This window comes from Anolis sagrei, chromosome 1, assembly GCF_037176765.1.
Source record: "Anolis sagrei isolate rAnoSag1 chromosome 1, rAnoSag1.mat, whole genome shotgun sequence".
In the NCBI taxonomy this organism is placed as follows: Eukaryota; Metazoa; Chordata; class Lepidosauria; order Squamata; family Dactyloidae; genus Anolis; species Anolis sagrei.
Window position 1 is genome coordinate 95997611 of NC_090021.1, and position 141650 is coordinate 96139260.

General features: G+C 40.0%; 1 protein-coding gene across 1 annotated transcript; it reads left to right on the forward strand.

Moving 5' to 3' along the window:
• The first annotated feature begins 30221 nt into the window (after positions 1–30221).
• PREP (prolyl endopeptidase) lies at positions 30222–121329 on the forward strand. Its single transcript, XM_060753103.2, has 15 exons — positions 30222–30350; positions 35502–35576; positions 48168–48301; positions 50832–50962; positions 52696–52905; positions 54683–54804; positions 57831–57936; positions 69481–69672; positions 74246–74443; positions 82996–83099; positions 108829–108965; positions 112166–112260; positions 117133–117264; positions 119861–120017; positions 120685–121329. The coding sequence occupies exons 1-15, from the start codon at positions 30306–30308 to the stop codon at positions 120977–120979; spliced, it is 2133 nt and encodes a 710-aa protein (XP_060609086.2). The 5' UTR covers positions 30222–30305; the 3' UTR covers positions 120980–121329.
• Positions 121330–141650: the final 20321 nt, after the last annotated feature.

Consider the following 141650-nt stretch of genomic DNA (forward strand, 5'->3'; position numbering starts at 1 on the left):
CAAGACAGAGTACTTTGATTCAGATTATTGTCTTCCAAAAACAGGTGTATAATTTATGCTATTTTTAATTTGAGAGCGTTGAATTTGTAGAAAAGGCAAATTATTGTTTGTTCCTGCAGTAATATTAACAACAAAGGTGATTGGCGCAGTTCCAGGATCTAAGATTTCATTGGGTGAAGGGGTTTGTCTAGTCCTAGCTGCTGATTGGTTGAAGGTTTAAAGATCTGTGAATCTCGGCCACTGATTGGCTGAGTGGTCTGGCAGGAATTTTAATAAATTGTTCTTGGTTTCATTTGAAGCTATCTGCTATCCATTTGTGTCTGCACTCTGGAAGTTTGGGAAGGAATGTGGACTAGGTTCAGGGAACAAAGGGTAGCTGATGGGCTTACTCCTAGCGTTGTAGGTTCCAGGAGATTTCCAGATGATGGACAATATGTGTCTTGGTGTCCTGACAAAAGGGTGATGGGTGCAACTTAATGGGTTTAAAGTTTGGATCATACCTGGATATTTTGTGAGGCGGGGGAACTCACTGGGTTCCACTCTTTGCCTATTATGTAGGTGTGAGCCAGAAGAAGTTTGATGATTGTGCATATTTAACTTGTGAATGGGAAAGGTGGGGGGAAGAGGATCTAGTTTGATTTTCTGGGAATTTCCAGATGTGCAACACAGTCATTTATTCAGGCGATTCTGATATTAGTGGGCCTTTTCTATAACAATTACTTTATTTTCCAAATGAACACACAAAATGCAAGTTATAACCAAACGGTGGTCATGTCTGCCAACAGGTCTTAACAAGCAAGTGTTGGCAAGTGAGTGTGTAATGCATTGTCAGGAAGTCCAGTTTGTATCAGCAGGAATATGTACAAATGATGACTTGTTTACAGTATGGTGCTATAAATAGGCAACATGTATGAAATCTAATTTAATTGTTTGTGAATTGTGTGACAAGCAGTTAATGATAGTTCAAGTGTAATAAGTATTTAAAAATTTTAATTCATGCTGCTGACAATAATAGAGCTAATCATTAATAAATAGATAGCAGTGTGCCAGGTTCGATCTTCTCATTTGGGATTATTTTTAATGTTATTCTTATTTTTTATTTTAGTATTACCAATTCTTATCTTATTTATGTAATGCTAATATTGCTATTTTAATAAATAATTGTATCATTTCAAGCATCATTTACAACATCTTTCTTTACCATGTTGTAGGACGTAGGTAGAAACATAATAAAGCAATGCAGATTTGTCACTAGATCTTTCTGTTTGTACATTTCTATGACCCTGTTAGATTTGTTAGATTTGTATGGCCCTGTTTCAAGAGAGACCCTGGGGCCTGAGCATTTGTCATCCAGCTTTGCTGCCTTACTTGGCCCTGGGCTTATGCACGAGGAGACTTGCAGCCACAGCCTTATTCCAAAGTAGGTTTGCCCCTTTAAGGGAGCCCCATTGGGGTGGCATGAGGGCATGGACCTGTCTCTCTTCTTGACTATCCTTAAAGTTATTGCCTTGCTTTTAATTTTAACATCTGCCTGTCTGATTTTACATAAGGTTTTATTTGTAACCTGGTAGCCTGTTTTTCTAAGGAGGGAGTGAGTCCCCAGATTTGTGGGCAACTATTGGAGTCATACAGGGCAGGAGGAGATGCAGAAGGGAGAGACAGGTTCAACACCAATAAAATGGGGAACGAAATAGAGTGCTTATTAACCCCTAACTGTCTCCTATATCTAATAACTTGGATAACCAGAGTTCCCCCAAGGTTGAAAATGCTGCTGTTGAATGCAAGGTCAGTAAATGGAAAAACAACTGCCATCAGGACCGGATTCTGGATGAGCATGCTGACCTGGTCTGTATCACAGAGACCTGGCTTGATGAGACTTGGGGATTAATCTTTCTCCGCTCTGCCCACCTGGATTCTCTGTGCAGAAGCTGGTGAGGCCTGGGGTTAGGTGGGGCTTGTGTGGGGCAGTGGAGTTGCAGTGGTCTATTGTGATTCCATCCCCCTGACTAGGTTCCCCACCCCAAAGTCAACAGCGTTCAAGTGTATTTACCTAAAGGTGGGTAACCGGCACAGAATAGGGATTCTGTTGGTGTACTGCCCACCCTGCTGCCCAACAGTCTCCCTTCCTGAGCTAGCAGGGTTGGTCTTGAAGTTGGTGTTGGAGTCTCAGTGGCTAATAGTGCTTGGAGACTACCACATGTATTCTAGATCCTTGCCCTTCAGGATTTATCGAACAGGCCAGAGGGGGACTGGCAAAGTGGGTTAAGATGGTGGCCAATGCCTCCTTGGAATAAGGCAAAGTTTCAACTTGCCTAAAGCAATTCCTGAACCCCTCTATAATAGACAACTGTCTGCCAGTGTCCAACCTCCCCTTTCCGAGCAAGGTCTTGGAGCGTATGGTGGCTTCCCAACTCCAGGGATTGCTGGATGAAACAGATTATCTAGATCCATTTCAATCTGGTTTCAGGCCTAGCTATGGAACAGAGACAGCTTTCATCACCTTAGTGGATAACCTACCCAGAGAGCTAGACAGGAGGAATGGTTCTCCTGGATCTCTCAGTGGCTTTCAGTACCATTGATCATGGTATACTCCTGGGTGGTCTCACTGGGTTAGGACTGAGAATACTGGGGGACTCCTGTCCAAACCCCTGGCCATTGACCTGTGAGGTTCCTCGGGGTTACATTTTGTCCCCCATGTCCCCCAACATATACATGATTCCCCTTGGAGAGGTCATCTGGAGTTTTTGTGGATGATACCGAACTCTACTACTCCTTTCAACCTAATGCCAAGGAAGCTGTCCTGACCCTAAACCAGTGCTTGTCATCAGTAATGGATTGGATGAGGGCAAAAAAATTGAAACTTAATCCAGACAAGACAGAGGTACCCTGGTAAATTGGAAGGCAGACCAGGAAATAGGGATCCAGCCTGTGCTGGGTGGGGTTTCACTCCCCCTGAAGACACAGGTCTGTGGTTTGGGGGTCCTCCTGGACTCAGCACTAAACCTAGAAGCACACATAACTGCGGTGGCCAGGAGGATCTTTGCACAATTAAAACTTGTGTGCGAACTGCGCCCGTTCTGTGAGAAACCTGATCTGGACACAGTGGTACATGCCTTTATTGCATCTCATCTGATTTGTGTAACACTCTCTATGTGGAGCTGCCTCTGAAGAGGCTTGGAAACTTCAGGTGGTTTAAAGAGTTTCAGCCAGATTGATCACTGGGGCTGGCTACAAGGAGCGGACAACCCCCCTGTTGCAGCAGGTCCACTGGCTGCCAGTCTGTTACCAGGCACAATTCAAAGTGTTTGTTATAACCCTTAAAGCACTAGGTGGTTCAGGTTCAGGCTATTTGGCCAGCCACATCCTCTTGTACTCGGGCCCTGAGATCTTCAGGAGAGACCCTTCTCTTGGTCCCACCTCCATCTCAAGCTTGGTTGGTGAGAACAAGAGAGCAGGCTTTCTTTTTTGGTGGTGGTCTTCGATTCTTGAACTCACTGCCCTGGGAAGGCAGAATGGCCCTTCCCTGCTGTCCCTCCAGTGGCAGGTTAAAACCCTTTTATGGTTTTAAATTTTGTATATTTGTATATTTTAAATTCTGTGATAATGCTTTTATGTCAAGCTATATTGAGTCCCCTTTGGGTAGAAAAAAGCGGGACAATAATGATGATGATGATGATGATGATGATGATGATTCTTCCGGTTAAGATGGCGGCGCGATAGCAGCAGCAAACTCTAGCTCCGGCAGAAGAAAGAACTTTAACTGCTAACTTACAAACTAAACCTGCTACTGAGCCACAGAAACCGCTCCTAAATCAAATTGCCAAACCAGGGTCACGTAGGTGGCCTTGGGGAAGCAATTGAAGGAGCACAGGCGTATGCAGAGTTGAAGAGCTGGAAGAAGGAGGAAGAGATAGAGCGACCAGCCGCCATTACAGCGTGCGGACTCAGGACCTCGCTCCCCCCTGCCTCCACTCCCCGAGCTGTATTTTTCATCTAGTGCCCACCTGCTTCGGCGTGGAGGGTAGGTCTGTTCCCGCTTGGGATTGTGACCGCCGGGCGACTGGTGGGCGCCGTTCCTCCGTGTTCGAGCGGCTCGAGCGGGTCGCGTCTCGTTGGAGTGCTGAGGACGCCGAGGCGCTGGTTGGCAACTTGTTGGCGGCCCGGGTGGGCTCCCCTTTTCCCTGGAGTTCCTCTTTGCCCTCCTTGGGCTTGGTTGACTGCACGCCCTGTGGGCTTGGCTGTTGACATCAGCGGAGAGACCGGGCCAGAACGCCGCTGGGACCGGGGGCTGCGCCTGCTGGACGCGGCGGCTGCTGGGCCCGGGCGCCTCCCTTGCTGCTTGGGGGTGGAGAGCTGTTTTGCGCTACCGCGGTCGGCTGCGGGGCGTCGGGACTCCGCGGGACCCCTGCTTTGGCTGCCCGCTGCCTTGCGCCGGCGCTGGGCTGCCTGGCTGCCGGGGCTGTGGCGGCTGCGGCGACGCGACCTTCCGGCGTTATTGTTTGGGTGGCTGCGCTCCTGACTGTGCTGGCTGCTCGGCCCGGTGTGGTAAGCCTCATACATCTGCAGTCTTACTGTTATAGCCGGCCCCAGTGACCGACGGCTCCGCGGACTCCGTGTCGGCCCAACTCGGTGTGGGTTTCGGTTGGTCGCTGTGGAGCGGCGTTGTGTCACCACTGGGCTTCATCTCGCCGACCTGATACGCTGCCGCCATTTTGTGGGCCAGTTCTGCTTCATTAAAACTCTAGCGGACCTTCATAACACTCAGGCCCTAAATAAATTCCATCTCGTCGGGCAACAAGCAATAGTGCCAGTTTAACCAACAGCTACCTGGCCATTAATCTTTGCTGGGTTGCCCAGTTTCTCCATCATATCCCGGAAGATTGAACTCGGCCACCTTTGACCAATTTTTTATATTTGTTATCTTTTTATCTTTACATCTCACTGATTCAAATTTAGACTGTAATGAACTGTACTATTGCTGATCGTTGTCAATTGTTGTTAATCTAACTGTTCTTGCCGATCCTTTTTGACTGCAATCCATTTTTTCAAGTGTGCTGACCAACTTTGATTGTATTGTCCTCTATCCCATTTGGTGCTGATATTGTTATTGTGTTGACCTCCTTGTTGGTGCTAATTAACTTTGGTTGCGCAACCACTTTTCAACTGTACGGACTAAATTCAGTACGGTTGCACGGAGCACTTTAGCAATTTCATAAGCTTAGCACTTTATCTTATCTTATTAGCACTTTAAATTTTCTATCTTGGGGACACTTTAATCAACCTAGCACTTTAATTGACTCGATACATCAGCGTAGTCAGGCCTCCATGACGCATCTCATTAGGCACCTTGAGATTAATTGTTAGCCAATGCACTTTAACTGTTGACATAATTCCCAATTGCACTTTAAGAGCTTTAACCAAATCCCCTGACTGTATAATCAACTGTTATCTATGCTATTATTTAATTTCCTGCAATTGTTAACTTGGTTACTAATCGCATGTGTGGGACAAAGAAAATGGAATAGCTCCGGGGGACTTGATTATAACATAATAGGAGCAGGAGACGATTGGAGGGTAAAGCCTTGGCAAACTGGAATTGTACTTTATCAAACAGTCTATAATGATTCTTGGCTTACTATTATGGATGTTGAACGCGTCATGGAGGAGGGAGAGGCTTCCGTTAGTCGAGGAGCCCCCATAGAAGTCGTGGTGGGGAAGGGGAGATACGGGAAAGGGAGACCTTTAATTCGGCCTAGGGAACGTGGAACAACATTAGTAATCCCAAATCGGTCTCCTGATACGGTAAGTTGGTGTAACCAGGTTGGCGGTCCCTCCGGATTGAAGGTGGTGCTGTTGAACGCCAGATCTGTCAACGGCAAAACAACTTTTATCCAGGATTTAATCCTGGATGAACGGGCAGATCTGGCGTGCATCACAGAGACCTGGCTGGATGAAGCGGGAGGTGTAAATTTGACCCAGCTCTGTCCACCCGGGTTCTCTGTGCAGCACCAACCGAGATCCGGAGGGCGGGGAGGCGGGGTGGCAGTAGTCTATAGAGATTCCATTCTTCTGACCAGGACCCCCATCCCGCAGTCAACAAATTTTGAATGCGTCCACCTGAGGGTGGGTGACCGGGACAGATTAGGGATTCTGCTAGTGTACCGTCCACCTCGCTGCACTACAGTCTCCCTACCTGAGCTAGCTGGGGTAGTCTCGGACCTGGCATTGGAGTCCCAACGGCTACTTGTGCTGGGGGACTTCAATGTCCATGCCGAGGCTGCCCTAACGGGAGCGGCTCAGGACTTCATGTCTACCATGGCAACCATGGGGCTGTCCCAACAAATATCTGACCCCACCCACTGTGCTGGACATACATTGGATCTAGTTTTCTGTCAGGGATGGGAGGAAGGCGGCGGTATCGAGGAGTTATCCATCTCTCCGTTGCCATGGACCGACCACCATCTGGTCAGCTTTAGACTTACTGCACCCCCTAACCTCCGCAGAGGTGGAGGACCTATTAAAATGGTCCGCCCCAGGAGGCTTATGGATCCGGAGGGATTCCTGATGGCTCTTGGGGAATTTCCCGCCACCTCGGTTGGCGACCCTGTTGATGCCCTGGTCACTCTCTGGAATGGGGAGATGACCAGAGCAATAGACACGATCGCTCCAGAACGTCCCCTCTCAAGTAGCCGAACTAAACCAGCTCCTTGGTTTACTGAGGAGCTGGCAGCGTTGAAGCGAAAGAAGAGGGAACTAGAGGGCGTGTGGCGTTCGGATCCGAGCGAGCCAAATCGAACACGGTTTGTGGCCTTTTTAAGGTCATACGCCGCGGCAATAAGAGCCGCAAAGAAAACTTTCTTTGCGGCCACTATTGCGTCTGCAAAGAACCGTCCGGCTGAACTGTTCCGAGTTGTCAGAGGCCTGTTAAAACCCACCATTCAGGATGGGTGCCCTGATGACTCGGCGGCTCGCTGTGAAGCCTTTGCTCAGTTCTTTGCAGACAAAGTCGCTTTGATCCGCTCTGGACTGGACACCATATTAACGGCAGTCTCTGAGGATGTAACACGAGCATCTGCTTGTCCAATTTTGATGGATTCATTTCAATTGGTTCAAACCGAGGATGTGGACAAGGTGCTCGGAGGAATGAGAGCTACCACATGCATCCTAGACCCCTGCCCATCCTGGCTTCTAAAGGAGGCCAGAGGGGGATTGGCCGAGTGGGTTAAGGTGGTGGTTAATGCCTCCCTTCGGGAAGGCATATTTCCAGCCAGCTTAAAGCAAGCTGTGATAAAACCGCTGTTGAAGAAACCATCACGGGACCCCACTCAATTGGTTAACTATCGGCCTGTTTCCAATCTCCCCTTTTTGGGCAAAGTCATGGAACGTGTGGTGGCCTCACAACTCCAGGCATTCTTGGTAGACACGGATTATCTGGATCCGGCACAGTCTGGCTTTAGGCCGGGGCATGGTACTGAGACAGCCTTGGTCGCCTTAGTGGATGATCTCCGTCGGGAGCTCGACAGGGGGAGTGTGTCCTTGTTGGTGCTACTCGACCTCTCAGCGGCCTTCGATACCGTCGACCACGGTATCCTTCTGGGACGCCTCGCGGGAATGGGACTCGGAGGTACTGCTTTGCAGTGGCTCCGGTCATTCCTCGAGGGCCGGTCTCAGATGGTGTTACTGGGGGACTCCTGTTCTACCCCACAGCCTTTGTCCTGTGGGGTTCCTCAGGGTTCAATACTGTCCCCCATGTTGTTTAACATCTACATGAAGCCGTTGGGCGAGATCATCCGGAGTTTCGGGGTGCGGTGTCATCTGTACGCAGATGATGTCCAACTCTGTCACTCCTTCCCACCCGCTACTAAGGGGGCTGTCGAAGTCCTGAACCGGTGCTTGGCCGCTGTGACGGTCTGGATGGGGGCGAACAAATTGAAACTGAATCCAGACAAGACAGAGGTACTCCTGGTTAGTCGCAGGGCCGAACAGGGTATAGGGTTACAGCCTGTGTTAGACGGGGTCGCACTCCCCCTGAAGACACAGGTTCGCAGTTTGGGTGTGATCCTGGATTCATCGCTGAGCCTGGATCCCCAGGTTTCGGCGGTGACCAGGGGAGCATTCGCACAGTTAAGACTCGTGCGCCAACTGCGACCGTACCTTGGGAAGTCTGACTTGGCCACGGTAGTCCACGCTCTGGTTACATCCCGCCTCGACTACTGCAACGCTCTCTACGTGGGGTTGCCTTTGAAGACGGCCCGGAAGCTCCAACTAGTCCAACGGGCGGCAGCCATGGTACTAACAGGAGCAGGGCGCAGGGAGCATACAACTCCTCTGCTGTACCAGCTCCACTGGCTGCCGATTAGCTACCGGACCCAATTCAAAGTGCTGGCGTTGGCCTTTAAAGCCCTAAACGGTTCTGGCCCAACATATCTATCCGAACGTATCTCGACCTATCAGCCCACCAGGACCCTAAGATCTTCAGGAGAGGCCCTTCTCTCAGTCCCGCCTGCTTCACAGGTGCGGTTGGCGGGGACGAGAGATAGGGCCTTTTCTGTGGTGGCCCCTCGGCTTTGGAATGCCCTCCCTATAGAGATAAGAACAGCCTCTTCACTGATGGTATTCCGTAAAAAACTGAAAACTTGGATGTTCAAGCAAGCTTTCGATTAACTCGACGCAAGGAATTCTCGACCTAGGACCGGCAATTACTGACAACGAATCAGGATTATGGCTAAACTAAGAGATGAATTGGTCGGTATTGGTGGCCCAATACTGTGAAATGTATATGTTGTGTTTTATATTTTAATTGGAATATTGTTGTTTTATTGTTCTTTTATTGTTGTTGTAAACCGCGACGAGTCGCCGCTTTGGCTGAGATGTCTGCGGTATACAAGCGTATTAAATAAATAAATAAATAAATAAATAAATGATTGTTATTATTATAGATTTCTAGGGGGTGCTGATTTTCTTTTCTAAAAATGGGGTGGCAGGCCAAATAAGTTTGGGAACCTTTGGACTAGAGGATCTAATTTAGGTGGGCCAGTATAAAATACAGTTCCCAGCATTCCCCTTGTCTGCTCCAGTTCCTTCCATATTATTCAAGTTATTGTTCCATATTATTCTGCACCAAAGCAGAACTGGAAATCCAAGTGAAACAGAAATAGACTCATTGCTCAGTGGTAGACCACATGATATGTGTGTGTGTGTGTGTGTGTGTGTGTGTGTGTGTGTGTCCCAGGTTAGCACTTTTTCAGAGTCTATTTACACTGCTATTACAGTGCTGTTATTTCACTTTAATTGCCATGGCTACATTCTATGGAATCTAGTGGCTTGTCACTTGGTTAGAGGCATTCGAGGAATGTTCTGGTTGAAACTTCTAAATATCCCTCCAGAAACTGAAAATTTCAGACTTCCACAGGGTAGAACCATGGCAATTAAACTGGAATTGTAGTAATATTTGTGTAGTATGAGATGCCTGTCAGTAGTGTTGGGAAGGGTTACTATTTGTAACCCCACATAGCTGTCAGAAATCATCAAAGCAGAAACTTCTAAAGTTAAGTGGTCCAATTGTTTCACTTGCGATTAATACTACTGTTGTTGCTACTGCTGCTGCTGTTGCTACTACTACTACTACTACTACTAATAAGCTGCTTCCTGTGCAAGGATAGAGAAAAGTACAATTCAAACACATGACATAATGGCTCTTCCTCCCTCCACAAGCAACCCCCCAAAAACTAACATAAAAGCAACAACATAGAACAACATCAGGAAGTGGAGTGGGGAAGCATCTTAATGACAACTCAAGAGATGTGTTATTTCATTTTTTGTCCTGGCATTTTTTTCTTTAAAAACTTGACCAACTGTACAAAAAAACTGTACATGGCTGATACACAACTAATTGTTTACAAATCCAGGTGACAATGGCACCAAATGCTTACATCGCAAGACTAGTTGCTGCAAGACAACATGCCATTCTAGTACATGAGGAATTAATAGGGAAGGAAAAAGTTGCAATTAACTTTTTAAAAAATGGAGCAATAATCTTTCCAAACATTGTGTGTGGGGAGTCTTTTTTAATGAACAGATATCCAAAAAAATGTGTTTGAGAAAATCACCATGCAGAGTCCAGGAATTTCCAGCATTTGAAGAATGTTTCATCCTTTCAACAAATTGCTTTCTGCCACTCTTCTGATGTTCATAAACAGAATCTCTCTGAAAACAATTATATGATTCAAAACTGTAAACAACTGTGAATAAGCTCCTTTTCTCTGTGAATAAAGGGGTGGGGGAATAGCACAAGAACAGGGAATTGTTTCCTTAGAAACTATCTCAATTTGTTGTTTATTCGTTCAGTTGCTTCTGAATCTTCGTGACCTCATGGACCAGCCCATGCCCAACCTCCCTGTCAGCCATGGCATCCATCTTGCCCTTGGTCTTCCTTTTTCCTTCCATTTCCCCCAGTATCATTGTCTTCTCTAAGCTTTCCTGTCTTCTCATGATGTGGCTGAAGTACTTAATCTTTGCATCTAATATCCCTCCCTCCAACCTGAAAATATCCATAATTAAGTGACATGCTTTGTTAAATATATTTGAATATCACCTTTTGTCCAATAAACCTTATATGATGCATATGGCTTTTTTAAAAGACTATTCAGTGATTTGCATGGCCCAATGAGATCTTCCAACACAGCCACAGTTCTCCCGCTATAATTGGACTGGGTGTTGAACTGGGTGGGAATTTATAGAGAGACTTTATGGTTATTGAATTTATATAGAGGCTTGATAATATTCTGATTATTTTTATGTGTAGCAATTCCATCGTTTCTTGGGTTCTTCCCAAGAAGCACAAAGATGTGTTAGCCCTTTTGTATTAATGTGTTGTCCACCCGCCTTTCACATCCTGGTGCCTTCCAAAAATGTGGATTGCAAACTCCATCATTTCCCAATCTTCAATTCTAAGATATTTGATGCCTCTTACTCTCGTCTGCCTTAGTTACAAATACTTCCTGTTCAGGTCTTAGTTTCTGCCTGGGATACTAGTAAGTTTAGGCCTACAACCCAGTAATTAACTAAAACACACACTGGTGTATTCCCTCATTCCCTTTCAGTAACTACAGACTGAAGTGAAACAGTTTCTGAGAGGAATGGGGATGCGGTAGGTAACAGAATACCATCTGAGCAAACTTTTCTTGCACAGCGAGGGCTGCACAGCTGCTTTCTGCCATTTCCCTTATGAAAGATGAGGCATGATTTAACTAACTCAATCTCTCCAACATCAGTCCAAGAGCAGCACAAGCTGTTTGTCAAGGACTGAAACAAGACATAGGCTTAGCGGTTTGGCCTAATTTCGAGCCCACTTAAATAGCACAGATGTGAAAGTTTGACTCAAAACTTGAATCACTTTTTGATTAACATTCTTCTGGAGTGAGATTGTGGGGCTTGAGAAATACAAAAAAAATCCTAATAATAATAATAATACGAAGAAGAAGAAGAAGAAGAAGAAGAAGAAGAATTAACAAATAGAGCCAAAGAACTGGGAGACGACAATGAATTTAAGGCATATGGTTAAAAGGGAAGAAAATGGTGGAAGAATAGCTCACAAAACACATATACACACACCTGTGCCTATGCAAAAAGATCAGTCCTGCAGATAACAGCCGGTTTTAGAGAACAGGAGCACCAATTCCCATATATTTCCCTCATGTGTATGAATTGCTCTCATTAGCTTCTGTACATGCAAGTTTGACATTACTATATATGACTTTTGGGAGACAGGGTCTTGCATCTGTACAGAAAAGGAAGTGGAAAGGACTAGAGCAGTCACATCACACTCTGACACCTATATTCACTAGACACATTGGAGACTGATGTCTTCCATATTAATAGGGCAGTTACTCTTCTATGAAATTTAATCTGAACTTCAAAGCAGCCATATAATGTGTGGAAAATGGAGGGGGGGGGTACAGTTTAGCACTTTGGATCACTCTTTTAAAGTTCAGACAAAGCCCAGAACGAATCCACTGATTAGAATGCATGGCCAGAGGTTATTAGATCGTGTGATGTAAATACAACCCAAGAGACTATTATTAATAGCCCTACTTGGGTATGGCAAATAAATGCAGGGTTATGGTTAATTTCAAAGAATCAGTCATCTGAAAGATGGTTCTGTTTTGCCACACATTGCCATCTTTTCAAATATGTCATGTTATTCCAAAATATCAATAAACTTATTTGTAGTAATTTTCACCTCTAAGAAAAGCTATAGCTTAATTTGCTTCAGGACTCAATTATTTGTCATTTTGTCCAGCCTTCTCCTCCATCACCACATTTGAGATAAGCTGATCCTCTACCAGCCAGCTTCCTTCACTATCTAGTGTTCACAACCAAACAGAGAAATCACAACTGCTATGCCATAGACAATCCTGTTTCTGTTATTTTAGTGTATTTTAATATTGAGACAAATGTTTTTAATGTTTATGTATGCATTTAATGAATTCATGTCCCGGCATTGAATGTTTGCCGTATACATGCTGTGCTCCGCCTTGAGTCCCCTTTGGGGTGAGAAGGGTGGAATAGAAATGTTTTAAATAAATAAATAAAATTAATAACATACCGCTCTTTAGAAATATAATGAAAGATCTTCATGCCAGAATTAATCTAGGTGAATTTTAATTAAGCCACAGGTTAATTAAGCATTTCCGTTTGCTGCCAGGCAGGGCACTTTCTATTTTATTGCACAAACAATAAAACCTAATAGCATGGCAGTTTTATTAAATCTGGCAGTGCTACTTAACATATTTAGATTGGCCAATTTAAGAATACCTGTATAGCAGCTTTGCTGGTGCGATGTTTGTGAACTTTCAGAATGAAAAACAACATCTCTGAAGAACCGAGTCTTTTTTATATATATGGTGGCATCTTTACATATCACCCTAATAGCAGAAACCGGATTATCTATGGCTATGGCATTCGGCAAATTTTGTTATAGAGTCAGTGTTGTGTTCATCATAAATAATAATGAGAGTTTCAATTCTTGCAAGGATCAGATCTAAAACTATTCAAAGCCAAGACCATAAGAAAAGCCATTTCTAGACCACTTAACAGAGAGCATAATGAAAAGTACCTTAGAAACACTTTGTGTAAAATGTAACTACTTGCTAAAGTGTTGTTCATTTAACACTGATAATGTCCTGAGTGGTTTGCAAATCAATTAAGTACAGATGAAGTGTAGATAAATGTTTCCTGTTGAGAAATGCCACAGCATTCTTTCTGCTTCATTTCCTTGGGGCATCATGCATAAAGAGCCTTAATCAGATGACAAGCTGCAATGCAATTTACAAAGCCACGAGATAGCTCAGGTTTTGCATCATCACAATTTGGAAGGCAAATAACTGGATAGGGGTTTTTTTCATACATTTTTTAAGACTCAGAAGACAACTGGATGACTAGATCTCCCCCTCTAGTATATAAAAAATCCAAAGATATGGCAACTGTCAAGCACGAAGTATATACAGTCTTCCTGACCTATTGATCTTGCACATTGATACAAATAAGAGTCACATTTGTTGTTGTTGTTCATTCGTTCAGTCGTCTCCGACTCTTCGTGACCTCATGGACCAGCCCACGCCAGAGCTCCCTGTCGGCCGTCACCACCCCCAGCTCCCTCAAGGTCAGTCCAGTCACTTCAAGGATGCCATCCATCCATCTTGCCCTTGGTCGGCCCCTCTTCCTTTTGCCTTCCACTTTCCCCAGCATAATTGTAGTAGATCTGGTGGTCATCTGATGTGAAGTGGCCCATTCCAGTCCATTTCAGTTCGCTGATCCCCAGAATGTCTATCTTTAGTCTTGACATCTCACCAATAACAACATCCAATTTGCCCTGGCTCATAGATCTTACATTCCAGGTTCCTATGGTGTGTTGAGCTTTAGAGCATCGGATTCGTCGTTCACCTCCAGTACCGTCGGCCGCTAGCCTTCCTTTCGGCTTTGAGCTAGCTGCGTCATCACATCTGGGGCTAGTTGAACTTATCCTCTGCTCCTCCCCAGTAGCATTTTGGCCATCTTCCGACCTGGGAGTCCCATCTTCCAATGGCATACCGACATATCTCTGGTTGTACTGGTCCATTTAGTTTTCTTAGCAAGGATACTGGGGTGGTTTGCCGTTGCCTTCCCCAGGGATCACGCTTGGTCTGACCTCTCTGCCACGACCGTCCCGTCTTGGGTGGCCCTTCACGGTTTCGCTCATGACATCATTGAGGTGCTCAAGCTCCAGCGCCACAACAAGGTGGTGACCCTTTGCTGGAGAGAGTCACATTATATGATAAATAATACAACATTCCCATGTTTCATGAAAACATCATGAATGATGGAGTTGAGAGAAGCTTAAAATGTTTACATTTATTAAGAGCCTCTGTTGGAATTAGTAACTCAATACACATACACCTGACACAGAATTCCAATCAAGTAGTTGTTTATTCCTGTGATTGCTTTAATTGCCTTTTAAGCAAAACCCATCCATTTTTGGATCCAAAATTATGGTTACATCAACATTTCTCTTTGGCCATTCATGACACTCTGGCCTTGTGACTTACAATATTTTAGACATAACAGGAGATTATCACATAGGATATATGTGATATATTATGTCAAATGAGATTGCTGGCCACTGCAACTCTATGTTGTCACTTATAGACTATCCACAGTTTCAGATTTAAGTCTTTTTTCTATCCTGTTTTTGGAGGATCCCCTTCCCAATCAACTCTCCCTAAATCTGGAGTGGCCAATGTGTGGCCTTTCAGATGTAATTGGACTGTAGCACCCATCAGTGTTCACTATTTGTTATACTGGCTAGTGCTGATGCGTATAACAGTTGAACTATGCGAAATTTAACTAAATGGATAACTGTATCAGGAGTAAGTTATTCAGTCGGTTGTTTATTAGAAAGGGAAAGAACTTGTCACAGAGCTTCGCAATTGTGTGTATTTTATTTTATTTCATTTTTATCTCATCTTTCTTTTAGATTGGGACTCAGGGCAGCTCAAATCACAAAAAAGACTAAAAACTTATTGGATATAAATATTTCTTATCAAACAATTATTGTAGAACATATATAATAGTTGCAGAATATTATTTACAAAAGTATGTACCTTAAGAACTTACAGAACAACATTTGGAGAACAATATGTTCTCCAGACTTGTGTCAAAGAGCATACAAACTGTTATGAGTATTTTTTTTTCTTCCTCAATCTTGGCCAATACTAGCAAGAACCAGAGTATGACCATTCTGCAATTGCTTTGAATATTACCAGTGTACTTTCTGCAAGATTTTAGTTACTGTAGGTTTATCAGTGATCCCCAAGTTTGGCACAGCAGTCTGAAATAATTATTTTCCGTGCCACTTCAACTGTTTTTAAAATGTCCCAGTATCTTCCTCTTTCTTCCATCTTCTCCTTTCTTTGCTCATCTTATCTTATTTTCATGGTTTGAAACTAAGTTCAAAGTGCAAAAGTAGTTCAGAATGTGGAGAGGAGATGAATTGATGCAAAGTAGTTGTAGGTTTTTCGGGTTGTATGGCCATGTTCTATAAGCATTATCTCCTTATATTAGCAAAAGCAAATTGCTACACAATTTGCCTGGCCACATGTGTCCCAGTTTTCATCTGTGAGGTGTTGAAGTGCATGCAATAAAATTAATCTGTGAGCTCTGTGATTCTTCAATAATGTAGCCTGTACACGGAAAACAGGACAGTTCAGAAAATATCCTGCATACAATATCTCAGCCAGAAATAGCTGTGGTCCATACTCAGCAGAGATCATACAAATAGTTGCAACTTGCTAACATTCTTTCTTGTATTTTATCTAGCTGGAAATTTTGTGGATTACTTTTAATGTTTAAAATGGCAAAAGGAGTGTGCATATCACCTTTCAGCATCCTAAAGGGGGGCAGTGCATTCCTCGAACCCACAGTAGTTGTTCACCTCTGATTCAGCAAAACATGTCTAGTTCCATTGCAAATTGAAGCACCAATGCAGCTTGAATGGCCTGGACCATACAGGAAAAATTATGAGGATTTGTTGCTTGGTACCTTCTGAAATTCAAGGAATAGGCAAAAATCCGAAAGGTGACTTGAAGGCACATGCACACACACTGTTAGGGGGGAAATGGCAGAGGTTATCATTGAGGTTTGTTTTTTTTATTTTGTTAGTAGTTTTTATGTGTAAAGAAGCTTCACACTCACATGTTGGCAGCTAGTGTAGTATATTGACTGGAGCTGGTGGTCATGCTAGAGGAGGGTGATGGGAGTTTGAGTCCAAACACATATTACCTGTGCAAAGTAGGGGAAGGCCTTGAGGGCACTGGGGAACCCATATTCCAATCTCCACTAAGCCATCAGGTTCTCTAGATAACCTTGGGCCACCAACGATCTTTGCCTTACTCAACTCACAGGGCTGTGACAACAAAAGTGTGGCAATGCTTAGAGCTTCTGGAAGGAAAGACAGGATATGTGTGCCACAAATATATATTTGTATGTCCATGTCTCAACTTATTGTTATCAGATGAATTTAACAGAGTTTTTACTGCCCCTGTAAAGTGGTGATCTTACTTACTTACTTAGGCAATCCCTCATTGTCCGAGTAGGATAATCCTCCAGGGTGGGTCCGTAGGTGACTATGGAGCCCTATTCTTGATCTGCATCATCTCCTGCAGTGAGGGCATTGGTTTCTAGGTGGAAGGTGGTCCTGGTCGGGGTTGGCTTGACGCGCCTTCCTTTTGGCACATTTCTCTATTTCGCCCTCCATTCATGCCTCTTCAAATTCTGCAGCACTGCTGGTCACAGCTGACCTCCAGCTGGAGTTCTCAAGGGCAAGGGCTTCCCAGTTCTCAGTGTCTATGCCAGAGTTTTTAAGGTTGGCTTTGAGCCCTTCTTTAAATCTTTTTTCCTGCCCCCCAACATTCCGTTTTCCATTATTGAATTCAGAGTCGAGCAACTGCTTTGGGAGACGGTGGGTAGGCAGCCGGACAACATGCCCGGTCCAGCGGAGTTGATGGCGTAGGACCATCGCTTCAATGCTGGTGGTCTTTGCTTCTTCCAGCATGCTGACATTTATCTGCTTGTCTTCCCAAGAGATTAGCAGGATTTTCCAGAGGCAGCACTGATGGAATCATTCTAGGAGTTGCATGTGATGTCTGTAGACAGTCCACGTTTTCCAGGCTTATAGCAGGGTTGGGAGGACAATAGCTTTATAAACAAGCACCTTGGTATCCCTACGGATGCCCCAGTCCTCAAACACTCTCTGCTTCATTCGGAAAAATGCTGCACTCGCAGAGCTCAGGCGGTGTTGTATTTCGGTGTCGATATTGACTTTGATGGAGAGGTGACTGCCAAGGTAGTGGAAATGGTCAACATTTTCTAATGTTACACCATTAAGCTGTATCTCTGGCATTGGAGAGGGATTGGCTGATGACTGCTGGAAGAACACTTGGTTTTCTCGATGTTCAATGACAGGCCGAGCTTCTGGTATGCTTCTGTGAAGGTGTTTAGTGATGATCTATGATGATATCTGTGCTGAGGTGCCTCTTCATTTCACCTTCTGTCGCTGGAAAATAGCTTCATCCACATCCAGTCATGTATGTGTGTGTATGTCTTCCAGACATAAAAAAGGAGCTTTTATAGCTACAGTGTGGAATCATTTGGAACAGGAGCAAGCCCAAACATTGGAAAATTCACAAGTACTAAAAAAAGAAAAAGAAAAGAGGCATTATGCTATTTTAATATCTGTCTTGGCAAGCCAGTCTGGAAGCATTTGTTACACAGAATGCTTCCAAATTTCAAGGAAGCCAGCCATAAATAGATTGTTCAGGAAATTCGGAAAGTGAGGGTGGGACACAAGAACTGGAACTAGTCAGTTTAGAAGACATGATGTTTGCATTTTTGAGTGTCAACAAAGACACTGGATGATGGATTTTTTGGTGTTCTGTGGCAGTCCCCCCCCCCCCCCCCCTTTTAGCAAATGTATTCAGTCTGCACTCTTCAACTCCCTTACCAAGGTAGATTTGTGTATAAGTAAACATGTTCCAGCTACTTATTTTCTGAAGGAGCCCTTGAATGGGAAGAAGTTTTCTGAAAACCACTTCTTATTCAGACCTGCTATCCCCTCCAGTTTGTGTGAAGGGAAGGGGAGATGTCAAAATAAAGGAGATTCTGATAACAACAGGAAAAGCATAAGAAAAGGAAAAAGAATGATGTTGAAGGATGTGCACCAGTGACAAAATAGGAGAAAAGGACAAAGAGGTGGGGGTTGAAAGAGAGGGGGAAAGAGTCCTAAAGGGATGAAGGAGTCCTGGAAGGGGCTGTTGTTTTTAAGAGATGGCATTGATAGGCATTGAAGCAGGGATGGAGACTGGTCACTGACCTTTGGGCAGGCTCAGGTTACACTGGTTGTCAGTCCCAAACAATGGCAAAGCTGTCTCCCTCTCCAAGTACTTTGAAACTGCAATTCCATTATTCTACATTGTACCTGAATAAAGAACATAGAAGAAGCATGTGGTGTCCCCTCTCCTCAGTCAGGTTACATTGTACCCCAATTCAGGAAGGTTTGCTTTCACAGCTGAGGCAGGAAATCCTACAAGTTTTGAGGCAATTGTTGCTATATGACTTCAAGTCATTTCTAACTTACAGCAATCCAAAAGTGCCCCTATCACTGTTTTTCTTGGTAGGATTTTGTTCAAAAGAGGTTTCTCATTGTCTTCTCCTGAAGCTGAGAGTGTGTGATTTCATCAAGGTCACCCTGTGGGTTTCATGCCTGAGCAGGAAATCAAACCAATGCTCAGACCAATACACTACAATTACAAATACAGCAATAATAATAATCTTTCAAGTAACCAATATTTTGCTGTCTCAAAAAAAGAGAAAAGAAGTGAACAATCTGACTTCCTGTGGGATCGAATTCCACAGGATTCCAGTATCTTAATATATCCCCATGCCTAAGTATTTCAATGTCTCCACTATACATTAAATAGTTTATTTGTTGTTAACTGCTGTCAAGTCGATCACAGCATAAGGTGACCATATGAAAGAAAGACCTTCATGTCACTTTATTCTCAACAATTTCTACTTTTCAAAACAGATCCTGAACCTTAGTATCACTGCAGGTATCATGCAATTTCTCCTTTTACTGATTTATTTTGTTGTGGTTTTGCTAGGATTGGATTTTTAATTAACAGGGTTTTTGATGCCCCTGTTTTAGGGAAGATATTTTAAATAATTAATGGAAGCCATGTGGCTCACAGCCACATCCTATAAAATGTTTTCCCTTTTGCATGATCACAATCTGGTTTTACATTAAGGGAAAGTTTTTGCTGGGGGCGGCCTTGAGAGCTGGCCATTCACCATTAGTACCTTTTCCGATTTAACTCGTAGGAACAAAGCACAGTGTGTCTGGAATATATTATCTTTCTATACCATCTCTCTGCTTGTTCTCATCCAGATGACAGTTATATATTGAATGTTATAAGTGGCCCACTTTCTCTTACTGGCCCTGATCCAGAAATTAGTAAAGCCATAATACTAGGAATGATTCCCTGGCAAATTAAAGGAGCTGAATTATTTTGATAGCAATCTTTACTATTCATGTAACATGTTTACATGTTTCAGAATGCTTCACACATTTATTATTATTATTATTATTATTACTATTATTATTATATTCACTTAAACATTCCTAGACATGAATCCTCTCTAGGAATCTGCTAGGTCCTCAGGGTGACTTTGATAACTTCCAGGGAGCACATACCATAGAATCGCCCGAAAAACCCATTAAAGCTAAGTAAAACCGTGGATGGGGATTCCATAGTTACAGGGATACTACTGTACATGACTTTGAGCTAGTATATAACATGCAACTAATACAGTTTAACACTAGAAAGAGTTGTTTTTTATTCTGAAGTATCTGTTTGTAGGCTTGGGCTGCACTTCTTTGGATGTATTACAAGTTTCTTTAAGGTGTGGATATCAGTTCTTCAAACGTTTTCCCTTTCTCCCCCTTGAGAAGTGTGGAAAAGAGAAGTGAAATTGGATGCTGGGATATCACTTTTTGCAATGGAAGAGATTGCTGCCTGTTTGAATCCTGTCTAAAGAAGCCCCAAATCCCAAATACAAATGTATGTTTTGTTTGTTTGCAGTGTTGGGGGGGGGGGCAGTTGGGGGGGGGGGACTTTGTGTTTGGAAATATCTCTTTGATCAACCTGCTGTGCCGGAACTGTTTTCTGGGCTTTATGATAAAGGACAGCCTGTTAGCAACTCTGTTTTGTGAGAGTAAGACAGGTTAATTGGGCTTGACGATACTGATGACTCTTTCAAGTCATGTAAAAGGAGACAGGGTAGAGCTTATCACAGGTAGATAACCATTAATATTCCTTGTACTGTCTATAGGAAGAGAAAGGTGGTTGTTTGTTTTAAGTATTTCCAAAGGTACTCAACAAAGGACACAAAGCAAGAACCTATCCGCCCATAGGAGATAGGGCAGCCATACAAATAGCTTACTGGGAATGAAAAGACAGCTTCCTCCTGCTATAAAGAATCATTTGGACGAAAGATCAGGAACTGATTTGTTGCTTTACAATAGGATTACCTGTTTACTGGGAGAATGAGAAAGATGGGAAGAAATCTTTATCAAGACATTTCTCACAACAGATTTCCTCCCTCCTAGTTGAGCCATTCATTCCTTGTCATTGCTCATTCAAGGATTGTCAACTGGAAACAACACAAATGTTATATCAATATTTTCTTCAACTAGCAACTTTAAAAAAAGAGCTTGGTAGCTACATTCTGTCATTGTTGTTGTTGTTTTGTATCTTCAAATAATTTCCAAGTTATAGCAACCCTGAGGTGACCCTATCACAGAAAGGATTCGTCATTCCTTTCCTCTGAGACTGAAAGATTGTGAGTTGCCCAAGGCCACCCAATGGGTTTCCATGAGTGAAGCGGGACTTAACATCTTGTCACCAAAGTCCTAGTTTTACACAACTGTATTTCTTTGACAACTGTAGATATGCCGAGAGAATACTCAGCATCTACAAGACAAATATGCAGTAACTCTATACATATACAGTAGAGTAACTCTATACATATACAGTAGAGTTTTCCTTAATCCCTCCTTATTATCCAACATTTTCGCTTATCCAATATCCTGCTGGCCCATTTATGTTGGATAAGCGAGACTCTACTGTACATTCATAACACAACTAGGCTTCTAGTAGAGTGTGAACTCTCAGTATGGCAATGATATTTATTCTTAGTTAGAAAAATTTACTATAAAATAAAATAAATGTTTTCCTCTGAGTGCTTTTTAAAAAATGCATCAAAAAGAATAATATTATAAGAAAACCATGTTCCTGTCTGGGAAGATGTTCAGTTTTTTGAAAAGAAAAAAAATCAATACAACTATCTTAAGAGGTTCTAGACAACCTGACTTGGTATATGTTAAAGTAAACTGGTGGGGAGGAATACAATGCTAACCACATATTTAATAAGAATTGCAATTGGCCATACTTGATTGCTGACAAATTACTGCTTTCCTAATGTATTATGGCCTGATCACACAAGATTATTTCCAGCATGAATTCCCATTATGGGTAAGAAAACCACATGTATGAAATATATAGCAAGCCCTGAAAGCCACAATCAGTGGTGGGTTTGTTCACAGACTTTTTTCTTTTCATATATTTTTCTTATATTTTCTTCTATTTCCAGCTTCCAGTCAGATCTCTTGCTTCTTTGTGTACAGTCTGTGCATATAAAGTCTCCTAAAAGTGCTATGATATATAGTGCTTTATCCCATCAGGTTAGCCAGATTTAGGTGTTGTGATGAATTGGCAGATGTACCAATTCATCACAAGTCATCTGATTAAAGTCCTCCATCTTTGGAGGTCTTTAATCAGATACTGGATTATCATGTCTCAGGTAGCTGTACCTTTAACAACAACAACAACAACAACAACAACAACAACAACTTTATTTTTATACCCCACCACCATATTCCTAAAGGGACTCGGGGTGGCTTACAAGGGGACAAGCCCAGAAATACAGATTAAAACACACACAATAAAATAAAATCAACAACAAACATCAGGAAAAAACATTTCACAATTGCACATTTTAAAAACAGTATCATGGCTGAACAATTAAGTGCTGAGTGTGGAGAGCTCATGATATGTGCAATGGTTCCTAAGACTTACTGTTGTTTCTTTTTACATGAGCTTTCATGGATATAAACCTGCTTCTTTGGCTGCAATACACAATGATAATGAATATTCAGGTATAAAGCATATTTGCACAATTTTGGAAGTGGAATGAAATTCAATAGGATCCAGAAAAACGCAAATCATGATTATTGTCCTAAGTTTTCAAATCCTGGTTTGTAAGAGAGTTTTATTCTATCTGTTTCACATGTTCCACTGCAAAAACTTAATAATCCTAATCTAGCTTTGTTGTGGTGACAGTAAGAATAATTGCAAAACAACAGCTGAAACTAAACAAAATGAAACTAATCATTAACATATTTCAGTCTTCTCAAGACTACAAAATGCAGTTCTAGTTGTGCTTGTATAGACCTAAGTCCTCATGATGTCAAGAGAAAACTGAGCATAGTCAGGAATGCAGGACTTACTTGAATGACTGCAAAATCACTTTTCCAAACATAGAAGTAAAGGGATGAATAATGGGTAGTAAGGACATAAGACAGCTATGTAGTTTTGTAAATGAAAAGAAGTCTCAAGAGGCAGCATGTGTGAAGAAAGAAAAAAGTCTGCTTGTTACATCAGTGGTAAAAACTTCAGGCTGGAGATCGCAGTGCAGCCTTCTTCTCCTCATCCACTGTAGATGGATTGAGGAAGCAACAGCCCTGAGCTTGGAAGACCTCACCAGGATTGCTGATGAACAGGATGCATAGTAGTCATAGTGTCTCCATACATCAAAACTGACTTTGTGGCAAATAACAACAATTTGCCTCTTATATGCCAAATGTCATTTTTGGGAGAATTTCCTGGCCTACTTCCAATTTAATGCTAGCAGAGTGAGGAATTCACTTTGTGCAGTGGATGGCACTTTTGCATGAATAATTGTGACCAGCCAGCTTGAGGAACTACCACACAAGCTAATAAATTTTTCCAAGTTCTGGTCCTGGAGGAACAGGTTCTACCTCTGTAAATGTTGCTTTCATATGTCTCTGCAAGCATGGAAAGTAATCCACTGTCGCATGAACTGACAGGTACTTCCATGTTTTCAGCAATGCTAGGGTCATGTAATTGTCATTTTAAGATGTCCCTTTGTTCTATGTTTCCTCTTCCCTACATGGCTGTTTGATGTTGGTCTGCTAGCATTTCTTCCCACCTCTCCATGTACAACTTGCATATCTGTGGTACTGCTCTCACAGATTTATTTACCTATATCTGACAAAATACGTCATCTCTAGACATTTTCTAGGTCCTCCAGTGTAATTCTATGATATTATTGGGCTGAATATAGAATATTTTGTTGTTGTTCATTCGTTCAGTCATTTCCAACTCTTTGTGACCTCATGGACCAGGCCACTCCAGAGCTCCCTGCTGGCCGTCACCACCCCCAGCTCCTTCAAGGTCAATCCAGTCACTTCAAGGATTCCATCCATCCATCTTGCCAGGCATGGTGGTTCGCGAAAAGGCCTTCTGGTGCATTATTTAAACTGTTATGTTTATTCATATCATGATCTGATCACCATAATATATCCCATATGCATGGGGGCATTGGGGTAATGATACAAAAGGTTTGCTAGGCTAGCCCCTCTTTCACTCAGACTCAGCCCCCCCCCCGAAACTCAGCCCCCCCCCCCCGAAAAAAAATCACCCCCCCCCCCCGAAACGAAATCCTGGCTACAGGCCTGCATCCTGCCCTTGGTCAGCCCTTCTTTCTTTTTCCTTCCATTTTTTCCAGCATAATTGTCTTCTCTAAGCTTACCTTTCTTCTCATGATGTGGCCAAAGTACTTAATCTTTGCCTCTACTACCCTTCCCTTCAATGAGCAATCAGGCTTTATTTCCTGAAGTATGGACTGGTTGGATCTTCTTGGAGTCCAAGGCACTCTCCGAACTTTCCACCAGCACCCCAGTTCAAAAACATCTATTCTATATAGAATATAGACTTCACTATTAAGTGCAGTTTAATGTATCCATGCAAAGTTGGGGAATATGTTATTATTTTTGAAAATATGTTATTATTTTTGAAATTTTTGGTATGAAATAATTACGCAAAAACTATCTAATTTTCTTCAGTGAAAGAACTGCTTACTTAACTATTAAGTAAAATAAGAGCAAGTCAATTAAATTAGCTAAACAGAAACCACATTAACATGATACCAACTGTTGCAATGGGAAATATTTGTAGTGACAGACCATTAAGCACTCTGTTGTGTTCTCTTTAAAATATTCCAAAGGTTTTAGACACTAATAAAATGTTAAATTATATCAGAAAACTGCACATTTTGGTTGCCAAGTGGAAAAACACAGAGAAACACTCACTATAATTAAAATGCTTTGATTAATCAGCAAGACAGAAAAACAATGTACTTTTGCTGCCATCTGCTGATTGACTAAGCACACTGCCAATAAGTAAAAACTGAAAATGCGTAAAGAAGTTTTTTTTTCTTACTTACAGATTATCAAAACCAAAAGAAATATTGGGTTAAGAAATCATTTTGCAAAGTGTTTGTCCAGATTTTCCAGGTCTCTGAAAGCTTCAAAAGGCAGATTTGATCTAAAAGAATTAATGTGTCCTGAGCACTGAATTCTCAGTCAAAATGAACAGACTGAAACAATTTGAGATATGCTTGCAGGAAACCATTTAAGTGCAGGTGGATACAGAAAACTTGGTATGCTACTGTTCCTCTCCTCTTCCTCCTTTTCCTCTGTTGAGTTGGAAGATTCTTTAAGCCGTGTCGGCATTGCAAGGATGGGGAAAGGAGGTCGGAGAAACATAGACTTTTAATCTCAGGTTACAGCAGTATATCTACAGTATTTATTTATTTACTTTATTTGTATACCGCTGTTTCTCAGCCCTTAGGCGGCTCAATGCGGTTAACAACAGCAACAGCAAAAATTCAATGCTAGCATCATACAAACCATTTAAAAACAATTAACACAATAATACACTAAGTAATTACACATCAGTAAACAACTCATTAGCATCTCATAACTAGACTCATGATCCAGCTCATCATCCATAGTTCCGTTTTCCTATATTCATTGCACTGCCTATTCAAACACCTGTTCAAATAACCAGGTTTTCACTTTTCTCCGAAATACCATTAGTGAGGGGGCCGATCTAATGTCCGTGGGAAAGGTGATCCACAGCCGAGGGGCCACCACTGAAAAGGCCCTGTCCCTCGTCCTGCCAAACGTGCCTGTGTTGCAGGTGGGATCGAGAGCAGGGCCTCCCCAGAAGATCTTAAAGTCCTAGTGGGTTCGTAGGCGGAGATGCGTTCGGATAGGTAACATTCAGTAAACAATGAATTAAACATGAGTGGGAAAGAAAAAGTTTTTATTTTATTTTAGCTGGACCTCCTGTAGCTGTGTGCACATGTCTACAATAAGCAAGGTAAAAAGCAGCTGTCTCAAATAAACTCTGATTGAGCATGCATGAACAAAAGAGAAAGCAGATATATCTGCTTACCAGATATCTTAGACAAACACAACAAATCTGGCCACCAGAATGAAAATTGTAAGAAAAAGTGGGGGCTGGAGATTTTGTGTGTGTGTGTGTGAATTCATTTTGGAAGGCATTTTCAAGATGTCTAGAATATTAAAATGTTTTTGCTTACCTATGCAATGCTTAACTCACTTGGTTGTGCCTTTCATATGAACATATGATTGACTTTTCATTAAAAGATTGCTGAGAAATGTTGAATTGTTTTTATTGGTGGTATGGGAACCAATTCCTATGCCTCCCATGTTACTTCTGTCTCTGGTATCAAATTTTATTTTTTTAAAAGTAATGTCCAAAATACATTGATTTCATTTACTGAGGTGTAGTCATCCTGTGATAATGCAGCATTGAGAGCAACATCCACTGTTTTAACGTGGTGAGATGTGTTCCATCTCAGCAGCAGAGTAGCAAAGGGCAAGGCCAGATGTCTTCATTGTGTCTGGTTGTGATCCCTAGGTTGTGCCAGTCAGCTTTCATATGATATTTTCAGGATGTCTACGCCCTACACCACTGGGGAAATCATACTGTTTAGCTAGTATTACGCCACCTGATATCCGCCAGGAAGTAGCAGCCAATAATAAAAGGACCAAGGCAGTGACATCTCTGGCCCATCCCCTGTTTGTATATCAGTCAGAACGCCAACACCTTAAATCAAGAAATAGTTTTCTAAGATCTACAGGGATACTTGCAGGAATACCTCAGCAAGCGAGAGTGGCAGGCTAAAACCTGGAACCTCAAACCATGGCTGATACCATAGAAGACTGGGCAACTTGGAAGGAGCTGATCAGACTGCGTTCTGGCACCACGAGATGCAGAGTCACCTTAAGAAATGGGGCCACAAAGTGGAGTCCATGACATGCGAGTGTAGAGAAGAGCAAACCACATACTACCTATTGCAATGCAGTCTGAGCCCTGCCACATGCACAATGGAGGACCTCCTTACAATTACACTAGAGACACTCCAAGTGGCCAGCTACTGGTCAAAGGACATTTAGTATAATGCCAAGTTTTGAAACTTTGTTTTTTAAAATACATTACAATTGTGCCCTTGGTTCGCTTTCAATACAATAAATAGATTAACTGAGATATACAGTACCTTATTTTACTTCTAGGCAGCAATGTTCACATTCTTTGCTCATTGTACATGAATTCACATCATTTGTATACATTTGAAATGTCTGTGATAATCTTTGTAATTGTGTATATTCCTGATTTGTACGCAGGTACAAGGATTCTCCTAAATCTATATCCAGTACCTGGCTCTCTCTGGGTAACATAAACACATGTATGTTTGTGCAAACCCATAAGTACACAATCACTTTATGACAGCTAAAAATGTAGCCTTCTTTAACTTTCATGGAGTACATTTTTGCCTCTAATGAACAATGTATAGGTTAACTATGCTCAAAAGTTTAAATCACAGCAGTGTCTAAAATACATATATTAGGGAGATGAAACATTGTGCAACTGAAATAGCCTAACTGTTGCTCAGAAGAGGAAGGTCTGATTTCTTTTCCTCCTCCTTCCACCAATATAGCTTGTTGTGTACCTTCAAGTCATTTCTGGCTTGTGTCAATCCTATCATCAGGTTTTCCTGGAAAGGCTTATTCAGATATGTTTGGCTTTGCCTCCCTCTGAGGCTGAGGGAGTGTGACTTGCCAGAGTAGTTTCCATGGCTGAGTGGGAATTTGACCCTGGTCAGTAGTCCAACACTGCAGAACGTGATAAGCAGAGCTTATGGAAATGACTTTTTGGGCTATGGCTTTTATAATCCACCAGCCAGAATAACCATTGGAGATGCTAGTTGGGATATGTAAAGATCTTCTGATTTCCTGGCTACAGTTTGCATCTGCAGTAATCTTTGTGCCTAGAAATACAAAGTCTGTCACTGCCTCCCCGTTTTCTCCCTCTAGTTGCCAGTTATCAATCAGTCTGGTTGCCATCATCTTGGGTTTTTGGTTGTTTTTACCATCCTTGTGGGAGGCTTCTCTCATGTTCCTGCACTGGGAGCTGGAGCTGACTGAGGGAGTTCTCACCAGATTCGAACCTGCGACCTTCAGTCTACACCGCCATATAATTCAGTTGAAAGCAGATAGTCTGCATTTTATTTGGCAGTGCAGAAGGGGTCCAAAAGGGTTGCAATGCAAAATTGAATCCTATGTATGTCTGCATAAGAGTAAGCAAAAGGACCTGTTGATTTGTGTGCCTTCAAGTGATTTCCAACAAAAGGTGATGCTAAGGCAATCTTATCTTGGCAAGATGTGTTCAGAGGACAGTTGCCTTCCTCTAAGGCTGAGAGAGTGTGACCTGCCCAAGGAAGAGAAGACCCGTACTGGGCAAGGTGGCTTCTTCTTTTTTTTTCTTTTTTAAAAAAATATTTTATTATATTGTCGAAGGTTTTCATGGCCGGAATCACTGGGTTGTTGTAGGTTTTTCCGGGCTATATGGCCATGTTCTGGAGGCAATTTTTCTCCTGACGTTTTGCCTGCATCTATGGCAAGCATCCTCAGAGGTAGTGAGGTCTGTTGGAAGTAGGAAAAATGGGTGTATATATCTGTGGAATGACCAGGGTGAGACAAAGGACTCTTGTCTTCTGGGGCTAGCTGTGAATGTTTCAGCTGATCACCTTGATTTGCATTCACTGGCTTGGAAGCGCCTGGGGGGAATCTTTTGTTGGGAGTGATTTTATGTGCCTGTTTGTTTTCCCTCTGTTGTTTTGCTGTTGTAATTTTTGAGTTTTTTAATACTGGTAGCCAGATTTTGTTCATTTTCATGGTTTCTTCCTTTCTGTTGAAATTGTCCACATGCTTGTGGATTTCAATGGCTTCTCTGTGTAGTCTGACATGGTGGTTGTGAGAGTGGTCCAGCACTTCTGTGTTCTCAAATAATATGCTGTGTCCAGGTTGGTTCATCAGGTGCTCTGCCATAGATGCGGGCGAAATGTCAGGAGAAAAATTGCCTCCAGAACATGGCCATATAGCCCGGAAAAACCTACAACAACCCAGTATTTCTTGCTGTTTCTTTGTCAGTGCTGATATGGAGAGTGTCTGGTTTGCCCACCCTGGAACATGCAGCATATCATTGTCCTTCTTTAAGGGTCCCTTTCAAATCTATGATACTATATCTCTCTGTGTGTGAATCATATCTATCTATCTATCTATCTATCTATGGCTGGATGGCTCTTTGTCAGGAGGGCTCTGATTACATTTTCTTGCCCTGATGAAGGGAGTTGGATTGGATGGCCTTAAGTATTTTCTGTTGGTCATGGGGGTTCTGTGTGGGAAGTTTGCCCCGATTCTGTCATTCATGGGGTTCAGAATGCTCTTTGATTGTAGGTGAACTGTGAATCCCAGTGACTGCAACTCCCAAATGTCAAGATCTATTTTCCCCAAACTCCATCTGTGTTCATATTTGGGCGTATTGAGTGCTTGTGCCAAGGTTGGTCCAGGTCCATCATTGTTTGAGTCCACAGTGATCTCTGGTTGTAGGTGAACTAGAACTCCAAAACCAAAGGACACTGCCCACCAAACCCTTCCGGTATTTTCTGTTGGTCATGGGAGAACTGTGTGCCTAGTTTGGTCCAATTCTATTGTCGGTGGGGTTTAGAATGCTCTTTGATTGTAGGTGAACTATAAATCCCAGCACCTACAACTCCCTAATTACAAAATCATAATTTTTTGAGTGATGGTAACTCCTTGTGTTGTGAGACGTTTTGTTGCCAAATTTGGTGTGATTTCGTTCATTGGTTCTTTTGTTTTTAAGGTACTCATTATGCACAGAGCATTTTCATATATATAAACAAAACCATATTCCTATCAACAAGCCATATTCCTAGTATTACACGTATAAAGCCTGAGTAAGTCAACAAATATTAAAGACATTATGCTAATTTACACTGGTGTAGATTATATTTTTCCCACCCTCCCCTCTCTACCCTCAACCACAGTATATTTCTACGAATCTGCAAGGGCGAGGCTTCTCCCATGTCCCCGCATGGGGAGTTGGAGCTGACAGAGGGAGCTCAGTTGCACTCTCCCCAGATTCGAACCTCCGACTTGTCAGTCTTCAGTCCTGCCGGCACGAGGCTTTAACCTATTGCACCACCGGGGCTCCTGGCATCTCATCTGAAACCCTGTGCCTGCCTCCTTCCTGTAGACTCGTGGATCTTGTAGTGTAGTGAGTCCCGGGGCTTCCCTGGCTGAGCATGCGAGAGGCGCTTCCCCTAAACTACAAGCCCCAGAATTCCGCAGGAAGGAGTCCGCCACGGGGCTTCAGATGGGGCGCGTGCTGCTTGGGGCCTCCCTTCCTCGCGCAGGGTGTCTGCAGCTCCTCGGCGGGGCGCCTGGCTGCAGGGGGAGCCCGGGCCCTTTTGCTCGGAGCCAGGGAAGGAGGACGGGATCCGGCCCGGCTGGCCTGCCTGCTTCCTCCCTCCCTGCCTCGCTCGCTCGCTTGCCTCCAGCGGCGTGGAGGGGAAGAGGTTTTGGCTGGCCTCGCCCATCCCGGGCCCTCCTCTTCCTGCCTCCCGCCCCTCCGCACCGCGCTGCCTCTTCCCGGCTCCCCAGGCACGGCGGACCCAGCATGCAGGCTTTCCAGTACCCCCAAGTCTTCCGCGACGAGGCGGCCGTGAGTAGCCCAGCCAAGGGGGTCTCCCCTCCCTCCCTCGCTTCGGGGATTCCCCCTAGAGCCCAGCCTTGAGGACAGCTCCCCTCGCAAAGGGCAATTCCGGGGGAAGGAAACCCAGCCTCCATCTCCAGCACTGTAGGGAATGAATGCATCATCTCGACACCCTTTTCCTTCCCTTGGCTCAGTGCAAGAGGATCATCAGAGCTGGGGTTTGGGATCACCTTGCATGGTATGGTGGCCTTGGGGTTGCTCCTCCTGAGAATCGCGTGGCTCTTGGAAATCCACGCAGGAGAGGCTTCAGAAGGAGAGCTGTGAGTGTGAGTGAGAGAGGGAAGCTCGAGTGAGGTGGAGGAGGAGGAGAAGGGAGGGGGGGAGTGTGTGAGAGAGGGAAAACTCGAGTGGGGTGGAGGAGAAGGAGGAGGAGAAGGTTGCATTCAATGGATGCAGCTTGACACCTCTTACATTGCCATGCTTCTGTGCCATGGCACCCTGGGAGTTGGAGTTTTGCAAGGTGTTTATCATTCTCTGACAAAGAGTGTTGGTGTCTCAGCAAACTATAAATCCCAGGGTTGTGTTGCACTGGGCTATGCCATTTCCAGTGGTGTCAAGCAGTATTCTACAGCAGTGGTTCTTAACCTGTGGGTCCCCAGGTGTTTTGGCCTACAACTCCCAGAAATCCCAGTCAGTTTACCCGCTGTTAGGATTTCTAGGAGTTGAAGGCCAAAACATCTGGGGACCCACAGGATGAGAAACACTTCTACAGAGTAGAGCAGGCATGGGTGAACTTTGGCCCTCCGGGTGTTTTGGACTTCAACTCCCACAATTCCTAACAGCCGGTAGGCTGTTAGGAATTGTGGGAGTTGAAGTCCAAAACACCCGGAGGGCCAAAGTTCACCCATGCTTTGTGTAGATGCAGCTTTCTTCTCTCCCTGTTGACAGTACCAAGGTTCACACCATCTACACCAGTGGTTCTCAACCTGGTGTTTTGGCCTACAACTCCCAGAAATCCCAGCCAGTTTACCCGCTGTTAGGATTTGTTGAAGTCCAAAACACCTGGAGGGCAAAAGTAAATCCATGCCTGGTTGTAGATGCACCTATCTTCTCTCCGTCTCCCCATTGACAATACTGAGGTTCACACCATTTATAGCAGTGGTTCTCAACCTGTGGGTTCCCAGGTGTTTTGGCCTACAACTCTCAGAAATCCCAACCAGTTTACCAGCTGTTAGGATTTTGGGGATTTGAAGGCCAAAACATCTGGGGACCCACAGGTTGAGAACCACTGTTTTACAGTGTAGAGCAGGCACGGGCCAACTTTGGCCCTCCAGGTGTTTTGGACTTCAACTCCATTCATTCCTAACAGCCGGTAAGCTGTTAGGAATAGTGGGAGTTGAAGTCCAAAACACCTGGAGGGCCAAAGTTGGCCCATGGCTTGTGTAGATGCAGCTTTCTTCTCTCCCCGTTGGCAGTACCGAGGTTCACACCATCTACAGCAGTGCTCGACCTGTTGGTCCCCAGATATTTTGGCCTACAACTCCCAGAAATCCCAGTCAGTTTACCAGCTGTTAGGATTTCTGGGAGTTGAAGGCCAAAACATCTGGGGACAACACACTGTAGAATGAATGCAGGTTGACATCACTTGGACTCCCATGGCTCAAGACTATGTAGTCGTGAGATTTGTAGTTTGGTGAGGCACCACTCTTTTGGGCAGAGAAGGCCGAAAATTTATAAAATGACAACTCCCAAGATCCCATACTATTGAGCCATAGCAATTAAAGTGATGTCAAGCTGCATTAATTCAACACACTCTCCTTCTCCAGAGTTTTCCTTTTTCTGCCACTCAAATCTCTCTCCCTGACACTTCCTTTGCAAAGATTTCGAAACTACACGTTTCTTAGGACCAACCCAAATGCCACCATAACATAAAAGATTTAAAGTCTACCAGAATCCTTCACCAGGCCAGGAGATACCATAGTAAAATAAAATCATAGAAAATGACAAGTGGTGACATAAGAGACTGAAGAGTTATTGGGCTGGATATTGTGACACTATGTGCCTAAATGACAATCAAATTGTGCCGAGCTCACAGTCAGCCCTCCATATTCGCAAATTCTCCATCCACAGCTTGAAAATACTCAATTTTTTTTTCAAAATTCAAAACCCATTATTTTGCTATTTTATAGAATGGAAACCATTGTACATGGGACTTGATCATCCACAGATTTGTATATATCCATGCGGTGAAATCCTAGAATCAAGTCTCAGAGTATGCCAAGGCCCCGCTGCATAATTTTGGTGTTATCTAGATTGATTGACAGTACCGAGGTTCACGCCATCTTTGAGTCCTTTTGACTATTAGTATTTAAATTCGTGTTCTGGCTGATGAGAACATGGGAGTTGCTGCAGACCATTATGGTGTGGTTACTTCTATGCTGTTGCATCTGGAGAAGTTTGAGGCTGCTTGATGATGAGAATAAATCAGTATGGAAAATTACTTTTTTGATTTTGCTTTCCAGCTCCTGGTGGAATCCTATAGTCAAAATTAAATTGGTCATATTGACAGTGGGATTCAGAGAGCTGTGGCCCACATACACACACACACTGTTGGATAATAAGGAGGGATTAAGGAAAAGCCTATTAAACGTCAAATTATGCTATGATTTTATAAATTAAGCACCAAAACATGTTTTACAGCAAATCAACAGAAAAAGCAGTTCAATACACAGTAATGTTATGTAGTAATTACTGTATTTATGAATTTAACACCAAAACATCGCAGTGTATTGAAATAACAGTGGATCCGGCCGGGAGGCAGACACACACACACGCATTGCATGGATATATATTTAGAATGGGGGGGGGGGTATCTTGATATCACAGCCTTGTGTTGGCACCTACATCTTCTTTTGCAGGCCAGAGGTCAAACAAACCTGTTTGTTCAGAAATGGAGAAAGGTTTCCTCCCAGCCAGATAGGCAAGGCACTCGGGCTCACTTCAGAGTGTCGACTGACTAGCTCACATCTGCTGTATCTTCACATCTGCACACCTTTGGGTGTTGCTGGTTCTGGCTTCGCCTGCAATGTGACCTGAATTGAGGCTACTTTATGCTGCCTTTCATCACAAGGTGTAGGACATCTTCCTGGCCTTTACTAAGGCAAGCATCTCAGGCGGCAAAAGCCAGGGGACAGCAGAGGCAGTATCCTGCTGATTCCTCCTGACCTCTGAGCCTTTCTCTGTCCAGTGCAAAATTTGTACATATCTCCACTTCATTCCGAAACTGCCATGCTTACTGAAGAGGTAGAGAAACATAGTGTCTTCATTGCAAGTCTTGGAATTAGGTGCAAGTGATGCTCCATTTAGCACCTGTTTTCTCTCAATGCCAGCCTTTCCTTTGCCATTTCCAGGAAGTTCTGGGGCAGGGCATTCATTCTGCTTTCAGTTTCCAATGACTCCTCCCTTCATATTAGCACACAAGCAGATTAAACTGAAACTGTATTTATCATCGGGAGGCCAAAGGACACCTAGCAACACAACTAACAGAAGTAGAATATATCTATTCCAAACTCCATCATACAGGGCCAAATTAAACCACTGATGTTTTGGTATAGAGGGGAAGCATGCTAGATTGTTCCATCAAAGTCCTTTTGAAGGCTCAAACGTTGTACAGTGGGCGCTCACTATTTGCGGGGGATTGGTTATAGGACTTTACAGATACTAAGAAATGCAGGTGCTCAAAAAAAGCATAGGGCACCAGTGAAGATGGCAAGGAGTCCCAGCTGCCGGGCCATTGACCTGTCAGCCACCCTCTTCCACCTTCAAGACATGGCGACTTGAGACCATGGTGGTGCTTCTTCTAGTTTGTTCCATGAATTCTGCATGCCAGGCAGTACATTTAATAAAACCGCTTATGTAGAAACCCTTGAGATGTTTTTGTAGCCATCCTCTTCTTCACTTCCTAGTATTTTTCTTCTTCACTTTCTATGGAGAACTGGTATTAATATAATTTTCTCCATTTTACATTTCAGAATCTTGTAGTCTTGCTTATTTGTCAATAAGATTCTCAGAAAAGAGAAGTACTAAGTTGCAAAACTTCAGTGACTAACTGTTGTTGATAGTTTTTGGCCTTCTTGTATGGAGACATAGACTTGGAAGATGTGAGATGTGTAACATCAGGGTTTAATTTAGCTCTCTACTAATAATTCCACACCAGTTTGTTGGATCCAGACAGTTACCATTACGGAAGCATGAAACAGACTCTGCAGAGCAGTCCTGCACAACCAGTGGCCTCCAGGTGTTTGGGACTCCAACTCCCAGAAACCCTAGCCAACTTGTCCAATGGTCAGGAATGCTGGAAACTGACATCCAGAACACCTGGAGCACCACAGGTTGTGCAGGACTGCCGTATAAGTTATTTGCAGTGTATCAGAAGAAAGCTTGAGTGAGCTAACTATCCCAAAAGTTCTGCGGTTTGTTCCATTGTAGAAAATTACTAAGTACAAGTGATGGGGTTGTTTTAAAAACCTGACAGTTGATAATGTGTATTACAGTTTTGATTCATAGCTGTGATTTGCTAATCTCCTAGGATTTTAAGTAGCATGGAAATTTTTAAAAAAATGAATGTAAAACTTCCTGTTTACTGGGATCATTCCAAAAACATGTACAGTGTGCCTTTGGTATTCACCGAGGTTTGGTTTCAGGACCCCCTCTGAATGCCAAAATCTGGATGCTCAAGTCTGATTACTTTCTATGTCATAGTAAAGTGGTGTCCCTTAGATAAAATGGCAAAACTGAGGTTTCCTTTTCAGATTAAAAATAATAATTTTGATCTGTGGACACAGAATCCAAGGATATGGAATACATCAAATAACTCTTTTCAGATAGCTGAATGAAATTATTGGCCAGTCTAGTGACAGCTTCCATTTTTAATCAGAATATTCTCTAAGGCTCTAAGGTTCTCAACCTGGGGTTCCCAGATGTTTTTGGCCTACAACTCCCAGAAATCCCAGCCAGTTTACCAGCTGTTAGGATTTCTGGGAGTTGAAGGCCAAAAACATCTGGGGACCCCAGTTGAGAACCACTGCTTTAAGGTCTTTTTTTTTTTTTTTAGTAAATGGTTTTATTTTTTAAGGTGATATCTTTATTATTTTTAATCAGGTGCACGATTATCATGGCTGTAAAGTAACTGACCCTTATAGCTGGCTAGAGGATCCTGATAGTGAACAAACAAAGGTAAGTCTTTAATTTTGAACATTGTGGGGCAAGCTAGATTTTGGAATTGAGAAGTTCAAAACATTGTGCAATTTTACTACTTTAGACTAGACTTCGTTCTGTGTTTTCAGATTCTTTCTGAACTACACGGACCTTGAGGTGATGATCTATTGCAGGATTTTCTTAGCAACATTTATTAAGAGATAGTTTCCTATTGTTTTCCTTGGAACCTAAAGGAATATGACTTGCCCAAGGTCACCCAGTGGGTTTCCATGACCAAGTAGGGATTTAAAACTTGGTCTTCTGGAGTCTAGCATTAATACCACTATACAATGCCAGTCTAACAGAATATTGACCAGGGATAACTACAGTTTCTAGTTTGATGCTCCAAGATTTATGTTGGCCAAACGTTCTTCTCCAGGTGCCAAAGCATAACAGAAATATTGTGAATCAATCAACCGATTGATCAATATATAGATAGCTTACGATACTTCCGGTGGAGGCAGCATGGAGGCTGCAGCAGCTTACTGAAGCTCCTAGAGCTTCAAAGCTGTTAACCTCACTCAAAGGGTCGGGGGAGTCACAATCTCCCCCCAACGACGACAGGCGAAGTCGTGTTGGCTTTTTACCAAGGCAAAGCGACAGGAGGGGTTTCCCTGGAAGCCTCTACTTGTGGCTAGGGTCCTTGGAAATAAGACCCGAGTTGAGGACGCCGACCCAAGGTCCGGCAGGCGGCCTACCGCCTCCATTCAAAACTCAACAGCATCTACTACTGAAGAGAAGAAGAAGAACTTAAGAAAGATAAAGCACACGGAGGGAAAAGGAAGGAGAGGAAAGAAGGAAGTGTATAGAGATATCCGTAGGAAGCTAACTGCAAGAGAAAATGAATGGAATGGGAAAGGAATGTAAATAAACGAAGGGCCCTGAGGACAGGACTCTCACAAGATACTCACGAACACCGAGAAGGCCAGTAAGCTCGGGGGAAGAGCGCCAAGGTTGTGAGCCGAGCCGAGAGGAGGCAGAGACGCGAGAGACAGCGGAGCGGCGGCAACAGCGCGGAGAACGCGGAAAGGAGGGACGCGGAGGCTTGGGCCTCGTGGAGTCCTTGGCTGCCTGTGACGGGCCGGGGAGATAGCTAGTGAGTGCCGCGGAGCAGGAAGCCCCTTGCAGGAGGGACCACGAATTCCAAGACGGAAAGAAGTGAAAAGCCGTAAAGTAAAGAAAGGCTGAAAAAGGGCCGGAAAGGCGGAAGAAAGGCCGCGAGAGAAAGGAGCAGGAGAAGAGTACTACTGGAGGAGCAAGAGGAATCGAAATACAATTCTAACAAGCTCCAAATAGTACGAGGAGGAGGAGAAGGGAAGAGGAAAGGAAATTATAGCACCCCAGCGTCTTGGAAAAGAAGAGCCGAGCGTGAACAAGGAGTAAGGAAATATCCAAGCACTGGATCGATTCTGATTTAATCTAAACCAACTCAAACCCTGCTGAAGAAGTAAGAATAGAAAACAGCAAAGGTAAAAAAACTGGATTAAAGAGATTGACATAATTTAATTGAGAGTAAAATATCTTGATATATGTAATACAGTACAATATAATATAATATAATTAACGAGGTATTATAGAGGCAATAAAAAAGGAATTGATTGTAAGACTGTATTATTTAACTTCCATGTGAATGCTGAAAGTACAAACTGCACTAGGGGTTACCTGGTACTACATTGAATTGTATAGTATTTTGTGGCAATTTATGGCATGATATTAGAGAAATATACTTACGATAGGAATTAATAATAGCTTAAACTGTGTTGTATTGTAATGTGAAATATCTTGTTATGGTAATAATTCACTGTAATTTATTAATAAGTTAAATGTTGTAGCGAAGCAAAGCAATTGGCACCTGCAATATATCATAGTAACAGTGGCAAAGAGCTTGCTACCAAAATAGAGGTAGTGACCTTGGGAAGATTAAAAAGAAAGAAGAGGACTATTCGAAAGAAGCTGCAAGAAATTGCTGAGGGCAGCCATCTGAACACAGGACTTTGTGGATAAACAGAAGCTGCAAGAACCCAAAGGATTCAAAGGAGCTGCAGGAAAAGAGGAACTCTCAATTTTGAAAGCCAATAATTACAGAAGCATGGAGCAGTTTACAACAATAAAAGGTACTAGGCTAACAGGGTCAAGAAGACACTCACTGCATTCCCTGCAAAGTGAAAAAACACAAAAGCCATCAGAAGAGAAACCCCCTAAAGCTCAAGAGGAACCCTCTTTGGCAGATATAATGGCAGAACTAATTAAAATACAAGGGACTCAAATAAAACTACAAGAAGCACAAGAAGAGACGCAAGCACTGCAAAAAAAATTAGAAACTAAAATGGAGAAAATGATTAAAGACGAAATGGGAAAGTTAGGAGAAGAAATAAAAGAGGAGCTATCGGTGGTAAGAGCAGAGATGAGTACAATGCAAACTGAAATAAATGAAATAAAGAAAGAAAATACGGTACGGAAGAAAATTTTAGAAAAAACAAACAAAAGGGTGGACAAGTTAGAAGAAATAACTGAGAAAATAAATAAAATACAAGAAAGGACGGACAGAAATGAAACAGATTATCAAATTAGAATCAGGAATATAGAAGAAAAAGAACAAGACAACTTAAGGAGTATAGTAACAGAAATAACGGCAAAGATCTTAGATCTGCCATTACAGGAAATGGACAAAAATATAGACAGACTCTATAGAGTGCAAACACTATACGCAAAGAAAAAAGGAACAGCCAGAGACATTGTGGTCCACCTAACAAGAAAATACTTAAGGGACCAAATCCTCAAAAATATCGCCAGAGAACCCACAACTTTCAGAGGTAAAAAAGTAATTATCCTAAAGGAAGTGTCAGCTTATGATATGAACAAGAGAAAACAATATTACTTTCTAACCGATGAACTAAAAAGATTGCAGATAAAATTCAGATGGGAAAGAAGAGAGGGTATAATGGCAACCTACAAGGAAGAAAAGCACTGGATAACATCACTAGAAAAAGCCAAGTTTTTCTACCAAAAAATTAAAAGAGATCAAGAGGATAAGAAAAAACAGCCGGAAAGGAATTCAACCAGAGAGGAAGAGAGAGAATCAAGCGAGGATGACATGGAAGTAATGGAAATGCGAGATCCAACTAAAAGGAGCAAAGGAGAAAAGAGAGCAAGGCAAATATCACCCGAAGACTATAGCAAACAAATACATAAAAACAAGACAATAAAGGACTTAATAGACTTGAAACTTGATGATGGCGCTGAAAATACTGTCGAATAATGTAAACGGGCTAAACAGTCCGAATAAAAGGAAGCTGATCAGTAATATGTTTAAGAGTCTAAAATGTGAGGTAATAGCGGTTCAGGAGACTCATATAATGCAAAGACATATTGCCCATTTGGAAAACAAATATCTAGGTAAACTATTTTGTTCCTCAGCAGCAAAAAAGAAGAGGGGGGTGGCATTATATATTAAAGAAAATCTGAATCCAGAGCTAGCTTTTAAGGATGATGATGGAAGAGTAATCGGGGTGAAGTGTGTAGTTAACGGTCTTGAGTTATTAATCTGTAACATATACGCTCCTAACGGAGCCAAATCAAACTTCGTAAAGTCTTTAAAAAAAGAATTAACTGAGCACAGGACTAGTAATATTATTGTTTTGGGAGACTTCAACGGAGTGTTAGACAATAAAATAGACAAAGCAGGAAGGAAAACAAGGGGAGGAGATCCTAAAGGAGGGAAATTACCAGCGATCTTCACACAGCTACAAAGGGAATTTCACATACAGGATATATGGCGGACCCTATACCCAGAAACAAGAGACTATACTTTCTTCTCCCAAAGACATGAGACATGGTCTCGTATAGACATGTGCTGGATGTCCAGAGCTCTGGTAGGCAAAACCAAGAAAGCAACAATATTACCCAGAACCCTTACGGACCATTGTCCATTGAAAATCGAAATGATAATCAACCAGCAAGAGAGAAGATGGAAGTTAAATGACTCATTAATACAATCAGAGGAAGATGTAAATCAGAACAAAAAAATATTAAAGGAATATTTTGAGAAAAACATGGACAAAGGAACCAAACTGGGAATAGTTTGGGACGCCAGCAAGGCGGTTATCAGGGGACATCTTATACAGCAAGGGGCCATTAGAAATAAAATAAGGAAAGAAGAACAACGGAAATTAGCTGAGAAACTCGAAAAGAAGGAGAATGAACTAAAGAAAAGACCGGGAAGCAAAAAAATCCAACTAGAGCTAGAAATGCTAAGGAAGGAAGTAAACGCGACACAATTAAATCAAATGGCTAGGAAATTAAAGTACTTAAAGGCCCAATACTTTGCGAAAGCTAACAAGCCGGGTAAATTTTTGGCCAGAATGCTGGCAAAGAGAAAACAGAAGAGCTATATAACACAAATAACAGAAGAAGGTAAGATCTATACGGAGGAAAAGGAAATAGCAAACAAATTCAAGGAATACTATCAAAAATTATATGAAAAAGACGAAGTGAAAGAAGAGGACATAATGAAATATATTTCAGACCAAAAAATCCACAAAATATCTGACGCGGAAAGAGGGCTTCTGAACAAGGAGATAGAAGTGGAAGAGATTACAAGAGCCATAAAGAGGATGGCTAATAATAAAGCTCCAGGCCCAGACGGGCTGACGGCACAATATTATAAAACATTCAGAGAAGAGTTAATGCCCTGCCTTAAAGAAACAATAAACAATATTTTGAAAGGAGGGGAGATGCCAGAGACGTGGCGTGAGGCATACATATCAGTAATACATAAGGAAAACACGGAGACAACTAAACTAAAAAATTATCGCCCTATCTCTCTCTTAAATAGTGACTGTAAGATCTTTATGAGCATAATAGCAGAAAGATTTAAAGTATTATTAAGAGAAAAAATCAAAGAGGACCAAAAAGGATTCTTACCAGGAAGGCAAATGAGGGACAACATCCGAACAATCCTTAACATCATAGAATATTACGAAAAAAACCATCAAATAGAAGTAGGTCTGCTTTTTCTGGATGCAGAAAAAGCTTTCGACCAAACAAACTGGGATTTCTTGTTACTGTTGTTGAAAGAAATGGACATAGGTTACCCAATACTAAATGTAGTAGGAACAATGTACTCTAGACAAACAGCCAAGGTACTAGTTAACGGCATTCGCACAGAAGAGATTAAAATACAAAGAGGGGTACGACAGGGATGCCCTCTTTCCCCGCTTTTGTTTATAATGGTACTGGAAGTTTTATTAGAAAATCTAAGAAGGAACAAAGAACTAAAGGGCCTCAAAATAAGATCAGAAGAATATAAAACGTTAGCTTTTGCAGATGATGTAGTTTGCATTATAGGAAACCCGGTAGAATCGGCCCAAAAATGGATCTCCAAGATCGAAGAATTTGGTAAACTCGCAGGGCTCAAGATAAACAAAAACAAAACAAAAATCCTCACAAAAAACGTTAGGGAAGAAAGAAAGGAAAAAATACTCTCGAACACCGGAATAGAAGTGGTCAAAAAAACTAAATATTTGGGCATTATAATTTCAACATCAAATATAAATCTGTTTAAGGACAATTACGAGAAAATGTGGGACAACATAAGGAAGAAATTTAACAGTTGGAAGTATTTAAATTTATCAATACTGGGGAAGATATCAGCTTTCAAAATGAGTGTGTTACCCAAAATAACTTTTCTGTTTCAAATGATACCGATTATTAAATCCAATACATGTTTCAAAAAATGGAACAAGGATATAATAAAATTTATATGGGATGGGAGAAAAGCCAGGATAAAGATGAAACATCTCACTGATGCCAAAAGTAGGGGAGGAATGGCTATGCCAGACATGCAGGTCTATTTTGAGGCCTGTGCACTATCATGGGTTAAAACTTGGGCCACCTTAGAGCAAAAAAAAATATTAACTATAGAAGGGTATGACATTAGACGAGGGTGGCATGCCTATCTCTGCTATGGAAAGGCAAAGATAGAAAAGAATTTCACAAATCACTACATCAGAGGCCCCCTGCTAAGGATCTGGAATAAGTATAAAGGGTTCATGTATGATAAGATACCCATGTGGACATCACCAGGAGAGGCATTCCATAAAAGAGAATTACCAAAGAACAGATGGCTGAACTACAGACAATTGCTGGTCAAAACTAATAATGAGTGGTATTTGAAATCGATGGAGGAACTGAAAAAAGAAGATAATGAAATGAATTGGCTTCAATACATGCAAATTAAAGAATGTTTAAAAGAAGATCAAAAGGTGGGGTTCAGCGAAAATGAATCTTGTTGGGACACAATCATGAAAAAAGGGAAAAAATTGATTAGAATCCTATACCAAAAATTATTAGAATGGAACAACGAGAAGGAGTTGGTGAAAGAAAACATGGTAAAGTGGGCTAAGGATATAGGTCACTCTATATTGTTAAAAGAATGGGAACAAGTGTGGAAGATTAAATTGAAATACACCAAAGCTAATAGTATTGTAGAGAACTGGTTCAAAGTCTTCTACAGATGGCATCTGACACCCGTTCAATTGGCAAAATTCGGCAACAATCATAACACCCAATGCTGGAAGTGCGGGAAAGAGGCTGGAACGTATTTTCATTTATACTGGGATTGTAAGAAGATCAAAGCGTTTTGGGCGATGGTCCATAAACACACACAAAACATCATGAAAATAAAGTTTAATATTAAACCTGAATATTATCTATTAAATATAACTGATTTGGGACTGAAGAAAAACGAAGAAAAAATTTTGTTTCATTTGTCATCAGCGGCCAAAATATTAATAGCACAAAAATGGAAAAACAAAGAAACTCCAACGAATGAAGATTGGATAAAGAAAATAATAGACCTCAGGGATTGTGATATGCTATCAAACCAAATAGAAAAGCAAAGCAAGACTAAGCAAATAAATTGGAACTTCTTGAACGAATATCTAAAAAACAAATGTAAATTAGATATTTAAAAAACCTACGGGTATGAAGAATAAGAGGCATGAGGAGAAAAGGGGAAAAAAAAATGGCAAAGCGAGAAAACTGCTCCTCTGTGGACTGAACGGAAGTGACTCAAATTACCCACCCCCCGTGTTTGATCCCCTACCCCCTCCTCCCCATCTACTCCCTATCTTTGCCCTACCCTAATTTACCCTGCATGCCTGTCTAATTTCCATAACTTTCTATCACTATAACTGTTCCCACTCTTTCACTGTAAAGGAAAACTGCATAAAAATAAATAAATAAAAATTAAAAAAAAAATATATAGATAGCTTACCACTCTCCATAGTCCCTCACCATTGATTTTATTGGCTAGAACTGATGGAAGTGGTTGTAAGTTGTTTTGTAGCTGGAAATCTACAGTTATCCAACCCAGTTCTAAGCTAGATGGACCGCCACTATAATTTTATCTAAAGCAGTAGTTCCCAACCTGTGGTCTACAAGAACTAAAATATAGTCCGCGGTCTCACCGTTACTACACTGTTGCAATGAAAGCAACTGGTCTTGTGAAACCCTCTTATAGTGCCGAGGCTTATTAAATATGATTTTCTGTGGTCGAGCAGATGGCAACTACTAGATGGCATATGTTTTGTATCAGAAACTAGAGCTGATGTGGTCTGTCCAATTCAGTTTTCTGAATCAGCACTCCAAATAGCCAAACCGAATCTAAAGTTGACCAATCCTTTTGGTAGTAATGTTGCAGAGTGGTCCCTGGTCAAAGTGGTCCCTAGTCAAAAAAAAGGTTGGGAACCACTGACAGACTAGAATAATCTGTGTCAGAATCCTCACAACCAGCCAAAATAGATGGATAATATTAAACCAGACAGAACAGTGGTCTAAGGCAGCTTCATATATTTGTTTTTCCACTCTTCATCACATTCACTGTAGGAATCCTGTTCAACTTGGGATTGAATTTCAATTTGGGAAGAATCTTTCCAGCAGAGGGTAGGGGCATGGGGTACATGAGGAAAGCAGAGTGGGGACAGGTATAATTCATACCAAATTGATCCATTTTCTCACCATACAAACAAAATACAGCTCTAAAGACGGAATCAACATTTTTCCTTCCCACTTGGATCTACACAGTAGCTTTTCTATCTAAGAAGCTCATCTCTGCTCTGTGAAGAGTATTTATACTTTAAATACAAGTTGAGTATCCCTTATTTGAAATGCTTGGGGCCAGAAGATTTTTTTATTTCAGGATTTGAAATATTTGCATATACATAATGAGATATCTTGGAGATCAGATTTAGGTCTCAGCGCAAACATAATTTCTGTTTCATATATATTATCTTGGCGGAACAATATTTTGTAATAATCATCTGCGTGAAACAAAGATTTCACGCACATGATGGTTTATGCTGAACCATCATGTGGACAAATTTGGATTTTGGAGCATTTCTGGATAAGGGTGCTCAACCTGTACCTTGTTATTGGTGATCACCACTGAGAAATAACAGTGGAAAAAACGTGTGCCTAGATCCTGTGATACTTCTTTCAGTATAGCCAAAGTATATTGGCATGTTAGTATGGATGAAACAGGAATATAGTTCTAGATGAGGAAAATCAACAGCATGGGCATCACTCCCAATTGCCAAGAAGGAAGTTCAGAAAATGAGTTTCCTTGAATTTTGGTGGTGAAGTGGTAGGGACAGAACAGTTATTGTGTACAGTACAGATTTGATATATGGCTGTGAGTATTATTGTGGAGGCTAAGGCAGTGAGTCCTACTTTTTAAAAATCTTGGACAGAGCAATCAAACAAAGAACTCACCTGTGAGAAAGGGCCAGGATATCAAGCGGAAGGCCTCTGTTATTTATGGAATTTCTAGGCTTCAGTTCTTTTCTACGCATTTGAGAACAGCCAGTGAATATTGCTTCAGGCAGTATCAGAAGAGCCAGTGTGATATAATGGTTTAAGCACTGGATTGTGACTCTGGGGGGTTCGAATTGCTGTTTGGCCATGGAAACCCATTGGACGACCTTGGATAAACCACACACTCAGCCCACTGTGATAGATTTGCCATAGAGTTGCCATAAGTCAGATGTAACCTGAAGATACACAACAATACAGTATCAGGATATTTTGTATCCCATTTTGATTCCTTGGCCAAGAAAATTATTTGTATGCTGTTATGATTCTTGGTTATGACACTTAGACCCCATATACACCTGTTTGTTTCAGAATGCAGATTAACTGGATTATATGAGTCTACATTGTCATATAATCCAGTTCAATGCAGTTAATCAGCATTCTGATGCTGCATTATATGGCAGTGTAGATCCAGCCTTACATCAGATGTGCAAACACTACATACACCTTCATTTTTCACCTCCTGATTTGTCTCTGCAACAGAGGTAATCTGCTGTGTTGTTACGTCCTTTTCCCTAGGTGAGATATTAAATTTCATTATACTCAAATTACTAGTTGGGCAAAGAAAACTTTCATAAAAGCACACCCAGATGCTTCCAGCAAGTTGAGAAGTGTTGAAAGCTAACTCTCCCTAATGTCATCAGTTGTTGAAGTGTAATAGGTTGAACGGATGTAATTTAATTTCTGTAATCTTGAAGGCTTGTGTTGTAAAACAGTTCAGTTGAAAATACCTGGAAGAGGCAGTGAGTTGTTTCTGAAAAATCATTTCACAATGGAAAGGAGTGTGGTCCCCATTGTATAAGCAATTAACAAAATAAATATGCATGATATTTACATATTCATAGTATTGTTTCAGAAAATAAACAGATTCAGTAGATCAACTCTAGTTGAGACTAACAATTGAATTTAGACTCATAATTTTGTCATTATAGCAATTATGTGATAACCATGGTTTAAATGGGTGTGATCTCGGATTTCACACCTAAATACTTCCTGCCTTAGTGTTTTATTTTTAACGTGCTGTGTAAGCCAATATAAACTAACATATTTCTCCTAATCTAGATGTAAAGCAAGTTTGCAAACTTTTTTGATGATAGGTCCTTTGTGTTTATTATGACTGGCATGACAACAGCTATAACTACACTCTCTAAAAATATTTTAGTCTGTTTTGATGAGTTCAAAAACATGGATGGGATATGCATGAGTTTTGAGACAGGGTCTGTAATTGGCCTGAGTGGAAATCTTGCTCTAATGACAATGCACATTGTGTGTAGTTTGCTTAAAATGAACCCTGATACCATTAATTTGTTGTTTGTGTCTCCCAAGTCATTTCTCACCTACAACAACCCTGAGGTGAACTTATTCCAAGATTTTCTGGGGCTGAAAATGTTTGACTTGCCCAAGGTCACCCAGTGGGTTTCCATGGTCCAGTAGGGATTTGAATCCCAATTTCCAGAGTCATACTACACTTCTGAAGCCACTAGGCAACACTCTCTGTGCCATTAATACTTCTGTCTAAAAGCATGAAAAGTTTGGTTGGTCACTTTCAGTTCTCTGATTGACATTTTCTGTGGTGCATAATAATTTGAAATTACCATAGTTGTTTCCCATTACTTCAGTTGAAGTCTTAAACCAGAACAGTATTATCGGGGGGCTCTTATGAGAAATTGATTATTAGAATTTATTAGAGTTTAGAAAAATACTGATTCGTTTTATAGGAGTAGCTATGTCTTCTCCTAACCTATTTGTTCATACTTATTTCAGCTAACCGGTGGTTCTCAGCGCGTGGGTCCCCAGATGTTTTGGCCTACAACTCCCAGAAATCTCAGCCAGTTTATTAGCTGTTAGGATTTCTGGGAGTTGAAGGCCAAAACATCTGGGGACCCACAGGTTCAGAACCACTGAGCTAAGCGGTTTCTTACAATCTGCCATAATGTATCATGTTCCATCATATGGTGATTTAGGAGTAATCACTATTAAATTCAGTGAGCTATTCTGAGTAAATTTTCATAGGATTTGGATGAAAACCCCAGTGGACCAGTGGAGTTTTCTTCCATAGCATAGGTAGCATAGACTAATGCATAATCTTGTTGTGATCACTGCCACTTTCCTTTTGCATAGACTTAAATAACTACTATGCCAGATCATTTTTCAAGCCTTATATTTTCATGTAGCCTTCCAAAGAGCATTACCTTGTTGTGATAACTCTTCACATTTCATGGTCTCTCCTTCGTCGTGGCTGAAACTATTTTTATTTTTATCTACTTATACAAAAATTGCATGTAATGTTAATTAGGACAAGGAAAAAAGATCTCTTGAGGCTCTTTAACCATTTTTTATTTGTTCAGTTCATGCAGTGAACAAATGGTAAAAAACATGACCTACATCTGTGTATCCCATTCAGGAGGGTTCTTTGATGTGGTATGTGAAAACCAAGCTGATACTGTAGGCTTATCTGCCAAAAGAAATTGACTGCTTAGGCAAGACTCATTTAGAATCATAGAATCATTTCTCATTCTGAAAGAATCAGTCTCAAAACTACTTTAGGTGTACCACAGTTAACAAAGTTGATGTGTTCCTGCGTGTTTGGGTTTTTTTTTTTTAACATAAATTCAATACCAAAGGCAGAAATAAATTGTAAAGAACGGGGATAGGTTCCTAAACCACAAAAAAGAAACACAGTTCAACATGTTTCAGTGTTTTATTCAAAACTTTAAAAAGTATGTGCACACCCGTAAGTCATAAAAACATGAACACTATATAGAGACCATTTAGAAGCTTTATTCCAAAATGCATCCAGTGATGATTTTTTTCTTTCTCCAGCATCCATTTTCATTGTGATTTTCATTTTGATGACCAAACTTACAGATATATGTTGTTTTAACATGATGGGTATAGATGGGGAGGCAGGCTTATCTATTGTCTCCTTTTCTCTCTGTTTTGCTGTTCAAGCATGTTCAATGAGGGATTCTGGGAGAAGCTTCTGTATAACTTGCCTGTTGTAGGGAAGCACACACCGCTAAAGCAGGATTACCAAGAAGAGAATGCCATTCCCTCCCTGCTCAAGCTTTATTGTGATGTTTGTTGTAAATATGCTGCTGCAACATGTCACACTCCTTCACCCTGCATCCAATTCTGATGCAGCTCAAAATCGTTTCTCTAGAGAGAAGGAATAGGAGGAAAATATGTCTCGGCTAACATAAAAAGCCTTTGTTAACAAGAGTCAGTGACTTTGTTAACTGAAATATGTCTTCTACCTGGTGCTATGTATGTTTAGAAGAAAACCCAGCTGTATCCATTGGGGTTTTCATCCCAATCCTATGAAAATGGACTCAGAATTATTTAAAATTTTGATTAAAAATAGCAGAACCTTTAAAGTTCAGTAATGGCAAAAGTTAGCCAGTATGTTACTTTGTCCTGAAAAGTAGGTCTCTACCTTACTCATAAGACCATCCTGATATTATCAAGACACTGATATAATTTTTGGTAGTCATCTGATACTTAATTAACTTGACATTATTCCTTAATGATCCTTGTTGCAGGATTGTTGATGTAATGCAAGTGGGTACATTCCGTTCTTCTTTGAGAATGTAATTATGAAAAAACAACCAATTATTGGCATAACTTTCTCTCTTAAATAGGGACCCCTTGTTGCTTCTAATTACTGTATTCTAGTATGATTCATTTCCTCTCTTCTAGGCTTTTGTTGAGGCACAAAATAAGATAACAGTGCCATTTCTTGAGCAATGCCCAACACGTGGTCTATTTAAGGAACGAATGACTGAACTCTATGACTATCCCAAATACAGTTGCCATTTCAAGAAAGGAAAAAGGTATTCTGTTACTTTGTATGTGTGTCTGTTATAGATTATGATCGAAAACTACCTGATGCTAGTTACAATTTGTTTCTGGGGATCATGAATTTGCATGCTGAACCTTCTCAAAGAGATTTCTGCATTCAGAATACACACACACACACACATCTGCAGGACATACATACCTGAACTTACCATGGAAACAGAAAACCATGAATAGTAGCAAACCCTATCAAAATGAATGACTTACGCTAAAATTTACCATAGGAAGACCCAAAAAATGCTAGGTTTTCGAGAACAACTGTATAGTAACTTTCAGCAGAAGCACCAAATAGAATCTCCTGGAGCACATAAAAATCTTACACTGGACATATTTTGTTGGACACAAGTAAATGAAACCTCAGATACCAGCCCCATGGGTGCAAGAGTCCTATTGTATACACACACAGAGATTTGGTGTGTCTGCCAATTAAATCTCAAGTTAGAAAAATTGCTACCTTACCAAGATTAAAAAAAAAATAGTTGTAACTGACACTGAACCTCACTTTGAGATAAAGGTGGGACATATATGCAATAAATCAATTAAATAAAAATGGGGGGCAATACAGATATTCCACTGTACTTTCATTTGATTGATTAGTAGGCTTGTGCAATTTGGCTGGAGGGAGATCCGTTTTTGATGTCTGAATTTCATTGGGTATCCAGATTCATTTTCAGGAGCTTCCTGAAAATGGTCTAATGGAAAAATCTGTTTTCAGCTAGGTAGCTGAAAGATCTGGAAAGACCTGGTCCATTGGCAACAGTGGGGAACTTATAAGACTCCCCTTTCCATTCCTGGAATCCTTTCCTTTCTTCCTTTCATTGAACCGAGTTTGAGGAACAGAGTTAAGGAAGCATGTGCCATGTGCTTCCAAATAGAAGGGAAGAAACTGTGCTCGGTAGCCACATGGGCCGTTTCGGAGGGGAAAAAACATGGCAGCTGAGCCCTTGCTGTTATGGCTGTCCATAGAAGCCAAAGGAAAATGGCTAAAATGGATCTGTGCACAAATCTACCGACTAGAACAGAGCTCCTCAAACTAAAACCCGGGGAGCGCATACGACCCTCCAAGGTCATATACCCGGCCCTCACTCAGGGTCAACCTATGTCTAAAACGACTTGAAAGCACACAACAACAACAACAACAACAACAACAACAACAACAATCCTATCTCATCAGCCAAAAGCAGGCCCACACTTCCCATTGAAATACTAATAAGTTTTAAATTGTTCTTCATTTTAATTATTGTATTGTTTTAAAGTAATTTTTTTTTGCAGTACAAACAAGATATGTGCAGTGTGCATAGGAATTCATTCGTGTATTTTTCAAATTATAATCCAGCCCTCCTACAGTTTGAGGGACTGTGACCTGGCCCTCTGTTTAAAAAGTTTGAGGATCCCTGAGCTAGAACATGCAGTAATAGAAGATATCATTGCCTTGATGACTTTGGAGGTTGTTGTTGCCTTTCCATTCATGGGTCAGAATTCTGAAAGTAGGGAGATAAGTAGTTTATGGAATATTTGCTGACAGCATCTACCTTGTCTCTCATGACTCCTGGAGCCAACCTGCATGCTTTTCTTTCTTTACCATTTCACTTAAATTATACCTTAACAGGAATTCTGTTCAAGAGGCTAGGAAGGATGTTCTGTTTTTCCCTGACCTGAGTAGGACTGAATGCTTAGAAAATATTCCCCTAAGAATTGTACTCACATTGAGAGGAGGCTCAGTTCTGAATGCCTATGGCAGTGGTTCTCAATCTGTGGATCCCGAGATGTTTTGGCCTTCAACACCCAGATATCCTAATAATCACGATAGATTTCCAGAATGAGTTGCAATAGGCAAGAAAGACCTTTCAACTCTGAATTGCTCAACAGCAGTGAAAACAAAAAAGTCTTCTATTTAGATATCTTGACTTTTATTTTAAAAATTGAGAAAACAGAAGTAGAGCCTAATTTTGGTATTGCAAATAGTCCCCCAGCCTGCATTTTCTTAAACGTTTGGGGGGGGGGGGGGGAGAGAAACGGAAAAAAACTGAAATACAGAAGTTATTTGTTTGCTTATCTCCCACTACATTTTCCACTCCATTTCAGCAGTTTCACACCAATTTTGGTGCTGGGGGCACTAAGAAGGTGTCAAAAGAAGGGCTACATATCGTTCAGAGAGTGCGTGCCACCTCTCCTTAGTTGAAATGTTCTCTGTAAGTCCAGATGTTTATAGACAAGCAGAAGTAGAAGAATAGAAGGAAGCTGAAAAATATTCCATCAAGCAATTGTTAAGCGGTAGTTTTGATCCCAACTCCCCACCTCCCCCTTTTTTAAAAAAAAGAAAAGAAAGAAAATGGTGATTTGGTGATTGAATCCTGAGCTCCCCTTCAGATACTAGTGATGTAGTTGCCTCAGTATTTGGGACTGCGATATCCAGCATTTCCCCCAATCAGCCATTTCATTTAATCAATTTAAAAAATGCATTAAAAGCAATTTAATGTATTGTGTTTCAAATGTGTGCTCTAGGTATTTTCACTTTTATAATTCTGGACTTCAGAACCAACGGGTGTTATACGTGCAAGATTCCTTGGAAGCTGAAGCCAAAGTATTTCTTGACCCAAATAAGCTTTCTGATGATGGTACTGTGGCTTTACGAGGTGAATGAAGCTGATTTTTCATAATGTGTCATTTTGGATGTTTGTATACCATTTATTTACTGCAGTTATAGGTACACACACATATTATGCCATGGGTATCAAACTCATTTTCATCGAGGGCCACAGCAGCCTTATGTATGGAGAAGTCATGGCTATAGAGGGCCAACAATATATTATTTTACATAGCAGCTGGTGCTCTTTAGTTTTCACCCAATTTGGATTTCCAGATGTTATTGAAAGATAGCTCCTATCACTCCTATCTGCCATGTAGACAGGGGATAATGGGAATTGCAATAACAGTTTTGGTTGGGAAAAGGTTAAAGGACATTTTAAAGTCAGACATCGTATCAACAAGCAATTTATCTAAATTCAAGCCTACTGTCCTGACTAAACAACAAACTATAGCCTTCCAACTGTTACAGTATCACAACTCCAATCAGCTGTAGTCATTATGTCTAAAGATGAAAAATTCAGCCATTGTACAGCTGTGCCTGTACCTTGGGAAGTCAGACTTGGCCACGGTAGACCACGTTCTGATTACATCCCGAATAGACTACTGCAACGCACTCTATGTTGGATTGCCTTTGAAGACTGTTTGGAAGCTTGAAATAGTCCAATGGACAGCAACCAGATTGATCACCAGAGCAGTATACAGGGAACATACAACCCTCCTGTTGCAGCAGCTCCACTGGCTGCCAGTTTGCTACCGAGCACAATTCAGAGTGCTGACTTTAGTCTATAAAACCCTAAACAGTTTGAGTTCAACCTACCTGTCCAAAGGTATCTCCCCATATGAACCACCTAGGAGATTAAGATCATAGGGGGAGACCTCTCAGTCCAGCCACCTTCGCAGGTGCGTCTGGTGGGAACAAGAGATAGGACCTTCTGAGTGGTGACCTCTCGGCTGTGGAACTCCCTCCCCAGTGATATTAGAGTAGCTCCCTCCCTCCTGGCCTTCAGAAGGAAAGTGAAAATCTGGTTCTGAGGTCAAGTCTTTGTAGATTAACTACAGTGCAGTAATAACTATGAAATATGTGCTGTGATGCTTGGAACAGCCCCGGATTACAATTGTGGATGACCTGATTTTAATAGTGATTATAATGTTATAAGTTTTAATGTGCATTTTAACTCTAATTTTAAATTTTAATTTCAATGTATTTAATTGTTGTTTAAAGGCATCAAATAGTTGCCATATGTAAAGCCGCCTTGAGTCCCCTTCGGGGTAGAAAAAGGCAGGATCTAAATAGAGCAAAAGAATAAATAAATAATAGTCCAGCATTTGGAGGGTCACATAAAATGACAAGGAGGGCTTTGTGTTTGGCAGATATGCATTATGTGTTGGTTGCCTAGCACACTTGAAAGATGTATGTATTAAGAAGAGTTGGAACTGTGTAGCTTCATGCTTCATACAGTCCCCGCAATTGTTTTTGTATCTAATTTCAAATCTGCACCTCTACCTTCCCAAGTACCTTTGGCTGGGGAAAATTTATTTTTGTCTCAAAGCTAAAATTCTGTTCCTGGAAACATGCAAGACTGGTGATTCTTTTGAAAAACCAGGGCCACTTCTCGAGGGTTTTTTGTTTTTGTTTTTTGAGAGGGGTCGATGTGTTTTGATGTGGGCTGCAATGCATTTTAGTAGCTGTCATAACTTACTCATCCCTTATGTTTATGTTTTATGTTTAATTCCTTTTTTAATGTGAACTGTTCATGCATCATGTATTTTAAATTACCAGGTTATGCATTCAGCGAAGATGGCGAATATTTTGCCTATGGTCTGAGTTCTAGTGGGTCAGACTGGGTAACCATCAAATTCATGAAGGTGGATGGTCATGAAGAACTTCCAGACACATTGGAAATGGTAAAATTTAGTTGTATGGCTTGGACCCATGATGGAAAAGGCATGTTCTACAACTCCTATCCAAAGCAAGATGGCAAAAGTGATGGTGAGTGATACACAACACTCATTCATAAGCAGATATCATGTGTCCATGGACCTCTCGCTCCCTCATCTACCATCCTCTGGTTTCTGTTTTTCATTGCTCAGATCACTCTCAACAGCTGGATATCCCATCTCCCATCCACACTTGGCAGAGGTACCTTTTTAGATAAAAAAAATTGTGGAGTCTCTGCTGGGTTGTGTATTTAGGAGCTGATAGTCAGAGAAAGTACCTTTTCCAAAGCTTTGCTTCCATAGTCCTCGGCTTTTTTTTTTTTTTGCTCTAGATATTTTTCATCCTGCATGCTCACCTTGCTATCTTTGCTCCTTTTGTGAAAATCACAAAAGTGTCTGAAATTCTAGCTGATGTCCCTGAAGGTATATCCCATTGTACAAGTTTGTGTTTTCTCTCCTGCTGAAAGCAAAGCATGGAAAAATTACATAGAGAAAACAACAGCAAGCTTTCTTTGAGAGTTTTGAAGCCATCTGAGAAAGTCAGTTGGTTTCTTCTCTCCTTTTTTCCCCACCAGCAATCAAAGACCTTTTGAACATTAACTGGTTACTGGCAAACAAACTTTTCATGGAGTTGCAGTACTCCATCCCTTCATGTTACATTTTGAGCTGTTTTAAACTGTTTTAAATCAATGCTTCATCTAACTTTGGAAGTTTTTCAGTAAATTGTCTTTAATATTATTTATGGTTTTCTGATATGTGTTTTAATTAATGTTATAAACTGTCTTAGATTTTGCTCTAGAAGACAAGCAGAATGTAAAACACAGCACCAACTTTAATAATAAAAATATGAGAGTGTCTAACAAACAGTATGAACAGATCTGTTTATTGATTAGTCCAGTATGAACCAGATATGCATAACGTACTTTTTTTAAAAAGAAAAAGGGCCTTAAAATTAAAAATGTCCTTGTGTATACAGATTGAGTATCCCTTATGCAGAATTCCAAAATCTGAAATATTAAAAAAAAATCCAAATTGACCACATATGTGCCAGAGATAGTGATACCTTTCTGATGTTTCAACGTACACAAACTTTGTTTCATGTTTAAAAAAACATTGTGTATACAGTTACAATTGTGTATACAATTAACATTACCATACAATTACCATGGCCTTCTGGTGGCTCAGCGGGTTAAACCGCTGAACTGCTGAACTTGCTGACTGAAAGGTTGGGAGTTCAAATCTGTGGAACGTGGTGAGCCCCTGCTGTTAGGACCTTCTTCTGCCAACCTAGCAGTTCAAAAACATGCAAATGTGAGTAGATGTACCATTTGGGGGGGGGGGGTAACGATGTTCCATGCAGCTATGCTGGCCATATGACCTTGGAAGTGTCTACGGACAACGTTGGCTCTTTGACTTAGAAATGGAGATGAGCATCACCCCCCCAGAGTCGAACATGACTAAGCTTAATGTTGGAGAAACATTTACCTTTACCTTATACAATTACCTTCAGGCTATGTATATAAAGTGTATATGAAACATAAATAAATTGTGTGTTTAGACCTGGGTTACATCTTCAAGATATCTCATTATGTATATACTGGAAAAAAAAAATCTGACATACTTTTGGTTCAATGTATTTCAGATAAGGCACACCCAACTTCTCTGCAATGAGAACTGGTATTTCTGGTGGTGCATTAGTATAATTAAATGTTTTGTCATCTGTCCTAATAAGTAGAATGTAAATTTGGTTTCCATGTAATTTGTTAGAACCACTAAGAAAAAAAATTGATTGACAACATACATGTGGTTTGATCCCTTTTTTGTTCCAGGCACTGAAACGTCAACCAACTTACACCAGAAATTATACTATCATGTGCTAGGAACTGACCAGTCAAAGGATGTTTTGTGCGCTGAATTTCCTCATGAGCCAAAATGGATGGGTGGAGTTGAGGTAAGATATATCTTGTCTGAAGGCAGACTTTTGCTGAAGCTGGGAAACTCAATGTTCCATTTCTCTTTCCATGGACATGGGACAGTCAAGAGTACAGCTGGCAGTGCTCATTTCCCCATCTTCCCTCCATTTTTCCATGCTTTGAAAATATAAACAGCACATCAATCAAATATGCAATATAATTTTTTAAAAGCTGATAAAAACAAATGTGGACCAAAGGTTGTACTTTGCAATTTTTTTGTCTCTAACCCTTTTGTTTGTCATTTGTATTTGGTAAGGACATTGTCTTGCTTTCATGTGCCTTTTAAAAAGAAAACATTTACTTTCAACATTTTACATTCAGGGTCAAGAGCAGCTGATTAACTTTTTTCATATCCTTTGTATTTGGTGTTTCTCGCCAAGCTTTATCTTCGACCTTCCTTCTTCTTAGTAAAGTCTACAGTATATCTGTATATACTTGCATTGTTTATAACTATAAACAGAACAATTGTGACCCTCTTTTTCCTCCTATAATGCGATTTTCCTGCTTCTTGGCAGGGGGGTTGGACTGGATTCTGTAACAATTTATGCTGGAAGGATAGAAAAAAATTAAGGTAGTTCCCAGTAGAGGGTGCTGTAGAATGTCAGTTTGGTTGTATGGAGTTAAATAGGACTTGGTGAGATTTCTGTTGCAAAATGTGTGCTCTAGATGTTGCTGTTTGCAGCCAAGTTCTTTTTCCCCCCAGTATACTATAAGCGTGTCAGGAATACTTAGAGAGGAGTGCTGTCTGCACTCAGCCATTTTCACAATGAAAGCAATCAAAATATAAATGCTGTGGTCTTGTTTAGAATGCATCTTTGAAGTTTTAAAAACTTGGCAATTACGAAACACAAAAAAACATGGGCAAATAAATAGCTCCTTTTTGTGTATGGATGTATTTGCGCGCATATTCACTCAAGCAAAAAAATAAAATATATGATCATTCAGCCTTTGTTTGTCTCCCATGAAATATCCAAAAATGGGAATTCAGCAGTCAATAATATTTTCCCATGATACTCCTAAACTTCTTTGGATTTCCAAGTGCATTGCTATAAAGACAGCTATAGCGAGGAAGGCTTAATTGGCACCCCACCAGTAACATGTGTCAGGGAATTGGATTTAGCAAACTATTCTCAACTCCCTGCCTGTCCAGAGAGAGCTGTTGAAGTTAATGCTTATTAAATGGGCTCAGAATCACTGGTTGTTTACCATTCTTCCAACAGGGGAAAACATATTTCAAAGAGTTATTTTACTTTGATAAATTGAAGGCAATATAAATGCAGAATTTATGCTCTAAATGAACTCTTAAAAGCTGGATGCAAAATGTCTTAGTCATTTCAACAAAGGGATATCACTTCTTTGAGATTTTTTAAAGTGGACAAACCGCTTTTGCTCCATGTGGTAAATGAGATAGTTTCTTCAGAGAAGGACTTAGGCACAACTCCAGGCAGGTCTGAGAAACCATGGAGATCGACTGCTGCTCAGTAGAAAGAATAGGAAGTGTAGGGTGATGAGCAAAAGGCAGCTGTGGAGTTGCTTCCTGCCCTTTGAAAATGCAGATAGCAATTGTGAGGTAGGTTCATTTTATAGCAATTGCAAAGAGTTTGAGGGAGAATTTTAAATTCCTTGCTTTCCCATGTTGTTAACCCATTGAGTTTTCCCTCCAAGCTACAAAGGAAGATTTTTTAAAAAGTACTATAGCCAAGGAGGTAATGATTATGACGATTGTTTTGTTTGTTACCTGCCTCTCCTCATGGCTTGAGGCAGTGCACAACACAGTTATAACGTGTCACCATAAAATGCATTAGTGAAAAATGCAAATATTAAAATGCATGCTAAAAAGATTAAAATACAGTACTAAAACAAACAAATGAACGAATAACATTTTATTATTATTATAAATTGCTTGAAATACATGTTGGCTAAAAACATAGGTAAAAGACTACAAGAAGTGCCAAAGTGGTGCAGCCTGTGTCTAAAATTGGGAATTGTCTAATCCTGATTGCCTCAGAAAGAAACTTGGCAACCACCAAGGTCACGTGGGGAAAGTTGTCATTAAAGTAGAAACTTCACATACATTTTCACTGGACTTGCTGGTAAGTTTCTTAGTAGGAGGTTGATTATGTGTGCTCGAGCCTGTTCATAAAAACTGCATCACAGTAGATTGTGGTAGATGTATTCTACTTCCTGTTTGTTACATGGGCAGAGTCTTTCATTATATGGGGTACCTGCAAATCTCCCACACAGCTTTTCAGATGGGAGCACATTGCACCTTGCTTTGGAAAATAGGCAGAAATATTTGGCCATAGTTAAGTTCTTTAGATAGTTTGCTGTGTGGAAAGGCCCGACAAATAAGTACTAATAGAATGCAAATGTGAAATTCATGGCTTAGAAGTGACTGAGTGAAGGCCACACCCCCATGCACGTAAATACACACATCTATTGAAGTCCATAATGATCATTCTGCCTGCACTATTCTCACTTTATATTTGCGTAAGAAAGAAGTGGAACAAATTTCAAACAGAATTTTAAAACATCCGTACTTTGTTGATCTTTGAAGAGTCTGCATGGAGTGATTATAATTAATTTGGAATGCTTTTCTGTAGAGTGATTATTTTCAGTAAAGATTTGTCAGTGTAATTTTTGACATGGTTTACTGTCACTTTGCATTTAGCACAACAATTTCAGTTGGCCATCACTGTCCATAACATAGTGGCTGCTTTTTTCTCTGCCCCAAGCTGCAGGTGACTCTGTTTTATCAGAGTTATTACCCCAAATATGGATTGGACTTTGAATGACAAATGACCCATTCCATTCTTGTAACTCAAACATAAAATCCACCAGTAACCATCAGTGTTAAGTACTTTGATGTGACACACTTGTCTAATGATTTTTGCTCACAAAATGCTTTTCTGGGAAAATAGGAAAAGATATTTGAGTAACATGAATAACTTTTTTGTTTGGAAGACCTCACTATTCATGTTGCACCAATTTTTATATATTTTAGATATCTGATGATGGGCAGTATGCTTTGCTATCTATACGGGAAGGATGTGATCCAGTAAACAGGCTGTGGTATTGTAATCTTCAAAAGGAATCAAATGGCATAACAGGTAATGGACTTCGCTCAATTTCGTAAGGGCTGGTTTTTTAATGAAAATATTCCAAACTTTTTAATGCTAGTAATGTCTGTCTTGTGCGTATACTCCTCAAACACTGATTTGCTTCTGGCTACAATTTGATTTCCCCAATCCTTCAATCGGTGTATGTTAAATGGAGTGAAGGGGGAATTGAATTTGTGGCTCTTGTCTCAAGCTTAGTTATGTTTTGGATTGCCACTATAAATCTCCCTTAAAACCCTTGAAGGGAAAATATGTACATAGCAGCATTCTAATCTGCCTGGTTTTCAGTTTGTTCTTTGTGCTGTCAAAGGCTTTCATGGCCGGAATCACTGGGTTGCTGTGAGTTTTCTGGGCTGTATGGCAGGCATACTCAGAGATTGTGAGGTTTGTTGGAAACAAGGCAAGTTTATATATCTGCAGAATATCCAGTGTGGGAGAAAGAAATATTGCCTGTTTGATGCAATTGTGAATGTTGCAATTAATCACCTTGATTAGCACTGAATGGCCTTGCAACTTCAAGGCTTGGCTGCTTCCTGCCTGGTGGAATCCTTTGTTGGGAGGTGATTAGCTGGCCCAAACACGAATCAAGGACAATGAAAGGCACTGCAGACTAATTCAGCCAGAGAAGTCAGCCATAGCAGAGCACTTGATGAATCAACCTGGACACAGCATATTATTTGAGATTCTCCCAGGCAGGAAGCAGCCAAGCCTTGAAGCTGCAAGGCTATTCAGTGCTAATCAAGGTGATCAGTTGCAACATTCACACCTGCCTCAAACAGACAAGAGTTCTTTCTCCCACCCTGGGCATTCCAGATGTGGAAACATCAGGAGATAATGCTTGTGGAACATGACCATACAGCTCAGAAAACTCACAGCAATCCAGATTTATTATTTGTTTGAAATTGCAATTATGAAAGACTTTGCATTGCACATTTTTATAATAAGGAGACATTCATAATAAGGAAATTGTGGATGGCTTGTGTATCAAATTCTAGGTTTTTTTTATTGGTCTGTGTATGTATGAGTATGTATGTGTGTATATGTGCTATCAAGTTACCTTCAACCAATACGAAACAAAATCTTGACATGGGTGGTAAATAAAACATAACGGAGGGTGCATTACACTGTAGAATGAATGCAGTTTGATGCCACTTTAACTGCCATGGCTCAATGCTGTAAAATCCTGGAAGTTGTAGTTGTAGTGCACCAGCACTGTTCAGCAGAGAAATCTAAAGTCCTTGTAAAACTAAAACTGCCAGGATTCCATAGCTTTGAGACACAGCAGTTAGTGTTGCCAAATGGCATTAATTCCATGATGTAGATTCTTCCAGTTTGGATATATTAAACACCTGTTTCTATTTGTTGTGTCATAAGCACCATTTAGAGGGAGAGAGAAAGATGCAGAAAAACATAGACACATGATGTGTATGTGTGCAGTTTGGACCCAAAACATGATTTTACATTGTGAGATCTGCTTAGAATTGCTTGCCTGCTGTTGTTTTCCATATGCCCTTTACAAGTGAAGTAACAGCTGTAACTGTTGTCTATGGATTTAGCTACACAAAGCTGTAATTAGCTCAAACAATTGCTTGTAGGCATACAACAAAAACAAACCACTTACAAACCTTCTGTAAATGGCACCCACCCCACCTCCACAAGTCATAAATTGGTTTGGATGTCCTTGTAAAATGAAATAGATAGATATGACTTATCAGAATTGATTTCATGTGAACAATTATTATTTTTAAATAAATAGCATCTGATTTTCCAAAGGCAGAATGATATAGTGATTTGAGCATTGGACTATAACTCTGAATGCCAGGGTTCAAATCCCTGCTCAGTGACCGAATGATACAGTGTGATGGGGGTTGAAGTCGAGGATTACCAATTGGCTATACCAAGCTTGTATTCTGCTCATAACAATATAACTCCTTCCAAGGTCAATCCAAGCATACATTGTTAAATGCAGCAAGTATATAAAAATATACAAATCCCTAAGGCTCATACCTATAGATCATTGGGTGATAATTGCCATAGGAACAGAGGGAGCAAGTTGGATCAGGCTGCACAGGTAATCTGCTTTATCTGTGCCCTCTTCCTCCGATTAAGCTGTAATTCAGTTGTATTTTAGAAAAAACCCAACTCTGAAATATTGCAAAGAATTCTTATTGGAATACCATATCTGGTCTGGTGAACTTGTCTGCAGCTTGACTTCTGCTTACTCCTACTTGTAGCCTATCACATCTCTACATTTAGTGCAAATTGTCACATGCATTGTATAGCATGCTTGTTTGCACTGTAGAACTGTCTTATCTCTTCCATTTTTAAAATTGCAAATGAAGGGAAGGGTGACCATCACTAAATCTTCTAGACAAGTGTGACATGTTGTTAGTTCTACTGTCAAGAAAGCAGCTGTGTCTTGTCCGTTCACTAATCCTTGATTCTCTTAGTATTGGTGAATTTGTCTGAAGTTAACTCATTCTGTTACTAGGAGAAATGGATTTGACTCTTAAGATTCAGGTGTGTACTAATATCCTTTACTGTCAATCACAATGTGGTGAAATTAAGTCTCGGTTTTGTTGTTTTTCAATCTATATGGGATGTTTGAAAATGCCTGCCTAAAGAAGCAAGAGAAATCAGTCAGATCTTTCAACTGTGAGATGCAGATCGTGAAGATTAATTTTGTGATTCTGTTGGGTTGTATCTGATCTCACAAATCGGCACTGGGCATGTTTATAAAGAATGTGGTAACTGAATCTGCACTGGGTATGTTTATAATGGATGCTACTACACTGCATGCATTTCTTGAGAGGATGTCCTTCCATATACCATTTGAAGATCTGCACATTCCCTAGCTCTGCTGCAATTCCATACTCAGTTGAAACCTTCTTTTTGGTATGGTGAAGAAGAGTTTGGCATATCTATTTTCTCACGCTGCCAATAGGTTTTGGAACTCTTAGAGTTTTTTCCATTTTATCATATGCTTTTAGTAATCATTCAGCCCCCAATATGTCTGCCATAATAGCCAGTCTGGTGGATACTGGGTAAAAACCCACTTTTTCAAGCATATGCAGCTAGGCATATACATATGATTACCTGTGAGGAATGATATCAGCAGAAGCATCATTGGCCAGTATTTTAGATCAACTAATTAGCTACATAGTTACATAGCTAAGTAGTGTGCCCTGACCTGACCCACTCCCATCTTTACATACTGGGCAGCAGCCACTTCAAGTGCCAGTGGACTATTCTCCCGTCAACTGGGATGCATCCAACTTACGTGCCCAACCTTTCCAAATGATCTCTGGTAGTCAGAAGCTTAATCTCTATTATAGTTACTCCCCATCCCTTTGATCATCTGCATGATGGGGTGGAAACATCAGTCTGATTTCATCCTTGTTGAATGGAAAACAGGCCCCAATATCTCTCACCAGTTCCTACCCAGTAAGCTAGACTTCAGAGGCTTTCACAATCCCTACACATTCCTTGCACTGTTGAGTACCTAGGGATTGTAAATATAAATGAATTATGATTGTCTAACTTTGAGTTAGATATTTGTAACTGCAATTAGGAATTCTAGCCAACTTTGTTGCTACATTTATATAGTGCCTGTGATTAGTTTTCCTCCAGAGGAGAGTGACTAAAATGATCAAAGGTCCGGAGAACAAGCCCTTTGAGGAGCGGCTTAAAGAACTGGGCATGTTTAGCCTGAAGAAGAGAAGGCTGAAAGGAGACATGATGGCCATGTATAAATATGTTAGGGGACGGCATAGGGAGGAAAGATCAAGCTTGCTTTCTGCTGCCTTGGAGACTAGGACAATAGAACAATGGTTTCAAACTACACAAAAGGAGATTCCACCTGGACATGAGGAAGAACTTCCTAACTGTGAGAGCTGTTCAGCAGGGGAACTCTCTGCCCTGGAGTGTGGTGGAGGCTCCTTCTTTGGAGGCTTTTAAACAGAGGCTGGATGGCTATCTGTTGGGGGTGCTTTGAATGCGATTTTCCTGATTATTGGCAGGGAGTTGGACTGGATGTCCCATGAGGTCTCTTCCAACACTGTGATTCTAAGAAGTAGGTGTTTCAAACTGTACTTGGAAATTCACAGCTGCTGGGATTTGCAATCCAACAACATCTTTGCCTAGCTGACGCTAATGTGACCCTATGGACACATGCATACATGTCCCTGATTGTTGGCTCCCTTTCCAATGAAAGGTCCTAATGTAATAAACGATTTCCCATGCACCGCTCTCTGTCTTTCCTCCCTCTCATAATAGATTGTATGTTGGCAGTGTTCTGAATTAAGATGCCTAGGGAACCATTTATGCTATCAGGCAGAGGAGCAGTCTTGTCTTGTTAACTTTTTGAGAGTTTGTCCCCTAGGGGCTCTCCCTTATTCCTTTTGCTCAGCGGTAGCATGACTGTGAAATGCCAACAAAGAGGAGAAAGGAAACTATGCTCCAGTATGTTGAATATATCTCACGGGGCATCTCATATTGCAGTGCAATTCGGTTGTGCTTTTTTTTTTTAAAAAAAGCATGCCTTTAAAAATGTTCTTTTTACACAAGAATGATCTAGGAATTGGATTCTCACATTGTAGGACATCTCTGAGGTGCGTGTGATAGAGGTTTTGGGGGAAGGAGAGGGTTGTGGTTCCCAGCCCTTTAGTTATAATGGTATCACAGTGTTATAATTGTATAGCGTGAAAGGGCCCTTAGTTAAAATATTCACCTATTCTAGAGACTGGGTGGTGCAAAGACATCTTGGTACAACTTGTTCTGACTGTATTGAACTGGGCACAGCCATGTTTCACCTTAGGGGAACATGTCAAATCAGATACTTGTGTGGTGATAGACTTTTTGCTTTCTGCAGCATTTGAAGTAGTAGAATAAGCAGCTATGGCTTGCCTTCACTCATTTGTTTTGGTTGCTGTAAGTTTTTTGAGCTGTATGACCATGTTCCAGAATCATTCTCTCCTGACGTTTCGCCTGCATCTATGCCAGGCATCCTCAGAGGTTGTCTGTTGGAAACTAGGAAAATGTTTAAGTATCTGTGGAATGTCCAGAGTGGGAGAAAGAACTCTTGTTTGTTGGAAGTAGGTGTGAATGTTTCAATTGGCCATCTTGATTGGCATTTAATGGCGTAGCAGTTTTCAAGGTGTGACTTCTTACTGCCTAGGGGAATCCTTTGTTGAGAGGTGATTGGCTGTCCCTGATTGTTTCTTGTCTGGACATCCAGGGACAGCCAATCACCTCTCAACAAAGGATTCCCACAGGCAGTAAGAGCCACACTTTGAAAACTGTAAGACCATTAAATGCCAATCAAGGTGGCCAATTGCAACATTCCCACCTACCTCCAATAGACAAGAGTTCTTTCTCCCACCCTGGACATTCCATAGACACATAAACCCAATTTTCTTGATTTCCAGTAGACAACCTCTGAGGATGCCTGCCATAGATACAGGTGAAACGTCAGGAGAGAATGCTTCTGGAACATGGCCATACAGCCCGAAAAACTTAAAGCAACCAAGTGATTCTGGCCATGAAAACCTTTGACAATACATTTTTTTGTTCTCTTGTCTGGTTCCTTCCCAGCCTTCTGTGGGAATATACAGAAGAAACTGGGCCAAGGAAACAGGGATATGCTCAGTCATAGCATCTTTCTCTTTGTCAGTTTTAAAGGCCCATCACAAATTTCCAGGTAGCAGCTAGGCAGTCCTTGCAGCCAAATACTTGTTATTTGCCATTCGATGACCCAGCATCATAGTCCAACATGACAAGTAAACTGATGTTTGTCTCCTAAAAATAAACTCCTGTTCTTCTGGTATCAATTGGACAGTAAGTCTGTATACTAAAATTTCTGGAAAGTTAGCTGACAGTTGTTAATAAATTCACTGTAACTTTTAACAAGATCTGAAAGTGTTAGATAGCATCAAAGGAAAACATCGGTTTCAAAGCAATAACAAGTAATTATTTCTCATAACCCAAGAGGAGAAGAAAATGACTGAAAGTAGACATGCCACAATTTTGTCTGAAGAGAAAATGTATTTTGTCTACTACAAGAGGAAATTGTATGGGTTACAAACTGCATTTTTTGGTTATTGACTAATTTCAGGGCGGTTCAAGAAGGTAGGCTAATGTGCTTGGTCTGATAGTTTGGGGTGAATGAGCAGAACCACTGTTCAGGAGAAGCCACTATAAATACCCTGTTTGTAATGGGGAAAGTAGAAATTGTGTTGTCGAAGGCTTTCATGGCTGGAATCACTGGGTTGCTGTGAGTTTTCTGGGCTGTATGGCCATGTTCCAGAGGCTCCCACCTTAGACATTCCACAGATATATAAACCCCATTTGCCCAGTTTCCAACAGACCTCTCAACCTCTGAGGATGCCTGCCATAGATGTGGGCGAAACGTCAGGAGAGAATGCTTCTGGAACATGGCCATACAGCCCGGAAAACTCATAGCAACCCAAAGTAGAAATTATTTAAAGAGGCAGCTGTAGTTGTCCTCCCATTTAAGAAGTGGGCATAGGAGGCCTGAACTTTCATATGGGTAATGGTGGGGCTTTAAACCCCTTCTCTCCCACCACCCTGACAAAATAGTGATCTGTTTGAATTCTGAACCACAGTTTTGGGATATCAATCACAAGCTCATTGAACTAGTCTGAGATCAACTCCATGACAGGGAGTGGAGAAAGTTCAAGCCCATTTCTAACCCCTTGATATATTCCAAATTAGCTGTTCTGTGCTTAGCAAGGAAAGCAACTTAGGGTGCATTTACACTGTAGAATCAATGCAGTTTGGCCCTACTGGTTCAATGCTATTGAATTCTGGGATTTGTAGTTTGGTGAGGCTCCAGCCTTCTTTGGCAGAGACTGCCAAGACCTTGCATCTATGGCAGGCATCCTCAGAGATTGTGATGATAGCTTAGTTTACATGAAGCTGTTCTTGACTATTGCATACTGACAAAATTCTAGTTCTGTTATTTTTGTTTCTTTATCTCCTCCACTAATATCCCCCTATACAGAAATGAAATGATATAATTATCTCTAGATTATTCTTATGTAGAGCCTTATGAAGCTGGAACAGATGACCTTCACATTTCTTACTGTTTTTGAAATCATATTGTATGAAGGCACAATTACTCAGTTGTCAATGCCTACTCATGCCTGAATCTGAACAAACAAAACACATCCACTCATCCATCTTCCTCTCACTATTAGCTTTTAAAGCAGTTATCATGACAGGATTATTTCAACCCCTTTAGTGTGGAAGAAAAAGGCCTTAGGTTTGTTTTCCTTCCTTTAACGGTGTCAGTTTATCAGTCACTAGATCATAAAACTCAGCTTTGAAGGTGATTTTTGTCTCTGGTAGATGTGTATCACTTAATGTTTGCTCTTTAGAAGGTAAGTGATAGTCATTCCTTCTTCCACTGTATTGAAGGGAGAAGGTGACTGGTTCAGAATTTTTCAGGGTTTAAATGATTTTTGGCAAACCAGAGAGAAGCAGATAAATGGGTTGGTTTTGCTCATTTCAAAGACTATGCATTTGCCATTAAACAGAATGGTTAGATTACTGTTGCAGTATATGCTTGCGCTCAAGGAAGAGTGTTCCCACCTAGAGTGCCAACCAGGATGCGCAATTGCAGGGTTTGTTTCCAGAAGGTACCAAATCCAAATAGATTGAAAAATGAGTTATAGGTGACAGCACATTGTTGGCTAGGACTAGAATATTATATACAGAGCAGAACTATCAAACTGTATCAAATCATTTCAGTACACGACTCAGAAAATTGATTTTTATAGTAAAAGAATGCATATTCTTATCCAGCATTTTTTTTAAATTCCTGTAAAACGTGTTTATATTGATTTGGTACCTTTTAGAAACAAGCACCACAATTTCATTCCAATCTCTTAATCCTGATTTTCTTTTTTTCTATTCGAGCTGATATTCTTCAGTATTCTGTGGCTGATGGAGCCCCCAGTGGCACAGTGGGTTAAACTGCTGAGCTGCTGTACTTGCTGACTGAAAGGTCGGTGGTTCAAATCCAGGGAGCAGGGTGTGCTCCCACTGTTAGCCCCAGCTTCTGCCAACCTAGCAGTTCGAAAACATGCAAATGTTAGTAGATCAATAGGTTCCACTGCGATGAGAAGGTAACGGCGCTCCATGCAGTCATGCCAACCACATGACCTTGGAGACGTCTATGGACAATGCCGGCTCTTCAGCTTAGAAATGGAGATAAGCACCACCTTCCAGAGTTGGACACTACTAGACTTAACATCAAGGGGAAACCTTTACCTTTACTTTGCTATTCTGTGGCTGAATAATATCTTGATTTTTCCAAAGTGAAATGAAACCTTCTTCACTATGTTTTGCCCCATATTTGGCATTTGCCATCTGAGTTCACTTTTAGCGGAATTGATCTGCCAGCATAAGGTATCTAGAGAGATAATGAGGCAGGTCTTGGTATAAGAACAGACAGTTTTTGGTATAAAAACCTGTGAAGAAGTACTGGTTGTTCTGGTTGTAAACTGGGAAATGCTGTCCAAAGGCTTCGGATTGCTTAGCCAAAGTGCCTGCCTCTCCTGTAGCATTTATGAATACGGTTTTCACCATTGGATGTGCAGTGTGGCTAATACTTGGGCTTTGTGGTATTCGTTTTCAGACTTATAAGGCTCAGCCTTCCTAATAGCAGAGGCTAAAGCGTGGGATGGGGAGCTGGAATCCTCTCTTGGCTGCAAATCAGATCTTTATTGACCGTCATTCATTTAAAAATTAAATCAAAACCTCAGCATATAGACTTCTGGTGTTGGGTTGGAATTGTTGTAATCTCTCTTTTTGTGAGAATGGTGGACAAGCATTTATTCAGTCTGTCATTTGAATTACGTGCTGGAATGGTACAACACACATCCAGATTTGTCAGTACCAGTTTTGCTATGTTTTGGCCTATGGCACAAAATCACTGTTGTATGCAGGGATTTGATCAAGGTTATATATATGACAATTCCTCCTTCTTGTTCTTACTCCCTAATATAATGTGTGGAGTCTTTCAAAGCATTCCCTTTTTAAACTAAACAAGTTGTCTGTTTTTATTAATGGACACAATGCAGCTTGAATTAATTTGGGATTAATATCTGCATTCTCATTTGAATATCAGTAATGCAGAAGCAACTGAAATTCTCTTCCAGATATGCTTATCTGTTGCCATTGATCTTTCTTAAAAACCAGGAAAAGTTTTCCCTCTTCTCTCCTTTTTATCTCTTTTGTTTAAGCACTGATTCTGCTCTACTATTAAATTGCTGGTTTTATTTTGATATGCTATGTTACTGAATTTTATCTGAAATGAGTTTTTCAGTAGCCTCAAGGACTCTTAATCTGAAGTGTAAAGTAGATAATATTATTAAATAGACTAGTCTAAAAGCTCTTTCTCTGTTGTGCCAGAGATAAATATGCCACTTTTTCGTGCTAGGAGCGATTTGAGAAACTGGCCCTCTGTAAAGATGCTACCCAGAGGACGCCCAGATGTTTTACCATCCTATGAGAGACTTCTCTCATGTCCCCCCATGAGAAGCTGAAGCTGACAGAGGGAGCTCACTTGCTCTCCCAGGATTCCAACTGCTGATCTATCAGTCAGCAGGCCTGCCGGCACAAGGGTTTAACCCATTGCACCACTGGGGGCTGTAGTGTATGCCACTGATAAAATCATATTGCATATCTGATCAATTGACTTTGAACTAAAAAAAGTGGGATATAAATGAAAAAGTTAACATCTCCTGAGTCCTATCACATATTCTCCTGGTTCATATTGACCTTTCAGTTAACTCCTCAAATAAAAACAACAGACTGAAAATCTGAACATACAACATCTGTTGTCTACAGAAACAAAAGTTTTCAGCCCAAAAGGATTGCTATCTTAAATCTCACTTCCTCCAGAGAAATCCAAGAAGACAATGTCTGCAGCACTAGCTATTAAAATTCAAAGCAGATAGCAGGATGTTTCTGTACACTGCTCAATCTTTTCTTGGAACATTCTTCCTTAAAGGATAAGGTCCTAAGCACACTTACTGTAATTATTTATTATGATTTACTTTAATTTTATCCCACCTTTCTCCTAATATAGGGACTTAATGCAGCTAACAAAAAGTATAACTCTGAGTCCCCTTGTGGGGAGAAGGAAATGATGCTCATAAAAAACAAATGGAAATACATTAAAATGGAAATATGAAATTTAAAAAACAGTGAATTTATTATATTAAAAAGATATGAAATATTTAAAATCTTAAAATGTATCAAAATTTATTCCCATATACTAAATAGTGTTGAATTCAGTAAGTAAGCAAGGTGTTGCTCTGCAAAGCACTCATTTCCAACAAGAGCTTATTTAATTCAGGTATATTATCAGCGGGTCATGGTGGCATTCCGTCTCGTGTCTGTTTTTAGGTAATTAAAGTAACTAAACATTAACATCTTTCCCAATAAAAATGAAGTGGATGTGAACTATCTTGGTGCTCCAAGCATTCCAGGTGGATCAGAAAATTTTACAGGGAAGCCAAAAATCCTCTAAATAACTAGAGAATAAAGCCAGATAGGAGTGCTCTGCTCGCACAGCAGGTTAAATCGCTGACCTGCTGAACTTGCTGACTGAAAGGTTGGCAGTTCGAATCTGGAGAGCAGGGTGAGCTCCTGCTGTTAGGCCCAGCTTCTGCTACCCTAGCACTTTGAAAACATGCAAATGTGAGTAGATCAATAGGTACTACTTCTGCAGGAAGGTAACAGCGTCCCATGCAGTCATGCCAGCCACATGACCTAGGAGACATCTACGGACATCACCAGCTCTTTGGCTTAGAAATGAAGTTGAGCACCACCCCCCAGAATCGGGCACGACTAGACTTAATGTCAGGGGAAACCTTTACCTTAAAGACAGATTGCAAATGTCTTCAACTATGGTGAATTAAAATAGTTGGGCAAAGTTCTTCCCCCAAATAAAAATGTAGATAGATTATTCTACTTTGTAGCATAAACAAATGGGTAAGATGCAAATGGTTTTGAAAGGACACATCCGTCAAAAGATGCTTTAAATTCACTGCAGTACATTAGGCTTCAAGCCAATACTGAATCAGAATTAAGTTCTATTGAACTAAGTGGGACTTAATCCAAAGTAGATACATATATCTACATATATTGGATTCTGTATCCTAAGGGTACCACATCTTGCCTGACTATGGAAGCTAAGCCTGGGTTAGTACATATGATGGAGACTGTCAACAAATACCAGGTGCTGTATGCTAAATTTCAGAAGAAGGGACTGGCAAAATCACCTCTATGAAAAATTTGTGTGGGCTCCATAGTCTGACAGTCAACTTAAAGACACACGTATATAGATACACAATTGATATTTATTAGACTCATACTAGTACTCAATCTAGGTGAAACAGAGAGATGTATATTTCTTAAGAGAGTATATTTTCTTGTAAATGTACATTTTCTGCAGAATATAATGATTTATGTTTTCTTTTCTTCTCTTCTTTAATTGTAATGTAGGAATTCTGAAGTGGGTGAAACTGATAGACAACTTCGATGCAGAATATGAGTATGTCACCAACGAGGGAACCACCTTTACTTTCAAAACAAACCGCCATGCTCCAAACTATCGGTTAATTAACATTGATTTTAGTGATCCAGAGGAAGCCAAGTGGAAAGTGCTGGTTCCTGAACATGGGAAGGATGTTCTAGGTAAGACTACAATGTGGGAGAAAAAGGAGACTTGTGCAAACGATTGTGATCCTGAGAAAGACTTAAGTTAGTCAGCCACAGGAACAATGTCTGTATGTAAGAAACATTTTTAAAGCCAAATAACCTCTTATAAAAAACACAGTTGTTCAGTAATTACTACTATATGAAAGATAGATGAGTAATGCACAAAGATTTTGTTTTTTGAAAGGCAGATATATCTTTTGAAGGTGGAGATGGAGCGGGGTTTAGATAAAGTTTTATTATTTATTTATTAGATGATTCTAAAAACTCTTCCTTTCCAAATAGTTGTTTTAATGTATGACTATCAGGAAGAATTATACATATATAAAGTTGTATTAACCCTTAAAAAAAAAGAAAAATGCTAGACTCCTGTGTTCCAAAAGAACCATAGAAATTGTCATAGTCATTTGATTGCAGTCCGAGGGAGAACTTGTCACCCTAAAGAAATCTTGTCTTAATGCTGAAAAATCAACGTGCCATCATGTCTTAGTGTTTTAGTCACTTCCAAGATTTGGTTAGGAAAGAGAATTATAGTAGAAGGTGGTTAATAATGTATTTCCCCGAAAGCTTTGCAGTCAAGTGAATTTTTCATTTCACCTGATATGACGATGACATGTTAATGAAATGTCTTGTGCAAAAACAAGGCATAAGAATTCAAAAGTTATGTCGTTATTATGTAGGAAGCAGTTAATTCTTCATTACAAACTGCATCCAGATTATTCATAGCTTAATTATTGCACGCTTCTTTCTTTATCCATTTTGTATTTTTCCCTTTAAAAATGATCTGAGGCAGCATTTTATTTTATATTATTTTTCCCTCTTAAACATATCAATCATGTGCTGGTATATGAAAATGTCTGTTGCATTGAAGATAAATAGTATGTTTGTTTTGGATTACAGTGATTTTTTAACCTTTTCTTACATATAATTTCCTGCATGCATATTAGTCTTTCCAGTTGTGGATACCCATCTGGAGTGCATATCAAAGGATTTTTTGCTTCAGAGTAAACCCCACTGATAGTGTGCTATATGCTGAATCCCTGTTCAACACCAAACTTGGAGAGTGTTCCCCTTTTCGTTGACCTATAGCTGACATAATCTGAAAGGGGCTCTTTCCAAACTCATGCTTCTCTATGTAGGATGAGAGTAGCAGATGTAGGCCATGACTCAAGTAAAACCAGTATCTATTAAATCCCACTTAAAACAATAAAACTGGAGTGAGGCATAACTAACTTCTTCCATTGAGTTAAACAGAACATGTAGTTCTAATTTTATTTATTTATTTATTTATTTGATGCATTTATTAACCGCCATTCTCAGCCCTTTAGGGCGACTCATGGCGGTGTACAACACATATAAAAAGGCAATTTACAAAGAGGCAATTACAACAACATATTAACAATACAACAATTACAAAATTACACTAAAAATCCGCTTCGTCTCATAGTGGAATCATAACCAATCTCATATTCCTTGTTCCTTTCCAGTCGTCTTTACCACATTTTTATAGCACTTAATTAAATGCCTTCTCAAACAGCCATGTCTTAAGGCTTTTTCGGAAGGACATAAGGGAGGGCGCCTGTCTGATGTCTGCAGGGAGAGTGTTCCACAGCCGGGGGGCCACCACCGAGAAGGCCCTCTCCCTCGTCCCCGCCAGACGTGCCTGTGAGGCAGGTGGGATCGAGAGAAGGGCCTCCCCAGACGATCTCAAGGTCCTCGTGGGCTCGTAGGCCAAGATACCCTTACATCTCGGCAGCCAGACTTCTAACTGGGGCAATTTACAGGGAGTTGTCAACCCCTCTGTTTAAGGAGCTCCACCGGCTGCCATTCATTTTCCGGTCCCAATTCAAGGTGCAGGTCATCACCTATAAACTCTGAATGGTTTGGGACCCACCTGCCTTTGTGACCGCATCTCCTACCACAAACCTGCACGATCTCTTTGATCCTCTGGAGAGGCCCTTCTTTCGCCCGTTCATCTATCACAGGCTCGACTTGTGGGAAAGAGGGAGAGGGCCTTCTCCGCTGTGGCCCCCGATTTTTGGAACTCACTACCTAGGGAGATCAGGCAAGCCCCTCCCCTAGCTGCCTTCAAGAAAGATCTAAAAACTTGGCTCTTCCGATGTGCCTTTGGAGAGTGACCACTCAACCCATTTGTTTTGTTTCTACCTATAGTTGTCCCTATGATAAAGCACCTTCCCTTGTCTCCTATAAAGGCCAAACCCCACTGCTCCTCCTTCTCGGGCTCCTCTCTCATAAATGCACTTTTATTCCTATCTCACCCAGGGTTTTAACCTTTTAACCTTTTATCTCATACATCTGGTCCACCCTATACATACCGGGCCCTAGGGAGGTACACCTGGAAGCTACAAGGCGTAGAGCTTTTTCAACCTATGCTCCAGTTCTGTAGAACTCATTGCCTCCATACATTGGAGCAATGTCGGAGTTGCGACCTTTTGTAAAGGCACTCAAGACTTGGCTGTTTGGTTGTGCATTTAAGTAATCGGATCTAATTTACCAAATAGTCACTGTTGAATGTTTTTATGTTGAATGTTTTTATATTGTGTAGATGCTATTTTAGACTGTAAGTCGCCCGGAGCACCTTGGTGGAGAGCGACTAATTAAGAAATAAAGTGAAGTGAAGTGATTTTACTATGCCATTGTATATTGTTTATTTTATTTGTTATTTTATATATTTTGTTATGATATGTTTCCCTACCATTTTGTGTCTAACTGTGTTGTATTATTTTGGGTTTGGCCTCATGTTAGCCACCCCGAGTCCCCTTTGGGGAGATGGTGGCGGGTTATAAATAAAGATGATGATGATGATTACTAATTGGGCTTTTAAGCATATCTCCCTCTGGTCATGAAGGACCTTTTGTTGTGAATGGAAGGGATGGGAAGTGATTTTTGTTCCTCTTTCTTTAATCCATTCGCCAATTATGGTTGGGACAGTACAGCAACAGCGGAAGAAAGTGAAATCTAGAGAAATTTCTCTCACACAGACGCACAAATACACACACACTTTACATGAGCAGTAGATACAGTTAGGTCCAACTGTTATGATCAAAGTAGGCATTAAAGGAAAGGTGTATTCCCTCAAATGAATGTCTCATAAAGAGCCTTCATGTTAATTCAATATTAAGGCTCTTTATTATTCTCAATTTCTTTAGAATGGTTTGTTGGCTCCTTTGACATAGAAATGGCAAGAAAGTATGTCTGTTTTCTGTCTTAGGTCACTAATTTTTTTAGCTCAAAAGCACGAGAGTTGGATTAGAAAGAGAGGCTTCATGCATTTTTCAGTAAAAATTAGAAATTATGCGGCTCCATCTGTCACCATTGGCTGTGGTAGATAAGGGTACTGACAGTTGTTGTTCAATAGCAACGTGTTAATCATTGCTTCAGTTATGTTATGATATTGGTTTTCTTTGTTTATTTTATGCAGTTGTTTTGCACTAAGGCCTTCTCACTTGTTGCTAGTTTCACTAGATGCAAATGTGATATCCAGATTTTTGTTTAGAAACAAAACATATTATTTGCTGATTTAAAAGTTGACCCATATTAACATGAAATAATAATCATCATCATCATCATCATAATTTTTATTTATATTCTGCTCTGTCTCCCCGAAGGGACTCAGGGTGGATTCCAAACATAAAAGGCAAACATTCAATGCCCGAATACAACAACAATACATTCATATTAACAAAATTTAAACAAGCCAACATATAAACATGAATTATAACTTAACGACTAAAATTAATAATTACATATATGGACTCTGAACCCTGAGCATGAGACTGTATTATTATTTTATTATGTACTGATGTTTTTAATTAATTGTTGAATTGTTTGTATTTGTATTGCTTGTGAATTGTCTTGGGCATCTAATCTTGCCCCCACTGTAAGCCGCCCTGAGTCCCCCCCCCCCCGGGGTGAGAAGGGCGGGGTATAAGTAAATGAAATAAATAAATAAATAAATAAATAAAAAACACAGTCTGTTATAACAGACATATGAAATACTAAATATATTTCTCAATATCTATATAATTATATTTCTATATAAAACTAAATATATTTCAGAATATCTAATGTTGTAATGCTGCGATATATAAAATAATCAAGATCACTGCATCTTAAACTGTGGGTCCTGCCCCCAAATGGGCTTCACTTAGCTCAGTGTTGGGGTCCCAAAAATTTGGCAACAGTAAAAGTTTTCTGAATGTCACCTAGTAGCTGTTTTAGACATTTTCACAAATCCATTGTTCTGTGTTTACAATGGTCTCTGCAGAGGATGCTTCAGCTGTACTTCATATAAAGGAAAATCAGTCCTGACAAAGGCTGATTTGTCATTAGTACATTTTTGATTTTTATAACTATTTTATATGCGTATATACCTAGGATCACGTAAACATTTCTCAGTTTGAAAGGGGTCACGAGCGGAAAGGTTTTATAAGCCCAGATCTAGATAATATATTTAAGTCCTACATTTTAAAAAAGTGATGTTCCTTTTAAACCAATATTTTGAATATGGCTTTTTTCCATCCAATCACAGAATGGGTATCTTGTGTAAGATCGAACTTCCTAGTGTTGTGTTATCTCCATGATGTGAAGAATGTTCTCCAGCTTCATGACCTAGCAACTGGTTCTCATCTCAAGACTTTTCCATTGGATGTTGGCAGCATTGTAGGTTATAGTGGCCAAAAGAAAGACACTGAAATATTTTATCAGTTTACTTCCTTCTTATCACCAGGTAAGATATATATATATATTTGCATTTTGAAGCCTTTACACAATGTGTTGTTTGAAATCTTGATGGATATTGTGACAGCATAACTTTTGACATACTTCTGTACAAAGGTGCCCAGTACTTCCTTACACAATTCTGAATGTATCAGCAGAATGGAATTAATAAGTGTGCACAGTCCTTCCTCCGTCCCACAAGTCTCTGAGATCTTGGCCATATTTTTTGCATATGTTTTTCCCAATCTGTTTAAATACTTGTTAAACATAAAGTCAACAGCATCTGTCAGTGTAACACATAAATGTACATGTTGTGTGTGGATAGGTGTGCTGTCTGTACACAATAATGTAAACATAATAATTTTTCTTATGTATTATCTGCTTTAGAAACAGATATTTTTATGTTTAGGAAGTCTGGATGACCTTGTGAAAATACCTGTATTTTAAACAGGGCTGTAATTTAATTTGCTTTAATGATCAATTTGATCTCATGAAGATTACGTATTAACCAATTAATTAATTACATATTAAAAAGTGTTTTATCTGACTTTATTTAGAGGTACCCTTCCTTAAATTGTATAATGAGTACAGTGTAAACAATTCATAAAAAAATCTCTTGAGTGCTGCAGCAAGGGTGAATGTCTAAGGCATTAATAATTTGTGCTTTGCTTTGCCATAGTTATCTACATCGCATAAATATTTCCCCGATTAACGCCTTATGCAACATTTACTTTTAAGATGTTCCTTTCAAACAGGTATGCATGGTGACTCTTCCCTCCCCTCTTTTGTACCAATTGACAACACTAGCTGGACACCTTAGAAGTGGAAAAATGAAGATAGTTTAAAAAAAACTTGCGGTTCCAGCCCTAAATGGTTCTGGCCCAGCTTACCTGTCCGAATGTATCTCTCTCTATGATCTACCTTGGAGGCTAAGATTGTCAGGGGAAGCCCTGCTCTTGGACCCACCCCCCTTGCAAGCATGACTGGTGGAGCGAGAGATAAAGCCTTCTCAGTTGTGGCCCCTCGTCTGTGGACATCCCTCCCCAGTGAAATTAGATTGGCCCCTTCCCTCCTAAACTTCCAGATTACATTTTGTAATAAAGAAGGTATATATTGACATAAGGAACAGGGTAACAGTATAGTTCAGTGAAACAAAAAGCACACTTTATGTGCTTAATAAAATCCTACCATACAGTTTTATTTTGATTTTATCATATATATGAAATAGTAAAAAAAATATTGTTCCCCATCTTAATACAATCCTGAATGCCACTGAACTTACAAAATTAACTTATTAAGAAGGAAGGTTCACATTTTTCCTGACATTATATTTTCTGAGTTCAGGTTGATTTGTTTCTGTGCAGGACCACACAAACAAGCCATTCCTACTATTTGAATTAGCACTTCAGAGTTTTAAAACAACATTAATACATGTTGCCTACGCCATAAAGGCCTGATTCTGGGATAGCATTATTCATGCTGCCTTCATCACTAACATCCCATCACCTTCTAAAGTTGCCTTCTTTTGAATGATAATTCCAAGAATCTAAAACTTTTTCAAGCTCATGGCTTGATCATAGGGTCTGTTTCTGAACAAGGATTTGACTCATATTTAGCTGAATAAAAATGAATTCTTATTTGGACCTGGCTGCTGCATGTGACAAGTCTGGGAAATAAAATGTCAGAACTTGGTATCTCTGAATCATTTACTAAGAGGCCACCCTTATCTCATGCTGAGCAATGCATGAAGAGAGCTTATATTTCTGCTGAATATTATTTTGTCAGCAGAAAGTCATTTGCTTTCTAGGTCAGCCTTTCAGTGATTCACAGTTCCTCGGCTTTGTACAAATGCTTATCTGATAAACTTTGAGGACCCACATCAAAGTGTCCTGAGGGTGACTGGGTAATTACTGAAAAATGCTTCTGATGCCAAAGAGGGAGAGAGAGAGAAGCCGTACAAAGAGATAAAATCACATTCACTTTCCAGGTAGCCAATTAAACTTTGTGTGAAGCTATTGTCAGTTTTTAGCAGAAAGAAATGTATTTCTGAGCCTAGCCTTTGAAAGCTCCTGGCTTTTGCTATTAAAACAAACCCATAATTTACATTTTCCAAAGCTGAGTCGTAAGTTCCAGGTGTTGTTGTAGTCGTGTGCTTCCAAGGCCCCATCTGCACTGCAAGATAATGCAGTTTCATAATGCACTTTAACTGCAATAAACTGGATTATATGAGTACAATGCCATATAATCTGCATTCTGAAACTGCATTATCTCACAGTGCAGATGGGGCCTATGGCTTGCCCAACGTCATCCAATGGATTTCCATGGCAGAGGGTGGGTTTGAACCCTGGTTTTCAGCATTGCAGTTCAATGATCAATCCACTATACCACATCAGCCTTTTCTAGCAGGATTAATAAATCTACTCTATTCCTTTAGTCTGCAATTAAGAGGATGAGTAGCGAACACAACAGAGTCTGAACAGCAGTTTGCAGCGTACTTCAGAGAGCAAGCAGATATAAAAATGACAACATCCTTTCTCCTCCTTCTTCTGTAGCAGCAGGACAACAAATGTGTTTCCTCCTGATAGTCTCACCTTGTGGTTCCCTTTCTTGTCTTTCTAAGTAGGGAAAAAAGAATTCAGGAACTGCTCTTAGGCAGATGGGTGCTGACAGCATTTGCAGCATAGTATGCCCTACTGCCGCTACTCATCGCTCTCTCACACACATTTTTCCTTGGCAGGTACTGCAGTAGTACATCTCCATACTCGCAGAGGCGTTACGAGCTGTATAATTAGAACTGTTTGCTATTTTGTTGCATAATGTTTGCTTACAAAGCAATTTAAATTGCTTTCAAGACTGGGAAAGCTAGGTATTATTTTTAAACAAATAATTATAAAGCCTCATTGGGATCTTACCGCTGACCAGGAAGATTTCTTCTAATAAGAACTCTAAATGTGGAACTGTCTGAATTTCTTTACTAGAGTGAGCCTTCTGGGGATAGTTTGCTAGAAAATGTGTGTCATCATGTTTTATTAGGTAGAGACAGCTCTTTCTTAAAATGATATTGGACTTAGGCAAAATCCTCCAAGTTAACAAGGCATAAAATTCAAATGCGCCAATACGAATGAAGTTGTATTTAAAGGGCAAGCACAAGTAGCTGTGAAGGTAGGAAATATATGTAAGCATTGGAGAGGAACTGACAATGTCAGCAGATACCACTTAATGAAAGCTCCCCCCCCCCCCCCCCAATTGTTCTTGTTCTGTGGTACCTACTAAAGTACCATGAATTCATTTTTCTTTCTTGCATGATCCTTGGTGTACTCACGACTCAGAGAAAGAAACATTTATGGATAGGAGGAAGGAGAACATAGCATGTATGCTGATATTTTAAGCAAACTCACATGCAGAAGCTGATTCTTTAAAAACATAAAAAGTAATCTTTTTTAAAAAATAATCATCTTTATTGTGAGCATTTTTACAATGATAAAATGTAACTTGAAAGGGAAGATGGAGGGGTGATGGGTAGGAGTAGGGAAGGGGATTAGGGGGAAGGGAATAAAAAAAAAGAAGAAGAAAAAAGAAAATAAATAAATAATTGTGGAATAAAAAGTAGAATAGTAGGTGAACTTCCAGGCCATTCCGCGGGGAGATTTATGAATTTTTATATCTTTATGTTCTGTTTGGTTTTCATATCACCTTCTTTCCCTTGTTTCTCTTTCTTTTCTCCTTTTAAATCAACTTTTTTTTTGGATGTGAGGGCAATCTGGCTGCAACATCTGTCACCCCATTGATTGCCAGGGTTGAAAAAGTAATCTTTCAATGAGTTAGAGAGATTGTTCTGATCTGATGGTGAAGAATGGGAAATACAAATGAAATTGTGGAAGTTCAACTCAAAACCTTTCAAAACCCCACTGAATGTTTATATTTGTTTACAGTTTCCCATAATAAGTTGTTTACTTTAAAGTGTTTAGCCATTTTCGTGTTGCATTGCAACTGTAAATGGCTGAAATAACAATACAATTGTAACTCAAAAGTTGTGCAAGCTTGTAGAGGGTTAGGTTTAAGCACACTCTTCTACTGATACCACAAATACTCCTCTGGCAATAGAATTCTCTGAAATTACTTGCATAGTTACAATGGCATCCCGTTACTAAATGTGCAGGAGGAATAACCTTCATGCTACATGCTTTATTTACAGTATTTATATTCCATCCTTCTCACCCCGAATGGGACTCAGAGTGGATTACAATGCACACATACACAGCAAACATTCAATGCCATTTTCTAGACATACAGACAGACAGACAGAGTTATTTTTGGCATTTCCACTTCGTTTCCTGGAGGTTATGCTCAATTCTGACTACAGCGGGGAGCTGTCGCTTCATCCACTATGACGCAGAGTTGTTTTGATCGTATTTTCTCCTTGCTATTTGACCACTGGCATTTTTATGGTATCATAAAATACCTTCCTGCTTTAAGCGGTCCCTAATGTCTCTACTCATAGCTCAGACATTTTCAAACTGATTAGGTGAACAGTAAGCTAGGCTTAACAGCTGGGTACTCAATCTGACTCGGGCTTCAAACCTCTCGCCTTCCAGTCAGCAGTGATCTATTGCAGCTGGTGATTAACCAGCCGTTTATGTAAAAGTCATAACAAGATGGATGTGAAGAAAGTGTGCTATATACTTTCTGGCTGTATATAAGGGGCACCTTTTGCTTTGTTGTTCATTCGTTCAGTCGTCTCCGACTCTTCGTGACCTCATGGACCAGCCCACGCCAGAGCTCCCTGTCGGCCGTTACCACCCCCAGCTCCCTCAAGGTCAGTCCAGTCACTTCAAGGATGCCATCCATCCATCTTGCCCTTGGTCGGCCCCTCTTCCTTTTGCCTTCCACTTTCCCCAGCATAATTGTCTTCTCTAGGCTTTCCTGTCTCCTCATGATGTGGCCAAAGTATTTCAACTTTGTCTCTAGTATCTTTCCCTCCAGTGAGCAGTCGGGCTTTATTTCCTGGAGGATGGACTGGTTGGATCTTCTCGCAGTCCAAGGCACTCTCAGAACTTTCCTCCAACACCAGAGCTCAAAAGCATCTATCTTCCTTCGCTCAGCCTTCCCTAAGGTCCAGCTCTCACATCCGTAGGTTACTACAGGGAATACCATGGCTTTGACTAGGCGGATCTTTGTTGCCAGTCTGATGTCTCTACTCTTTACTATTTTATCGAGATTGGACATTGCTCTCCTCCCAAGAAGTAAGCGTCTTCTGATTTCCTGGCCGCAGTCTGCATCTGCAGTAATCTTTGCACCTAGAAATACAAAGTCTGTCACGGCCTCCACGGTTTCTCCCTCTATTTTCCAGTTGTCAATCATTCTTGTTGCCATAATCTTGGTTTTTTTGACGTTTAGCTGCAACCCGGCTTTTGCGCTTTCTTCTTTCACCTTGATTAGAAGGCTCCTCAGCTCCTCCTCGCTTTCGGCCATCAGAGTGGTGTCATCTGCATATCTGAGGTTGTTAATGTTTCTTCCAGCAATTTTCACCCCAGCTTTGCATTCATCCAGCCCCGCACATCGCATGATGTGTTCTGCATACAAGTTAAAAAGGTTGGGTGAGAGGATGCAGCCTTGCCGTACGCCTTTCCCAATCTTGAACCAGTCTGTTGTTCCATGGTCAGTTCTGACTGTTGCTACTTGGTCCTTGTACAGATTCCTCAGGAGAGAGACAAGGTGGCTTGGGATGCCCATCCCACCAAGAACTTGCCACAATTTATTATGATCCACACAGTCAAAGGCTTTAGAATAGTCAATGAAGCAGAAGTAGATGTTTTTCTGAAACTCCCTGCCTTTCTCCATTATCCAGCGGATATTGGCAATCTGGTCTCTCGTTCCTCTGCCTTTTCTAAACCCAGCTTGAACATCTGGCAACTCTCGCTCCATGTATTGCTGGAGTCTTCCTTGCAGGATCTTGAGCATTACCTTACATCATTATATATCATTGTATATAGCTTGAGCATCCACAGCTTGAGCATCCACAGATTTTGGTATCCATAGCAGAGCAGGATAAACCAAGAACCCACTATATGCCAGTAACTAACCTGAAACAAAAACTAATTTGGGTGCTTGGAAGTATAACTGTAATTATTTTAAAGAGATACATCTAAGCTATTGTTCATTTTGATTGGAATACATCTGTAGTATTGTTCAGTTGTATTGGTAGCTCAGTTTGCCGAGTGGAAAAAGGAGAAACAACTCACAATGTAGAAGTTACCATGTCAACAAATTAGCAAGCAAGTCTACTCGTGTATAATAGAGTACTTTCTTTTAAATTGTTAGCTTATTATTTCTTCTGTTGGATTGTGTGTTTTTTCTTAAAATCCTATTAATAAGTAAAACCGGCAACATTTTTTTCTTACTCTCAAAGACTTATTCCTTCCTTCTGGTAAGCCCTGTTGCACATAAACAGTGTACAGTATATAGATTGTAGGAACCTTGAAAGCAAACATAATTTATATCTAGTAGAAACTAATGTCTTTAGCCATTCTGAAATTACTAAATAAGGAAGAGTTAAGAGCCTAAGATGATATGTGTCATGCACGATCCTAAGAAAGTATGTAAGGATTTAGTGAAGCATTTTTGGACAGTAATTCTCAAGTGGTGAAAAATCTGTGTGCGTTACTTTGAATGTGCTGTTCAACAGCATGACAGATTTAGTAACTGAAAAGTTTCTTTCTTCTTCTGATTTAATGTGATATATTTTGATGAGCCATTTATGATGCATATAGCAAAGTACATTTTACCCAGTTTAATGTTAAGAAAAATGAAAGGGAAAAATGCCTAGCTTATTCTGCTTAATGTGCAATATCACTAAACATGCTATTAACCAAGGTGGAAAGGCAGACAAGTATTCTGGAATTGCCTTGAATATAATTTCCCTACATTCGCCATTGCAGGAGACTGATATGAGTAACTGCATTTCTTATGCAATGAATGAATGTCCCTGAAATAAGAGATTGTCTTTGTTTTTCTTATTCTGGAATGAAACAATGCCATGTGAAATAGGAAGGTTTTGACCATAGGGTATTTTGGCAGAGGATGATGATAGCAATTCCTTGAGAAAATGAAAATGAAAAGGAAGAACTTTTCATGGTGTATTCATTCATTTGGAAGGTGTCCAGTGCTAGCTTTTTATATACAGGTTCTAAAATAAAGCATTTTATTGCTTCTCAAAGGCCTTTGTGATGTGAAGCCTTGCATGATGAACAGTGTTATTACTCCATGGTAATAATACAAAGAGTTGTTCACGAAGCTCATTTTAAACAGAAGCAAGAATAGATGCTGCACTGCGTCTTTCTTGAGGGTTTCAACCAGTCTAAAGGAGAAGAAATGAAAATATTTTAAACTAGTTATTGAAACATATGAAATAAAATGGGCTTGGGAAGGCACCATGATTAAATGGTTTATGAATTGAGTAGGGCTCTGTGAAGCCAGGATTCCAATTCCCACATGGCCATGGAAATCCATTGGATGACCTTGAGCAAGTCATACTCTCAGCCTCAGAGGAAGGCAAACCCCTGTGAACAAATCCTACCAAAAAAGATCCTATCATGGGATTGCCATAAGTAGGAAACATCTTAAAGGCACATTTATACTTTCTAACCTACTATTACATACAGCCAAATAATTGGTTTGAAACAAGATCAAGCAGAATATAGATTTGGATGTACAGGGAGATCTCTGGATAGTTTTGAGTAGATTCCCAAGAATTTCTAACTTGCCTGAAAGGAATGGGAGGAAGTCGTGGCTATTTCCTTATTTCCCAGGCTCACTATTCTTCATCTGTAAAATAAAAACACCAGTGAGCTGCTTTTGATCAGATCTTCATGGAGTCCCCTGTGGTGTAATGGGTTAAACCTTTGTGCCGGCAGGACTGCTGACTGGAAGGTCAGTGGTTCAAAAGCAGGGAGTGGGATGAGCTCCTGACTGTCAGCTCCAGCTTCTCATGTGGGGACATGAGAGAAGCCTCCCACAGGATGTTAAAACATCTGGGTATCCCCTGGGCAACATCCTTGCAGACAGCCAGTTCTCTCACACCAGAAGCAACTTGCAGTTTCTCAAGTCACTCCTGACATTAAAAAACAATCAGATCTTCATTTAGCTCTGCTGCCTACTGCTAGAGTAACATGATAGAATTCTTGGTCCAAAGTCTTTTAGCTTTTCGGGCTATTTTAACTCATTTGAATTCTTAGATATGTTTTTATTTTGTTTAAATTACTGTTGATTTTAATTTGATTTTTTTTACATTATTTTATCGGTTTGCAGCACTGAGGATCTCATAAGAAAAGGAAAGAATAAATATACATTCCAGTGTATGTTTTGTGATGTGTACTTTGTATTTGAAACACTATTCAATTCTGCATTCAGTAAGAAACAAAACAGATCTCACAACTCTTGGATTAGCCCAATCCTTTATCTTTATTGCATTATTGTTTATACAGCCTGCAACGCACACTAATGATAACTGCTACATCTTCTTGCAACTTGATGAATTAACTGACAACTGAGTTTTATGTTTAGGTATCATTTACCATTGTGATCTCACCAAAGAAGAACTGGAACCAAGTGTTTTCCGAGAGGTCACGGTGAAAGGGTTTGATCCTTCAGCTTACCAGACAGTACAGGTAAGTAAAAGAAGTTACGCTGTGTTTATAGGTTCTAGTGATCTCTAGTAAAAACTAAGATTTTAGGCAATAAAACCCCTTGCAACCGACATTTCAGTCAGTTTTTGTACTATTGTAACTATAGTTTTGGATAGAAACCATTAGGGCATTTCACAATTTCTGCAAAATAATTGCTGTTTCCTCTTAAGAAGCATGTTCATTTGACATCCCACCACACTGTGGTTTTTACAATTAGGGTTTGCTGTCATTCACGGTCTGTTTCCTTGGGAGTGTATTCTTAAGATATTCCTAACCAGTCCTATCCAGGGATCTTTGGGGAGCTGGTTTCAGAATATGAAACAAATGTGATTGTATTTTCAATTGCAACTGGAGCATTTAGAGGTGATCTGGACTGGTCAGATGGGGAAAGGGAAAGGCTAAAGTTGTGGTGGTTTGGAGGACACCAAGGACACAGCTTCTTCAGCATCAGCTCCCTTCCCTGCTTAGAAACTGTATCTCAAATGGAAGCTCGCCATACTGCTCTGTGTGTCTTTGCGTGAGTGTGTCTGTATTTATGCAAAACTCTGCTTCATGTTGGTTGATAGAAATACACTATGGACAAATATTGTTCTTTCCTTCAGGGGTGAGAGAGTTCCATCTTGTGTTCTTATAAAAGACATGGTTTTGTAATTTTAATAAGCACAGTGTCCCTAAGTCCAGCGAGATGATGATAATTGAATTCAAATACCCGTGTAATTAAAGTGTTTCAGTGGAAGGAGAAACCTAATGGGTATCTAAGGTTATCCTATTTACAGAGCCTAAAATCACTTCTATGCTTGCATCAATTCATGTTATGGAACAATGGAAGATTCAGCATCATTCATGGATTGAGTCAGGAACCTCCTGTGGTGCAGTGGGTTAAACCCCTGTGCTGGCGGAACTGAAGACCCAACAGGTCACAGGTTCGAATCCGGGGAGAGGCGGATGAGCTCCCTCTACCAGCTCCAGTTCCTCATGCGGGGACATGAGAGAAGCCTCCCACAAGAATGATGAAACATCAAATCATCCGGGCGTCTCCTGGGCAACGTCCTTGTAGATGGCCAATTCTCTCACACCAGAAGTGACTTGCAGATTCTCAAGTCTCTCCTGACATGACAAAAAAAAATGGATTGGGTTGCATCATTCAGAAATTTTCTGCTGTTTTGTTTTTGAAAAAGGATTATTACTAAAGAAAGCAGTAGTTTCAATCAGTCTGAATACAGAATTAAAATTATCACTCCTAGGAAATATTATAAATTAAAATTTAGCATTCCCTTTTAAAAATTAGACAAATAATCTGTTTAAAATAGGTTTGTTGTTGTTGCTGCTGTTTATTCATTCAGTTGCTTTCGACTCTTTGTGACCTCATGGACCAGCCCAAGCCAGAGGTCCCTGTCGGCCATCACCACCCCCAGTTTCTTCAAAGTCAAGCCAGTCACTTCAAGGATGCCATCCATCCATCTTGCCCTTGGTCGGCCCCTCTTCCCTTTTCCTTCCTTTTCTCCCAGCATCATTGTCTTCTCCAAGCTTTCCTGTCTTCTCATGATGTGGCCAAAGTTCTTCATCTTTGTATTGTCGAAGGCTTTCATGGCTGGAATCTCTCAGTTCTTGTGGGTTTTTTCGGGCTATATGGCCATGTTCTAGAGGCATTTCTCCTGACGTTTCGCCTGCATCTATGGCAAGCATCCTCAGAGGTGAGGTGTCTCTATTTACCGTGGTCCCAGTTGCAGACACCATGGCACTCATCAACCAGAGGTTCCCAGAAGACATCATGGCACTGTTTCACCATTGCCTCACCATCAGTTACTTTCAGTGGGACAATGAATTCTACGAACAGAAAGATGGAGTAGCTATGGGGAGCCCTCTCAGCCCCGTCATAGCTAACTTCTACATGGAACACTTTGAACAACTAGCCCTGGAGACAGCAACCAAAAAGCCCACGATATGGTTCAGATATGTGGATGACACCTTCACCATTTGGAGCCATGGAGAAGAAGAACTCAACAGGTTCCTGGACCATCTTAACAGCATTCACCCAAACATCCAGTTCACTATGGAAAAAGAAAAGGAAGGAAGACTGCCTTTTCTAGATGTCCTAGTCATCCGTAAACCAGATCAACAATTGGGTCACACCGTTTACAGAAAACCCACACACACAGATAGATATCTACATAAAAACTCCAACCATCACCCAAGTCAAAAAAGAAGCACCATTAAAGCCTTGGCAGACCGTGCAAAAAGAATCTGTGAACCCCACCTCCTCCAAGATGAACTGAACCACCTCAACTGGGCTCTACAGGCCAATGGATACTCCACCTCAGACATCAGAAGAGCTGCAAGACCAAGAACAAGCCACGAGAGTCAAGATGAAGATCCACCCAGAGGAAAAGTGTTCCTGCCATACATCAAGGGAACCACTGACTGCATAGGGAAGCTGATGAGGAAACACAACATACAAACAATCTACAAACCCACCAAGAAAATCCAACAAATGCTACGGTCAGCAAAGGACAAGAGGGATCCTCTCACCTCTGCAGGAGTCTACCGTATACCATGCAGCTGTGGACAAGTCTACATAGGGACCACCAAACGCAGCGCCCAAACAAGAATCCAGGAACATGAAAGGCACTGCAGACTACTCCAACCAGAGAAATCAGCCATAGCAGAGCACCTGATGAACCAACCTGGAGACAGCATTTTATTTGAGAACACAAAAATGCTGGACCACTCTCACAACCACCATGTCAGACTACACAGAGAAGCCATTGAAATCCACAAACATGTGGACAATTTCAACAGAAAGGAAGAAACCATGAAAATGAACAAAGTCTGGCTACCAGTATTAAAAAATTCTAAAATTAAAACAGCAGAGAGAAAAACAGGCAGGGAGTTTGCTCCAGGCACATTCAGCCCATTGTATGCTAATCAGGTGGTCAGTTGAAAGATTCACACCTAGCCCAACTTACAAAAGCCCTTTGTCTCACCCTGGTCATTCCACAGATATATAAACCCCTTTTTTCCCCAGCTCCAGCAGACCTCACCTCTGAGGATGCTTGCCATAGATGCAGGCGAAACGTCAGGAGAAATGCCTCTAGAACATGGCCATATACTTCATCTTTGCCTCTAATATCCTTCCCTCCAATAAGCAGTGGGGCTTTATTTCCTGGAATATGGACTGGTTGGATCATCTTGTAGGTAGCCTAAATCTTTATTGCATATAGCATGTTTTAATATAGCTAACTTTACAGAAGAAATGCTTGTTTTATAATAGAGTTGATAATCCTTTAAGTGCCACAAATATTGTTTCTTTTTACATCAGACTAACATGGTTACTTACACCTTTGTAAATATGATTTCACAACACAGGAACATAATCAGAAGAGACAAATTAGGAGTTGACATTTTTCAGATTTCCAAATGCGGCTTGGAGTCTGCTGATTTTGATGTTGGTTTGAAGGAGCAGTGCTCCAGAATGACCCCTGGTTTCAGTGACCATGCAGTGACCTTCAATAATGAGATTTGTGTGTGTGTGTCAGGAGCAACTTGAGAAACTGCAAGTTGCTTCTGGTGTGAGAGAATTGTCCGTCTTCAAGGACGTTGTCCAGGGAACACCTGAATGTTTTGATGTTTTAGCATCCTTGTGGGAGGCTTCTCTCATGTCCCCTGCATGGGGAGCTGTAGCTGACAGAGGGAGCTCATCCGCGCTGTCCCCGGATTCAAACCTCCAACCTGTCGGTCTTAAGTCTTGCCAGCACAAGGGTTTAACCCATTGTACCACCGGGGGCTCCAATAATGACATAAGAAGGACATTTGTCAGAGAAGCAACCAAGAGACTAGAAAAGATCTTTCTAATTCTAGAACTATCCAGAGAAACTGTCCCTGAGACAACTGTTACCAGAAATGAAGCAAAGCTGAGCTTTTTGAAAGCGTGGTGAGGTGAAACCCATTGCTGAAACAAACCTATATCAAACCCAATTTTTTTGCCAAATAGTGACACAGCAGAATTATTTTGAAAATAATTCTCTAATCTGATGAATCAAAAAATGAGCTTTATGGGAATACCATCTCCTTGAGGAAACCATTTTGGCAGTCTTTTTTCCTAGGCAGCAAATGGGAAAGTAGGTAGTACTGAAGGAAAGATAAATAAAAATCAAATAAAATGTTGCTCTGGAGAAAAACCCACTTTAGTCTGCAGTGGTTCTGGAAAATGATGGATGAATGGGAAATTTTCCTTCCATCAGGGCATCAATAGAGCAAAAACATGGAAAGTGTAGCACTAGAGTGGTTGAAAAAGAGGAATCTGGAGGTCTTAAAATGCTCCAGCTAAAGTCCATACCTCAAACTGAGAAACTTATAGTAAGACCTGAAATTTATTGTTAATCTTTGATCCTTTCCAGCTTGACAGAAAAACTAAGTAATTGTCCCCAAACATCCTTTTGTAAAATATTGATGGATGAATGGGAAGACTGTTTTGCACATACAAAACATTGAGTGTCCTGTGTACATCAAGTAGTAATGTCAGTTACATTTATTTCAACTCCAGTCTGCTATACAATAAAATGTGGAAAAGTCAAGGTGGGAGGTGAATACAGCAAGGCACTGTATCCTCCACAGCAAAAAGAAGCTCCCACCATCTTGCACATTTTAGTCCTTCAGGAAGATTGAGGAGGCATATTTTCTGCTGCTCCTGAGAATAAGACTATACAATATCCCAGAGTACTTGTAGGGTATCAGCACAAACACAAAACAATCTATGTGTAATGTCAAAATATAATGTCAAAAGAGCATATAGTATGCTAATTAACAAAATCCCGAGTACATAGCTCAATTCAGTGGCCCAAAACAAAATCAAAAGGAGCAACCGCTCTCAAATGTAACAGTTCCAGGTCTGATCAAGGGTACCACTGTATATAGGCTTCAGGGATACATACAATGAGACAAATCATACACAAAGTAAGCATAGAGTCATGAGGCTATATGTATACTGAAGTCAATAATGAAGATGGAGCACCACTCTCAAAAATCTTCATGGAATAAATCCAAATCAAGTCCAGTGAAAATGGAGCACTGCTTCTCAAAATAAGTCTCTGTAGGAAAAGTCCAAATGGTATTCAACAGTGGTGCCTGGGTATTTTTGTACCCTGTTTCGGGGAAAGAGATCCCCTTCTTCGGGAGTTGAAGAGATCCCCTTCTTCAGTAGAGTTGCTGATTACTTCAACTCCTGAAGAAGGGGATCTATTTCCCCGAAACAGGGTACAAAAATACCCGGGCACCCCTATTGAATACCATTTGGACTTTTCCTACAGAGACTTATTTTGAGAAGCAGTGCTCCATTTTCACTGGACTTGATTTGGATTTATTCCATGAAGATTTTTGAGAGTGGTGCTCCATCTTCATTATTGACTTCAGTATACATATAGCCTCATGACTCTATGCTTACTTTGTGTATGATTTGTCTCATTGTATGTATCCCTGAAGCCTATATACAGTGGTACCCTTGTTCAGACCTGGAACTGTTACATTTGAGAGCGGTTGCTCCTTTTGATTTTGTTTTGGGCCACTGAATTGAGCTATGTACCTGAGAATAAGACCCCAGTCAATGGAACTAGTGTGACAACATTCTTCTTTTGCCAACCCTTTTAATGATTTGAACCTGCAGGTTTTCACTCTTACTACTTTTAAATTTTAGTTACTTGATGTTATATTTGTTCTGTTTTTTTATTATGCAATTTGGGAAGCCTTGTTGGGGCAAAACAGTAGTATGCAAACTACTTTTATAAATATATCTTTAAGTGCAAAACACTTTGGCTTAGTTTTATTTTTGGTTTAAATTTTTAAGAAGGGGAATGAAAATGAGTATTTTGCTGGTGCACCGACTAATTGCTTTGCACGCTTCAGACACTTTTGGCCATGACCTTCTGTTTGAAATGACACTAGCTGCCAAGCCATGTGTGGGGAAATTCTATCTGTAGCATCTTAGTAATGTGAGAAGCAGCAAAGGATACGGTTGCTTCCCCTCTGATACAGCATAATTTAAATCACACATAATCATTATGAGAAATAGCAGGACTGCTTACCAATTCTATGCAGACGATTCACCGTTTTCAATGGATATTGCTGCTAGATCAGTGTAGGATAAGTATAGGGGGTTTAGTTAATCAGTTGATTTCTTTTTATATTTGGTGGGAATAAAAGTATTCAAGAATTTCAAATCCTTTTATTTTTTTAAGGATACCCATACAAGTTACAGCAAAGCAATCTCTTTTAGAACTTGAATTATTTATTTTGTCTAAAAACAGTTTCATGGGAGTTTCCTCCCAACAACTTTTTTTTAAAAAAAATCAGATTTCAGACTTAGAAAACCAAGAGATTTAAAATCAAGTTCAATTATAAATCAGCTAGATAATATACAGTATGACCACTACATCCACATTGGTATTTTCCTGGAGTTATTGTGGATACATGAATATAAACACAAATTGCAATTAATGATTTCTGGTATGCTGAAGGACCTCAAAAAAGCCTAGAGAGAAAATATTTTGCCTGTCTCACAAATGTGTACTTTTATGAGTTTGTCCCATATGCCCAGACCTTGTAAAACTGCAATTGCAATCTGGTTGAGCCACATTAGTTGAGACTGTAGTCACCTATGGATGTGAGAGCTGGAGCATAGGGAAGGCTGAGCGAAGGAAGATAGATGCTTTTTAACTGTGGTGATGGAGGAAAGTTCTGAGAGTGCCTTGGACAGTGAGAAGATCCAACCAGTCCATACTTCAGGAAATAAAGCCCAGCTGCTCACTGGACGGAAAAATAGTAGAGGCCAAGATGAAGTACTTTGGCCACATCATGAGAAGAAAGGAAAGCTTAGAGAAGACAATGATGCTGGGAAAATGGAAGGAAAAGGAAGAGGGGCTGACCAAGGACAAGATGGATGGATGGTATCCTTGAAGTAACTGGATTGACCTTGAAGGAGCTGGGGGTGGTGACGGCCGACAGGGAGCTCTGGCTTGGGCTGGTCCATGAGGTCACGAAGAGTCGGAAACTACCGAACGAATGAACAACAATAAGTATATTGGTGTGGTGGCTTGAGTGTTCATTTATGATTCTGGGAACTAGGGTTCAAATGAGCCATGGAAACTCACTCGGTGACCTTGGCCAAATCACACTCTCGCAGAAGAAAGCAAATGTAAATCATTTCTAACCAAAACGCGAACAATATCATGTGATAGTTTTACATTGGAGTCACTATAAATCAGAAATTATTTGAAGGTACATAGCAACAAGAAGCACTCCTTACTTTCCATCATCAGAAAGTAAAAAAGCAATAACTCTGGACTTTCTACATGCTTTTTGTTTACTAGTATTGCTGCACTCCCTAAGTACGCAGATACATTTATCATGGGTTAGAGATGTGTTCAAATGTCTTGGGGACAGTGGATGCTTAACCACATTCCTGTTTCTGACATAAATCTTTTGTATGATATTCTAATGTCACATTTTGGGAACATATGGGCCTTAAAATGATGTTGTACCATATCCCCATGATCTCTTCTTACTGCTGGCTTTCCTGGAAAGAGCTTACAGTTCTACACTACCCAGGAATGCTACCTATCCCTTACTCCCGTATTATGCAAACATGCCTTTTAAAAAAATCCTTATAAACTCTTTCTTTGCTATGCTACCATTATTCTTATTGCACGGTGGTATTCAATCATAAATTGACACTCCAGCTTTCAAAATGAACACATCTATTTCAGTCTTCCAAGATTATATCTGCTGAAATGGTAAGGATGCAGCCAATATTGCATTAGTCCTAATGCAACTTAAGGCGATATTGAATGATAGGCCTCAGGAGCTGACTGAGCAGTTATAGAGTTATTTTTTGAAGAAAAGGCACATGAAAAGTTGCAAATGATAGCCAATTCTGAGAAAGTGAAGGGAATGACCATATTTTTAAGTGTAATCCAGATGAATCATGAGCATCCTAGTAACTCAAAGTAGGAGAGAAAATTGTAACAGAGATTTGACTGGGAAAATTGAGCAACACAGAACTGGAGGACAAAGAGTTCAGGGGCAGCTAAAAGAGAAGATTTTTTGAAAAAAAAAACCCCATTGGGATTATAATGATCAATATAATAATACTTCATTTGTATTCTGCCCTATTTTCCCAAGGGGACTCCGGCCAGATTCCAGCATACAGAAACACAAAAGCAAACATTCAGTGCCTAGAAACAACAAAACACAGATAAATGTAAAGTCTTCCCCTTCCGGCTCTGAGGGGTGGTGCTCATCTCCGGCTCAAGGTGGTGGTGGTGGTGGTGGGGGGGGGGGGGGTGCTCATCTCCATTTCTAAGCCAAAGAGCCTGCGTTGTCCATAGACGTCTCCTAGGTCATGTGGCTGGCATAACTGCATGGAGTGCCATTTACCTTTCCGTTGAGGCGGTATCTATTGATCTACTCACATTGGCATGTTTTTGAACTGCTAGGTTGACAGAAGCTGAGGCTAACAGCGAGAGCTTACTCCATCCCATGGATTCGAACTTCCAACCCTATGGTCAGCAAATTCAACAGCACAGCTTTTTAACCTATTGCGCCACCACAGCCCCTAATATTGGGTATAAATTATTTAGCATTTGGACAATAGGTGTTAGGCATTCATGTTTACAATAATCATAAGTTTAGATTTTTTTAAAACAAACACATGATTCTGTTCCTGTGAAGTACAAGTAATACCTGCTTGATATTTAAAGGTGAGGAAGAAGAAGGTAGCTCTAGTACATGTGAGAAAGATAGGTGGTAAGACCTTTTGAAAAGCATTACCCTTCTATAAGGACATCTAAGACTGGATATGATATAATATCCAAAGAGGATTCACAATGTCAATTCCCCTTTCACAGGTGAAGCCAAACACATCAGTTACCTAGGAAGACCCAAAGAAATGTTTTTTAAAGGTCAAAAACCAACAGCAGAATCAATAACTATGTGCAATGTTGTTGAATGAGCTGAAAAATAGTGGGTACTTGCAGACAAGCATTTTGCCAACATTGATCATGATGTGCTTACAGAGAAGCTTGGGCTAAACAGACCACTGGGTTTATAATGGATTAATGGACCAAACCAAAAGGGTATTCATAGTTGAGAAATGTAACTAGTGGTATGTCTCAGGGTTCTTTCTCAGACCTAGTTTTTAACATCTTTATGCATGACTTGGATGATAGAATAGAAAATATGCTTACCAAAATGCAAAAGGATGCTGAACAGGGAGGGATCGGTGATACCCCAAAGGAAAAAAATCAGAATGGAAAATGACCTTGCTAGATTGGAGTGCTGGGCCATAAGTGACAAAATTACTTTCAACAGGGATAAATGTAAGGGACTACACCGAGGCAGGAAGAAATGAAATATATAAATATAGAATAGATGCCACCTAAAGCAGTACATATCTTGAAAGCAGTTCATGTGAAAGGGATCTGGGTGTTCTTTTTGGTTGGTTGTTTTTTGTAGACGAGTCACAGTGTGGTGCGTAGGCAAAAACAACGGTATTGACAAGCTGGAACGTGTCCAGAGGAGGGCAACCAAGATTAACAATTCCTATGAGAAACCGTTAGCTGCCTATGTTTAGCCTGGCAAAAAGAATATTAAGGGTGATATGATAGCCATCTTTGAATTTTGGAAGAGATATTAGATAGAGGCCAGAGTGGTTTGTTTTCTCCTTTGCAAGAGACCAGAACATATTACAAAAACAGAAGTTCCACCTAAACTTTGGAGAAACATACTGACCATTAGAGTTGTTTGTCAATGGAACAGATTGTTTTTGAAAGTGATGGACTTTCCTTCATTTGAAGACTTTGAACAGAGATTGGATGACCAACTCTCTGGTGTGCCTTGTATGTTTGCTGCCTGGCAGAGGTTGGACCAGATGGCCCTTGTAATCCTTTCCAGCTCTAAGAGTCTGAGATTTGTATCTGATGTGTGCCAAGTCATTTTAATCTACTTCCTCCACAATGTGTTAAATCTCTAGAGTTGGCACTATGAAAGAAAGGATGTCTACTCCAAAAACTGTTACACTAAATGCTATATATCCTATAACAGTGTCAGAAAGAAGACCATGCTATGCTTACACATACATCTCATATATCTGATTTTGAACCTAAAGTTTTAGAACAGCCTTAGAAACAAATACTATGGAACAGGCTATGTTTACTGCCTGTTGTTCTAGTGCTGTGACCACATTGGAAAAATGAAAGCAGTAAGATTTGTTTATGACATCGTTCCAAATCTTATCAAAGATCTTGAGCATGTAGTGAGCATGGGACATTTGCTTGGTTGACATGGTTAATAACATAACAACAGAAGATCAGTGTATTTGTGGAAACAGATTGAGAGCTATGGTTGCTGGCCCCATACATTTTCCTCCCTGAGCCATTGTTAGCAAAACCTTCTCCCCCTCAATGCACCACATTATAATGTAAATGAGCTGTTCAATGTGCTGAACCTACATGGGCATCTGGATTCAGCACTTTGGACAGCTCTTTTACTGTTTATTTTAAACACCCACACAGAGTCACTGTCCCACTAGCTTCAGGATTACCAACCCTTACTGGATTGATCATGAGTCACAACTTATTTAATTGGCTGAATTGTAGAGGAAATTGCTTCACAGCATCTTCCCACACCTTTCCTGGATCTTGCTATTCTTACTACTGTGTCATTTTGTGAGCATTAAAAATACCAATTAAAATTATTTTAATAGAAACAACGTGTACTAGTAAAATTCATGACTAGCCTTGTGAAACAAAGTGAGTGCTTCAGAAGATGCTTTTAAAGAAAGATTTATTGAGGTTTTATTTTCCGACTAATATTTTTCTGAGTGTAGATAAATGGCCCTTTGGAGATATAAACTAGTATTCAGTGGCTGTGCTATCCAGCTGAAGGGCTTCTTCCTTAATACATTTCACAAGATTCATCTTCCAGTGGCTCCAGCTCTTTGGCAGAATAAATGGCTTTCCAGGCAGCCTTAACCATCTGGTTTTTTTCCCATGTTAAGTGTGAAATGGTTATCTCTCAACATTAAATAATAAATAGATTCTTTAAATCACTAATTCAAAATTAGTATTGCCTCTTTCAACCAGTTGCCTTTGCCAAGATTTAATAATACTAACTAGAGCAGTGGTTCTCAACCTGTGTGTCCCCAGGTGTTTTGGTCTACAACACCCAGTTTACTGGCTGTTAGGATTTGTGAGAGTTGAAGATGAAAACATCTGGGGACCCACAGGTTGAGAACCACTGGACGAAAGGGCATAGGGTTTGTGATACAGTATTTGCCATCATGTACAAATTGGGCTTTCTGAATATGAAATATGCTGTTCTCTTGGGGTCAGCTATGAACCAGGCTAGATCCTGCTTTTCTTCCTAAACCAAGTTAGATTGGTTTGTGAAGGGTAGTGTGGTGCTTTCTTGTGAATGTCTGCTTGTGTGATGGAGGGTGTAGTGGAATCTACCTTTAAGACGACAAGGCCGAAGCCTGCATGACAGTAGCTGTCATCTTGGAAGGCAGGCAGAGACAGGAGGAGGAGTCAAGCCGACTCCTGATTGGGTATAGCAATTGGGGGAGGAGTCAGTTGAGAGAGGGAAATAAGCTGTCAGCTTTTGACAGAGAGGGAGAAGTGTCTTGACATCAGACACAGAAGGATGAAATGTTAAGATAGGAAGTTACAGTAGGGATCTGACAGGGAAAGAAAGTTTTAAGTGAGCCTTTAGAATAGGGAATAAGCAGCAGACAAGGGCTAAGGTTACTGTATTGGAAGGATCAGTAACAGAAAGACTTGTCTGTTTATACTGAGGAAAAGTATAAGAGTGCTTATTTGCCCTGTGGGAGAGACAGATAGGGATCTGTTCTCAAGTCATCCTGTGTCTAAAGATAGAGCAGTGTGTTTAAGGATTCTCACAGTTGATAAAAGCTTTACTGTCAGTGGAACTACTTGTTTAAGTAACTAAGTCTCTACATCTGAATTACACTTCTGTACCGCTCATTATATGAGTAGCTGTTTGTTTAAAATTCAATAAACCCTTTCTAGTTCACTTTTAACTGGTGTCAGCTTCAGTATGTCAATCTCCACAGAACTAACTCAGTCTACCAAACCATTTTAAAGTCCAGTCATCCAGTAAAGAAGAAATAGAAGAACCAAGAGCTCAAACACACCTTACCTATAACACATTCACACCTTTGGTTCCTCAGGCCAATAGAAGCTGAGGTGGTGGCAGTCATACCTAACAAGAACATCGGTCATTGACATATTCAACTTATGGTCAGCCTTAATTTCGTTATATTGGTGGCAGCTGTGGGATTCGTTGTTCCCCCCTGCCCTAGATATCCCTTAATTACGTTATAGAGGGGATTTAAAATGGTATTGACCTCATTCATCACTGGGATATACTCTTCCCCCTTTTCTGTGTCAGGGGTGACTTGAGAAATTCAAGTCGCTTCTGGTGTGAGAGAATTAGCTGTCTGCAGGGGACACCCACATGTTTTACCATCCCCTTGAAATATTGCAAGCCTTAAGGCCAAAGGTTACCTATCTTTGGTTTGTTGTCAGTTTACATAGGTAAACTCTGTAAGTATTTCTGGACAAATCACAATGGAAAACTTCAGATGAGGGTTACTGAACATGCACATGATTTGTGCCTTTTGTGATGATGAAGAGATGACAGATTGAGGCAATGACAAAAGTGTGCATGGGAGGAGAGTATCATTTGTATTACAAGCAAACAGCATTTATCATAAGTTGAAAGTGGCTATTTGAGTTACTTCCTGAAAATGGGGAAAGCAAAGAATGTGTTTAAAAATTATATTGAATAGTATAACCAGTTGGGGAGACCTTGGAATTATAACTAACTAATTAATTAAATTTTCCCAGGCTCTGTTAGTTTCCAGGTAAATGTACAGCAGGGTAAAACTTTCTTTTTCCCAGAGTTATGAAATTGACTGATGAGTAATAAAATTGAGACTGACAGCTTAATTCCAAACCTGAAATCAGATGCCCCATTAGGTTCTTGTGGGTTTTTTCGGGCTATAGGATGCTTGCCATAGATGCAGGCGAAACGCCAGGAGAAATGCCTCTAGAACATGGCTCTATAGCCCGAAAAAACCCACAAGAACCTAGTGATTCCAGCCATGAAAGCCTTCGACAAGATGCCCCATTTTTTAAAAACCATTTTAGAATGGAGGAAAATCTAGTCCAATCTATAGTTATTGATCCCAGTATACACAAATTGCTTACAGTATGGAAAATGGAAATATGCATTAGGTACTTAACATTGTTTAGTGGACATTTAAAGGAAAGCTTTTATAATCTTTGTGGGACTGTGGCATTCTGAATAAAGATTTCTTTAATTGAATTTATATTTATGTGATATTGCATTTTACTAAACCCTTCCTCTTCCCCCAATTGTTTCTGAAATGGAATATGGAAATCATATGTCCCATTTTTATTGTAATTTTCCATGTATCACAGATATTCCTTTATGAATACAGATTAATCTCACCTCTGTGGATTAACAATTAACACATCATCATTTCATATTGCACCAGTATTCCCAAGGCAGACAAAACCTCTGACATCTTTTCGCAAATCTAGCTCCCAGTTCTTTTGTGTGAAAATTCAAAAGTATTTTTACGAAAGCAGCAGGATTTTGTTAATAATTGCTAATACTTAGAGATGTATTAACATCCTGGCTGTTTTTCTACAGGGCCATAGGAAAAGAATCCTAGCATTTTCTGAGTAAAACAAGGAATGTGAGGAAACATCCAGGAATCATGATTCTACTCTGAAACAAGTCTTTGTTTTCCTCAGAAAATAAAGTTGAGTGAAATTGGAACTAGGTTTTCCCCTCACTTCCAGTTGTTATTTTCGACTGCATTTGAGGAACAGATGGATTCAGCTATGGCAGTGGTTCTTAACCTGGGGTCCTCAGATGTTTTTGGCCTTCAACTCCCAGAAATCCTAACAGGTGGTAAACTGGCTGGGATTTCTGGGAGTTGTAGGCCAAAAACATCTGGGGACCCCAGGTTGAGAACCACTGAGCTATGGGATCCAGAGGCAGAAATGAATAAATATTAGATCAGCCCCCCTCCCCTCCTGTCCTTCAGAAGGATGGTGAAGACCTGGCTGTGAGACCAAGTGTTTGGGGCAGTGCAGTGAGGCAATAATAGAATGGTGCCCTGAGATGATTTTTAAGCAACTGATTTTAAAGTGGATATAAGTGATTTTAATATTTGTATGTATTTATGGTTTTATGTCCCCGCATTGAATGTTTGCCATATGTATGTTGTGCTCCGCCCAGAGTTCCCAGCAGGGTGAGAAGGATGTACTATACATGTTTTAAATAAATAAATAAAACAATTATATTGTATTTGTGGATACATAGTCACTTGCAGTAATTAAGGATGTATTAACATTCTGACCCTTCCCATTAAAAAACACAATGGTTAGTTAAACTGGAAAGAATGTGTTGAGATTTGGGAGGGGTGGTGGTGGTTATGAACAGGGTCATTGTAATGACATATGGTTGAGTGTGCTTCCCTCAGCTTAATTCATAATAGAACCGAGCACTTTCCCCAAATAATCTATGAAGAAGAATATCATTATTAGAATCATAGAACCATAGAATCAAAGAGTTGGAAGAGATCTCATGGGCCATCCAGTCCAACCTCCTGCCAAGAAGCAGGAATATTGCATTCAAATCACCCCTGACAGCTGGCCATCCAGCCTCTGTTTAAAATTTTCCAAAGAAGGAGCCTCCACCACACTCCGGGGCAGAGAGTTCCACTGCTGAACGGCTCTCACAGTCAGGAAGTTCTTCCTCATGTTCAAATGGAATCTCCTTTCTTGTAGTTTGAAGCCATTGTTTCACGTCCTATTGGTCAAAGCAATTGCACAAAAAACACATCATTCAAGTTTCCGAAGTTCTCATGGCTTTTTCATCAAACAAAATATTTTTAAAAAACATAAAGGAGAAAGAAAAAAAGTTACAGTATTGGAATCACTAGTTTACATTGTATATCATATGTTGTCTCTGCTATAGTTCTGTTGGTGTGCAGGGATTACAATACAGACAGAGGCCTCTCCTTTATTTGGTCATGTGGGAACTGAAGGAAATGATAGCATTAAAAAAAACTCCATAGCAATAGTAAAATAACTCCCCTTGGGATCTAGGGTGTCTCTGTCCCTTGTGAAGCCACAGGCCTCTTAAATCTGAATATGTCTTGTTAGTAGTATCTCAAGCCTAGGGGAACATCTATACTGACTGTTTAATACAGCATAAAGTCAGCTTGAAAGTGCAGCATTTGAAGTCAGCCTCTGCAGGATATGTAAGTACCAATCAGACTCTGAATGTAATCATCAGCACACCAAAACTACTTTCTTCTATGACATTTCAAAACTAGCCTAAGTGACTTATGTATATGTGCCCTAGGAAGTCTGAGAAGATGTAACTTTTAGTAGGGCCAGCCACTAAAATTGGTGTGCCATTCCCTTCTCACATACAAAAGGTAACTGTAATGGCAATTCAAGCTTACTTTAACATTTTCAATAATATATTGTTCATTTCCATACTTAGGCAACACACTATTTACTTGGGACAAAGTTGTGCTATTTCCTTCCACAATGAGAGAGCCAAGAGATTGCTATCACTGACATTATTTTGAGTATGATGTTGCTGCCCAAGTTTGCCTAATGGTAGGGTCACACTTATGAGTTCAGTCACCCACTTGCTTGGGATACTGTCATGAAAACATTCAGGGAGTATTGTGAACTAGAGCAGTAAGCGTTATGGTTTGTGTTGAGACCGGACAAACTTTTTTTTAAAAAAAAATGGCAATGGTGATGTCATTATGTAGGTGAGAAACTTGCATTCAGAGCTAAACTTCAATATCATCTCTCTTTTGTCCTTGCAAATTAAAGAACTACAGTACAACCTCCTTATCCACAAATACAATATCAATAGTTTTATTTAGCCATGCTCCAAAAAGTATTCCTGGAAAAAAAAATAACCTGGAAATATTTGTGAACCTCTCTAGTCCTTCAGCATCTGTCTAACTATGTGAATTATTAGGTGACCTTCTCTGAATTATGTTATGTACTATGCTAGTTTAAGAATAGCATTCAAAGATATTAGATTAATAATCCAAATAATGGCCTCTTAATCAAGGCACATGATCAGCTCAGAGAGTATGTTTATATCTGATACAGCAACTGAGGAAAGATTTTCATCTTTGAAATTAAATCTTGACTGGAGAGTAATAGCTTTCATTTGGCAGAATGACTGGAGCTTCCAGCATTTTCCCTGGCTCCCTTCAGAGTGTTTATAGTTTGTTATTTACTTTGCAAGTAAAAGCATTCTTAACTTGGAAGAGAATTGTTTGTATCTTACAATTTACTGTATTAGACAAGCAGTTCAATAGATTCCCCTTCAGAGATTCATTTCTGTGTTTAGCATCACAATTAGTGGTCTTAACACATGCACTAGGAACTGATGCCAATCGTATGGTGGGTTGTGAGCTTGGGGAAAAATAGAAGATGTTGCTGGCCTTCATTATAGCCAGTGTTTGCTTCACAGATTGTGACTAGAATCCTATCATTATTACCTTGCGTATGTCTGTTTTGGGTTGCTGCAGAAGTTGGTATTCGCTTCCTCCCTCCTCAGTGACCAAAGCCCTCCTAGATCTATCACTGAATCCATCCAGGTACAGCTATTCTGTTCCTTGTGGGGAAAATCAAACCAGTTGGCTATGTCTCTGTAGACAGATGTGAAATGATTACGTTGGCCACTGCAACCTCCAGGGACCCTGGTTGAACGCAGTCCACGATGTAATCGCGTCACATCTGGCTAACACTTCTCAAATCTCTCACCAGGTGCAAAATGGTCATGGGGAGGCAGCTTCAGTGGGTATGCAGTAAGTCTGGGTGTGATACATGGCTCAGCATACCAGTACTTCCACAGGCTGCACTATGATGAGCTGTGCTGGCTTATAATCATGGTGTGCCAATCATTATTCACAGTAAATTGCCTTTTTCAAATTAGTCATTTCCACTCTCTCCTTGGTGCATTTGCCATGAAACTAACTAAGTGGCATGACCCTGAAAATAAATAGGCATTAATATTCTCAGGGCCATGTTTTTCCATTGCTAAGATGAATGGCCATAAGCTGAAGATGGCTTCCCTTGTTATGGCCTAATATTCTTTCAGGAAGCAAGTAAATCTAATAAATAAATGGATGACAAACTACTATTTAAAAGGTGCTTTTCATAAAGCTCAGTTACTTATAACAAGGTTCTGGTTGGAAGTCACCTAAGCAACTTTCATGAATGATAAATGTCCAACCACTGCTCTGAAATGGAACAAATCTGTATTATAATTATAATGCTAGGAAATTGCAGAAAGTTTCTAATTGCTTTAGTTTTGCAAACTCCATATGAACACACGGGGTAGGGGCATATGATGATGGCAGATATTTCCAGCTGTTCCTCCACCATCATGTTTCATTTCTAAATTATGGTGCCAAATTATGTAATCTTCAGCATTACATACCTAAGGCGAGGTGGACAGGCAGTTATTTAATACAAACATAGAAAGCTTTGGCGAGATACCTTGTGCCAGGGAGGAGCTTCCTTTATATCAAAATTCTGACGTCATCCAATAGATTAAAGTGATTGTAGGACAGTCAATAATTACAGAGCCCCATTATCCACTGATTCAGTGTGCGTGGTTTCATGTACCCACACTCCAAAAAAGTATGTGTGACCTTCTCTGGGTGTGATTCTATGGCAGTGGTTCTCAACCTGTGAGTCCCCAGATCTGTTGGCCTACAACTCCCAGAAATCTCAGCCAGTTTACCAGCTGTTAGGATTTCTGGGAGTTGAAGGTCAAAACATCTGGGGAGCCACATGTTGAGAACCAATGTTCTATGGTGTGATTCCCACCAAAGAACAGTTAAAATATAGTTTGCTATTATCCATGGCCTCAGCTATCCAAGTGTGTATGTATCTTGGAACATATCCTCCGCATATAACACGAATCATACAGTACATATTTATATTAGTATATAGGTTAAATTACATTATTATATTATATTATACATATGGAAGCACATTTAAAGATTTAAGTTGACTTGATTTAAGTTCATGTGGTCATCAACTAGGACTGAAAGCTGAGTAGGAAATAACAGTATTTTCCCTCTAAGAGGGCTATGAATTGCCTTCACAGATCCTGCCTGTTGAGTTTGACAGTGGTGTGCTGAATAGACAGCTGGTTTCTTGTAGACTAAAGAAGCTGCCCAAATCCAGCATCACAAATGTATTGCCATATCAATTGTGATACGAGTTGTAGTACGTTCTTATTGGGTAGGTGTCTTTAAGAGAATTATTTATAGAGGAGGAAATATGCTAGAGTGAGCAGGAGCAGAAAAGGGATCTAGTTTGCAATGCACCTTTTTAATGCTATCAATTATTCATGTTGCAAAAAGGTCTGTGTCAGTTCTGTGTCTCCCTTTTGCCCCTTACCTCCATGTCCCCCAGCTGTTGTTTTAATAATTGCCTGAATCCTGGAGCATTCTGACATTAGAACTGCTTGAATGAAAAGAAATTGACTTTCCATTTCTTATCTTTCCTAGTAATGTATTAAACAAGAGAAACAACATCTATTTATTTTGGAAATAGAAGAAAGACTTGCTGATCTTCAACTCACTTAGTAATAGATTAGAAAAGAAAAAATACAACAGTTTCAAAAATGTCTGATTAACCCACTTCCTGCCAAACCTTTTGACACTTGGCATTTGTGCAGAGGGAATTAAACGATTTTCTTTAGTTGCTAAAGCAGAAATTAAAAGAAACTCACTGTGTGCCTTCCTTGCAGGATTTCCATCTGAACTTTTTTGGAGAATTATCTTTCTCTTCAGTTTCTTTCTTTTCCTTTGGCCACCTGGTGTGTTTATTTCCAGCAATTATGAGACAATCAGGCTCACTAACAAGAGACCCCCCCCCCCCCCTTTCAATGTCTGGCTCTTCACATTTAGCCTCAATCAGCATGACACTCCTATCTTGCCCCATGGGTGAGTCATGAAATGAACTCTACTGAAAGCTTCCTTGATTATTTATGATTCTGAAATTTTCCAAAACACCTTTCTTTGACATATCTCTCCATATACCACTACTATTTTTAAAAATCCTTTTCAGGCAGTCCCTACATTACGAACAAGATTGGTTCTGTAGGTTTGTTCTTAAGCTGAATTTGTATGTAAGTTGGAACAGGTGTATTTTAAATGTAACTCCAGCCTATATAGGTTTTGAATGCTGCAAGGTGCTGAACAGGCTGTGCCTTGGCACCACGAGTTGCAGAGCCAATCTTAAGAAATGGGGCTACAAAGTGTAGCCCACAACATGCGAGTGTGGAGAAGAGCAAACCACAGACCACTCACTGGAATGCAGCCTGGGCCCTGCCACATGCACAATGGAGGACCTTCTTACAGCAATTCCAAGTGGCAAGCTACTGGTTAAAGAACGTTTAGCATAATGCCAAGTTTTTAACTTTGTTTGTGTTTTTAAATACATTACAACTGTACCCTCAAAACACTTTTGAGATGATAAATAAATAAAGCTTTGATAGCATAGGGATGGGTTAACACTTCTGTTATGTTTGTGTAGCTGTCTGTGCCCCCTGTTCAGAAGATTCCACCTCACTTTCTGTCCCTGTGATAATTAGCTTTTGAAAAAAAATGGTTTGTTGTGGAAACAAGGATTGGTGAGAAAACTTCAGTGGAGACACCTTTTCCCCATGATAACTTTTTCAGGAGTGAATTTCCTTTCCAAAGGGTAGATTTCTCTCACTTCCTATTGTCTCACCTTCATTCTTAACTATGTTTGTAAGTCAGGTCTTTGTAACTTGGGAACTGCTGTATTTGGCACTGATAATTTAACATAAAGAATTAACATAGATTGCTTCTGTTCCATTAATCTAACTCCAGGAAGTGTAAAAGTATCAAGTCACTAATTGTATGCAGCCTCCAGCTCCCCTTTTCTGGCTCTCAGGCCACTTGCTCCAATTTTTGCAGGTAAAAATTGTGAAATATTTTTATTTGAGGTTCCTGAGATGTAGATTTGGTGTAAATGCTTTCCTCACCACTGTCCAAAGGCTAACTGTTCAAAAGAATAAGCCAGAATGATCCTAAATCATGATCAGAAAGGACTTCAAATATGACCTTCAGCAAGACTAGGACCCAAAATTATTTGAGGTAGTTGGGCATGGGGACAAAATGTGGCATCTACCTGAAATCCAGTTGCTCATTCCTAACCTAAATCATTATGTGGTGTAAGAGTTTGTGTGTGCATAAAGTGGTATGTTGTAGTGCACAGTTTATACCACTAGCTAAGCAAGCTACTATAGGAATGAAATTTTGTTAACATACCCAGATATTAAATATAGTTCATTTCAAAGGAAAATACTGACAAAATCATCTCTGAGTGTTCCTTGCCTTTAAAAATGTATGAAATTCATGGTGTCACCATAGACTGGTGGTTCCAACCTGTGATCCGCGGACCATTATTTATTTATTTAAAGCATTTATATACCGCTTTTCTCACCCCTAGGGGGACTCATCACCGAGTGGTCCGCAAGAACGAAAATATGGTCCACTGCCTCACCATTACTACATAGTTGCCTTGAAACGACATGGCAACGAGAGCAACTGGTCTCACGAAACCCTCTTATCATGTTGAGGCAACAGGGATTTCGGGAGGGGAGAGGCTGACTACCCACAAAAGATTACTACTATCACAATAGCTCTAAATTATTAAATATGGTTTTCTGTAGGCTAGCAGATGGTGACTACTGGATGGTATGTGCTCTGTATCAGAAACTAGAGCTGATGTGGTCTATCCAATGCAGTTTTTTTGAATCAGCACCCCAAATAACCAAACTGAATCTAAAGTTGACCAAAAACTGATTTGTAACCCTTTTGGTACTAATTGTGGAGAGTGGTCCCTAGTCAAAGTGATCCCTGGTCAAAAAAGGGGGAAAACGTTTGGGAGTCACTACCATAGATCGACAAGTAACCTGAAGGTACACACACTCACAAATTGGCAGTCAGACAGCATATGTCTCACAAATTGTTCCTGTAATCATTTAATATCAGTGTTCCTACACAGAATTGTAAGTTCCATAACAAGGTTCAATTAGCACTGCTTTGGATAACAAAATGTAACTGGTACAAGTGTATCTCTATCTCTCTAAGCTCTTACAAAAAGGGAGATGTTAGCATTAACGTTTTCTGATGAGGACTGTTGAAGTCTAAAAATAGGCCCTGTGTTCTCTCTTTCCTCTCCTTGGAAACTGCTGTTTCTAGTCTCTCTTCGTTTTCTAAATGTACCTCTTGTTATTGGCCATTTGAGAAACAACTGGACTTTCTCACAGCAATTTTAAGGGGAAATTAAATCTGCTGCAGCCTTAATAAATTACTTTTTTTCTTTATTGGGATTTAATATTGTTATTATCTTAATAAAGATGAAGCAAGAAAAATTCTTGTCCTGAGATATACTTCCAACACTTTTTAAAGTGTATTTTCTATTGTATTGGTGAAGATTGGCAACTAAACTATTTAAGTGAAAATAAAGGAAAATAGAAGTTTAAAGACACTTTTAGAAACATGAAAGATATTTACAGCTAGTATTAAAACAAAACCTATAATTGTAAAAAAGTTAAAGGAAGAATCTCAATTGGTATGAACTGACTTTTAACTACTGAAATCAAGAATGGAATTCAGAGCAGAGGTGCTCTAACGGGTCTTGACAACCATCACATGTACACTAGGCTTCACAATTATAGATACTACATTAGCTGGAACTATTGGTTTGACTTGGTGAAGGCCTCCTCTACACATTTTTCTGTTTATCTACCTATGGCAGCTAACATTGTTTGCTGGTCCTCTAGAACAGAATGTGGGCGAAATGTCAGGAGGGAATGCTTCTAGAACAGGAGAGAATGCTTTTAGAACATGGCCATACAGCCCAAAAAACCTACAACAACCCATAGCTCAGATATATATATTGTCAAAGGCTTTCATGGCCGGAATCCCTGGGTTGCTGTAGGTTTTTTCAGGCTATATGGCCATGTTCTAGAGGCATTCTCTCCTGACGTTTCTCCTGCATCTATGGCAAGCATCCTCAGGCGAAACGTCAGGAGAGAATGCCTCTAGAACATGGCCATATAGCCTGAAAAAACCTACAACAACCCATAGCTCAGATAACTTGAGATAAGTGCTATGAAAGACAGCATGCTTGCTATCATCTTCTCCAAGCTTGTTTGGTGATCCCACCTCCTATTCTGACATCTGATACTATTTGTGTGGTGTAGTAGTTCCAGTCAGACATGTGTATGAAGCCTTTTATTCTGTGCAAGTCTTTCAATAATAGATTATTAGAACTGCAGTGCTTTGAGTTTGGGGGAAGGAAGATTTCCCCACCACCTGTTACTTACACTGTAGCCATAAATAGTAGGTTGGTTTTGGAATGTGTTCAAAAGCATCATTGCAGATCCTCCACCCACTGCATTCTTCTTCTTCCCAACCCTAGCATTGTCTATGTGGTTGTGATTGAGTAAGAGCTAATTTGGGACACCAGTAGTGGCATTTCATTTTACAAACAGGCATGATGCTAGTTGTACTGACTGAATGCTACATGAGAGAGACAGAAAGGATTGTGGTCCTTTTGGAGTTACCTACTAACTACAAAAATAGCTGTTTCTTACTGTTCAGTGTGTTCCGTTCCAGTAAGGATAGAAGGTGGATGTTTGCTTAGAAAGCAATAACGAAATCAAAAGTTCAGTAACATTGCATTCTGTTACTGTGCCCAACGCTGCTTCGGTCTGTAACTTCTTGTTTTCCAACCCAGAGCCTTTTTAAGTTTCAGGCATCTTTAGATTCCAGGCCAAAGAGCTAGTTAAACCCTTGTGCTGGCAGGACTGAAGACCGACAGGTTGGAAGTTCGAATCTGGGCAGAGCGCAGATGAGCTCCCTCTGTCAACTCCAGCTCCCCATGCAGGGACATGAGAGAAGCCTCCCACAAGGATGGTAAAACATCAACATTTGGGTGTCCCCTGGGCAACATCCTTGCAGATGGCCAATTCTCTCACACCAGAAGCGACTTGCAGTTTCTCAAGTAGCTCCTGACACTAGAAAAAAAATCTCAAAGAGCCTTCTTATTTTTTTCCAATGTATTTTTGCTCTATAGGTCTTTTTACATTCTAGCTCTTTAAAAAGGTATTTACCAATGAGCTATACCTGGAGAAACCCCTTTCCATCCCCTTTCCACCTTTATTTCAGAACATGGTTGCTGGAATTCAACAACCAAAACTGTCAAAATTGAGATGTCTTGTCATTATTTCCTAATGCATTAAGTAAGGCTAGCCCCCACTGAGGCCACTTGTTAAGAAGCTTAGCCTTTCAATTTGGTCAGTAACCAAAGCCGCTATTTCTAGTTTTGAGGTATCTGACATGCGATTGTGATGTGTTATAGCTGTCACAAGCACAAAGACATTCTCATTTGTTATTGTAGATTTACTGGAAAACCTGATCTGTTTTAGATTTGTGTTTGCAGACAATCCAGGATGCTGATTGTAAAACCAGCAATGGTTCTGCTTGCCTTGTGTAAATCAGCACGCATTAATATCACAGGGAACTCCTGTTTGAACTCCCTTGCTTGCTCTCAATGGTCTTAGATTTCAGGAACTAGTGAGAACATTGTATAAAACAAGGTTTTGATGTCCTAGAGGAATTTAGATACAATACAACATTGATTGTTTATTTTCTCACGCATCCATTAAGTTGATTTTGTACCCTTTTTTATTGATGTCCCAAAAAAAGCATACCGTGCCTAGCAATATGCAGCTGCAAGAACTTTCCAACTTTTAAAATGAATGCTATGAAAGAAATGGACTGCTGAGAAGGTAGCCAAGGAAAGAAGAGACATGGCTGAGAAACAGAATGCTAAAACATTGGATTCGAAACAAAAACAATTTCAGAATCAAGGACTAAACATTCAGATGTCTCCCACTGGAAGACTTTGAACATGAGAGGGCAGTACAAGGAAAGCTGTCTCTCATTGTGTGGTTGGGAGCGTGATTCTGTAGGCTTCCCAATTACATAGAGGTGTAGGTGTGTTTTCTCTTCACATTGAATGTGCAAAAATTTGAGGATGAGGATGAAAATGTGATCCTACTCCTTTACTACAGACATGAATTAATATTGTGGTGAGAGCAGGACTTCCATATCTTATACATGTTAAAAACACACGACCCGTGGGCCAAATCTGGTCCACCATGTAATTTTAAGTGGCCTGCAATGCCAGGGCAACATAGTTACATTTATACAGTCTTACATTTACAACAACCCTTTGAAGGCAACCATAAGGCTGATGTGTCCTTTGGTGAAAATGAGCACCTCATCACATTAGGAAATAATCAGTTCCTATCGGTATGCATCCCATAGTTTTTCTGATTGAATGCAGATGGGATGCATACTGACCCCATCACACCCAAATACTCATATTCTTCAGAAAATGCTGTGCTTTTTCCCATCACACTGTGGAAGGCTGCTTCTCTCAATCTGTTCAGAAGACCCACTATGTCACTCCATGACCTATTTCTTTAAAAAAAATCTAAATCTGAACAGTGATGTATTCAAAAACATACTTGCATCTGCACAGTAAATGCATTTGTCTGATCACTACCTTTTATGCAAAATACAGAGTTCTGAGGAATCTAATCTAATCTACATCTACTGATGCTGCTGCAGTTACTGCTTCAGTTTTATGAGACTGAACTGGAGGCGATGCAGATGCAACAACAGCTTCTGATAATGCTGTTTCTCCTTCTGAGGAGGGGTATAGTTATAAATGAAAGCTTGTTGCTTCAATACAAAAACAACAGAGAAAGAAATTGCACAGATTCATCTGTGTGTGTGTGTGTGTGTGTGTGTGTGTAGAGAGAGAGAGAGAGAGAGAGAGAGACAGTGTGTGTAAAGCAGCAGTTCCAGATTTCTTTAATTCTGTAGATTCTTTTCCTTTGATATCCCAAAGAGAAATGGTGGCTGCTTCCCTCCCAAAAATTCTGGGGTCAAAATACTCAGCCCACCGGACATGCCCCGATGACGTCATATTGTTGCTATTTTCTGATAACATGCAAAAACAGCACTTCAGCGATGGAAAATGCCATAGTATTTCAAATATTATTAGAATATCATCTAGAAATACTGTATTCCACTTCTGCATCATTTTTCAGACGGATTTTGATGGATTACCAACCGAACGGGATAAACTTCCTTAATCAACCTCAGAAACGGAGTGTTTCCTAATATGATGAGGTGCTGAGATTGGCACACCTGTGTTATATCAACTGGAATGGGAAGAGTTAGCTTGTTCAAGTAGTTAGGAACAATAGATGTATCTTTGCTATTACACACCCTTTTCTTTTCTTCATCCAACAGTATGTTATTTAGTTCCATAAAATACTTTGTGTATATTAGTTATTTGAATGTGTTGCTCACTTAATAGAAACAGATTTTTTATGACAGGGTGTAAATACATGCTTATGGTTGACTCTGAGTGATATTATTGGAAGTGTATTCCATGCTAATTATACTTTACATTCCCCCCCTCTATACTAGGTTTTTTACCCCAGCAAAGATGGCACAATGATCCCCATGTTTATTGTCCACAAAAAAGGAATCAAATTAGATGGATCTCACCCAGCCTTCCTTTATGGTTATGGTGGCTTCAACATATCAATCACACCAAGCTACAGGTAAGATCAGGGTCTTATGGGAAATGTATTAAAATGCTGAAGCTGTTGTAATATGAGATCACTCACTTTATTATTCAAGATGAATGTACAGCAAATGAATATTTAAGCTAAACCTACAAAACATTTGAGTTTTGGTTCATGCTGTTTGTTCTACACATAACAGCCATGTTGCCAATAGAAAGTGCTCCTTAATTTAAAAAAAAAAACAGCTAACAAAGGAGGACATTTCACAGATGCGCAAAAGAATGCAGAAAGAAGTAGCTACAAAGCGCTTATATATTTCATGTTGTACTGAACATCAAGGTCTACCCAGTGAATTCAAATGGTGGGGAAATCTGGAACAAATTAAATAAAATCCTTCTTTACAAAGAGTGCAATACAGTAGTATTCAGAATGTGATAGCTACCAGCTTTGCCTTTCTTTCAAGGGGAAAATGGAGAAGCCCGTGGAGAATAAGACTATTTTCATCATAATGGCTATGTATTGCATCCAAGATGAGGTAGAAGTATGAACCTGAACATCTGTTGCTAGGGAAAACAGCAAGAAATAGTTATTATCTCTGTGTCTTGCCTACTGACGTGGTCTGTGCATTTGCTTGGCTTTTGTGGGGACTCTGATTCTAGATAGGCTTTGGTCCTTAGGGCATTTTCTGTGAAGCTAAACAGCTTACCCAAAATACAGTTTTCAAGTTAAATAGCTTGCTCTTTTTCCTGCATCTTTTGCCAGCAATTTCCTTCCTCTGGAATGTTTTGTTTATACCACTAAAACTCAAGGTGATAATCTGTGGACCAGAGGTGGCCTGCAAGCTCCTGGCTGCCAGTCTCTGGAAAGTTCCTAGGAATGAAAAGAATGGTTGTAGTCAATAGAAACAACTGTGAGTCAGGAGAAAGGCGGGATTAAAATGAAATAAAAATGGTGTTAAACTGAATTAATTCTACAGTGTAGATGCACACCTGGATAATTTAGTAACCCAAATAAATATTAAGATTTTGGAAGTGATTTCTATTCCAGCAGAATGCATATGGATTCTCAGTACCAAAGAAAATGCTGAAATTATGAACAGTTCATTGCTGAACAACAGAATCCTATTCCTTGGAAGATTCCAAAAACAAGCAACCATAAATAAACTTTATCCCATGGAGACTTTCTCTCTGCTTGGTGTCTGTTTCCATTTTTGTTGCCATGCTTCTGAACTAGCAGCCAGTCATTCACCCATGCACTTTCAAATTCGACGTGACAATAAAACCCAAATGAATGGTTCAACCGTCCGGAAGGAAAGGACACACAATGTCATTTCTAAGTGAAGATAAAGTGGACTTTGAAAGACTTGCACAATATTTAAGCATCAGACTTGCCAGACTCGTTTACTGAATTCAGCCTGAAGGGCAGAAAATACTATCGTATGTTAGTCAAATAGATATTGATAGCAAACATATTGCCTTCAGGGATACATGTAGATTGAAAAAAATAAGGGAAAATTGGGAGAAAATATAGTCTGCTTCCCATTAAGCAAGATTCTTCCTGTATATTATCTTTACACTCTGAACATCCTATTCTGTTAATTTCAAGCATCATTTGACCGTAAGCCCTTTTCTCATTTTACTTTTGTGATTACTAATGGTCACCTGAAGAACCATCTTAATAGCAGTGTTTAGAAATGCTTGATGATTTAGACATCTCAATAATTACTTGTACATTTCTTGCTTTATTTTGTTTTCTTTTATCTCTGTTAAAAGCATAAATGTTAAAAGCCTGATAGTTAAAGATAAAAGAAGTAAGAAATACCCAGGTAGCAGAAGTAAGAGAAGTAGCAAGGAAAAATGCATGCATTGTTAGCAACAATTCATGCGATGACAAAATCTATTCCTACACTAGCAGTGATTGCTGGTGGAGAAAGCAGTCACAAATTGCAGATCACTATAGGTACATCCACACAGGGTGGAAAATATGTGCCCTCCCGCATTGTTACCTGGGACATCCAAATAATGCCACAGATAAAAGTGAATGCATTAAGCAGAAAGCAGGACAATCAAATTACTATCAAAGTAATTTGATAGTGGATTAGATCCAGGCCTTCCTTGAAGGTTTTTTAAACCTGGGTTGGCACGGACTTTTTGCACTGTGTGGAACCGCCCTACCTAGGCTTGGAAGTAGGCCTTTGTACTTCAGAGTGAATCTCTGCTGAGTAAGTTGGGAGAGGAGAAGTTTCATGAGTACACCAACCTTAAGCTGTCATGGATAGTTACTCTCCCATTAAAAAGACTGGAACGGGGATATACATTTCAGTCTTTTCAATTGGAGGGTAACTCTGAGGAGCTGGTCACATCACTAGATCAAAAAACACTATTGTGCCCTGGACAACATAAGGCATAAAAGTTTTGAAAGGGATGGGTCATCTATCAGTTCGCTCTTCTCTGTCCTTTAGGATTACTTTCATAATACCCAGAAACATCATGTCCCAGGAACCTTGTTGATTTACTTGTATTCTATTCGGTTATTACTTTGGAAATTAGTTTTGAAATTAAGATGTCACTACAGAGGAAGTCTTGTCTTTGTCTTAGCCATCTTTGGTTCCCTTCCAGAATGAAATAAAAGGAAATGAATAAATAAATAGTTTGTGAACACTCCAACCTAGCTTCTTGAGATGTTGGAACACACAGCCAGACTTCTGCTGAGGATCTGAAACATCTGGCAGTCTCATATGAGAAGATGTGGTCTTTTAGTCAGTGGTGGATAACATAGATTCTGGCTTGCTTCCAGGCTGTTTGAAGGGCCATATCTCCCTTTATGAGCCCAATAAAGTTCTGAGATCACCCAGAGAGGCCCATCTTTTTGTCCCAAAAACCTACACAGGCTCATCTTGGCTGCTCCCTGACTTTGAAACTCCCTTCTTAACACATCCTTACTATCCCTCTGCCAAAAAGTTAAAACATTAGTCTTTTAGTAATTTGCTTGGATGGGCTTTTAGTGGTGTGTTCCTACCTGTGCTGTTTTATAGTTTGTCTATAATTGAGTTGTAAAGTTTTTAAACTTCATAAATATTGTGTTGTCGAAGGCTTTCATGGCTGGAATCACTGGGTTGCTGTGAGTTCTGGAATATGGCTGTATGGCCATTTCCAGAAGCATTATCTCCTGACATTTTGCCCACATTTATGGCAGTCATCCTCAGAGTATTTTATCTTTCCATCTTTTTATTTCAGTGTATCAAGATTGATTTTTATAAGACATCTGGGTGGCATTATGGCTGTGGCTAACATCAGGGGAGGTGGCGAATATGGAGAGACCTGGCACAAAGGTAAGGATTTCTTTGTGCAAGAGCAGATGGCGGTTCAATGACAATCCGAATATTTTCCTATGCTGGTCAGATATTGGTGTTCATCCAGGTAACACAGGCCTGTTTAGCTTGCATTTAGAGCAGCATCCTTACAAGCTTATTTGAAAATGTTCACTATCTCTTGGCTTACAAAAATAGTTTTGTTCTCTTTCTTAATCTTTTCTAAAAGCCATTTAAAATAGTGTTTTTTATGAATATGCAGCTATTCCTCTTTTCCATTTTTTCAGGTTATTCAGCTTTGTTCAGTATTACTTTAATTGTTTCTGTGGTCTACAGTATTTCCTTGTAATTAGGAAAAAAGATCAGATGATATTGAGAAAGATGAAGCATGCCTGCCAGTGTGTCTGCAATATTATTGTCCAAGACAAAATGTCCCTCCAGTTTCTCAAGTCGCTCCTGACACACACAAAAAGTGAAATTAACAGAAGAAACTTAATGAATTTTTAATAAAGTTTACCTTTCTGTTGGAGGACCATGTTTTCTTGTTTCCTGACATTGCACTGCAGACTGCATATTAACATTAGCTTTAAAATCTGTCTGTTAATTTACCAGACAGCTGCTTCTGACATTAAGTGAATTTGGCACCATGGTCTTAGATGGTAGAGAATCATGATGCCATATTGCTGAAAGTGCAATAAAGCACTTAAAATAAAGGAGACCTTGGAGTTTTTAAATTTTGGATTATGACTTTGAATGTCCTAGTCAGCACAACCAATGGAATGGGAGCTGTCATCCAAAAAAGATGACCTTTTCAAGATTTGGAATAAAGCACAGGATGTGCCGCACTGAGCACCCCCCCCCCACCGGGAAGGGGGGGGGGTTTGAGAAGCATGGGATATAATTTTTTGAAATAATGAACTAATAATGTATTTCTTGTCATTTTCTGCTTATTTCTAATGCATATGTGTTTGTTGGAGCCAATTAATGTAATCTCCTTCATAGTCTGTTGCCTTCCGTCCTTTCCTTTTCCTTCCTTCCCTTTGCATTTGACCTTGTGATGACTATCTGTACAACTGGTTAAGTAGTTGACAAATTCTGAATCAATATGAGCAATTCCTCAATTCACCAGAGCTTTATCATGGCTTTTTGAGAAAAAAAATAGATTTGAAGTGTTAAAGACTTGAACAGAATTGGTTTTCTGTAAGCAGCAGTTTCTGCAATCATTTTCTCATGTCCAGGCCAAATGGTGAAACATCTTTTCAAAACTGATATAAAGTTGATATAATCTATACAATGGGTCCAAATGTACTTTTGTGTTCACAAAGCGGCCTCCCCCTCTCTGTTATCACATTCTGCTTAGGAGAAACTCTCTCTGGGTGATTTGAATGCAATATTCCTGCTTCTTGGCAAGGGGTTGGACTGGATGGCCCATGAGGTCTCTTCCAACTCTTTGATTCTTTGATTCTATGATTCTATGAGTACACTGTAGGCTTAATGCAGTTTGATACCACTTTAATTGCCATGAATCAATGCTATGGAATTCTGGAGCTATAGTTTTTCAAGGTCTTTGCTAAAGAGTGCTGATGCCATGGCAAACTACTACTCTCAGGTTTGAACAGCATTTTTTTTCATGTCAGGGGCAACTTGAAAAACGGCAAGCCACTTCTGGTGTGAGAGAATTGGCCATCTGCAGAGATGTTGCCCAGGGGGTGCTCGGATGTTTTGATGTGTTACCATCCTGTGGGAGGCTTCTCTCATGTCGCTGCATAAGAAGCTGGGGCTAGGAGCTCATCCCACTCCCCGGATTCGAATCGCCAACCTTTCAGTCAGCAGTCCTGCTGGCACAAGGGTTTAACCCATTGCGCCACCGAGGCCTCCTTGCACAGCACTGAGCCATGGCAATTAAAGTTGTATTAACTCTGCAGTTCTGATTTACCCTGAGAAGCAGATTATCTTAACTATAGTTTATTAAGGCAAACTGCTTTGTGAACCATATGATGTTAGTTTGTTTCAGTTAAGTATATTTAAAAACCAACATTAGTTTGCATGGAAAAGAGAGAAAAAAGGTAGGCAGGCAGGCAGGCAGGCAGGTAGGTAGGTAGGTAAGAAAGACTGAAAGACAGACAGACAGACAGACAGACAGAAAGACAGCCTCTCTTTTAGCTACACATGAAAAGGAGAAAGAAATCTTATAGGCCTGGGATGTTCTTATTGCTGTATACATACAAATACAATACAATTTCAGGATCATAGCTGTAAAATTTATGTTTGGGGGAACAGTTGGCTCATAACTTTTCATAAGTGCAAAATGTGAAGGTGTACATATGTTTTATTATGCTCAATATACATCAGAGGTTAAGCAGATAACCCAGAACCTTCTGTTTAAAAGAGCTTCATAAAACCTGAGCTTGTCATAATAAATGACAAGCAAAGGAAACAATCACATGGGGAAAGCTAATATACGTGGGAAAAGTTAATGATGTATTTCCTCTTAAATGTTAAATATGACCATTTACCTTAATTATTAACTCAACTGTTTTTACATAACAATGAAAATTAGTAATTTGCTATCAGACCCACACTCAATGTATTTTTACAGTGTCAGCTCAGTCCTCGGAAATATGAAATAGTTTTGAAAAGGCAGGGAGTAATTTCTACATTTCAGTGTAATATTATCCTGTGAGATTAATAAAATACCTGTGGGTTTACAAGAAATTAGCATGAGGCTATGTATTCCCATAATTCCTATTTTTTTAAAAAGCATACTATGTTAATTGTATAAGGTTGACACCCATGATCTCAAACAAGGGTGAATGTTTCAGGAACCTGACACAGGATGTCGATTGGTTATAGAAAATAAGAATACTTAACAAGATTAAATGCAGATGTATTTAGTTTCAGTGGCGAGCCTGCTGGTTGGTTGGTGTTGTTTTTTGAAGTGACAGGCGACGCAAAGTATGATAGGCAGAGTGAACATCTTTGCTAGATTTAGAGTCGTGTGTGTGTTTCAGCAGAGGAGAAAAATGAGGAAAGAGGAGAAAGTGAAAGACACTCTTGCCCTGCAACACAAAACTCTCATGTTGGCTCTTAAAGCACGGGTATTTCTGTGCTTCCCAAGAGACTAATTAAGCCTGTAAGATCAGGAAAGCATACTGTGGCACCATAAACACTAAAAAAATATATTACAGTATAATCTTTGTCTGAATGCATGAATTTTTAATCCAAGAATTAATGGAGACAAACAGGCATATATACAGCTAAGTCTGTCTGTCTATATATCGGTAGAGAAAATACAATCAGCTCCCCCCGCCCCCAACCTGTATTCCCTGGGATTAGGGGCACAAGACTTCCATGAAAGTGAAAAACCATGAATAATGAAATTCCTAATTTTTGACTTAAGAGAGCATCTCTTTGGGGATTTCTAGATCTTCCAGCACGAAAGCTGACCATAGAATTGCATTGGAGAAACTAGCGATTCCTAGAGGCATTCTTGCTGGAAATCTCTGGATTCTCCAGCATGACTGGCTGAAGATGTCCACAAAGTCAAATTGAGGACTTAGAGCAGGAGTTCCCAACCTTTTATGACCAGGAAGCACTTGACCAGGAACTATTTGGCCAGGGACCACTTTGCCCAGAGACCACTCTCCATCATTAGTACCAAAAGGGTTACAGATCAGTTTCTGGTCAACTTTGGGGTGCTGATTCAGAAAATTGCATTGGATAGATCACATCAGCTCTAGTTTCAGACACAGACTATATGCCATGATCAGCGACAGGGAAGGAGTGGCAGGCGGCATGAAAGGAGTAGAATTAAATTAAATTAAATTAAATTAAATTAAATTAAATTAAATTAAATTAAATTAAATTAAAAAATAAAGAGGAAGGAGGCTCGCGGACCAGATTTTCATCCTTGTGGCCTACTGGTTCTCCCCACCCCACAGGTTAAAATCCAGAAGAGAACTTTTTTAATCAAATCTGTGTAAAAACAGATCTATAAAAGTCAACATCACAAATATGGAGGGATAGCCCATATACAGACTCATGTACTGTATGTGATCTCAAATCTTCTATAACGCTTCATGAAGCAGGTGAAGTGGGCTGTAATTCCTGAAAGCTTATGCCATAATATTATTATTTACTTTATTTACGATATGTTTTAATTGTTAAAGTGTCACAAGAATCTGTTGTTTATGTTACTTCTTTCTCTCTCTCTTGATCAGTCTTTCTCTGTTTTTCTTTCTCTGTTTCTCCATTTAGATATACACTCTAAAGTTTTGAATCACCCTGCAATTAATAAAGGCTAAATCTAAAAATAGAAACAGATTTCTAACAAATATCCATAATTAGTGGTTTAATGAAACAAATTACTAGTTATGTATCATAATTTTCAAGGGTTTTTAATTATAAGCAATGCTCATTTACCTTTTTGCAGTGATAGGTTTGTTATGCCCTATCATCTTAAAATATCATAAACAAGCTGTAAATGGCATATTTTGTTAGAAATCTAGATAAACCTCAATCAGAAAGGCCTATTACCCATTTGACTGCAGTGTGAAGCTTTTTAGATGGGATAAGTTATTAGAAACATTACCTGATATGGTGATGCCATGGTTGTCTCCCCTCCTCCCAGCCCCCGGGCTTCAGCACAGGTATGTATTATTCAAAGCTTCTGAAAGCATTAAGGTTATTGGCAGAACCATCTTCCAAACTCTCTGTTGAGGAATATCTTCATTGTCTTTTGTATTCCTCACTGCATACATTATTAAAATACTCATGGAAATGAAAAATCATCTCATGCAGTGCTTTTGTGTTTACCTGCACATTGGAGCACTCTTCCTAAAGCCTGTATGCTTGAAGGATTTAACTGAATTTTTTTTGTATATTTGTGCTTAGGAGGTATTTTGGCCAACAAACAAAACTGCTTTAATGACTTCCAACATGCAGCAGAGTATCTTATCAACGAGGGATATACTTCTCCAAAGAAGCTGACTATTAATGGAGGTTCAAATGGAGGCCTCTTAGTTGGTAAGGATAATGTGATTCCTTTTAAAACCTTTTGTAAATAAAGCACACGAATAGATTTAATATAGAAATATTTGTGGGTTTGGACAGCAAGTTCGTAAAAACTTTGGCCAGAATTCAACACTCTTTAGTTAGATAACTACGTAGAACCATGTCTTCACTCTCTTTCTGAAGGTGAGGAGGGAGGGGGCTGATCCAACATCACTGAGCAGGGAGTTCCATAGCTGAGGGGCCACTGCCAAGAAGGCCCTGTCTCTCATCCCCATCAGTTATGCCTGCGAAGCATGTGGGATGGAGAGCAAGGCCCCCCTGGACGATCTTAAACTCTGAACCATTTGTGGCTTTATAGGGTAAAACCAGCACTTAGAATTGTGCATCTTGCAGCCCAACCCTTCTCCAAACCTAGAACTAGGGGGTCCTGTTTTTGTTGGCTTCAACCTCATTCATTGATGGAGGGGGAAGAAACATCATCCATCTGCACCTCAGTTACCAGCAGATCAGATTCCTTTGCTCTATGAGAATGATGCCAAAAAATTTTGTGTGTGTGTGGGGGGGGGGGGGGGTATTACAGTTGTGGCAATTGTGCTGCAATTATGACTATGAATTATGACCATGAATATGGATCTGCTATGGATGTATAACTACAGGCCATGCATCAATAGGTCTGATACTGAATTCTGGGCTTTCTTTTTTTTTTTAGGGGAGGGGCTGAAATTGGTATCAAAATAATTGTTGAATTTAGCTCATACTTGAAAAGAGGTCTAGATTTGTAGAATATCAGTTGGCCATTTAAAAAAAAAATCCTGCCTGCATAACATACACATATAATTCCTGCATAGAGGCAGAAAGCAAAATATTTACATATCACAGCAGGCTACAGTGGCCATTGCATAATTGTTCCTAGCAATTGCCAAACCACTTGAAGTGTTTACTCACCTAAGTACTGTATGATGCTGGAGTTGCTGGTGATGTTGCAGGATCTGTCCACCTTGGTGGATTACAGATTTCTGCAAGGCATTTGTGAATCAAGTCCTTCATCATTCAGTTGAAAATGAGGAGTTCTTCCTGTCCTAAAATAAATATATACAAGGATTATTTCATAAAGTGCATTACATTTATTGAAAACAAAGTAAGAAAAAGGAAAGGAAACTCTGTCTTTGACATTTCCGTAATGTGTTGCCACTGATAAAATATTCAGATCTATTCCTTTAGAATGAGCACCATTCTCAAAGAAAATGGAGGTCATGGCAAATTTTCAGACTGGCGGGAGTCTGGCTGTGTCCCAGGTTTGGATCCACAGTGATCCACATTCATTGTTATTCTTGTTGTATGCCTTCAAGTTGTTACCGATTTATGGCTACCTTAAAGTGAACTTTGCACATTATTTTCTTGGCAAGGTTTGTTTGTCTTCCTCTGGGGCTGATAGAATATAACTTACCCAAAGATATCCAATGGTTTCCCATGGCTTAGCACAGATTCACCAGTCTTAATGCAACATTCAAATCACTACACTGTGCCAGCTTATAAATGCTGTCTCAGCTATTCATTTCTCATTTTCTCCAGTCTATTTAAAAGAATGGCAATCGTTTCCATGTCTTACGTTTGTTGTGCTAAAAGAAATTGGAATTGAGTAATGCTAGCCCTGGTGGTGCAATGGGTTAAACCACTGAGCTGCCGAACTTGCTGACCAAAAGGTTGACGGGTCGAATCCAGGGAGCAGGGTGAGCTCCCGCTGTTAAGCCCAGCTTCTGCCAACCTAGCAGTTAAAAAACATGCAAATGTGAGTAGATCAGTAGGTACCGCTTCTGCGGGAAGGTAACAGCACTCCATGTAGTCATGCTGGCCACATGACCTTGGAGGTGTCTACGGACAACGCCGGCTCTTCAGCTTAGAAATGGAGATGAGCACCTCTCCCCAGAGTTAGACACAACTAGACTTAATGTTAGGGGAAACCTTTACTTTAATGCTGACTAGTACTATGAGCCAAAATTTATCAAGATTCCTGAAGGTGTGTATCTTTTCAATGTAGACCCGCAAGCACCTCCATCAGGCCCGTAGCCAGGATTTCGGTTCGGGGGGTGGGGGGTGAGTTTTTTTCAGGGGGGATTTTGGGAGGGGCTGAGTTTCGGGGGGGGGGGGGGCTGAGTCTGAGTGAAAAGTGTCTACCCTAGCAAACCTTTTGTATCATTACCCCAATACCCCCATGCATATGCGATATATTGAGTATGGTGATCAGATCATGATATGAATAAACATAACAGTTTAAATAATGCACCAGTAAGGCCTTTTCGCAAACCACCATGAGAATTTCGGGGGGGGGGGGCTGAAGCCCCTCAAGCCCCACCCCCCCACCCCCCGGCTACATGCCTGACCTCCATATACATTATTGAAGTCGTCTCCTTTTTTCAGGGAGTGTTTTGTTTGATCAAGCAACAAACTGATACGTATTCTTGGTGTAGGTCAATATTTATCAGATCCTGCAACCTCATACTGCTTTATTTAAAACATTGTTAATTTATAGTGGTATTATCTCCTTCACATATTAATGTTAATATTACCTGGATTTGTCATTCCCCCCCCCCCCCTTCAATTTTCCAAGCTGCTTGTGCCAATCAGCGTCCGGATCTATTTGGGTGTGTTATTGCTCAAGTGGGCGTGATGGACATGTTGAAGTTCCATAAATTCACCATTGGTCATGCCTGGACAACAGACTTTGGCTGCTCAGATTACAAAGAACAGTTTGAATGGCTGTATAAGTAAGTGACAGTGGTTTTTGTTTTGTTTTGTTTATTATTTATTTATTTACTATATTTATATACCACCCCTCTCAGCCTGCAGGCAACTCGGGGTTTTGTTTTGTTTATATCACACATAAATATGTGGAATACATACTGAAGCTGTCTGCCTTTCTGTCTTGTTTGAAATAAATATTATCAAATTTTAAAATATTAGTAAAGATCCAGAAAACATCCATCTATGTGCAATCTATACATTTCAGCTATTACTTACATGTAAATCGCTTCGACAGCAATCTAGAAGTGCATTGTATTTAAAGAGAAGTTTATCCCAGCATATACATTATACATTGATGGCTGCAAAACACAGTGGTGCAGGCAGTGTTGTGATGCTGCCAAGATGTTTACCTTTCTATCTTTTCCTGGGGAAAGAAAAATGTTCAGAATAATAATGCCAAAGCAATTGCAACAGACAATAAAATGCCATGTGCGTTTCCCATTTCTCAATCCAGACACCCTTCTTTCTGCCATTGCTGGCCTATCCATCTCAGCAACACAGGCTCCTACTCCTCAAAATACATAAGATCATTCAAGCTGAGTGTTAGAGTTGTAAGTCCAGAGTCGTTGCTGAAAAAAATCATTATGTCTGTTTTTCAAAGATCAAACAAGTGTTATGTCCTTCTTGCAGGTATTCTCCTCTTCATAATATCAAAACACCTGAAGGAGATGGAGTCCAGTATCCTGCCATCTTATTACTAACTGCTGACCACGATGACCGTGTGGTGCCTCTTCATTCCCTGAAATTCATTGCCACCCTGCAGTATGTTCTAGGCCGAAACCCCAAGCAAACCAATCCACTCCTAATTCATGTTGACACCAAGGCTGGCCACGGTGCTGGAAAACCAACGGCCAAAGTTATAGAGGAAGCATCTGACATGTATGCCTTTATAGCGAGATGCTTAAATCTGGAGTGGATAGAATAGCTCACTGTTATCTCCATTTGAAATCAAGGGCTTTAACAACATTTTAAAACAGTAGGAGCACTTGGTGTAGTACTTACATTTAAAGACTGCCACTCCCAGCTTCCTGTGAACTTTTCCGCTTCTATTCAGTGTTTACTTCACTCATTTTAGGTCCACTCATCTGTTTTAATTAGCATGTTCCAATAAATAGGCAGAATGCAGATGATGCTGTTATGTGAATTCTTAGACTCAAAGTTGATGGTGGTGGTGGTGGTGGTGGTGACTCTTCTGTACAATACAGTTTTAATGTAATTTTCTCCTTCTAAACATATCCTGCTCACTTGTAATTAAATGTAAGTACTGTTCCAGTATCAATTGTCAGCTTGTATTTTCTTTACAACCACAAGAAATGTTGGGAATATTGCCAATGTTTCTCCATTAAAACACCTATATTATAGTGTAATTTCAGGTTGTGTTGTCACTTCTCTTAAGGATTTTGTTCAGCTCTCCTTGAGGTCACTGCACAGTGAAGCAGTATTAAATGTACCTGTGTGTGTGTGTGTGTGTGTGTGTGTGTGTGTGTGTACACATACATATACATATATATATACACACACACTCACACATACAGATGCCTACACACATACAGAGAAACACCTCTTCTTAGCATCCATTTTAAAAATTTTGTATTGATAAACTACCATGTGGGATAATCTCGTAATTAAATTAAGCACTAATATTTGAACAATGGACATCAAGCAGTAAAGAATCAAAGGACTCTCCTACTGAATGAATGTCCTTTTCTCTTGGAAACTTTGAAACATGGGGGATTTTTTTGTCCAGACATGCCACTGTTTTTTGTTTAAGTCACTAATGCTCACAGAAATCAAGCTTTCTTTTCAATAAAATGTTTTTTGTAGTGTCTAATTGAAATAATTATAAATCTGTTTCCTGCCAATCTACCATAAAACAAATTCTTATCTCTTTGTTTCTAAACATCAATCATCCTTTTCACTCCCACATTACTTGCATTTGTTGGGGAAAAAACAAGGAAACAAGTAGAAGAGAAGAGTGCAGGAATCTTTGAGGATAGATTTTACATCAGTGACTAAGAACTTAATCCTAATTCAGCTCTGTTGGTAAATGACTGCAAGACATGTCTGAAACTGCCCATAAAGTGGCCACTGGTATAACTGCATAAATATGCTAGTGCAGCATCATATCAGTGTGTCTGATCTGCCAACACAAATCAATCTGCATAGCAGCTATAAAAGATTGAAGGTGAGTGCAGGTCAGCAGAAGCGGGGGAAAAAAACTGACAGGAAGGAAGGAATTAGTAGAAAATATGTACTTCGAGTACCTATGTTGATTAAAACCAGCACAGTGGTTTAAAGCAGTGGTTCTCAACCTGTAGGTCCCCAGATGTTTTGGCCCTCAACTACCAGAAATCCTAACAGCTGGTAAACTTGCTGGGATTTCTGGGAGTTGTAGGCCAAAACACCTGGGGACCCACAGGTTAAGAACCACTTCTCTAAGGGCTTTAAGCAATTCAAGACGCTCATGGTTCTTATAGGTCTACTCAAGATTAAACAAACCAGTTGGTCAGATTGCTTCTGATGAAGGAATGTTATCTGAAACACATTGGGAAAGTTCTCATAATCACAGAAATGCTTGAGAAATGGGGTTGAGCCTTACCAAGAAGAAGAACAGGATAATGTGATCACATCTTTAATTCCTGGCCAGCAACAGCCATGTTGGGAGACTGAATGAGGAGCAGAAAAAAAATACATACACATACAATAGGTTTACCTCTGGATTCAAACATACTCTGTAGGCATCATAGCAAGTGTGAATGTTGCAGTAGCTATCTTGAATTAGCATTTGAGTAGCATTTGAGATACCCACACTTATTGATTTTGCAGCTACTGTTTTGGAGATAATGTATACTCTCAAAGTTCCTGCGTTCAGTTTGTAGCGACTTATTTGGCATATATTTCTACACAAAAGAAATTCCTATTTCCTCCCCAATCTAGCAAAAGATTCTCTTCCTCCTCAATTCATTGCTTATGTCTTATCTGCTGGATTCATCCTCACATCTGTGAGGGAGGAATTTTGGATCTAATTCATTCCCTTTTTTTTAGTGTTGTTTGAGTTTGAAACTATCTGCACATTGGTATATGAGGAGCTGAAACTATCTCTGCAATGCTGCCTTTGGCCCTTAATTACCGATATCTTCCTGTCTGCCATGATTGTTATTACTGCTGAGGTCTTTATTTTTATCTCATTTCCCCCCAAAAGCTAGAATTTTCAAATTGAAAAATGAAACAGACATCAACATTAAAATGGAATTAAATAAGCGATATTTTAAAACCTAGTTTAAAATGATGCAGAGCAATTAAGAAAGTAGCACAGTTAGAACAATAAAAACAATGCAGTGCTCTCTTTAAAATCCTTTAAAAGCATCTAGTTTTGATATCCTATTTGGGGGGGGGGAGCTTTTTTCCTGCTAATGCAAAGTCTACAAGGAGACATTCTAACCTTCCTACAAAATTATTTCCAGACTTTACAACCAACCACTAAGAAGTGCCTATCTTGTGACTCCACAACAATGAAGGTAGCTGGTCTGAGAAGGACCTCTCCTGAAGATCTCAGACTACGGGCAGGTTGATATATAGAAATACAATATATTTATATTATGGTGATTAAACACTGCAAACTCTTATGACACAATTACGTCTGGCAGGATGAATGTTAGATGGGAAAGAAAAATGTACATGCATTTTACTATCAGTGTGAATGGTCTGGCTCCATCACTTGATACGAGGTCCAACTGATACAAAGATAACTGTTCTCTTCTCCACAACCTTAACACTAATTTTCCACAATGTTGCCGTATTGGCTTTGAGAAGTGTGGGCTGACTATGTTGTTAGAGATGCTGGGCTTATCACAGTCTACGTTTTTCTGAGTACTGTGCCTTCTCCATCTCTTTATCTGAAGCAATTAGATTGTGGCAGATATTGCACTACTATTTCAATGAAATATTTTTTCCCAATGTGTTGGAGTGTTGGTTTGATCTACACATTATTCTCCACTTTCCATCTCAGACATAGAAGCAGGACTTCCTTGTTTTGTGAGGAATGATTAAGCATTGACTGCAGGAATATATATAATACGTAAGGCTACAAAACAATTGGCAACAGAATTAAACGGGGTTTCATTTAAATCCAGCACCAATATAGCAGTGATAGAAAATGTTCTTATACTTGATTATTTCCTAAGAAATTCACAGATGCTTATCTGCAAGGAAAATCCATTCTACTATCTTGGCACCGCAGACTAGAATGAATACTCTGGCCATAGGTCTGCAACCACTCAAAAATTTTGCCATTATATATAACCAGAACATTGGGTCAATTACTAGCTCTTTCAACAATCGTTTACAATTTATGCTGTAATAAAGCAAAACTGTTGCCACAGAGCCCACAGATAACAACTTTAATACAATTTTAAACGCAAGGACACCACATACTTTGTACACTTTGCAACTGTCCCAATATGGCAGGAATAGCCATGGATAGTCCTCTGTAGTTCCACTCTTTCAGTTGCTTTAAAAAAGTCCCCACTTTGGGCAAAGTCTGTTTAAAGTGGGGGGGGGGGGGGCTGCAATGCTCTCTGGAAGCCACTGTGCATCATGAGGACAATCAGTTTTCCATTTGGGGTAAGTCTGGGATTTTGGGGTAAACAAGTCCAAGGGCTTGTATGAGCTTAACAGACATCTCTTAATTTTCGATGACCCACTCCAAAGTTAAGAAATAATCCAGAATTCGCTGGAAACCACTTTGGGGCAAACTGGTCAGCACTAAAGCTATGAGATATTTATTCCAGATCCCATTTCAGCTTGATCACCTTCTGTTCTCACTCCATATCTGCAACCATAAAAAGGGTAGGTTATGCCATAAAAAACTTGGCCAACTTGTAGATGTCTAAATGCCACTCGATTGCAAGTCCCAGCAAGCCACATCCTTGGTTAGGGCTGCTGAGAGCTGCAATCCAACAACATCTGGAGATTGCCCAGTTCAACCTCGGTGCATATATTAGGAGACCTCAACTCTTTTGAGGCAGGTTTACATCTTCTATTTGGTTTGAAATGTATGGTAGCCATGGAGACCAAGAGTTTCCCACCTGTTTCTCTTCAAAGGATAATCCTGTACACTATCCAGGCATTCAGAGCAATTCCATTTCAGCAAATGTTTGGTAGCTGACAAGCAGGGTGATGATATGCATGCCTGAGCGATGCCAGAGAGTATGATTGTCTTTTCAAGCTGGTTGCTCTGATGAGCTGCTCTCAGTCCCTACAAATGCGGCAACAAGGTTCAGCCAAAGAAACACGCTCTAAGGAAAAGCTGCCAACTCTTGTGTCAAGTCTAATCACATCCCCATTCATGTACAAGCCTTTTGTATATTCATGATTTATTCTGAGTCGAGACCTGGATTCTCTGACATAGTCATTTAAAAACAAGTCAGTCCACACAAGAACATAAGCTCGTGCACTGTCTTAGGCCACCCCAAGTTTCAGGAATAGGGAGATGTGGGGTGTCATGAAGGGGCAACTAGGCTTGTGCATTTTGGCTGAACCTTGCGCCATTTCTGCTATCTGGATTTTGGTGGACCCGCAAATCCGTTTTTGCACACCTCTCGAAAATGGGTGGGTATCCGAATGGGCATTTTCAGTCCACAGACAGAAAATTCAGCTAGATCCAGTGGCAATGGGGGGGGGGGGGTTCCACGGGCTCCCTTTCCCAACATTTTTAGTGAAATTGGGATGAAAATTCTACCACTGCTGGCCTACCAAGTTTCACAATGTTTGGGTCATCCCCTGAATTTTAGGATTTTTTTTTCTTTATAAAAAATAAAATATCATTTTAAAAAATTCCCAAAAAGGTATCCCCCACTGACCCCATCCTGTAACTTCTCCAAGAGCAGCAGGGCACCATTCCTTTCTGTCAAATGTCAAAGATGCACCTCCATATCACACAGCCTACTATTACACTTTTTTACTAATTAAAAAACAACAACAACAACGTCTTTCAAAGCTTTTGCAATTTTTGTTCTTACAATATACTGGAAGAGGTCAGCAACATCCACAAGCAAGCAATCTGCATATCCCCTTATTAGAAAAGCACTCCTGTATGATCCATTTGGGGGGGGGGGGGAGCATTTAAGAAGGCAAACAGATGGCAAAGGAAAGGATTGTTAGTATTGTTAGAAGAAGGCTGGTGGAACTTGGGTTAGTAGTATTTTGCTGGTGCAATTCTTTTGAGTACTAGTGCAAATTATATTATTATTATTATTATTATTATTATTATTATTATTATTATTATTTGAAACACAACAAGATGAGTCCACAGCAAACAAGATCACTCTGCTGGCTGTTGTATTGGAGCACATGTCGGACACTTCCCAAGTGTCTAGGACTGTGTGATGTATTGGTGAATGATGCGTGCAGATCCCAGTAAGGTGACCTTCTGCAGCAGGCAGATAGTAATTTTGTCAGCGCCGATTGTGTTTAAGTGCAGGTCAAGGTCTTTAGGCACTGCACTCAGTGGGACTACCTTTACTGTTTTGTGCCAGAGTCTTTGCAGTTCGATTTTTACATCCTCATATCGTGTCAGCTTTTCCAATTGTTTCTCTGCAATCCTGCTGTCACTTGGGATTGCAACATCGACAATCCATACTTTGTTTTTTAACATGATTGTGAGGTCAGGAGTATTATGCTCTAGAACTCTGTCTGAATTGGAAAGTCCCAGAGTAGTTTGACGTGTTCATTTTCTGTTACTTTTCCGGCTCGTGATCCCACCTGTTCCTTGTCACAGGCAGATTGTATTTGTGGTACAAGTTCCAATGAATTATCTGAGCAACGCTGTTAATGCCTCTGCTTGTAGACTGTCTGCGCAATCTTCTTGCAGCAACTGAGGATGTGATCTATTGTTTCATCTGCTTCCTTGCAGAGGCTACATTTGGGATCTGTTGTGGACTTTTCAATTCTGGCTTTGATGGCATTGGTTCAAATGGCTTGTTCTTGGGCTGCCAGAATCCTCCGTCTCCTTTTTCAGAGTTGCATTTGTGAGCCACAGCCATGTTTTTTCTTGGTCAATTTGGCTCTCAATTTTTCCCAGAAACTGTCCATGGAGAGCCTTCTTTCGCCAGTTTTCTCTTCTGCTCTGGATTATGTTTTTACGGTATTTCCTCTTTGTCTTTTGCACTTTAAGCAGTTTACTACTATTGACTTCCCTCAGTGTTGGTTCTTGACTGCCTTTCACATAATCTGCCAGTGCATGCTTCTCTTCTTTTACCATTTGTTTCACTTACAGAAGCCCTCTGCCTCCTGATTTTCTGAGCAGGTAAAGTCTGTCGACATCACTCTGCGGGTGTAATGCGTAGTGGATTGTCATCTGTTTTCTTGTTTTTCTCTCCAGATCATCCAGCTCTGCTTGTGTCCAGTTCACAATTCCAGCCATGTATTTAATGATGGGGATGGCCCAGGTGTTAATTAATAGCCTTGATCGTATTTCCACCATTTATTATTATTTATGTGGCAACAGTCAAATTATTCTTATTAAATGAAATTAAGAACACAGAGTGCATAGAGAGAAATATAAACAGAGAGAACTTGTGATGAGATTGCAAAGGAAAGAAATTATTAGGTAATGGTGGTAAATTTAGGTAGGTAGGTAGTTTTTCTGGGAATGAGGCTTTGCTGTTTGCTGGAATTCCTATAATTATTAACAATAATCTTTTAAAAGTACTTTCTGAAAGAGAGGAGCAAGGAGAGAAAAGTACTTTTTGAAAGAGAGGAGCAAGAAGAAGCTAAAGCTTTAGTGAGTGACCTAAATCTCAGAGCCACCCTCACAGAAAAGCACACCCACCTACAAGTCCCCAAACGTTGTGCACCCACCCAACTCCCAGTCCTACTAAATAAAGAATCGAGAAAATAAAGGAAAGTAAAGGAAAATGGAAAAGATTCAATGCTAGAGAGAGGTTAATCCAAGCCAAAAGCTAAATCTGAGAGCAAGCAGCAAGGCAATCAGACTGAAGCACTTCTCCCTAGAGCCAGGATGCAACTGAGCAATGGAGGCGCTCACCCCATTAAATAGATACAGCTTGCATATGACACATCACAGCTTCCTTCTGTTTTGATTTGCCCAACAGGCAGGGCTCACGGGGAAATCCCATGCGAACATGCAACAACCTCTCCACGCCCCACATGATCCCAAATAGAGCAGAAGGTAGCTGTGACCAGCATCCACATGGTCCAGCGCACTCAAAAAACACATCACAGCAGAGCCCTTGTTGTTACGGGCATCTGAAAAAGCCAAAGAAGTCGAAGGCAAATGGCTAAAACAAATCCGTTTACATGTCTAGTGACAAATACATTATTGTTACGTTATTATAGTAATTACTATTCACACACACACAGTTATTATGATACTATACTTTTTACTATACACCTATAATGCCTAGGATGAGGAATATGTCTGAGATATATTGCCTCATGTGGCAAAATAATTATGCTTAACTTTAGAATCCATGTGCTATGGCTTACTTGGCTGAGTAAAGAGAGTGACCTTTTGTTTCTCTGCATCAAGTCTTGAGCCAGTCTAGAGTCACCAAAATATTTGTTTCTAAGTGTGTAACCAGATCTTTGTAGCACCGTTGAGACTGAGAGAAAGTTGTAGCATAAGCTTTTGTAAACATGATCTGCTTCCTCAAACGAATGGAGAAAATCAACTAAGGGTGAATCTCCAGAGTAGAATTAATGCAGTTTGGCCCCCTTTTTAATGGTCTTGGATCAATGCACTGATATTACGATAGTTGTACATTTTCAAAGTCTTTAGCCTTATCTGCCAAAGAGTACTGGTGCCTCAACAAACTACAGATTCAAGGATTTCATAGCAATGAGCCATTACAGTTAAAGTGGTGACAAACTGCATTAATTCTATAGTGTAGATGCACTCAAAATCTAACAAAGCTTACGCTACTACTTCCATCTTTCAGGCTCAAAGGTGCTACAAGATCTCTCTGCATACTGATGTTTCTATTGACGATACCAGGAACTGACTGGGAACCTGCAGCTATACAGCTGAATTATATCTCTCTCTTTGGCGTAATTTACCTTTAATTTCAAGAGAAAGGACTGTGGCCTTCCAAATAAATTATCTGCCTTTTGAATAGGCCATGGCAGGATTCTAGAAACTTGGAATGTGGGTTTTTTTTTCTCTCCTCCACACCCCAACTCTCACAAACTTCACATAGGATGTCTACCTCATGAACTTAGTTACATCCACTAGAAAGGCCTGGTTCCACTCACTAAAAACCTCCGTAATAGTAATATCACTGAGTAATAGGTCCATGGCTGGTTTTCACTTTGGTTTTCAAGTCACGTACGTATGTTCTTCATGTATCCTTCTCTATTAAGCTTACCTAATTGTTTTTATTGACGATCCAAAAAACAAGTGGCAAAGTGCATTGTTCTATGCTATTTTGAGCTCATGAAATCGACTTCCTCCACTCTCTCATGTGTCTTAAGAGCATTATCTGTCTAATTTGTCTTGCATTAATCTGTTTTCACCTTGCCTACACCTTCAGTTATTTTGACTATTAACATCTGAAATATTAGAATACTCAGTTCTTTGAGATATGAGCTTCCTGAGTTCAGGTGCAATTACCATTTACTTCTCTGTTCCAAACATTAGTAGTTCGTACATGCTTGAGAAAAATCATCTTGATCATGTGGTGTTGCTTGATCCAGTCTGAACCTGTGAAATGTTGGAGATGCAACCCCCTGAGAGCCAGGGTATTAGTAAAGTGTTGCATTAGGATGCTGGAAATCAGCATCCTAATGCTCAGTCATGGAAACCCACTGGGTGACTTTGGGAAAATCATACTCTCATAGCCACAAAGGAAGGCAAAAGCAAAATACTTCTGAAAGAAAACTTGCCAAGAAAGCCTCATGATATGTTCTTCTTAGTGTCTCCATACATAACAAACAATTTGAAGACAATTACAACCATGCAAATATTTCCTTTACCCAATATTTCATTTATTTCTATATCTCCTGATATAGATGTATCAGTCACATTTTTGAAAAGTTATTCTTACAGAAATGAATGCAAAGGTGCCTCTACAAAAGAAGATGGCGTGAGTGGAAGGATTCTTTCTAATATAGCCTTATCCATATGTGACAAAAAACGCATTACATCCCCCAAATGTCCTTTTAGTGCAATGTATTATATACAAGAGATTGTCTATAGGATTTTAAGATGGATGGCAGCTTTGCACAGTCACTTGCACAAGATCTGCAGAGGCATACTACAGAACAAGCTCAGATAAATTAGCCCATGGGATGTATGTGGTTTTGAAGAAAAATAAGTTCAATTTCTCCATGTTTTTGGTTTTCCTGAGACATTTTAGACTGAGCAGTAGCCTTTTTAAATTAAGAAAAACAGGAAGTCAACTAGATGTCATTCAGAGCACAAAAACATTGTGATGGTGCCTCTTCCTCTGTCTCTGGTGAAGTTACTACCCTTCAAGGTCCCATGGAGAGCCAATGCAATTCCTCTAGCCCTTACCAAGTATCCATTCCTGGATTAGAGAAGATAAAATGGTCTCACATAAATTGTTTCAATTTATAAGATGAAGCGTGAAATATCTGCATAAATAATACATACAGTCTATTTAAGAGAAATAGCTGTGAGCTCACATTTTTATTACACTGTGACCTTCTCTGGGTTAGAACTAAAGGACGGTCTAATGATGCATCATTTTCAGCAATTTTCAGCAATTTTGGACTTTGAATGTTATCTTCCGGGCCTGTTTAATTCCCCTTGGTTCCTTCAGCTGAACCAGAGAATAGTTCTGGCATCAAATCGTTTTGGCAGTGGAGATCCTTAATCCACTGTACACACACTATATTTTCTAGAAAGAAAAGGAACATAACTTTATTAGTTCATCTTTTTCTTTCACACGAATGGGCAGATACGGAATAAGATTTGTCTCTAACACCAATTCAGCCACTAGAGCTGCTAATTTTCATAAAAATGATGTGGTTTTGGGTTTTTTTTTGTTTTGTTTTTTGCTTCAAAGGTGTGAAAGCTTCCTAGGTGCCATTGTAGTGTGTGTATCCCCAGTCTTCATTATCACCTCCTTTGCAGTTGTACAAGTAAAACAGAACAAATTGACCTGATTTTTTCACTTCCTCCCACCACCATCAAACCTGTGGCTGCAGCCCTGAAAGTTGAGTTGGTGGAACTCAAATTGTTATGTGTTATGTGTCTTCAGGTTATTTTCTACTTATGATGACTCTAATGCAAACATATCACGGGGTTTTCAGGGGCTGAGAATGTGTGACACAGCTAAGGTCACCCAGTGGGTTTCTATGGCTGAGCAGATAAATTGCTCATGTTGCAAGTGCAAAGTCTTCAGACCACACTGTCCTTGTCTATCTAATGTTACTTCATTTCATCCTGTATTTCCATAATTACCATTTTTATTTTCTTTATTTAATTACAGTATTTATATTTATATTTATATTTATATTCTGCCCTTCTCACCCCGCAGGGGACTCAGGGTGGATTACAATGCACATATACATGGCAAACATTCAATCCCAATTAGACATACAACATATATAGATAGATACAGAGGCAATTTAACATTCCAGCTTTTTCCAGCTTCTTGAGGATATGCTTGATTCTAGCTCGATTCCAAACATAGGGGGAGCTGCCACTTCATTGTCCATTTGTGACACCGAGTCCTTTGATGGAGTACTTCCTCATTCTTCTGCATGCTGCTGGAAGGTTTTATGGCATCATAAATTAGTTAAATTAGCCTCCCCGCATAAAGCGGTACCTACATTTCTTACGTGACAGATGCAACTGTCTTTTGGGCTGCAAAGGTCGACAGCAAGCTAGACTAATGGCCAGAAGCTCACTCTGACCTGGGCTGGCTTCAAACTCATGACCTCTCGGTCAGTCGTGATTTAATGCAGTTAGCTATCAGCTAGCTGCACCACACCACAGCCCTGTCCCTTTAGATATTTTAGATATTTTAAATTGATGATCTGAATGCTTATTGGTACTGTTTTAAAACATATTCAACATGTTGGCCCAACAGTCTGTAATAAAGTAATGTAGGCATGAGTTTCCATGGATGAGCAGGGAATCAAACCCTGATCTTCATAATCGGAATTCAGTGCTCAAATACACAACACTGGCTTTCAAATCTATGTTTCTGCATTATTACCAGATCAGAAGCAGAGATGATTACAATGTTATGCTTGACATTAAAATAAACAAATACTAGCAACAGCTGTTGGTGAAGGTTCGTGATCGCATAAGGACACAGCCACACATTAGGGGGCTTCCAGATGGAGGCTCTTCCAAGTGACAGGCGTGCTGACTCAGTGGGCTTCACGCTTACAGGTCTCTTGGGAAACAGCACTGTTCACTGCCAGTTTGAAGATCCTGACGGAAATAGACTGGATGACACAGCAAGTGAGACGGAAAAAGAACAACTGTAGCACCACACTCTGGGACTAGTTGGTGCACTTTCTGGAGGGCATGCCATCTCTCTTCACTGCCAGTCTGAAATATTTGATTTTGTTCATACAGACGCCATGGTAAAGAAGTCAGAAGCCAGTGAAATGATCTGCTAACATACAACATTTCCCAAACGTTGTTCTTCCATATGTTTTGGACTTCAGCTCAAAGCAGCTTCAACCACTTAGCCCAATGGTCAGATATTTGGGGGGGGGGGGGGGGGTAAAGTCTAAACAAGTGAAATCCTGGCTATGAGATCAGACCTTTACAGACTAGGCTGACCTGCTGGCAAAATGACAGCTTTAATGGACTTGATGGACTGCTTTTTAGGACAATGACTTGAATCGGCGACTGGTTGACTGTTTGAATGTTTTTACACTGTTTTTATATTGTTTTTATTTAAATTGTATATCTGTGCTTCTGGTTGTGGGCACCATGGTGTGCCAGTTGTTAGCCGCCCTGAGTCCCTCTGTGGAGGTCAAGATAGGATGGGATACAAATGTCCTAAATAAATAAATAATAAAACACCTGGAAGACCATGAGAGAGCCTGCCTGCTGCTATGTTTCCAAACATAAAATTCAAGGGGCAAAATAGCCTGTGACTGATACACGCACACATATACATACACAAATTCTTATTGACCACAAACACAGAAACCAGAAAGTGACCCTATTCTTTTGTTGGGATTTCATAAGGACCTTTGAATGAGTTTGGAGTTTTGATTTAGAAATTATAATACAAAATACAAATGGGTCAAATTATTATCCAATCCAAGACTGGAAAATGTGAGGCCACTTGGTGTATGGTAACTCACAACAGCCTTCACCATCACCTATTGCCTAATAGGACCGAGGAGAAGTATTGTCCAGCAGTATTTGAAGAACCACTTTACCAGCTCTGCTCTAGTCCCACTGTTCTGACTGATTTGCAAGACGACAGGCAGATGTCTATACTACTCCCACTGAGATGCCTTCAACTAAAGATACTGGAGTATTAGAGCTGGCTTTCTGTGTGCCAAGGATATGCCCTAATAGTGAACAGGAGAAGGAAGGCATTTATTTTATTAGTCCTTGGATCATAGAAAGTTAAAATGAAATAATAGGATTTGCCTAAAGATAATGTGCAAAGATAATGTATTAAAATTATTACAATAAGAGAGTGATCAACACATACCCACACATACATAAATTCTCTACACATAAGATAACAATGAACCATGTATTCTGAGTTCAGAAGCGGAATATTTTGTTCTCACTGCATCATAACTACCCTGAGGTTTTCTTAGGGGAAGTTATTCATTCCTTCTGTAGTATTGCTAGGATCATAATATTGCTAAAGTAATGTAAGTTTGCAGCTGAATGATTGTTCCACACAAATTTATTCACTGCCACTTACCAGAACCTTTGCCCTGAAGATGGAAGGCATTATCTTAAACTTCATTCATAATAAATAAAGTGTGTTGTCAAGGGAAATGTGAGATGACAATTTTAGTTGGGGCAGAGATTTTCCCAAAGTTACATTCAGCTCCACTTCAGTTGTCTTTCTCTATTATTAATATTTCAGTATGTCAGAACAGTCATATTCTCAAGCTCCATGTTTACGAAATCATCAAACTGGAAGGGAGGCTATGTTGCAGCTCTTCTAATCCCTCTTGTTTCAGTTTGGCAGCAACAATCCATCTTGAGAAAAGTTTCCCATCCTCTCCCAGTGCTTAATGCCCAAAAGACAGGCATCTGAAATCCACAGTCACATGCATGGTTTGCTTTGATGGACTGAGGTTGAAACTAGATATATTATTGTTATTGTTATTATTATTATTATTATTATTATTTTACTGACACAAAAGTACAGTATGTCACAGCAAACGAGATCTATATGCTGGATTTCGTATCACAAAATCACAAGTCGAACACTTCCCAAGCATCTAGGACTGTGTGATGTATTTTTGAATGATGCGCGCAGATCCAAGTAAGGTGGCCTTTTGCAGTTGACGATGTTTATTGTTTCCAAATGCCGGCTGAGATATTATTATTACTACTACTACTATTATTATTATTATTATTATTATTATTTGAAACACAACAAGATGAGTCCACAGCAGACAAGATTACTCTGCCGGCTGTTGTATTAGATCACACGTCGGACACTTCCCAAGTGTCTAGGACTGTGTGATGTATTGGAGAATAATGCATGCAGATCCCAGTAAGATGGCCTTCTACAGCTGGCAGATGGTAATTTTGTCAGCGCCAATTGTGTTTAAGTGCAGGCCAAGGTCTTTAGGCACTGCACCCAGTGTGCTGATCACCACTGGAACCACCTTGACTGGCTTGGGCCAGAGTCTTTGCAGTTTGATCTTTAAATCCTCATATCTTATCAGCTTTTCCAGTTGTTTCTCTTCAATCCTGCTGTCACCTGGGATTGCAACATCGACAATCCATACTCTGTTTTTTTACACAATCATGAGGTCAGGAGTATTGTGCTCCAAAACTCTGTCTGTCTGAATTCAGAAGTCCCAGAGGAGTTTGATGTGTTGCTGTTGTTGTCATTGTTGTTGTTGTTGTCGTTGTTGTTGTTGTTGTTATTATTTCTTGCCTGCCTCTCCTCAAGGCTTGAGACAGGTTACAACATTGCTAAAACACAGACTCATTCATCTAAAAACATTCTTTAAAATGCACATATTAAAATACAAAAAACAAAGATTAAACATATTAAGGAAAGAGTGTATTTTCTGCAACAAATCTAGATCCAATAAATCTATTTTTCTTCCTACAATGACATTTCCCAAGACATATTTGCTTCAGTAATTCAATTTGCATATTCCAATTACCAATCACAATTCAAAGCACATTCAATATAAAATATGGAGATGCAGAAAATGTTTTAAAAACATACAGGCAGAGACAAATATTTCATTTTTATAATTAGAGGGAGCATCTCTTGTAAAAATATACAGTATATTCTGGCGTATAAGACTACTTTCTAACCCAAGAAAATCTTCTCAAAAGTCAGGGGTCGTCTTATACGCGGGTGTAGTCTTATGCATGGGAGTCGTCTTAACTCTATATTTTAACTGGAAAAGTTGGGGGTCGTCTTATATGCCCAGTCGTCTTATATGCCGGAATATATGCAGGAATATAGTTCATACTGTATATGATTTAATGTAGTTTATTATTGTACATGTTTAAGAGTCCAACAGGCTCTTTTCTGTTGTGGCACCTTCTCTGTGAATGGCTTCCTTTTGGAGGCCTATTTGACACCAACTCTGTCATCATTCTCCTACCAAGGTAAATACAGCTTTTTATTAAACCCTTTGAGATCTGTTTCAAATGTCCATTTGTGAAGAGAGAGGTTGGACTAGCCTGGTTCAAGGTTCAAGATAGCCTTCAGAATGGGGAGAAGGTTGTAACCTAGAGGCTTGTCTGGAAAAAGAGTTAAGGCAGTCAGAGATGAAGCAAAGACCAGTCAGGAAGAGAGATAATTGATAAAAACTGGTTCGTATTTTGGCAACTGGGACTGAGGGCCCACCCACACAGCCCTATATCCCAGAATATCAAGGCAGAAAATTCCACATTATCTGAGTGTGGACTAAGATAACCCAGTTCAAAGCAGAGATTGTGGGATTTTCTGCCTTGATATTCTGGGATATAAGGCTGTGTGGCCCTGAGACTTCAGTCAAGAAATCAGAGGAAGACTAGAACTTCAAAGAGCAGATATGAGGGAAGGAGGCAAAAACCTGAGGTGTAAAGATATATCATTGCATCTTAAAGTTAGGATGGTCGGTTCCATCCTGTTTCCATTTTCTGTGTATGATTGTGATACTGGACAATAGAGAAAGGTTGTAGGAATAAATAAACTCATTTGAGATGTGGTGCAGGAAAAGCATTGCACAGATACCACCGACTACTAAAAAGATAAATGGGTCATTTAGCAAATCAAGCCTGAACTCTCCCTAGGAGTCAAGATGACAAAACCAGGACTGTCATACAATGAGAAGATATGACTCACTAGAAAATAAAATAACACTGGAGAAGTTAGAAGACAGAGGGAAAAGAGGAATACCACCTTTCAGATGGAAACCAAAGACTTGATCTGTAAGACCTGGGCAGGGATGGTGAGAATAGGCTGACTTAGGCCCCTTCTATAATGCCAGATAATATCCAGATTATCTGCTTTGAACTGGATTTTATGTGTAGACTCATATAATTCAGTTCAAAGCAGAGAATGTGGATTATCTACTTTGATCATTTGGATTATATGGCAATGTAGGAGGGGCTTTAGAGCTTTCCATTTATAGGGTCCCTGAATATAAAAGTCAATTTAAAGGCAATTAGCAATAGTTATAGAATAGTAATAATCATCATCATCATCATCATCTTTATTTATATTCTTCTTTGTCTGCTCAGAGGGACTCAAAGCAGATTACAGTACACATATAAGGTCAACATTCAATACACAGATAAGGTATTGGCCTTCCACTTTTTCCATCTCCAGCATCTGGAGGCAATGTTCAACTTCTAGCTATGGAGGGGTGGGGTTGCTCTTGTTCCATTGACCATGCCAAAGGAGTCTGCTATCCGTAAACATCTCTGATCTTTTTGCCAGCATGTCTGCTTGGGATCCCACTGAGGTGGTACCTATTGATCTACTTGCATTGCATGCTTTCTAACTACTAGGCCATTCTGGATGGGGGCTCCATCCCAACATCAGTTCACATTGTTTTAATTTTTAACCTATTTTTATCTGTTAACTGTTCTATGTTCTTTTTTTCTGTTGAAATTATGTTATTGTTTTAAATTCTATATTTTTAAAAGAAATTGATTTTATTCATAATTCTGTGCTTTTTTTTCATGTCAGGAGGGACCTGAGGAACTGCAAATCGCTTCTGGTGTGAGAGAATTGGCCATCTGCAAGAACGTTGCCCAGGGAATAACTGGATGTTTTACCATTCTTTGGAAGGCTTCTCTCATGTCCCCACATGAGGAGCTGGAGCTGACACATGGGAGCTCACACTGCTCCCTGGATCCGAACCACCAACTTTCGGTCAGCAGTCCTGCCGGCACAAGGGTTTAACCCACTGCGCCACTGGGAGCTCCATATTTTATGTTGAGATCTCATGATAAAGGATGCAATGATTTCATACTGGGGGAAATGTCGAATATACACTCAATTTAATAAATAAATAAAATGAAAAATTATTATCAGTTGTTTGTATTTTCATATTATTTCACATGCAACTTTTTTTTGGAAAAGGAATTCCACTGTGAAATGAAAAGAAATCAAGTGATACATGTGCCAGGCCTAGGTTGCAGATCAAAGTTGCAATTGATGCTTTTAAATCTACATGTATTTGCATCAACCTTACTTTTCTATAATTGTAAAATGAGACATGAATGCCCGACTATTTTTAAACACTCCTAGCTCCCATTGACTTCTGCAGAAAAGTTCTGATTATGCTTAATACCCTTGAAATTGATAGAGCCTAGAAATTCTTTATTTCATTAAGATGATATGCATCACGTAATTACAAGACAGATTGTAATTATGGCCAAAAAAAAAAAAGAATCTGTTTACTTGTGTTAAGAGAACTACACTAACATCAATAAGCATAAAAATGTTTCCGATGGAGTTCAGAATATCTCTGTGACTCATGCCTTGGTACTCTGAAGCCGTTGAAAACTGAGTGTGTGCATTAAAAATATTATTTTCCATTTGTAATAGGAATAGAAGTCTATGGGAAAATAACAGCAGATTTGTGATGGCAGATGGGGAGACGGGATTATTTTGGAGGGAAAAAAATCAAGGCCCATATTACCACCTACCTCTATAAGGTTTCTTACTACAGCTACATATTTATTTATTTACTAGCCATCCCCTGCCATGCGTTGCTGTGGCCCAGTCTGTGTATACGTGTTTTGTGTGTGTATTTATGTGTATATGTGTATATATGTGGTTTTGTGCATGCATTCTAATGTATTTTTATTTTTTGGCTTTTAAAGTCTCTTCCACTGTGTTTTTCAGTGTTTTTATGAGTGATGGTCACTTGTTGGCCTGATAGGTGTATTGTGTCCAAATTTGGTGTCAATTCGTCCAGTGGTTTTTGAGTTACATTAATCCCACAAATGAACATTACATTTTTATCTATATAGATTTGCTACATTTATATACCATTTTTCTCCCCCTAAGGGAACTCAAAGTGGTTTCTAACATTACAAAGGCAAAATTCAATGCCATACTTACATGTGAAAACCAAAAGATAATAGCAAAACTATAACATATAACTATAAATTAGTCTAACCAAATTAAAACATAAACATAAAATAACACTTAGACATAAAGCATATTAAACATTGATAATACAATATCATTTATATTAAAACCCACTGATAAACAAAACGATTTAAAAACAATTATTAAAATCATGCCATCCAAAATCAAGTCCGTAGTCATTGCATTGGTCCATTCACTATGGCAGCCAAAGATCTGAATCATATTGTTAATCCTATGCTAACAATTCAGTAAAGATCAATTGTAGCTGAGATATGTTTAGGGGGAAAGGTTTTGGTCAATGCAGTATGGCAAAACTGGAGAGCAGATCAGCCATGAAATGAACAGCCCATATTAAAATCTTGGATGTTAAATATGATTGCTGTATTACAGTTAACCTTGATATTAAGCAGTATTGGAGGTAATGATAAGAGCCCTTTCTTGATCCATTAGTTTGTAAATAGATAGCAAAATAAACAAGGAGCCAGGACTTATGTTTTTATATACAATAATAACAACAACAACAACAACAACAGCAACTCTTTATTTGTATTTTGCTCTTCTCCCTGAGGGGACTCAGAGTGGATTACAGCATATAAACAGACACAGGCAAACATTCAATGTCTTGTTACAATGAAATACAATGAGACACAAATATTCAGACAAAGGCAAAGACTTCTCCTTTCATTTCCAGCTCTGGAAGCGGTGCTCATCTCAATCTCTGGGGGAGATGCTTTTCTCCATTTCCAAGCCAAGCAGCCTGCATTGTCTGTAGACATCTCCTGGTTGTCTGGCCAGCACGAGTGCTTAGAGCATCTTTTTGCTTTTCCCACTGAAGTAGTACTTATTGATCTACTCACATTTGCATGTTTTTGAACTGCTAGGTTGGCAGGAGCTAGGGCTAACATCAAGATCTCACCCCATCCCGCGGGTTCAAACTTCCAACCTTCAGGTCAGAGGTTCAGCAGCACAAGAGTTTAACCCACTGCGCTACCGCAGCCTCCTGCCAGTCACACTAACCTCAGTGATTATAATTATCCCTTCTTTATATTTCTGGAGGCATCTTCAGAGAACCTACAGACACAGACTAAGCTAACATATGCTCTTAGATCAGTTTACGGCATCTGACACCCAGTTTGCAAAGAGATAGACAAACACATGCAAACATTAGCTTAAATGAAGCACTGAAGAATTATGTTCTCCACTGTTGATCTTGGAATGGACATAGCTAGATTTAGTGAGATGGGCAGCACAGAGCCCATTTTTTTGAAGCCCCAGATATGCCAAATCCTATTGTGTTCTTCATCTGTTTTCCCCCACAACTCAGTGGGGAGAATGGGTTCTAGCTGGAGAAAGCAATCAACTGTCTTCCCAGGGAGAAGTGTTTTTATTGCTTTCTCACTCTTTCTCATCCCTTTTTCAAATTACCTGGCATGAAGGAGGGAATAGCATGTCCCTCACCCAGACTCTCTTAGGCAATTCAGCTGGTAGCTCTGTGGTTAACTGAAAAAGTGACTTCTTATTTTCTAGTTGGGTCATAAATTGGGCTGGCATTCTGTATTGTAGTAAGCATTTGTAATCTGGAGTTATAGATTTATAACTCTCCTATGTTCAGCAAGACTGTGTATTCTTATTGTAAGGCTATGTAAATGTCCCTCCAACCCACCTTACCAGCCAGCAAAGAAGGTTTATTCAGCTGATGATCATGCTGCAAGGAAGATGATATTTAGAGCCCCTTCCTGCCAATGACCAAAGTTGTTACAATCAAAAGCAGGACACCTATCACAAACCCTTGTCACAGCCTTACTCATTGGTATGAGGGACTGGAAACATTTTCCTCCTTATATCTTGATCAGTAGTAGAACAGATTTCCATTTCCTGATTCAGATGTGAACTGTTAAGGTGAAGTGGTGAAGTCAAGACAGAAGATGTTACTTAGTTGTATATTTGGAAATACGTAGCTGACGTAGAATACTGATATATAATTCAAAGAACTATATAGCAATTACACTCCCTATAAAATAGATTCCCATATATGTTTGCCATTGATACCTAGAGGCTTTCATGTCACAAGTTTCTGAATCTAAATTTTATAGGAGCTATTCGGGGTGCTGTACCTATATGGGGGTAGTGACCAACATATTGGACAGTTCTGTGTGATGAAAGCACAGCCTGTAGACCACTGGTTCTTAAAATGTGGGCCAGGACCCCAAATGGGGACTCCTTAGCTCAATGTTGGCAACAGTAAAAGGTTTCCGAATGCCACACATTTACACAAACCTGTTAGCATCAATGTGCAGTGTTTTCAGTGAACTCTGCAGATAATGGTTCTGCTAAACACCACAAAAAGGAAAATCAGCCTGTTTAGTAAGCCATGCAAATGCTGATTTATTATCAGTAAATGTTTGATTTTATACCTCTTTTATATATCTATATAAAAACTTCTTGAGTGGAAAGGGGTCACAAGTGGGTAAAGCTTAAGAAACGCTGCTGAAGACAACTTGTGACCCCTGGATTCTGCTTTTGCAGCCTCAGAGCTTCCTGCCAGTCCTTCAATACTTACTCAATCCTGTTAATAAAAATGACACAATTTGTATATATTTTCTTGCTTTCAGTTCAAGCACTGCATCTGCATCAAACCCCCCATCCCCTCGCCACAAGATACCAGTAAATGCACAATAATATCTCCTCAGTCCCATCCCAGAGTCCACAACTCCTGAAATAATTCTGTTTCCTTTCCAAACAGGTGACTGGAAATGATGGAGTATCACGTATAGCTGACATTTTGGAGAAGAAAAAGGATCAAAATGTTGGGGGAGGAGTTGTAGC

Bases quoted from the DNA above. Each gene is read 5' to 3' on its own strand.
- PREP (XM_060753103.2), top strand. From the start codon at position 30,306: ATGCAGGCTTTCCAGTACCCCCAAGTCTTCCGCGACGAGGCGGCC. The intron at 54,805-57,830 runs GTAAGATATATC...TATATATTTTAG, and splicing joins AATGGATGGGTGGAGTTGAG to ATATCTGATGATGGGCAGTA. The intron at 112,261-117,132 runs GTAAGGATTTCT...ATTTGTGCTTAG, and splicing joins TGGAGAGACCTGGCACAAAG to GAGGTATTTTGGCCAACAAA.